This window comes from Sphaeramia orbicularis, chromosome 15 (genome assembly GCF_902148855.1).
Source record: "Sphaeramia orbicularis chromosome 15, fSphaOr1.1, whole genome shotgun sequence".
Lineage (NCBI taxonomy): Eukaryota > Metazoa > Chordata > Actinopteri > Kurtiformes > Apogonidae > Sphaeramia > Sphaeramia orbicularis.
This window is the reverse complement of record NC_043971.1, coordinates 41,275,047-41,376,689: the sequence shown is the minus strand read 5'-3', so window position 1 is coordinate 41,376,689 and position 101,643 is coordinate 41,275,047. Positions and strand designations below refer to the sequence as shown.

Sequence of the window (101,643 nt, the reverse complement as noted above, 5' to 3'; positions counted from 1 at the left end):
TTTTGACTGGTAGTGTATTATTATGGACGGAGGCAGAAAAGCCAGGTGTCGATTACTGCACAAAGTGAGCATTTTATTTTCCTTGGTCAGGATACGTACAGTCAGTCCAGCTTGGATTTACAAGGCTGACAATTAATACTGAACAAACAAGAACTCAAACTATGAATTATGAAAGAGCTGCAGCATCTGAAACCGACCACAATGAACATTTGAAAGATAAACGGTACCACAGTGCCTCAGTTTCAGCTTCACAGTTTGTCAGGTCTAGTATGGATTGGGATTGTCTCTCTCAATTCACCATATATTTTTTATTAGTAATATATATATATTTTTTAATCAATTACTAGAAATTTCAGGCGACCCCATTTGAATTCCAGGCGACCAAATGTGGGGTCCCAAACCCAAGGTTGAAAAACACTGTTAGTATAAAGCTATGAGGCCTTACACACACAGCCCAGTCAGACAGGTAATTTTTTTTCTTTTTTTTATAGATCATACATACTGTATGTCTTTCCCCACAGTGTTAATTATATAAGCCAATTAAACTTTTATAAAGGCTGAACATGAATCATTTGAGCAAGTGGTTTCAGATTGATGGGCTTCTACCTTGAGTGGGTTAAACAATAAGATAATTGGTGCACCCTCCCTCCAGCCCCCTTACCCCCCCCCCCCTTCCTCTCTACTCTCTTCCTCATTTAGATTTTCATCATTCATACTTGCTGGCACAGAGAGGAGCAGTATTATCAATCACAACAAACACACCACTGGATAGGAGGAAAATGGAGCGGCCACGGGTTGCAGAAGAGCCCTACTAGAATGCTACTGTTGTGCTTATTGGAGCATCGCATTAATCACAGCATCATAATGTGTCTTCACAAAGCTTTTAATAACCCCCAGAGCGTCTACTTTCACATGCTCAACATATTTAAGACACTCAAAGAATGAAAGTGAGCGTTTTCCCCCACTATTCCCATAAAGTCCCATTATTTTCCAAAGTTGTTTCTTCACTAAATGCGGCTCTTTTCTCCTAAACAGAGCCCCCTTTTTTCATTACTTGCATCTGTGTTTGCTGCTGCTCTCCGGCTGACCTGGAGAACACTGGGTCAGGCAATTATGAACTGAAATGCCATTTTGTTGTGGTGACTTTGCTGCCTGACAAAGATGGAGTGAAAACCAGTTGCTTTCTGGTGCTTTATTAATAGTGTTCATTGATGAAAAAGACCTGTGCCGCTGGGTAACATTATAGGCTTGGTGTTAAATTACATCCTGTTTAGAATAATTACATCACGATACACAACTGAAACAGCTGTGTGGAATTACAAAACTTGTCTTAAAAAAAGATTAAACCACTTTCTAACCTCTCGCATGGTATTTCTGGTGACATTTCAATTGCTTTCGAAATATGGAGAAAGTGCTGCATCATTATTGTTGTTTACTTATTTGCAGGAATTTCCTGGCACAATCTCTCAATGTTCAGTGCCCATATGAACCTTGTGAACAGTAGTATCCTAAGTATCAATGATCATGTCCAGGTGACCCAGGCTCGGGGCATCCATCAACAGTTAGGTCTGCCAAACTGGATTTATTTTGTACAGAGTCCACAGCTCATTTGGGCAATGCCAGCTCAGTGCAAAGAGCGGGAGAAGCAGATAATGTGTAATCCATTTAACCTAGCCAAGCCTACACACCATTTATGGAAGTCCACGTCATGAGGTTATTTAGGAACCTTAATTCATCTAATAAATCATGTTTGGAGACAGAATTGAATTTGTCTGAAAGCCCTAGGTACATGAGCCACTATCACAAAAAATCAATCACTTTTGAAATGATTAAATCATGTATGATTTCAGGAAATTAAATGACAAAAATATGGTGACGGTAACAAATAACATGAGGTATTTTTGTGTTAAACAGCTCGTAAACAGTGGTTTGTAGATAGTTTGACAGTGACTTGTGATTTATATGCACAAAGTACTTGGGTTTTCGTATCAAAAACAGATCCTTAAGAAACATAGCAGTCCTATTAAAAACTCCAGTCTATATGACTAATGAATATACCACACTAATTCCTCTTCACATGTTGCAGTGCATACCCTGATTAAAAATAGTTTTGGGCTCTCTTTGTCTTCTTCAAACTGCGCCTGGGAAACAATAACTTTTCAGTATTTGCAAGTATTAAAAAAAAAAAAAAAGTTAATCTTCTCTTTCATAAGGTTTAACAGTCCATGTGTTTCTTCTTCTGACCAGAAAGGAGCTGACAGCTAACAAGGACCTGTTAAATACCTGCAAATGAGATGCATATGAATGAGCTATATACATGTCCAAAGACTCTTCATAAAACTGGAATATTATCAGCATATCTGACATGTCTTAGATGGAAAATGTTCCATCCAGAAAAAGATAACCAAATGGAATATGCCATTTCCGTATCACCTGTAAAACCAGAGTATTGTTATGTTGGAATAACAGTGGAATGGTTAGTGTGCATATAAACATATACTATAAAGCACAATGTATAAACTTGGAGCAGTGAGATCCAATTTTAGCAGGATATATTTTAATTAAGAAATTATAATAAAAAGAGTACAACCTAAAAGTACAGTGCTATGCAATACATTTACAGTACAACCTTTAGTCTATATGAATCCATTAAATAGTGCCCAAACTGCCAATCAAACCATACAGTAAATAATAATAATAATACCACATCCCCAAAGCAAATGCTGAGTAAAAACGTTAACAAAAATAATATTTTACGTGCAATTCTCTCTAAATCTGCTCCCCAGTATTTTATGTACAACAGCATTACTGTGCTTAACACTGAAATGTTAACTTTAAGGAATTATTTGATGATGAGTACCTTGTCCAGACTGACCGTGTAAGATTAACTTGACCATAGATAGGTTTTTCTTTTTTAAATAGTTCTCAGACCAGTGACCATTTTATTGGTTTGACTGATAATAAAATAAGGAATAAAGATAATATGTGTATTTAAATGTAGACATCCCAGAGGATATAAAAGAGCAGCATATATCTGAAGAATATTTGAGAAATAAATGTTACCCATGCATAGACTACAGTATGGCATCTCATCTGTCTGCATTCAGGATCCTCATCAGTGCCTGGGTATGGTAAATAGAGACGACAACTCATCCAAAAAAGTAGCAAACACAATACATGACAGGATAACCCGCAAAGATCCACGTCCGAGTCCCGGAGCATCAATAGTGAAAGGAGCCCACAACCATGCATATGATGAATATTTGGCCATAACTGGATTTCATTAACCATTAGTATGTAAAAACTAATCTTCCACATCACATTTAGACTAAAGAAAAGCCTAACAGCAACCAGGATTTACTATTGCTATAAGTCTTTGAAATATTTCACCACTCTTGGTGGTTCACTACAAGGCTCCTACAGTATAACACCACCGGTGAGAAAGGCAAAATTGTGTTTTGGTAGTTTGTGTGTTCACAAACTTAAAGGGAGTGTGTGTGAGAGAAAAGAGCGATTGTAAGCACAACACTGAGTTTTTTTTCTGAACCTGGAGTCTCTTTTGCACAGAGACGGAAAGAGGAGGGGGGGGTTGAGGATGCAGCTTTCCCTGCATTAATGAGAGTCCGATGTAACGGGGGACATCCCAGAATCCTCGGTGGTGTCCAAGACATCAGCAGTCGCGTGGGAGGAGACCTTCTCGTAGATGAAACTGTAGAGACTGGTGTCAGGTCGAGTTGTGCGGCAGTTCTTACACACCAAACTGGAGTACTGGTTCAAAAGGTTGTACAGCCTCCCTAAGAGGGACAAATGGATGGCGGTGGAAAGAGAGGTAGAGACAAGGATAAAGACAGGATGAAAGATACAGGAGAACATTGTGTGGGGGTCAAGAGATGGAGGACATGTGGAAGGAGACAAAACAGGATTTAAGAGACAAAAGGACAAACGGGTTAAGAGTGAAAGGACAGGCAAGGCAGATCAAAAATCTACAGCTGAAAAAAGAAAAATGAAAGTGTTTTTGTGCTCATTTATAAATCAAACACACGCGCACATGAGTCGTGAGCTTCTTCTCTGTAGCTCCACTTTAGGAAATGGATGGCTGGAGGGGAATTTCTCTGAAAGGCTTCAATAAATGTCAGCGCAAGAAAAATGAAAAGAGGGGGAGGGAAGAGGCTGGGGTCAGCTCAGGCGGTAATCCACTCTACGGCTGAGGTTGAATGGATGGGATGAGGGATGAAGATGGCCCATAAAGTGGAATAACTTAACATTCAGATGGACTGTTCTGTTATTTATGTGGACTGTCGCTGTAATGACACCAATGAGGATGACCTGGATGTCCCCGCCCCTCCAAAGAATTACACTGGCTGAAGTCATCGCCATTCCGGTTTGCTATGTAATCCGCAATAAAACCTAACAGACACTGTGGAGGTGACTTTATTGTGATCCCTGCTGGTTTAAGTTTATGTCATGTGACAAAAAAGAAGTGCAAGTGGATTTCTTACCCACTGTGACCTGTCTTTCTGTGAGGAAACTGTGCATTTCGTGAACGTCCCTCATGAGCTGAGCGTCTCCGAATGTAAAGTATGCCACGTCTCTCCCCGCCTCGGCTGCAGCCATCAACTGAATAAGAGCTGAAAAAGAGACAAGACAGATAAAGGAATATGGAGGTTAAAATATGACCCTTAATATTGTAATCTGTCAAGTTTAGGGAAAAAAAAAAACATAAGCACATAATCGACGCCTGAAAATAAGCAGAGGAAACTGGTAATTGGTCAGTAACCCATATAAGGTGCGGCTTCTGGCAGAAAAGAACACAAGTGACAGCAGCAATTTGTATCAGAGGAGTAAATAATCCTCTACTGGTAGCATTGCCTCATCAACACCACTCCATCTTTTTAGCTGTTGCAAATTAGGTCTTAAGGTTTTTAAATATTTAACACAATGGATATTGACTCCAGATTAATGAACACACAAAACAAACCATCATTTGCAAAAGGCCCGTACTCTTTACTACGATGTAACAGCTTGGTCTTATGTAACTACAATGTCCCCAGTTAGCTCTGGGACTGTAATGTAAAATACAGTTATTGCTTTCTAAAAATACCTGCTATGCTAATATCAGGGCTAATGGGCGGGACCCCCGGAACCTAATGTTATCCTTGGGGATTTTGCCAAGTCCAGCGGATACATTCATTGAGCGGTGCAACAGAAAATTAATATGTTCAGTTTGCAATGAAACAGTACACAAAGACAGTGATTTGCCTTCACAATACAGGACTTAAAAGGGATTTGTGGATTTTAGTACAGCACAGGCTCCAGCTACACTGATTCAAAGGACAATTAAACCATTTTCATACATTTACTCAGCAGTGATTATTTTGGTTATTTTGGTTGCACGTTCATAGCATCATCCTCCATCCTTTTAACAGATATTACTTGAAGTTTCAAATTGTTGTATCTGGTATCATCTAAAGCAGGGTTTCTCAACCTTTTCTGAACCACTCCTCACTAACAGCATCATGAGCCTACAGGCACTCCCCCTATGCCTGGGGGGGTGCATAATTCTAACACGACTTACCTATATGAGGACATGGTGGGTTATATAGCGCTGTACATAAAACTGTGTGAAAGTCAAAGTGAGCTCCATTCACCTTATCATTGATTACCTGCTGCCTCGCGAAAACACATTTGCAACCACTGGGGGTACGATGTGCCAGACGATACCCTCCCCCCCTCAATTAAATTAATCTAAAAGTAACACAACAGACCTATATGATGAGGTAGACGATGTGCCGGACGATATGTAACCCTCCCGGCCCCCCACTCACGGACCTCAACTCATGAGCGGGGGTAGAGTGTGTGCCCAGTGATTTATAATGTTGTGATGTACAACAGTACACGCCCCCACCCCCACCGGGAGAGTGTCCGCGCCCCCAGGAACTTGTGTAGAGGAAGGAACTTGTGTAGAGGAAGAAAATGATTGGCAGCATGTAAAAAGTTGGGAACTAACAAATGGATGAAAAAGGAAGCCAGTAGTGTAAATTAAACCACTGGATCTGCTGAAAACCTTAATTTAGGAACACTTTCTGTAAACCTGATAATTTTTGTGTCTTGTCTTTCCTTCTTTTTGATTGAGACATCTTCATGTTCATGCTGTCTTCTGTGTAACTATGTGATGATTTGCTGCATTGCATATATTTGTGTGTATTTTTAGATTTGACAGAGATGATAAAACGGTTTAACAGGGTAAAAATTTACAACTGTCCTGAGTCCTTTCAACTGTATGAATTACAATGTGGCGTATTGAAAACAGAGTCCCCCGCCCATGCAGAGTAATGTTGCAGAAGCCCACAGTGATCTGCAGCTGCCAGGATTTATGGTGACTCTACCCTGTAATCAATCGCCCTATTAATGGAAAGCATAAACCTGTGTCAGATGATCAATAAAGAGGGGGACAGGTGAGTGACACTCTGGGAGGGCCACTAATTGACCAGAGAGGTCCAGAGGAGACCTGGGAGTTTACAGTACAGTAGATACAGCAGTGACGGTTGATATTCTAAGCCAGTTGATCCTGAATGAACGGCCGATACAACTTACCAACAACATGAGAACCTAAAGTTAAAATGTTGAAGCACAACCACTGTACCATTACACAGCATTATCCACCATTGTTGTACACACACAGTTGGATCTTTCCCTCTTTAAGAACGGCATAATTGATCCAGTGGTACCTTTGAGTCTGGTGTCTCCGCCGAAGGCTCCACAACCCCAGTTGCCTGTGGCTATGGCAGATAGGTGTCGGCTGTTGGCATTGTTTCGGTAGAATCCACAGTATGCCTAGAAAGAACGACAAACATACAGTAAATCAAAAATCAGATAATTCAACTCAGTTTTATTAATGAAAGCCCCTTAAGATGCATCATCTATTTTTCAAGGGGGTCCTATAACATAAAAAGGTACAATACAGAACACAATATAACACAAAATTACATAAAGTCACATGTACACTATGAGACACACACTTATGACAATTACATATCTTGCACAACCCTGCCCTCTCCCCCTGGTCATTCTCACATCACAATGCACTAAACAAGTAACATAATGCAGCATTTCATATTGAAATCCAATCCAGGGTAAAATTCTCTAAATAAAGTGAAAACAGCTAACATTATTGCACATATTTCTGTAGTTAACATAAAAACCTGTTTTTATGATAAATACTGTACTCCAAATTTAGGCCGTGACTGAAAGGTGACAGTACTACAACTAGGGATGTAATGATTACCGGTATAATGATAAACCGCTGTAAAATTCCCGGTAGTTAGTATTACCGTTTCAAATTCTGATTATCATTAAAACCGTGTTTAATTACCACACTCTGAAAAACTCACGGTGATACTGTTCATTTACTGGAGAGGCAGCAGCACTCCAGGTGCGCATGTGCAGTTTGCAATGTTTGGCCTCTGAAAACATAGCGGAAGGCACCCGCACGGACAGCACTCTGGAGACCCCCCCCACTAAAAGGACAAAGTTGGAAGCCCAAAAGATTTTGGATTTTTAAAGGATGCTGAGGGGACACTGATTGAAGATGGTCAACCTGTTTGCAGAAGATGCAGAAAAAAAGTCTCCGTGAAGGGGGGCAACACTTCCTTCCAGTCACTCCGTGACTACCACCAACAACTATATTAAATATTTTAATGTTTCTGCCAACAGAAAGTACATTGTGTTTATTATTTTATTTGTGTTTTTAAAAATAAAACTTGGTTAAATTATTTCAGTGGTTGCATAAGGACTTTTGGAACATTTTGAGCACACTTCAACAATACCGCAATAATAATGATAACTGATAATTTTGGTCTCAATAACCATGATATCAAATTTTCATATCGTTACATCTCTAACTACAACTATAAACAGATTCAGTATTGCAAATTTAAGATGAACTGTAAGAAGCCTTAAGCTAAATCCAATCATGTTACAGATCATTGAGTTTTTCATTTAAATCTCTGTAGGTGTGACGTGACAATAAGTCAGAGTTCACCACCATGGACTCGGAGATAACACCCTAACAACCTAATGTCAAGCAGTTTATTGTCTAATACATTCTGACAATTAACATCTTACTAAAGCTGTATTACACTGTATATTCTCCATTAGTTACTATGAGCAACTTCAATTACTGAATGACTTGAATTGGTAGATAATGAGTGACAACAGTAATACTAATAGCTGTGCAGTTGTGACAATCCTGTCAAATGCAACCGACCCCTAGTGTAATAGCTGTCCGATCTAATTAGCTTTAAATGTGACAACTCTCTTCATTAAAAATACCCTGGCCTTTTTTCTGACAGAGCTAAACTGGCACAGTTGGCCCCATTACACACCAGCTCTGTTTTCAGGTGGTGACAAAACCTCCCATTAGTGCCTCCTCAGTGGGTGTGGTGTTCTGCTGTGGATCTGAAAAGTGCTTTACTGACTGTGACGGCAACAACAAATATCTCCTGCTTTATATAGAAAACCAGTGGACAGTCAAATGACTAATCTGACAAAATAGGAAGGAAAGGAGGATATGCGAATATAAAACAATAAATTAATGATGTATCAATATCACATTAACTGGCCAACGGTGAATACCTACAATCCAACTGTTAAGTCAGACATCATGGTAAGGTAAAAGTCAATTCCATCCAGAGAGTTGACAGCAGTAGAACCTGTCTGGTTGTTTACTATGCCTTCTTCCTTTAGTGAGGTATTTGGGGCTAAATTAACTTATCTAACTCAAATACATTGATTAGTGCAATTATACATATTCACTGTGATACCTACAGTAGATCACAGTCCACAGGAACACATTCCAGAGACAGACGCAGCAGAATTACTACTAAAATTATGACATTAATCTTAATTTAAGGTACAGTTACACTGACAATGATGAGGTTTTTTTTTTTTTTTTTTTAGCTGATCCTTTTTCTGCATCCTACTGTTTCAGCTTCTGGTCTATTTACAGCAGTGCATCATGTCACATCGTGCTCAGCTGTGCGTTTTGGCATAAATTGCTATTTTATTTACCTTCCCCTGAACTGGACAGCACAGATAAAGGGCTGACAAATGAAACACAAGGTTTGAAGATGAAAAAAAACTCATAAAAGTCTTATTTTATGTTAGCGCCCAGGTCTGGCAGATGCGGTGGGAGCTAATGATAGTTAGCTAATGCCAAAACACTGGCTGATGCAAAACTTTGCCTGTTTTATTTTTCTTTTCTTCTAAATTCGTAACTTTGCTGTTTAACTTCAACCACTTCTCTGTCTTTTTTCTTCACATGTAAAGAGGTAGAATTACAGCTGGATGTGATTTATGGACTCAGGTGTGTAGTGCTGCAGCATTTTGAAAACAGAGTAATGAACAGATGCGGACCTTGACGGTAAGCATGCTGTTTTTAAGCAAATATGCATCATTATCTAAGACAATTCCAATTATTTATCATCAGCATATTCCTTACTTCTTGCATGCTAGCAGTTTAGGGTTAATTTTGAAAAGTAAATTGTGTTTTACGTTGTAAAAGCAGCTTGGTAATTATAGCTTTACTGTATCTTTGAGAATGGTAATTACAGAAAAGGTGGAAATGAAGAGTAAATGCCATTAAAATGGACAGCTCAGTGTTTATTATATGATGGCAGCTAGCAGTCACTCACTTTCATTCTGTGAATGAAAATGTGGTCTTGTTTAATGAAAGCATTATACTCTACAAAGAATATCCCTAACCCTAACTCTTAATATCCTTTAAATTGCTGCACACTAAGACATTTCCCTCTCACCTTGTTGAGTTCTCTGGTCATTTTCTCAGGAAAAAACTGCTCTAGGAAGTGCCTGTATTTAAGAGCATCAATGGCAACAATTTCTGTGCACCGTCTCTGCCACTCATCCCTGAAAAAGAAAGCAAAATGATGAGACAGGGCTGACACGCACTGTACTTCTTCCATCTTTTCTCCAGAATCCAGGTGTTATCTATGAATAAAGAGCCAATGCCAGAAAATTACCTGGGAGTTTCATCTTTGTAGCTCTCCTTCCACTTGTAACTCTCAGCATAACCACTATATTGACTATACTGCTCAGCACCTGCAGAACAACAAGACGGACAAAGCAATACACAAATTGTATTATTTGGTATTCAGCAGTCACAGCACATAGCCTTAATCTGGCTAATCGCTTTATTTCTTAAATCACATTTAGTGTATTCTGTAATCCCCGTGTGAGCACACAGTAGCTTGTATTGGATTGTCATAAATAAAAGCCTTTGATTGATTAAATAATTCGCTTAAGGGGGTTGAAATGAAAAGCCTTTGGGCATAATAAAAAAGAAATGGTTCAAACGGAAGCAGCTAACCTTAGCCACATTTGCGAATACTCATAAAATATGAAAAAGCTTTTCTGAAGTAAGCTCACTGTTGAACACATGAATTGACACCTTTGGCATTTTTATAACTCCTACTGGTATGCACTCCCAGTTTGAAGCTCACCTGATTTCATCATTCGTCACTATAAATACAGCTGTACTTAATTCTGAAAATGATGCCTATTAAATCCTCCATGCTGCATACATAATGCATTAGGCACGAGGTAGTTACACATCACTTCAATGAACAGCATGAGTTTAACATGATGTGATTAACATAGCCTTTGAGGTTCCATGCGCCATCGTATACCAGGAGTACAGTGTGATATCAGAGCACAGAATATTTAGGAGTAAAGTTCAAACAGTGAAAAAACCTCAAAGTGTTGTTTAACAAAAGGAGACTACCATTGCAAAGTCTAGTTTTTAAGTATACAGCAAAATAATGCAATAGTAAAACACTTCTTTGACTTCTTATAATGAAGTTAATTACAGTTTAAGCATCTACAATACTGGAGTTGCACAATATTCAGGCTAATGAGGATTTCTGAGTGCTTTTCTGTGCAAAAGAGCCAGAAAAAAAGCAACAACAAAGCTGCAGCTAGGCAAAAGGTAAATAAGCAAAGAAGAGCCTTCTAAACTGGACATCTAACCACTCAAATCAAGGACTTTCTAAAACACTAGCGACTCCTAACGTCAAAGAGCAGAATGCCCCTATCACTCTCTTAATCAGCAAAGCCGTCCCCTTCCTCCTTCACCTTCATCCTGTTTATCCCAGATCCTCCCCCCGACAGCATCCCGGTATACAGGTTTCCATCACTAGATTACACTATGGCCCTTCGGTTATAAAAAGCCTATTGATAGATACTGTGTGATGTACAAAATGTGCTACAAGACACCTTAAAATAGAAAGATATCTGATTTAAAAAATTACAGAGAACTATACTGAAAGTGATTCTAGAAACAGACATTTAAAATGAAATGGCAAATGCGTGCGAGGAATATTCCACTGGCTTTTAATGAATCCGTGGCGTAACTGGCCCATTCCATTAGTGGACCGACGACCTTAGTTGGGTTATAAATTCCTTTCTGTCCAAATGTAATAAAGTTAAGTGGAGAGGGGGAGGAGGGAAAGAAGGCGGGAGGCAGGGAGGGGACAGTGACTAACCACTGAAGGTGACTTGGAAGAGATGTGTGTTTCTAAGGAGACAACACGGCGCCATACAAATCAGACATGCAGCTTTGTGTAAAGGACAGGGCTTTGGATGAGCAAGATACTGAAAAAGACAATAACGGTTTCTTCTAGACTGAAGAGTATGTATGCATGTATAGAAGAGGAGTTCTCTGTACGCTATCAGTTTTTTTCAGATATGCTCTGTCAATACTTGTACATGGAGGACTCATCTCTTTTTCTGGGCTGGGTTCAAAGCAGACTTCAGCTGTAAACATCTATCGAGAGCAGTCATGTGGCAGTGCAATTTCTACTGGAGTTCCAGTATGACCACAAAGCTAAGTTATAATACACATTCGCATTTCAACAGGATGGATTTATCAAACCACATAATGGTGCCTCCAATGGCATCAAAATGGGCAGCTTGTTTTAAGCCTCAATAAAATACAACAACAAAACAGGAAGTACACTATTTGGCTTTTGAATGCTTTGTCATATCCATATTAATCAGATTTAGCCAGATTTAAGCATATAAATACAATAACATACTCACAATTATGTTCCCAATAATGCTGAATCACACGATTCATAAAGTTTTTTTTTTTTGCCTTAACTCAGTTCAGATTGAAAATTTGCATTAAGACAAAACTGTGTTAGTGCGCTGCAGGTAAAGGCTGCAGTTCTATGACCTGGCTCCGTCTCAGCGTGACTTGTGGTGGATGATGACATCACCTCAGTTTGTCAAATCTCCAGGTGCTGGTTTTAGAATGTAGCGTCATACAGTGTGTGTCTTTCTCAGTATTTATGGCTAGAGCTCACCTATTACCACCAAGTGCAGCATTATTATCAGCTGTTCCCCTGGTAAAATCCTGTCTGGATAGTTCATGTCTCTGCTCATTAGGGATGGTGCCAACTCTAAACAACACAACTGTTCTGGGAATAGGCAGAATTTCTCAAGTTGGTCAATCTTCATAAATACCAGAAATGCAGCTGTAGTAACAAACTCACTATCTCTATCCTCATCCATACTCTAAGATGCTACAAATTATATACAGCAATAAAAAAGTCAATCAGAGTCATTGCTAAGGCAATGACACATCATCTAGCCATGATAAGGTTCTCTGTGTAGAAGCATCACTGCTGACCCTGTGTTCATGATGACGCAATAGCGGATTCATCTACCGGCGCCAACCCCCCATTTGGAAATCTGCAGAAAAAAACTGCAGAGTTGGTCGGGATTTGAACCCCAGTGTTCCGCATGGTAGTCCAAGGTGCTACCTACTGAGCTATATACAAATATTGTTTCTAGTTGACCTATTTGCTACCTACTAATACCCCCACTGCATAACACTTTGCCCCTCCTACTCACTGATGCCCTGCCTAGTCAGGAATTAATATTGAATTTTAAATAAAACACATTTGCCAAACTAAACTGAACCAAATTCCTGTCCCTTTTCGGTAGTTCAATCAAACCAAACAAGAAGTCTTAACTTTCAATCTGATTGCACTTTGGCCGCAAATTACATGAACAGTCTTCAAGAAACAGGTGGGACAAATTTTCTACGTTCAAACATTAAAAAATGTGTAAAACAAAACCCAAAAAATTTAAATTCAGCCATTAAAGTTGGCAATACATCTCTCCTAGTGAAGAAAATGTGTGTCAAATTTGAAAAGAATCGGATGAACAGTCTTCGTGAAATTGGTTGAACAAAAATCTCAGGTGGGTGGAATTCGAGGCATATCTATATAATAAAAAAGGCTGCCTCTGGACAGGCCCTATATGAATATTTTTTATATATATATATATATATATATATATATATATATATATATATATATATATATATTTTTTTTTTTTTTTTTAAACTTGTCCAATTATTCAATTCTCATAGTTAGCCAGTCTAGTAAAGGAACCAGACAGCGAAAACCTTCCATTCTGTACAATAACACAAAAACCCACAGGTATAACATGAAGATAAATTTGGATCAATCTGCACTGAATGAGACTGAATTAAATGATACAACTTTTACATACCATCTCCAATTTATGCCCTGTAATTTCACAAATCTTAGGAGTAATGTCAGACAGGATGCAAGTAATTAGTGCATAAGATCCATATTCTTAGTCTGTGCTTTACCCCAAACTCTGACCAGTGGTGGTCAAAGGTACAGGAGGCAGGAGGAACACACAAACGAAGTGGATGGAGCAGAGTAACTTAAGACCTAAGGAGGTTGACTGAAGCAGGGTTGGATGTTGAAAAATAGAGCAATTCTGCAGGAGTGAAATGAGGGATAACTGGGCAGTCCTGAGTGAATCAATGCAATAGATTTACCTTCACACCAGATGGAAAGACAGGAGAAAAAAAATGAACAGATCCCAATAAACACATGGGGTTCAGTGAAGGACAAAAAATAACTCAAGAGATGAAAACAACACTAGGTTAAGGCCAGACCACAATTACAGCTTGTGGGAAACTAATTCGTAGATCTTCATGAACAGGTTACAAAAAGTGTACCGTAATTTCCGGACTATAAGCCGCTACTTTTTTCACACGCTTTGAACCCTGCAGTTTAAACAATGATGTGGCTAATTCATGGTTTAAGGGCTAACGAGCGTCATGTCGCCGATACATTTTAGGCTCGTCACAACAGACCAATGAAATGACTGAACAGGTTACAGTGGACCAATGAAACCGTTTAAATCACTATAAATCAAACGCACTCACACTAAATTCTTCACATCAGTCATTTTGCGTGTCATGCACACACCCTCATCATGGAAAACACGAAGAAATGCATATGAGGCAGCTTTCAAGTTAAAGGCGATCGATCTCGCTGTCGAAGAAGGACATAGAGCTGCTGCACATAAGGTTGGCATCAATGAATCAACGGTGAGACGTTGGAGACGGCAGTGTGCGGCTTATATTCAGGTATGCTCAATAGTCCGGAAATTACGGTAATAACATAAGATACTAAGAAGCCCGGTGTAATACAGTACATTTCACCTTCAGTCCAGCAGTAGTAGTTGAATGACAACCCATAAATAGCACAACCCTAATTTCTAGTTTCATAGAAAATACCAAAATATATATCAGGTATCATTATTTGGTACAAAAACACCAGTATATGATTTTTGGTCTGTATTGTCCATTAATAAAATCATTCACTATCATTATGCCAACTTCTGTTAATCACATGTAAAGACTAAATTAGATGGTTGGATAATCTAATAGCAGCTTAAATGTCCAGTAAATTCTTAAACGCTTCCAGAGCTAAGCATGTTGGCATGACGTCCCACCTGTAATGATGAGGCACTCATTGTGCTCCAAAGCTTCCGTGAAGAGGCGAGAGACGATGAGCTCGGGGTTAATGAGGAACCTGATCTCCTCCTGAACCAGACCATGTCCTGTTACGCCTCCACCAACGAACCTGTTTGCAAAGTCAACCTATCAGAGAAAAAAAAAATCAGTCAGTTCTACATATTTTACTTTTGCTTCTACTTCTTCGTGTCACCTGGTAACACTTTAGGTCAGAAATGTTAACACAATATTAACCCTGTTTCACCCCATGTTGTCTGTTCAGTGCAGAGAACTGTGAGGATTGGCCACTGTAACAAACATTATTTGAATAAATGACTGTACTGGACTCTCCTTATTATGTGTCACCCACTCCGGCCACTTAACACAGATAAATGCGTAAGCTTCACAGCACTGCTTCCTGCTTGGATATAATCAAATTAGGAATCTTAACAAAATAACACACATGAAATCTATGAGCTCTACAGAGACACAGACAAATTAGAGGTAAAACTTGGTGGGAGTGGTCTCTTCCAGAACAACAATGTAATAACCATAACTTAAATAATAATGAACAAGGTTAAAACTCCCAGAGAACTCCCCAGAACTCCCAAAAAGACTTTCAAGTATTTAAAAAAAAAAAAAGAGTTTATATCATAAAATTATATGTTTATCAATGCATAGTCTGCTAGAAAGATATTGTGCATGTCCACAGTAGAAAACCACACTTGTTTTGGTTATTTTTGGTAGTATGTTTAACTACATGAAATATTTTGATGCGATTTTGGAAGTGCCATGCAGCGTGAGCTCACTTCTTGTTTTTGTGGCATGAATAAGAGGACAGCCCACTCGATCGACATGCTGCTATTTAAACAGGCTGTCAGGGATGAGGGTTCTGCTTACTGGCCCACAGCCGCGTCAATCTGTGTGACAGCGAGCGTGTTTGTATGTGCACGTGTGTATATTTTCGCAACAATCGCTCAAATCCTCGCCCCATTCACGGGTTCACCCCTAACCTCACCCCTTACCATTCAGTCTCACCTCCTGACAGAATGACAGGCCGCTCCGCCCTATCAAAACTCAAACCCCAGTACCAGCGCCCCAGCCTGCTGAGGTAGCCATCAATCCGCCTGTAGGACTTCTGGCCCTGTGGGTCGCCCCCGAGTGAGATGGCTCACCCTTGTCTTCTCTCTCTCCTTCTCCCTCATCCCCCCTCCACCCTGGGGCCCTCTCCTCCACCCTTGCCTCTCTGAGCTACTCATGTGTATACATCAGCTGTCAACCAGAGTAAAAAAAAAATGCACCAGCCAAAGTGAAACACTGACGAGTAAGGTGATGGGGTGAGTCAATGCAGCCACGTGAAGCCATACACAGATATACAAAAAATATATACTTGATTTTGAGAAGTACATCGTGGACTCAAACCAGCAGCAGTCTTGTTAAAGTCCAAGTCTGCTGAAGTCTGTGATCTCCTTTTTATGAATGCTTCTGAAAATATTTTTAAAAAGCTGGACACTGTCTACCACTGTGCCATATGTTTTATGACTGGCTGTGGAAATCACATTCACCATTGTACTTTGTATGCTACGGCTGGATTTCCTTCCCTGTATGTCCACAGGTGGTTTCATCAGTTGATTCTCATTTACAAATGTATTCTCGGGCTCCTCCCATCTTACCTCTGTACTTATATGCAGAAAAACAAAAGTATGCGCTGTGTTCGCAGAAAAACATACCGGTGGTGGTTCCTACAGCCAGAACAGAGTTGGGTAAGACTACCTTTCAGTATGCTACCCCCTCTGCATGGAATGCCCTACAAAACACCCTAAATTGATCTGAACTTGTTACTATAGGTCAGGAGTGTCAAACTCATTTCAGTTCAGGGGCCACATTCAGCTTAATTTGATCTGCAGTTGGCTCAACCAGTAAAATAATAACATAATAATATATAATGTCAACTCCAAACTTTTCTCTATATTTTACAGTGAAAAAAGTCAAATTAAACAATGAAAATATTCACATCTACAAACTGTCCTTTCAAACAATGTGAATAACTTGTACAAACTGAAAGAATAAGTGTAATTTTAACAATATTCTTCCTCAGTTTATCATTTACACATGTACATTATAACTTACAGATCACAAATACACAAAACATTTAGTATCAGGCAGAATATTGTTAAAATTGCACTTATTTTCTTAAGACATTTCAGGTTGTTCATATTTGTTCAGATTATTCACATTTTTTGTGAAATTATACATTGTTTTACTGCAAATACATGAAAATATTTGCATTTACAAAGAGAAAAATGTGGAGTTGTGAGTATTTATAGATTATTATGATCATATTTTACTGGTCTGACCCACTGGAGATTGAATTGGTCTGCATGTGGAACCTGAACTAAAAGGATTGTTCCTTTCTTAATATCTAGTTTTGCATTTCACAAATTCATCCCAAGGGCCAGACTGGACCCTTTGGCGGGCCAGATTTGGCACCCAGGCAGCATGTTTGACACCTGTGCTATAGGTGAATTTAAAGCTATTTTAAAGGAGCGTGAAATCAATGAGCTCAGTCAGTGTAACTGTTTTTAAACTTGCACAAATGATTGTTTTGTCACTATCGATTGTAAGTTTTTTATTATGTGTTGATCATGTCTTGTCTTGTCAGAAACTGTGTGTTATGCTGCCTTTCTTGGCCAGGCCACTCTTAAAAAAAGAGATCTGCAATCTCAATGAGGCTTTTTCACCTGGTTAAATAAAGGATAAATATGTATATATGTATGTCTGTGTGTGTGTGTGTGTGTGTATATATATATATATATATATATATATATATATATATATATATATATATATATATGTCAGTTTTGACCAATCCAAAGCCTTCACTGCCTTTTTTAGGATGGTCTGAATGTCCACTTATCCAAACTGGCATTATTTCTAATAAAAAAGGTCACACCTGTAGCATCCCATATCCATCATCTTCAATTGTCCCCTCACAAGTGATATGTAGACGTGTTAGCTGAGTCTGAGAACTAGAAAGCAAAAAGAAGGTAACACTTTTATTCACACTTTCACCAGAGACAAAACATAAAGGCATGGTTCATAAAATTGTGTATTCAGTGTAACATCTAAAATATGTGGCTTCATTCAAATTAAAAGGAATTAGTGAAAAGATGCATGACGTGTCTTTGTCACAGATACATCATTTTGTAAAAGTACATCATTTATGCTGCTAGGCGTCTCAATCAAAACAATAAAAAAGATGTAGTTTGATTTTGTTCATTTGAGTTGTTTTTAACCACCACCACTGATGAAAATCTATCTGACATGATTCAGACCAAAGTCATGATTACAGATGAGGCAGTGGATTAAACTTGTTTTAAGTTTACATTTAATGAATTATATTTATGTAATGTCATTTCAGTTTGATGAAATAGGTGCGAGCTAATGAGATAAATGCAAAGTTAACATTAGATGAGTCAAGGTAACTCATTTCACATTATGCTAAAGTATTAGCATAATGGTAACTTGTTTAAGGGTTTGATCAAGCAAAAGTGCACATCAACATGAAAAGGTAAATTTGCACACACCATTTATCAAGTGGGCTCATTTTTTAACTAAAGATCTTTATTTTATGGAACTGTTATCCTTTTTAAAATACCACTTGAAGAAAAAAAGTTACTATGGATTTTATCGATTGTACTTTTTTACACCATATTCATAGCTCGATTTTTGACACTAAAAATTATATCTACAAAATGTGACAATTTATTCAATCTGTTGATTATATAGATGATTAAGTTTCAAGTATTAGATTTTCATTATTTCATGAATATTACTGATATTTATGAGTTTGAACATTTGTGAGTTGCTTAAAAGGCCCTGTCCCCATGTTACTACAAAAATATCAATTTTTAATTTTCAAGTTACTTACAATTCAGATATTTGAGTGAAACTTTCAGAAAGTAATGATATTTTGATACATTTTGGTTGATGCATACAATAGTAAAGAGTTGTCCACTTGTTACTATGGCAGCCTGTCCACATGTTACCACATTCCCATGTCAATAAAACAGAGACTTTTCAATATGTTACTCCAAAATTTATTTTCAGCATAGCTGAACACAGTATCTAAAAGGTTTTGTCCTACCTGACATCAATTTCTGTCGAGAACGGCATGTTTTGAATGTCTGCGCAAAGCTTAAAAAAATGTATGTCCGTTTCAAGTCCACGTTACAGTAATTTGATATTTTTCATCTTAAAATTTTATCTCCCCAAACTTTGTTATACATAATGCTAAAGTGCTTATAAATACTTACTCAAATATGTATAACACATGCATATAAGTTACTCTTCTTATGTGACAGAGACCGTTGCCCATGAAAGGTGTCCACATGTTACCGCTTGATCAAACCCTTGAGTCATTATCACACAATGTAGAAAGCTAGACAACTGTTTATATATATTAGTAAACTGGCTCTCTATTCCATTACTGTGTGGAAAAAATGGTGTGAATATAGAAAACAATATGCGTTGTGGAACGACCACTGCCATATGACTATTATTAGTTAATACTGTATTACAGTGACTTTGACATTTATCCAGTGTTTACCATGTTTCCCAGTAAAAGGGATATGACACCACTGACAGGCAACCAAATGAAAAGGCTGTTACATGGAATAAAATTATTCATTGCTCTGAATACGAACATTCCTGGACACATTTTATATAATGGAGGTAAAGAAGTTACTAAAGCAACTAAAACAACACAGGCCAAGCCGTATGTGCAAATTTTAAGTGGTGAAATGTTATACATTATAGCTTTAAAACAGTACTATTGACACTACACAGTAGCAAATAAACTTTAATATTGCGCTGTTGAGCTGCTGTCTACGCATTTATACATGTTTAATTTTATTCCAATTTAAATCTTCCAACATATGAACATGTAAATAAAACAGATCTCCATACAGTGTGTAAATTATAGCATACATCCATTACATAAAGATATAATGTAGTAGAAAACAGTGGTTGTACCTTTCCCAGGCCGGAGGATTGCTCAGTGTTTGCCTCGTGAATGTAACGAGACCCTTCGGCCCTTCAAAATCAAAAATAAAATTAAAATTTAGTAGATGAGCAGAGAATAATAGCTGTAAATTCATATATGTTTTAAAGCTTACTTGTTTGTGTGACTCTCCTAAAGTAGCACAGTAGTGTTTTCAATTTCTCAATTTTTCTCGGTGAAGAACCTTCAAATAACCTGAAAAAGAAAGCAAATGAAAATTTATACCATGATGAATTATTAAAATAGTTTATTCAAAAGCAGATGCAAATGATATTTTCTAATTAAAAACTGAAATTCTAATACAAAAGTAAATGCTTTGTCACATTTATTCAGACGATGTTTTACTCATACAGTGATTATCTATAGCTCACTGCACAACCATGCAATGGCGTGTCATGAGGGAGGTCAAGCTTTCAGACTGGCATGATGTCCCTCTCATCTACCTCCATCCTTCATACAATGGCACTGCCCGAGGCTCTGATTCAGTTTTGCTTAACATAAAAACTGGAGGGTGGATGGCAGAGAGAGGAGGAGGGGAGAAGGATGCAGTGCTGGGTATGAAAGCTTAAACCACCCCATACAGGTCCTCTCCTTCCATTAAACACAACCTAAGCTGATGACTAATCACAGCGAACCATTTATCCCACCCTCCTACAGCTTTCTATCCCGAACAGGGGAAAACGAGAACAGAGGAGACAAATGAAATGAAAAACTTAATGTGCTAAAAGCCCCTTCAGTCAGACAAAAAAAAAAAAAAAATTAAGTCCATTATAGCAAACTCAAACATGCCAAGAAGTTAAAGGATGTGTATTTCCTCTAATTCCTTAGTCAGTGTCAGAGTTATTATGAAGAATCCATTAAAGTGTACCTGCACTGGTCATGATTACGACATAACATTATTGTGTATTACTTCTAAGCAAGAGAGATGCAAATTCAGTGTAAAAAAAAATGGTCATAAATGCACCACACTGAACCTTTTTATGACATTAATTACACGTGGGGGCAGAACCTATGGGGGACAGCCACTGCCAGCCGGAAGTAATGTACCATCGTTGATTCCAGGTGATCGAGTGTGAGTAAACAAGCAGCAGTCAGTGAGCGAGAGTGGAAAGCACAAGTTCAAGAAGCAAACTATGGTCAGCAATTTTACGGAATTGAGTGTAACTAGTTACTAATTTGATGTGATAATGTGTCATCTTAGGCTGGTGTCTGCTGCATAGGGTCAGTCACCAGTCCATCACAGCCCAGCTAATCGGACAAATCAACAACTCTGCGTCACTACCGGTGCTGGAACAGCCCATGAAGGAGGCAACATGTCGCTGACCATGACTGACTGACAGAGCAGTGACTTAGTACTTGCGCATACTTGACAACACTTACCTGAGAGGACTGCTAGTATTATGTGTGATTTTTTTAAATAGCTAGCAATGAAAATTTACTATAGGTACCCTTTAAAGAAATACAGCAATAACAATCAACTCATAAACTCAATTCATCTCTTAATAGTACACCCGTAAAAATGTTTCTGACAGTTTTACCAGTGTCACTCATTTTGTTTTCTAACAAATGAAGCAGGTTATTGGATGGTCTGGTCACTTAATAAAGCAAATAACAAACATAGGACTTCCGCTCAATAATCGACATTTTTCCCGATGTCATTTTCTTCTCAAACTGAGCAAAACACAAGCTAAAGAGTCTCTCCCTTCCTTCCTTCCTTCCTTCCTTCCTCCCCCTTGCATCTATCCATCACTTAACAGAGGACAAACCTTGACAGTTCTGCCAAAACAGCAATCAGCAGATTGCTTGCAGCACTGCTTGTCCAAGACAGACTGCTACTGTAGCTGATAAGCAACATGACACACACTCCCTCAATTACAGGGGAAAGGGAGGGCCAGTAACGATCTGAGGGCCCCTTTTTGACTGAGCTGGTTCTCCGGTCTCATCTTCGTTGATACACCAAGACATTTTTTTTTCTCTGGTGTTTTTCCTGCATTTGGCTGTGGGCAGAAATGCTGATAGTGAGGAGAACGCCAGCTACTCGTAACCAAGTGCTGGCATGGTCTGAAACAGCCAGTCCTGCTGCAACTGGAATCGATGCTTACATTATTACGTTGGCCTCTTCACTTAGGCTGCCCGAGCATCCGATGTGGAGGGAGATACCGAGCACTCATACAGATGACTGATTGTGAGAGTAGGATTAAGGCTCAGATAAAAATAAGGGAGATGGAGGGAAGAATGTAAACAAAGTCACAGATAATTGATAGGACCATCTCGGATCGTAAAATAATACTGCACACCCCACCCAGGATGAGCAGATGGCTAATTAGACCTTCATGAAAACAGTTAGGACCAATGCAGATTACAGGGAATATCAAAATTATTCTGTACAAAGCATCCCTCGACGTAATGATCATGACCAGAAATGGAAGATACTGACAAGAATGTCGTAATAAATTTCATTAATTAAGAATAAAGACTCTTTATTTTGTCAGTATATCTGCATTTAACCCATCACTACAACATGTAGGACCACACCACATACTGCAGACTAGGAGCAGTGGGTTTGCCAAAGCAGGTGCCCGTGGAGCAAATGGGAGGTTAAGTGCTTTGCTCAAGGGCACATCAGCCAACAACTCTCCACCAGTCCACCAGGCTCTCCAACCTTCTAGGCCATGGCTACCCGATTATCATGACACAGGAGGTACAATTCAATAAACTGTAATACAGAGTTTACTGTAACAAAGGAAAACTGTCATAAAATACTACTTTGTCTCAGTTTATGAGTGGAAGAATCATATGGATGAAGTTAGACTAACACTTTAATCTTATACAAAATAAACTATCTGCCGTGAATCTCTGCATGTGGACTATTAATTACAAATAGTTAAGGAATGCGTAGAGTATCCAGTTCTCCTCTTACTCGTGAGGAAAATTAATTTGAGCTAAAAAAAAAAAAAAAAAAAAAGATATATTTTCAATTAGACATCCTATACAAACTCAAACCTAAACATTACGACAGCTTCCAGAAGGCAGTTCAATAACTACGCCTTCAGGTTATATTACACCAGTATAGTGGAGTGAGTGTACAACAGCTGCTGTAGTGAAACAACTATTAATCACATACAGGCAACTATGAGCCTTTTCTTCAAAATAGTGACATCTTATCATTACAAGGGCTCAGAGACAGACAGCTGCACAGTGGATCACAACATTCATTTGTTTCAATTAACCAACCCACTTGGCCACGCGGCCTGTTAACCCTCGTCTTAACAGGCTGCTGGTTCCGTGTAGGTAGAAACAGACAACATCAATTTAGCACTCCTACACTAAAAGTCAGTCCCACATAAGGACACAGGGGCGACGAGGTGAAAGAGCCTCTCAGGTCACAATCCCGTCCCAAATGAAACTTTTGTCTTTTAATCTGTGCAAGCAACAAACCTTCAGAGAGGTGCTGGGATTACTTGCAATATATGCTGCTTCTCAGCAACTAAATGAGTGGAACATAAAGGCAAGAGTGTATTATTATTATTATTATTATTATTATTATTATTGTTATATTCATCTGTTTGGTGTTTCTCAAGGCAGTAGTGCCCCCTTATGGAAATGTCTTTACTTTCCCTTAAATGCTGGGAGCACTAAAACATAACTACTCATGCTTTTCATTGATGAGTACATGAATGTACTTTTTTTTAAAAATATAATTGCTTTTAGCATTAGAAGCAAAGAATGTCTCACAGTTGCTGCTAAAGAATGTGTGTCACTCTGTCAAAGAACAATGATTTTATTCTTGTAGCATATAAATAATACAGATGCAGATCCTCCTCTGATGTACTCACTCTCCCGCTTCAAACCAATGAGTTGCTAAGGCACAGGTGTCACACATGTGGCCCTTGGGCCAAAACCGGCCTGCCAAAGGGGCCAATCCAGCCCACTGGATTAATTTATGACATGCAAAAATTACACTGAAGATATTAACAATGAATGGTGTCAAAATCATTTTTGATCAGGTTCCACATACAGACCAATAACATAACGTGCTGCACACTAATACCCCTCAGCCAGAATGGACGGACAAATGGACAGACCTATAACAAAACGATTACAATACCCCTTTGGCCAGTCGGCCAAGGAATAATAAACTCAAGTGGGTCAGACCAGTAAAATACTATCATAATAACCTATAAATAATGACAAGCGCAAATTCTTCTCTCTGTTTTGGTGTAAAAAAGTAAAATAACATGAAAATGTTTACATTTACAAACTAGACTTTAACAAAACATGTTAATAACCTGAACAAATATGAACAACCTGAAATGTCTTAAAAGAAGTAAGTGTAATTTTACCAATATTCTGCCTGTTACTAAATGTTTTGTGTATTTGTAGATCCCCTGCGATCTGTTCTTTGTAATGCACATGTGTAAATGACAAACTGAGGCATAATATTGTTAAAATTGCCCTTATGTTTCTTAAGACATTTCAGGTTGTTCGACCTTGTTCATGTTATTCAGTTTTTTTACAGAAACTTTGTAGATGTAAACATTTTTATAATGCAATTTTACTTTTTTCACTATTATTATTTTACTGACCCAATTGAAATCATATTGGTCTATACTTGACCTGAACTAAAATGAGTCTGACACCCCTGTTCTAAAGGATTCAGTAAAAAGGGAAATCTCACTGTGTGTTTAAAATGCTGCTCACTGTTTTTGTCATTTGGGTGAAGTTTAAACAGACAAGTTGTGCACGTTTACCTGTAAAAGTTGATCTCAGGATAATTGCAGTACTCTGACTTCCGAGAGTTGCGTCGGGGGAATGTGCAGAAGAAGGCGTTGGCCACTAGACAGGCTATTTGCTCCTGAGACAGAGTCAGGGAATGGTTCATCCTTGACTTTAGTAAAGGAATGGGCTGGCAAAAGAAAAATAAAAGAAGGACTTTAAAAACACAAAGAACAGGACAATGATTTGGTATTGAAGCTGAAGAAAAAAATAACACACTGAGGGATAAGACATCAGACATTGAAATGAAGAGAAAGAGAAGAAATGCACAAGATTACACGAGTACAGTGCGGTGGGTCTGAGGGATAATGGGGGTAGATAATTAGTTTAGCAATCTAGCGGCAGAAGAGACAAGGAGGGTTCCATTAGGTAAATTGGTGGTAATAATCAAGGTCCTGGTTTTCTTGCCGTCCCGCAGCTTGCCTCAGTTAGACCCACAGGACCCATTTATCTTCACTGATTAGAGCTAAATAGGCTCCCAAGGCTGCCCAGTTAGCAGATCAATACCAGCGCTAATAACACACACACAGACATTAGCCTTGATACTTAATACAAAACAAAATGGGTGGGGGGGTGGGGGGCAGGTGAAAAAAGCTTCATTATACAACCCCCCCCCAAAAAAAAAAAAATCATGCCCATATGACGTAAGTTGTGTACCTAGGTATTCTTTTTGTTTGTTTTTATTGTTTGACTTTTCTTTTGCAGTGGCAAAACAAGGCAGTAATTAACTTTACACAATTAAATTAAGCATTCACAAATGAAATAAAAGAATGAAAAACAAAATAACCGAATTAGACAAATACCAATGTTGAAAATTTTCAGTCCTATAACAGACAACGGAATGAAAATGAAGACAAATGGAGTTGGCATTTAAAACATCTGGGGCATGGATCAGTTCCATTTGATGCGAACACTGCCAGACTTTTTAGGGTTTGATGGAAAGGAAATCAAACCCAGTTCTCTAATAAATATCCAGCTTGTTTTACTCTGCGACACCAGCAGAGAAGCCCACTGAGTGAATGCTGAAGCGAATACACTGAATTTTACATTTTTGTAAGTGAGTGACTTTCCTGAAGCATAACACATAAAATGAATGACAGGACATGAGACGGACCTCTGCTCTCTCAGAACCTCTTTTCTAATGAAGCAATTTGTTTTACAGACCAAAAAGGGGCATTCATTACCAACTGGTTTTGAGTCATGAGCTGATCTTGTAAAACATCCACCATTTAATCCTTTCCCTGTCCTTCTTGCTTGACCGCCGACACCTAAATTCTTCCTCCTCTTACCTTAAAAGTGCTGATCATACTTCTCTAACCATCTACCTCTTGTGTCTCTTTTGCACATAAATCAATTTGCTCCTTAGATGCAAATTACACTTACCATTGTGCAGAGGCGAGGAGCGCTGAGTGCCAGGTCAACCATGGCCGGCAGCACAACCTCAAACAGGTGTTGTACCTCACAATGCTCAAGACACTGAAAGAGGAACAACAGACAGAGGGGAGAGGTGGATATCAGAGCAAGTGTGGAAAAACAACAATTTGACTCAACAGTTACTACATCTCAGAATAAAAATACCAAAACACTAACTAAGCTAAGACTCTATGCACTTTTTTTTTTTTATAACATTTGATTTCAGTTGTCAAATTGTAAAACCAACCCCATAGTAAAGTGAATAAATACACAGAACAAATCATGATTTTTTTCCTTTTTAGGGATGTTTTCTTCTTCAGCTACACAGACATCATGATATGCCATAAACTGTCATGCAATAAATGCAATAAATTGTCTTGCAATTTATTGCAGAATCGCTAAATGGCAACAGAGACAACATATCAAGACAGTGTTGTAGACAGTGTTCATGAGTTACTTCGTGATTCCCCAACATCAAATAGTATTTCAAAATGAAACATCTCTGCTGAGTAAATATTGTAACATTGGATTTTGTCAATATTAGCCAACAGAAAAGGCAACATGGAATAGCAGTCTGTTGGATCATCTCCTTTGAAAAATGAAAAATCGAAGAAAATAAAATGAATGAGGTCACAACCGAGGAAAAGAAGCAAACAACCCCGGGTTTAGAAAACCACATCCTCTGAACATCATAGAGCAGTGGTTCCCAACCTTTTTTGGCTCGTGACCCCATTTTAACATCACAAATTTCTGGCGACCCCAGACAAAATTAAATTAATTTGTTTTAGATCATGTAATAGTTTGCTATACTATGTTGCAAATAAAGGCTAATTTTAGATGACATTTAGTCTATATAATGTATATTATCATGGACAGAGGCAGAAAAGCCAGGTGTAGATTACTGCACAAAGTGAGAATTTGATTTTCCTTGGTCAGGATATGTACAGTCAGTCCAGCTTGGATTTACAAGGCTGACAATTAATACTGAACAAACAAGAACTCAAACTATGAATTATGAAAGAGCTGCAGCATCTGAAACTGACCACAATTAACATTTGAAAGATAAACAGTACCACAGTTTCAGCTTCACTGTTTGTCATGTCTTTTATGTATTGTGATTGTCTCTCGATACTCACCATACATTTTTTATTAGTACTTTTTTTATTTTTACTTTTTTATCAATTACTAGAAATTCCTCATTTGAGCCACTGCTTGTTTTGTCTGTTCTGGGCTTTTTACATAAAAGAATAATAAGTAAATACTCCAGCACAGTAAACAGCTGTGCTTCTATAAATGTATTCAGTGCAGATTTTAAAATCTGTATTGGAAAAGATTTATGGGAGAATTAAAAAAAAAAAAATAATAATAATAATAATAATAATTTCCAAGTTTTTTGGCTAACTTGAGGTGGCTTTGCCATTTTTCACAAAACAGTATATGCACCAAGAAGAAACAGAAACCTTTTTTTTTTTTTATCAATTCTGACAGCGAATATTTACCTCATGCAACTGATCATCAGTATTAGCCATAATCTCATTGTCAGCTAGTGCAACAACATAATCATAAAATACCTACAATTTAAAGATCCAGTTTTAGAGGATTTAGGGTAATCTGACAGCAGAAATAGGAAAAAATAAAGTTAACCTCTGTTGTTTGGTGAGATTTGGTAACACATATACAAAGGTGAATGTAAAACATGCATGAATTAAAGCTGACTTACAGTTTCTAAATGAGCTTCCTGTATTTTTTCCATTGATAACCAAGCAAGTTGAGACTAATTAAATTCATGATTTGTAATTGTAATACTACCCACATTAATCATAATATGACTTCACCAAATTATTCCACCCCACTCAACAGATATGAATAACTCAATATATAGCAAAAAACAATTGCGACAACAGTTCTTTTCAGATGATTATAGATTAATAAACAAATAATTACGAATATTAGATCCAATTTCTGTAATGATTCATTTATTCATTTTCTGAATGGCTTAATCCTCAAGAGGGTTGTGAGGGTACTAGAGTCTATCCCAGTTAACACTGGGGGAAGGTGGGTGGACGTGTGGCCAGTTCATTACAGGGCAATATCTGTAATTAGATCATCCTAAATCTTACACATTGCAAAATATATTATGGCTGCTGATGCCTAAAGGAGAAAACTAAAAAATAAAATCAGCATTGGGTTTCTCTGCTACAGTATGTTTATCTAATGCCTAGCAAATCCAAAAAGACTAAACATTTTCACATCCTTTTCGTGTTTAATGAATACTAGAAGGCTTTAACTTTTGTTGGTTTGATTCTAGGATTTTAAAAGAAACTCTTAAAACATACAAGAAGTAACCTGCTTCTACTTCTGCAATGATTAAAATCATGGCTTGAGCTGTTGGGGTTACGGCCTTATATAGGTAACCAATATCAACAGAAAAAACACTCATATCCAAGGAAAGGACCCAGAACTTTATTGTTGTTATAAAGGTCAACTTCCACTCCCCAGATATTAAATAAATAACCCCAGCATTGTGCTACATTTCAGTCCCATATGAAAAAATTAAAAGAAAAACTGCAGAGTTGCTCACGGCACCAAATCTGGTTTAGAATAAACTACCATCAATCAGCAATGGGGTTCACCTCAGCTATAACACCAATACTTCAGCCTATAGCTTAGCTCAGCAACCATCTGCAATTCCCTTCAAAATAAACACACAGTTATTCCATCATAGACTCAGATTTACAACGCAATCACTTATGAGTGTATTGGCTTCGAATGTTGCCATCATCAATCACATGCCTTATTCTATCAAGGTAAACCAGAGGAAGCTCGGCCTGATTAAATGGACCTTCGAGGGCAAAAATGCAAATGGCCAATTGTGGGAAGAGAGGATGGGCGGCTTGATTTTAAACAGGAAGTCTTTGGTTGGTGATTTGTCCAGGGGGGCATTTATATGGTTGCAGAGCAGGTCTGACTAAAAGCTGTCAGAAGTAATGAGCTGGCAGACACCATAAAGTACTCCTAAGGGACTAATAGATGCTGGATGGTGCTGTGGCTGGTTGAGGGTAGAAAGATGATTCTGCAGACTTCCTTGAGCTAAAGCAGGCAGCACATAGGTCGGGCTCCACACACAAACGCATCTCACAGCAGAATACAGTTTAACAGGGTCAGATCGGATTTGCTGCTGCATACTAATGATCCATTATCCTGTGATCTCTCATACTGTCTGGTCTTCAGAGGAAATGTTCACTCCTAAGCTGCTGAACCTGCTGAAAGCATGCAAAAGATAGTGGAAAGTTGGAGCAAAATGTGCTTGTTTGTCTGGCTGCTAAATGGACATATACTCCAGTGAAGCAGCAGATGTACTTACTCTAGCGCTGGTTTTGTGCTCAGCTTTCAGACATTCATCAGAAAGTGACACAGTGACAGTTCCATTTGGCAGGGGAGACATACTAAGACAATTTATGGACAAGCCCTAATTTGGCAAACTCTTTTTTTCCCCCCTACAGCTATTACACATGGAACTAAGTGTCAATCACTGGCCCAGGGGGCAATGTACCTCTTGACAATTACCCCGGTGCTGCACAAATTTTTGCTCCAGATTTAATTAGGTGTTGTTGGCTGTGGAGTGCGGCAATTAGGATTTCAACTCGACTAAATAGCAACAGAACAGGGCAAAAACTTTGGTCAGAGAATACATCAAATCAAATTGGACCAGAATAAATTGAAGCCAGTTGTATTTAACTATTCATTATTTTGGTTGCCCCCCTTGAGGAACGCAAAGGTGTATGTGATTCGACACTATATTAGAAAATGTATAAAAGAAAGTTGAAAGCTCACTCTGGATTACAGTGCAGTCCATGTATGTAGTGTTAATTATTCATCTTTGAATGGTTTGAGTGATACCTTTATTTGTCTTTATCCACATCTATCGACATTAACTATTTCAACTCTGCACATATAGTAAACGTTTTGGTCAAAAATGCACAAGAATTATACACTTAGCACCATTAAAAATTCACGGGTCAGAATAATATGTATATTTGGAGATATATTAAATTAACTGGTTTGGGGTTACCTTTATATCAAAAGAGGGAAGCATTGGTCATTAGAGAATGAATTGTGGACAAATTGTGATCAACTTAACACGTTTATTCAGTGCGCTGAATACAGGTACTCTGATGACAATACCCTGCAGCCAGTGTGGCCGAGGGTAAAAATTATACAAATGTCGCAGTTTTCCGGCACACATCAGTGAGGGCAGGAACATTTACCCAGAAATGTAGTTCTTTTGTTTTCGGATTAAGAAGGACAGTACACACCTTGAACTACAACCCCCATGAAGCATTGCTCTAACAACTGACGAAAAGGACATGAGACGGAGACATGATACCAGCATAACTCCTTCGCACTTGTGCTAATGGATGCATATTTCTCTTCGCACAGTATGATTTTTAGTAGCAAACGCAACGGAAATTGTCACATTGTACAGCCTTGTGTCCTGAGGGATCCGATCACTCAGACGACTGATTGTACTGCAATGACAGCGCAGACAGTGAGCGACTTCACCACGGCTCAGACCTGCTCATAACATGCCAGTGGCATGTTCGCTCTGTTGTATCATGAGTCGTGGCATTTTGAGCTGGCAAAAACACTATGGTGTTTTCTTTGCTGCCTTTATATAGACTACTGACCACACCTTAAGTTACCAGTCAAGCGTGACTCTGTACAAGAGATTCGACTCAATGTCTGACATTAAGGGTTTAGTCCAAACGCTGACGTCGTGCATGTTGAGAATGAAAAAAATACAGCTGCTAACTGTGTTACGGATCTCGTGAGCAACATATGCAAAATAGGCACCTGAGCAAATCATTTTCTGGAAGGTACACCACATGTTTGGACAGTGTGTTTTTAATGGCGCTAAGTATATTTTAAAAAGGCATCTTCATAGGATAAAGTTCCTTTTTTATAACTACCCATATATGAGACTGGTACTATTTAAAGTGACTTTGCTCTTCTCTGGTTGTACTCTGCCCTCCCTTGTACAACGCCTCAGCAACAAAACATATAAAAAGGGAAAATACCATGCTCGGGGCAGTGAGTAAGTGGTCACTCAAGAGTTGCTGACGCAAAAGGGTACACTTTCAGGAAGGGTGACTTGGTTGCTGGCAGTACTTAGCATCTTTATAGATTTAAAGTGCTCCATTTAATTAAATTGGATTAAGCTATAAAAATGCCCAGACGGCTATTGATCTAGTGAGTGCTCTGCCTTACACTGAGAAATTATTTCAGGGAGGAGGGGGAAAAAAAAGACCATCTTGGGCAAGATCTGTATTTAGCTGTGTAATCAGTGATGGGAGCCGACACATAGTTGGTTCAGATCAGACTGGATCATGATAAGTATGAAATGCATTCGCTTCACTATAATAGTTCCATTAGAATAATTACGTTGTTCATTTTGGCTCTTGCTAAATCATTGAAACAGAAACAGCCTGAGAGAATCTTATAACACACCATACTCTTCAACTAAATGTAAATAACCCAATTAGGCTTATAGCTTCAATTGATTTGTTAATGACTATGTGGCAGTAATATAGTCAGAAAATGCAGTACTCCAAGAAAATGAGCTGCCATCAGACGGACAGCTACTGTAATGCCAGCAAGGTTTAGTAATGTTGATAGTGTTTAATCTGAAACTTTAAAACCATATGGTCGATGAGCATCACCCCACATAAGAAAACCTTCCTTTAACAACAGGTATGTAATTATTGTCCGTAACTGTCAAAAGATAAAGGGTAAGGAAAGAGGCAGAAAGAAAAGAAAAGCATTCCCCTGGTTCACCTGCAACAGCTGCTGCCACTACGCTCTGAGCCCATCTGTCCTAACTGTGTGATACACGTTTATTCCTGTGAGACTCACAGGTAGTGGGAGGGGAGGACGCACACCGATGAGTTTGCAGCCACACAGACAAGAGACAGCTCCCTTAACTGTAAAGACTCTAACTGGGTATCAGTCTAGAGAAACTTTAGACGTCTTAGGACATAATTAATGATGGTGAGGTTAGGCAACACTGTCAGTGTGTACAAGGAAAGGCTCCAACTGTCTGAACTGTTAATGCACTCAATGGGCTGTGTTTCTGTCACCAAGTGGTAAAATCTAAACCCTTTGAGATTTGCCACACAAAGAATTTCATTCAGCAAAGACAGTCTTCTACTTGATTAAATAACATCATAAAAAAGAAAAAAAGGCAATATTCTGTTTATCTTTAACAACAGCTGTGCCTTCTAACTGTTCCAATTGAAGTTTACACACAAAACTTTAATGGTGACTTTAGGGTAATTAATTAGGGATGCACCAAATGAGAAACTCTGAGTTTATATCAACTGATATTTAAAATAACAATTTCGCCGATAGCTGATGTCCAGTGTCGATACCAACATTATTTTATATTTGTTTATTTTATTTTTTTTGTTGTTCATATCCTTTTATTGTCTTTCAAAACCTATATGAATAAACAAAACTTCAATTGTGCAAATTTGTGAAAAACCTTAAATATACATTGTGCAAAATGGTAAAATGGAACCATATTTGCCGCCATCAATACTGATTATCAGCTCTGATTTATACCTGTGTATTTCTATTAATAATGGAGTTATAATGGATAATAATAATAATAATAATAATAATAATAATAATAATAATAATAATTATGAGTAAGAATGGATGAATGCACACCTTGAACAGTAGTTAGTTTTTTTTTAGCTTTAATTAGTAATTAACTTATTCTCTCATTATTTTGGGGATCAGTCAAATGCAGCTTACCTCTGTGCAAAGAAGGTTCAGGGCAGTGAAGTCCCATTTCTTTGCATGGGCTGTGTTGTATCTCAATATTGCATCCTAAAAAAATTAGGAGGTGTTAATTCATAGTGACATATTTACATACAAGACACCATATGATGGTCAATGCATAGGTTATTCAGTAAAATCATACTGGATCTACCAAGTAAGATATGGCTTTACAAGAAACTGTGCTGCAAACTCTGCCACCTTGTGGCTGTTTATGGAATTAGGTTTGAGGACCCACTGTGACAGTTCAATAGGATACAAGATACAGAAATGCACACATATCTAGAACTTGCTTTCACTTGTCTGCATTTAACAAACAAAATCTGAAAATCCAATCTTTTGCTTTCATTTTTAATCATCTATCAATAAGTTTGTAACCCCCCCCCCCAAAAAAAAAACAATGATTTTTAGAGATGGGTGTAAAAACTTGACACAAAAATAAGTGAGATTTTCCATATTAATCCATTTTAGTGTGAAGTGTTTCTGTGTGGATACATTCGTGCAGATCCAGGCCTGTCTGGTTCACTCACCCTCACATCCAGAGAACTTTTGAACCCTCCCTGCAAGGCAGTGTGGATCAGCTCCCACCGACTCTGGACTCCACCTCCATCCTTCATGACACAACAAACGAAACACTGACTGTACGCTGTTCCACGGGCAACACTAGCAGTCTACACAAAGATGTTTGCATCAAATGGCAATCTACCTCACTCCTCTAAAGCTACAGTAATATACCTCAGTCTCCATAGGAAACAGATTCTTCTCAGAGCAGGGCATCTTTACGGACACATCATCCCACATGTCCTTGAACTTGGAGGGGTATGGGACAGGAACCTCTCCCTCTTTGAGGAGATCTGTCTGTAGCAGGGAAACAAAACAGCACAGGGGATATCAATATGTCTTTACAGATTACTGGTGTTAGTAGAACATTAAGGATTAAATGACCTGTTTTCCCCATTACTGTTAATGATGTCTGAACAAAGGAGATTGTGTGATGACTGCATGCATTTAAAAAGTCAAAATAAGCTACGTTTTAAATGAATGATGCCTCATGTTGTGGCTACTGAGCAAAAATGTCTAAAGCTAAGTTTAAGAAAAAATATACTTTTAACAAGTGATTTGTTTGAAGTGCAACATTATTTACAAAGATATAGGAAATGCTTATTCTCCATGGCAGAGGGGCTGATGGGAGTACTAGCTCCACTGCTAGGCTGACAGCATTCCTGTGGGACTACTATGGCAGGACAACATCTGATGGGAGCTTTACTGACAAGAGACCCTAAGGGGATAGGTGGTGGATTCTGTTTCCCTTTTCCTCACTCCAAGTGTCAGCCACTTTACTTTAGATTCTGTAAACTAACTGACTTTTACTCATCTCCTTTATTCATTATGGAATTACAAATAGCCTTAAGACAAGACTCATCACACCTGCAGGTACTCTCTTTTTTCACTGCAACAGCCTTGACAGTGAGACATACAGAAAAAAAACAAAAAAAACAAGTGGTTATTGACTCACCCTTATTGTGACAGTGTGGTTAGGCACTGCCTTCAGGTGAGACAGAGGAGGAGCACATTGAGGCATTCTGTTAAGCTCATCTATGGGTGTTCCCATCCAACCTTTTTCCATATTATGCAATGCAAATGAGATACTAGACAGGACAAAAGCAGGATGAGTCAACAGTGCACTTCTATCTAAATTTGATTTACATAAGACCAACATAGCACCAAAAGTAGACTCATGTACCTTTCTAAAGTTGCACCTGCTTGGCTTCCAATTAAGACCTGACTTGCATCAGATGATCCACTGTACTCGGCTATTTCAGCATCCTCAGTTCCCACAGCAACCTGATGGACCCTGTCTTTGGCTAAGCTTCTACAGTCAGAGTCTCTGACAAACTGCTGTGATTCCATGACTTGAGCCTTTGCAAACCCAGAGTCGTCCGAAAAAGTGCCATCATCACAATCCCGGTCTGCAGGTTTGGAGAGGGTTTTGCAGACTGGGCTGTCAGGACTTAGCATCTCCACATCACTTGGTGTGTTTACGCCCTTTAAGGGGCTATTACTAAGACAGATGGTGAGTTTTGGATTTGGTGTTTGGGCAGCAACACAGGTTGTTTTCACAGGGTGGGGACCAGGTGAACTAGGCCTCTTTGATTTCTGCCCATTAGAACAATGTGTTTGAGTTACGTTACTTTTGCTGCAGGCAAGACTAGATTCATCCAACCTAGTTACAGACCCACAGTCCATGGAGTTCTGAGAGGCTACCTCATCTTGTGGATTGTCTGTTATCACACAGTCTTTTCTAGAGTTAGTTCCAGAGTCAAAGAATTCATCTTTTCTATCTGTAAAGTCTGATTTTGGACCATCATTCTGTACATCTGGCTTGTCGTCAGCAGTCACACTACAAAAAACAAACACATTGAGGAAATGTCTTATTAGCAGGCCAAACTCACATTTTATCATCTTTCAAAATAAGCAAAGCTTTATGAGCTTTGCTTTATGAACTTTTAAGTAAACATATTACTTACAATCATTGATGCAAACAAAAATTACACATCATCCAACATAACATTTGATCGCCTTACCTTTTCTGAGAATCCATCCCTTCATCCATCTTTGACAGGTCACAGAAGATGGATCAACAAAGGTTGCTGAAGAAATAGAAAAGTCCAAATGAAATGTTTATTATTAGCCCCATGCCTTAGATAAATCCATCCATTACCCCTACATAGCTCCATTGTTAATGTGATAATTTTTCCTCTGAAAGCGAAACTTAAGCTCTTTGTAGATTTTGGATCTAGTCTACTTTCTCAAATCTGAAGCTGTTTGTAGGGCTGCTGAATCGTAGCCAAAAGCTGTCAGTCCAAATGGTTTCAGGTTTCAGCTTAGCCTGACCCGTATCTGTTTGAGTGTCTAACAAGCTTTTGTACAAGTAAACAGAAGCCACAGCATCCCACTGAAATGCTTCTCCTAGAGATATGTTCACAAACAACGATATAATAAGCTAGCTAGCTTAATAATCGTTAATAAAAAATTACTTTGGGCATTGACGTCACGTTTTTGCCAACAAATAATTAGTCCAGTTATAGGTTATATGTTGGTTATTGTAATGGCTTAACGTCTGTATAGTACGTTGACTCTAAAAAGTGTAGCAGTACTGAAAATATAAGTAATTTAGAAGCTAGCATTGATTGTTGAATATAGACCCGTTAGCGCTTGTTCGCTAGCTCCGATGCTTTCAGAAAACGAAAATTAATCAGACCAAGCTAATAGCACTGCCCCTATTACAACGAACACGAAAGACACTTACAATCATGGCCCTCTTTGTGTAAAATCTCTGGGCGAATGGATTACATATTTATTTAATTTTATATACAACTATTTCTCCAAAGACCACACAACACAGCAAATGTAATCGTCTAGTTATTGGTATACTTTCATTTCGTTGTAGCCGCTGCACTTTGACGGCAGGAACAGCCGCGGCCAATCAGATCATTTTATTTAAGAAAGAAGGCGGGATTAGACCCTGGTGTCCTGGCAACAGTGTCGTAAAGGTGTTCGTTGTCGTGCTTCACTTAAAGAGACACATCTGTATTATGACGACAGTCTGGCATTACAAAGGGTTTTTACTGAAATACTAAGCACAAAAACTGGCCCTTGACATGCTTATTTTCAATTGGATATCCCAGCTCTAGCTGATCATGATGTAACAGAGAAAAAACTCCAAAGAAAAAAAAAAAATCTTAAATTTTTCATGTTTTTTTTCATGTTATAGTTTTCAATATTCTTTTTTTTTTTTTTTTTTGGTATTTTTTTTGTATTATGCCTTATAGACGCAACCTTAAAACACAAACACACACCATTTGTATGTAACAAGTTTATTATAATATGAAACTCTTGACATGAAAGATGTTTTTCTTTTTTATATTTTTTAATCTATACAAGACATATATAATACTGAGTGCAAACCAAGCAGACAGATGTGATTATGGGAAGAGACTATTACTCAGAAATATGACAAGTAGGAAAAGTTACTGCATTTTTTGGGAGTGGTGGGGTAATAACAGTGTCAAGGACTAGCAAACACAGCACTAGACAGGCAGCTTTGTTGCAGTACTCCTCAGGAGAAAGGCTTCACAATCTTCATTGAGATGTAATTCTGTGGAGACAAGAACACATTTCAGGCTTATTATTGAATTTTTTCAGTTAAAATCATGTGAGGCAATGAACACAAGATTTTAAGACAATTAACTTCTCATGAAGAGTTGGAGGGAATAGGGAATAATTTTTCATTGAGAAATGATCAGAAAAACTTTTAATTACGGGTAGAGAGTAGAAGAGGATCCCAAGGAACAGGATCACCAGCAGAAGAAGGATCCCAATGATAAAGATCCATTTGAATCGCCGCCACACAATGAACTTCATGGTCTTGCAAGGGTTTGTAAACCAGAAGAATGATGTGTCAGGACGGCTGGGAAGTAAAGGCAGACAATGATAGCATAATGTCAGTTCTTGGCTAACTTGGCATTTTATACTTACAAGTTCATATATGAATGCATTTACTTTCATTAACAAGTTCTTACTTGGGTGGCTCCAGTTTGGGATTCATGTTGGGTTCATCTCTGCCTTTCCCAGCAGGTCTCTCCTCCATTTCTTTCTCCTCCACTATTTCCAGTGTCATCTCTACTTTCCCCTATAAAAATGTAGAAACGCTGTTATGGGCAGAAACTAGATAACTAAGAAGTAAAACTAGGACTGTGCTGTGGACATGAATGTACCCCAAGCACATGTTTCCCATCCTGCTCGATGGCACATGGCCACCAGCCTCGTACAGACTTTTGGGAGAACAATGAGTTGGGTGGCGGATGTTTGGAGGGATATGAGGTTGACACTCCTGGAAGCATCTTCAGACTGCACTTTTCTGGAGTTTTAGCAGGAGGTATCAGATTAAGTAGATCCAGCTCAACTGAACCTATGCCAGAAAAGTGGAGGGAAGGTCAGTACCTGTATAGTGTATTAGGATGACCCTTAGATTAAATTAATTAAATTAATTCTGTTTTACCCAGATAGTCATCCAAGGAGAATTTGTCATTGTCCCATATCTGGATGATTAGCTTGGGTGGAATCCTGAATTCTGTTTTGTCCAGATTCCAAAAGTGTTCCTGTAACAAAGAAAAAAATAACATTCAGAGTATATCCTGACATTATATAATTAAGCACAAACTGATATTATACACGTCATTGTAGGCTCCAGCTTTAAAGTTTTACTCACTTTTCTCGAGACAACACAGAGTTGCTCTGCAGGCAAATAGTCAAACCCAAAGATGAACCTCCAGTTGAAATTTCCATCACCATCCAGGGACCTGTAGTGGACATCCGTCTTCTGCTTGTTTTCTTCCATGCCTGGCATCCATCTGCAAAACGTGATAATGTTACATTTCGATTAGGCATAGGAATATACTGTAAACTTTTTACATATTTAAGTAAAATTCAGTCTGTTGAGAGTGTTGAGATTGGCTGACTGGTTTCTAGAATGCAAGACAAAGGTGAGTGTAACAGGCAGGTTAAGTATTAACCCTTTAACATAGATGTCACTCATGTTCTCTCCTGTGATGCTTGTTTCATCCAGAGTAACATCTGTTGTGTTCCAAATGATGGCCCGCAGGAAGTACCTGTTAACAAATATACTGTTACATACAAATCTATCCTTTCATGAATAGGAGGTTAAAAGGAAATTTGTCATGTGTCTCTTACTTCTTGGCTTTGCGTGGCGTGACATCAAATGGATGCCCTGGCAAGCCAAGGCTTTTAGGGAATATGTCCACCCACATTTGAATTTTTCCCTATATTTGTGGGAAAAGAATGTTTCTTTCAAAGACAGCTTTCATACAGGGACATAAATGCATTTATTTCTCATAACATGTATTGTTTTAGTGTAGCTATTTTAACCTGGGAAAGGTTGGGTTGATGAGAGCTGCACAGAGTCCTGGTTTCCACATGCTCTGGTACTAAACCCTGGTTTCTGAGGACATGCAGGGCCAGCCTCTCTCTGGCTGGGCCCAGGTGTGGATGAATCACTGCATTTGTTTCTGTAAAAAACAAAGATGAGAGGATATGACATGTCAGAGAGAATGCTAGAATTAAAGACATTACAAGGTGGGGAAGCAAAATTTACAATATTTTGAGGCAGGGATTGAAAGACAGTGTATGACCAATTAGTTTATTGAAAGTCATGAGAATTTATTTGCCACAAGAAAATTTACAGAATAGGAAATGTTTTTATTCTATGTGTCCTCCTTCTTTCTCAATAACTGCCTTCACACGCTTCCTGAAACTTGCGCAAGTGTTCCTCAAATATTCAGGTGACAACTTCTCCAATTCTTCTTTAATAGTATCTTCCAGACTTTCTTGAAATAGTTTTGCTCATAGTCATTCTCTTCTTTACATTATAAACAGTCTTTATGGACACTCCAACTATTTTTGAAATCTCCTTTGGTGTGACGAGTGCATTCAGCAAATCACACACTCTTTGACGTTTGCTTTCCTGATTACTCATATGGGCAAAAGTTTCTGAAAAGGTATGGATAATAGTGTTAGGTATGATTATGACATCAATATATGTTTGGTTTCAAAACAATTGACGTAGTGCCTGCGGAGAAAAAACAACTAAATGTTCATTGTAAATTTTGCTTCCCCAACCTGTAACTGTGAACAAATCGCAAGAATACTATATTGATTAGAAATTAAAACATTGTACAAATACCATGTATTAATTAAAAACTCAATGACCTCGTTACAAATCATGAGAACCATATCTCCTTGATGATCTATGAATATGCAAACATTGTTCTTTTCAGAGGTAGACTCCTGAGTGCCACATGTTTCCTGTTCTCCTTAGGTCTGTTTTCAGAGTATGTGCACTGTTGGTTTCAGAATTCAGTGATGCACTTGTAAAAGTTGCAAAGTAGATCACAATTAGATCCAATTATTTGTTAATTCACAAATATTGATAGTAAATTCACATAGAGTTTACTGTACACAGATGTAATTCTATATACATTTACAATTCAGTTCAGTTCAGTTCTGTTTATTTTGAATATGCAACAGAACAAATAAAATAATCTTACTTTAGTCACTAGAAATAAAACAGATTACAAGAAAACATGAAAACTTATACAAATACATGAAAACAAAGGATGACTTCATTCGCATATTCTAAAAGGAGTGGGAGGGAGTGAAATTTATTTAATACCACCCCTTCTCCACACAACAATGAACATCTATAGTAAAACAAACAACCAAAAAAACTGCTAAGTTTTTGAGAGGAGGGGGACTTTCATGTTAAAGATTCTGTGAAGTAAACTAAAAGTGAGTGAAAGAAATAACCGTGGCACAAAAGAAACGGGACACTAGGCAGTTACATATAATGACTTTACCAAAATCTTGCAGGTTGTATTGTTTTCCAGAGAAGGACAGTGAGCTGCCGTCTCCCTCTATACGTGGAGGAGGGACACCTCTCACTTTGGCAAAATTCTGGAGGATCTGAGAAGGTTTCAGCTGGTCTCTCCACTGATTGATCCCTGTGCTGTAAGAAAAGGGCAAAACATGGAGATTTAAAATTTCATTCATCTTTAAAAGAGTGATATTTTGCTCTGTTTCAAAATGGAATTATGCATTTAAAACATTTCCCTGTAGTCTGCAGAACCTGTACATGTTATACTGAATTCTTTATTAATTGAACTCTACACGTCCATCTTCAGCCCTATTTTAGAGTAATGACACCAGAAAGGTCGTTTTGAGTGCTGGCCCTTTAAATGCAAATGAGCCACTTCAGGCCCCACCCCCTCGAGGTTGTTGAATGTGCTGCTCTGTCCCATTCAACTAACAACTGAACATTTTAGGTAATCGGGTCGAAGTTTGGACATATTTTCAGTATGGACTACAACCGCTGCTGCTGACAAACAATTATGGCGTACTCAGAGAAATGTTTGTCAAAAGTCTTGACCTTATATCTGCAAATTTTGTGACATAACTAGTTATAGACATAACAAATTAAGCAGGAATTGAAACGGGTTGTAGAAATCCACTTGATTCTTGCCAAAACGAATATAACGATAGCTTTGCAGCACCTGGAGGGTTCGAATTCAAACTTTATGAACTATTAGGGTCCACAAATAGACAAATAAATCTACCAAAGACTAATAAAAGTGGGTTTTGCAAAATATGACCCCTTTAATCTTAGCTATGAACCAGTACTGTTTTTTCTGTAAGAAGCTAACCCCCCCGATTACTAAAGATGTGTGATTTGCAGGTTATTTTATTTAAAAAAAAAAAAAAAAGACAAAAAAACTAAAATGAAAACAAAACTGAAAACAAAAACTAAAAACTACAATGAACAATGCAACTGACACAGCTAAAATGATTTCATCTTACTATTTCCAGTATTTATTAATGAAGTCTTTCCTCAAAATAAAACAAATAACAACAAACATGAACCAAACTAAAATAAAAAATAAAGCCATTTATGCACTTGTAAAAGTAACAAAAGTCAATCTGAACAAATTAAAAAAACTACTACTAAACTAATGAAAACATCAAAACTATTTACTCTCAGCATTTGCATGAAGTACACGATATATAAAAGTATGCATACTCACACGCAGTATGTCTGTGGGAGGCCACAGCAGGGCCTGAAATGGGACAGAAGTCTGTTTTCCAGATCAATGACCGTCTCACCCACTTTTTCATCTCTGCTCAGTAAGTCGTAGTCGTAAACAGCGATCTTCAGATCCTTGTCCTGAGGCAGGAAGCAGGACAGCTCAAACATCCTGGACAAAGACAGAAGACATCATACAGTATATTTGCTGCTCATCTTCTCCAATAAACTCAAAACAGGTCCTTATAATCAGCCTGTTTACATGTACACTAATACTCCAATCATTATCCAATTTCTGGAGTTGTCAGATTATTCAGGTGATCATGTAAACAGGATAATCTGATATGTTTCATCAGATAACAGCAGTAATCTGATTATGAGAAATCAGATTAACACACTTAGAGTTCTCCCCAATACCACAATGTCTTCCTGCATGTATACAGGTTAATCTGATTTATTTCGTTCTTTTACGTCTGCACATGTGTAAACACAATTAAAATCATAGAGAACGGAAGTGACGTAGTCAAACGTGAGCGGATGACAACAGGAAGTTTAAATTTATTGTCACTATGTACATATGTACTCTGAAAGAAATCTGATAATGGACTGGAGCGTCTAAACCAGGGTTTTTCAATTATCACATTTCTTAAGTGCATGTAAATGCGTTAGATCTGATTATTACAATTATTCAATTATCAGACTTTTATGGTCATGTAAACAGGCTCAGTGTGTACAGGTAAATAAAGTACTTCATCTCACCTCCCAAACTCTGGATTGAGTGTGTTGGGTTTGTAGTGATCCCTGTCGTCCACTGTTTTTCTGCCCAGAGTAATCTTAATGTATGGATCACACTGGAATATGAATGTGAAAAATATGACACAAAAAGGATTAATTATGAGTATGTAAAGTAAATATTAACTGTGCATGTCCTCATGTCTGAATAAGAACATACAGCTACTAAACCTGAGTAGGATATTTGTGCTATTGTAATTTAACACTCACCATGCCATTTGCATCCTTAGGCTGCAGATCAATACAGCGCACCACATAAATTCTGACAAGGCACTCCTGAGGTCCACTTTCAGGAAGCTCTCTGAACTGACGCGGTGGAGCTGCCACTCCTGGATCATCAGGAAGTGGATAAATCCTAAATGAGCCCTGGACAGCAAGAAACAAGACCATTAGTTAACGTTGACACCGCTTCTGCCTGAAAGCAGTCCTAAAAACCTAAAAATTAAATATGAGAGAAAACATGATATATGACTTTGTAGTGGTTTTCAGAAGTAATCACTGAGGAAGAAAGTCCCAAAATATACAACATGTAATCCCATTTGATTTGTGAAGTGAAGCTCCAGAATGATCTCATCTCCAGACTGTATATAGTTCAGTAGACAGACTGCATAAATAGAGCCTACTGTTTACTGCAGCATGTTAGCCATCAGTGTTTCAGTCAGTGGCATAAACACAGTAGCTCCAACTATGCTCAGTCAACTTACTTGAAGTTCTGAAAATACCCACCAGAGGGCAGACAAAGGCCATCAAACTTTACACTACAACAACAATCCAAGACAAATGGTTCAGGTGCAGTGCAATGCCTGTCATTCTCTAAAAATCTGCAGATTGTTCTTTACCTTGAACTCTCCCACCACTGAAGGATCATCCTCTTCATCCTCATTCTTTCCTCGCTGAAGTTTGAAAGTGCTGCAGAAATCGGTGAGGCCCTGAAACTGGTCAACTTCCTCTATTTCACAGTCGTACACCTGAAAAACCACATAATGCACTATCATAGAAGCAGAAAGTTCATATCGCACACTTCTGTTCCCTTTAATGTTGGTAATAATAACAGAAGCAGATTTAATCAATCAGCTAATGAGCATTATCTGCTAAAATAAAGAAAGGTGACATTTGGCTTTACAAAGGCAGTTTGGCAGGATTATGAATGTTTCACATGTCACACCGTTTTTCACGTTTTCACAAGTCCTATTTTTGTATTTTTCCTGTTTTGAGACTTGACTTTATTGTCTTCATACAATAAACTGCAATAATTACAAATCTTGAATATATAAAATTATAAAAATATTATAAAGAACAGAATAACTTAAAAGTCACAGTAATTTTTTTTTTATTTTATGTTTTAACCGAGTTACTTTTAAAACAGTGTTAGTCCTACATAAGGCTATGTTAGTTAGACTACCTAGTAATCTGCAAAAAATTATCAAAATGAGAGATGAAGGCTATAATCTAAGGGGAGAACATAACTTCATTTACCCAACGGCCCACACAACTCTGAACGGTATGTGCATTTCTGTATGTGGGATCAAGTTATGGAATAAACTTGATGATACTTTAAAGTCGTGTAAGAATACACTGCTATTTAAAAGACAACAGAAACAAATGTTAATTGGCTCATACAAATGCACTGAGTAATTAGACCACTTTCATATTTTGGCATGTGTAATGGGAGATATTGTTAATGGGTTTATATGTAGTGTGGGGCTTACATATTTTACCCTGTATAGTTTAGTCTCTATTTGTTTCTGTTTATTTCTGGCAGAATGGTTGTGCAACGGTGATAGAACCAATATAAAGGTGCTATGACTAGTTATTCCTTGTTCTCTAATTTAATGTGATAAATAGCCAATGAAGGAAATATATTTACCTTTGCCAAGGACAGCTGAGGTTATGTTTTCATTTGGGTTTGTTTGTCTGTCTGTTAGCAAGATAACTCAAAACGCTATGGATGGATTTTCAGGAAATTTTCAGGAAATGTTGATACTGGTACAAGGAACAACTGATTAAATTTTGGAGGTCTGTGCTCTCCGAGTGCTTTTCTAGTTGGTCATGATTCTCACACTGAAAGTAATCAAGGGTGCAGGACTAGATAAGCCCTTGCTTCTTTTTGCCCTTTCTCAAACTGTGTTTAATGTAATCATATGTACACTTATGTTAAACTTATTGTATTTCGTTACTTTTTCTGTGATTAATGACTGTTGATGGGTGCATATGTAATTGACTTCTTGATTTTATTGGGGTTTTTTTGTTGTTTTTTTCTTTTTTACTTCAAAGTTTGAGACAAAGAAAAAATAAATGAAAAACAATAGGAGGAATTTATAGTTTTCTGTTATTTTTACAGTTGTCATTGGCTAGGCAGCACATTATGAAAACCAACACAAACACTGGCACAGAGTGAATCAGAGGCTGTGTTTTGGAAACGTCTATAACATGTTCATACCTGCAAAGTGTTGTATCCTTTTTTGAGGTAAGGCCCACACTTCTCCTGTTGTCCAACAGAGGCGAAGAACTTACTCCACCAGTCTACTGCTTCGTCCTCCTGCACATTTGCAAGGTATAAGGCACTTTTTCTGTTTTTTTGCAAATAATATGTACTTATCTGTATGTGAAAAGAGAAACATCTCACCTTTTCTGCTTGACGCTACAAAGTAGGAAGCAAGTACAGTGAGTTTATCTCATATTTCCCATCTCATATTTATAAAATGAAGATACTTAACAAAATAAAATCATCTGATCATATATGTTCCTTTACCTCTGTGTTGACAATGGGTCTTTCTTCAATGTCTATGATAATGTCTCCCTGGGCAGCAGCTATCATCGCCACTGAAAAGGTAAGTGAAGGTTAGAGGAAATCCCTATTAAAGTAGCTGGATGTGTCTGAATGAAAAAAATGCAGGAGTACCTCTAGCAGACATTACTTGAGCGTTGACACGGTACGGATCACAGCGGAACTCCTCCAAGCAGTCAATGGTGCACTGACCTACCACAGGTTTCCTACCAAAGGGTCGATGGTCGATTACCTTCAGCACAATGGGAGGGGTGTACATCTCCTCTTTGGGCAGGAGCTACAACAACAGTATCCATTAAAAGATGACATGAAAGATATGGATGATGACTTAACCCTGTAAAGCCTGAACCATTAAATCATTGACAGAAAATTCCAGTTCCTTGAAACTGGAGCCTTGATTGGTCCTTCTGAACAACCCCTTTTTTTTTTTTTCAAACATCAATTTCCATGTATGAATTTAAATTTTGTATCATATTTGGTACATTGGGTCTCAGTGCTCAAATATTATTATTTTTGAACAAACAAAAGCATAATATAACACAAGTATATCTAACAAATTGGTAATTCCTTTTCAAAATTGGCAAAGTTCTGCCTCCTGATAATTTTGTAGTGTCACTGGAAACACCTCGTCAACGAATTCCTCCCCCTTGGTGGATTATTCATCTATTGCATGTATCTAATTGTATACATCAAGTTTTTCAAGAAAAAAAAATTAAGCTAATCATGTAGGGTTTCAAAACTCATGTATCAAATATGATATGTTTGGCATTATAGGGTTAAATATATGAATGTATCAGCAGGACCATTGTATGAACATGTTCTACAGAGTCAGTACCACTTTGAGCATCAGCACAGATCCAGGAAAGTTGGGGTTCTTTTTGAAGTTCTTGATGACAGCGGTCTGAACAACTTCACCACCACATTCCACAATCAAACTAGGAGAGGAAACTGTGGCCAGCTGGTAGGTCTTCATGTTCCGTAAACCCCAGGTCAAGACCTAGGATGATCCAAACACATAAACACATGTACAAAGCAAACCAGCCAGAGCAAACTGAGGAAGTAACAATGTTTTGGCAGGAGTTAATCAGTAAGTAAAAGGGAGAAATAGGTGAAAAAATGGAAACACAACAGAGATATCAGGGTTGGGCTGGTCTTGTCTGATCATGTATCAAGACAGTTTCACTATGTACCTCAATCGCAGTAAGCTGCACTACAGGCCTGATGCCCTGGGGAACCATGTAGAGCATCTCTCCTCGCCGTGATGGGAGTAGGGGCAGATCCTCGTCACCTACCTGAAAGGCAAAGCTCAGTGTGATCTCCTTAATAAACAGAGCGATAGGAAATATCAGATATAACTACTGACATGTAACAGTGTTGTGTATTTAAATGTCAAAATAAATGTAACATCTGTTACATTTAGTGAAAAAAATATGCGATTAAATCAAAAACTACCATTAACCAAAGTTGTGGATTGCAAAGACATTCATTCCCTGTAAAAGCTGTTGGAGTTTTATATTTTTTGATCATGCATGACTTTCTTTTTTTGGCCAATTTCCAAACAACAGCAGTCAGAGAAGTCAACAGGACAAATGTTAGTGCAATACAGAGTGTGGGATGGTTTACAAGGAGCTGTCTCTGTACTCCCTCTAGACAGACTCCATTGATTTTGGCTGGTTGTCTCTGCAGTTTCTGGGTCACACATGATGCCCTGGGCTCTCTGTTATTATTGGCCCAATGATTAGTGTTGATTCTCTGAAAATCTGACAAATCCCTATTGCACTGTAAATGAGTGGACAGTTTTATGACTCATCTCTGATGTATAGTAAAGAAGGTCTAGAAAACCTTCCTCTTACTTCAAATTGTTTTATCCAGACATGAGGTATACAGTGCGTTCCTTATCACCTGTACATTTGTCTTTGTTATTTTTGTTAGTGGATAGTGGATTTAATTTGATTCTGATTTGAATTGATAAAGCACTTTGTGACTCTGTCTGTGAAAAGTGCTCTATAAATAAAATTTACTTTACTTTACTTTACTTTAGTGTTTTTTTATATGTCAGTACAGATACAAATTACCAGTGATATGTGGTGTTGGGGTGGGGCGTTCTTCAGTTGATTGATGGCATTGCATAACGCAATTTTCATTCTATCTCACCACTCCCAGAAAGAGGCCTGAAGTAGACCACATTTGGACCATTCTTTGACTGCCATGAGGCCCAGAGGAACCCCACTAACTCACCCCCATGTATGTGTGTTATGTACATCAATGTATATCAATTGCACATAGTGTGTTTTGGGGAAGTGTAATGTTGGTTAATGTAATATGTGTTGTGTTGTCAGAACAAGGCATATGTAAAAGTCCAATAAAAACATCTAAAGATTAGCTGGTTTTCTTAATGTGGTGTCGTTGCCTTGGTGGAGCCATAAACTGGTCCACAATCACAACAAAAGAGGGTGGTCATGTTGTCAAACAGCAAACTCTGTTACTACAATAATATCAACAATGTTTTTCTTCACAACGTCAGTAATTAATGTTGAGAAGTGTTTATTCTGCCTCTTCACAATATGTTTTGTGGACTTCCAAGCTTAAAGATTAAATGAGTTTAAACCACCTGTTAGAAAAGTAATCAAATGTGCCAAGTTATATTGTCACAGGTTCACATCACAGGTTTTCCATGGACTAAATCTGAACCTGCTGCTGTGGTCCTGCCCCTCTCCTGCCTTCATTGTCATCACTCACTTATCCATATTGTTGTGATAGTGTTTATCATATAGTTCCATAGATGGTAGAGGTTTCTGTTATTTGTACTAATTGTTGTAGTAGCAGTATATCCACTGTTAACACTTGTTATGTAGCAGTAGTATTTACAGTTATGGACGTTTGCTCTGGTTTTTAGTAATTATATTAACACCAGCTGATCTACTTTTGACAGTTCTAGTTCAGTTATCTGTAATCAATTGCATCCATGTGTCTCCTCCTATGTCCCCCCCTTCTCTCCCAGTCGCTCTCTCTCACTATTTTTCTCCTCTTTTACCCTCTCTCTTTAACCCCAACTGGTCCTGTCAGACGTCCATCCTCCAGGAGTCAGGGTGTGCTCCAGGTTTATGCCTGTTAAAAGAAGGTTTTTCGTCGCCACCACAAGTCACAAGTGTTTGCTCCTGGAGGATTCTGTTGGGTTTCTGTAAATTGGCTTAGAGTCTGGTTTCGACTGACTCGATATGTAAAGTGTCATGAGATAACTTTTGTTATGATTTGGTGCCATATAAATAAAATTTGATTGATTAATTGATTGATATTGTTTTGATTATGTCATTCAGATAGTTATATTGCTTATTAACTTCAACGAGTAACCAGTAATCTGTAAACATTTCAAATGTAACCTGAAGTTATTTCTTTACCTTGTCCTTCAGCAGAAGTTCAGCAGCAGCCAGTATCTCCCCACTATTCCGTCCCTTTTTGGTTACTGGGAACCACAGCAGCTTGGGGCTGAGGGCTACACTGGGATTCAGTTTAACCACTGGAGGGCATGTGCAGCGACCCATGGGCTCATCTTTACCCTAGTGGGGATAAAGCACAGCAGCACTCAAAGACTTAGACTCATACACCCCAGTTGCACTTTTACAGATGTATTTGTTCTATGATCTTTTTTTTTTCCACAAATGTCTGAGTTTAAATATATTACTTACAACTTGATCACTGTCATACAGCTCCATCACCACATCAGGGGGGTTACGGGCAACGGTCTGGGGGTCTCCATAGATTTCAATGTTCTCAAAGATCAGAGTTTGATCCCATGTGGGGTTCAAAGTGGCTCTGATGACCTCCGTGGTCTTGCTCACATGTAGGAAGGACACATGTGCATAGGGATCTGAGGAGGAGAGAAGGATAGGGGAAGAAGTAATCAGGTAATTTATTAAGAAAAAATACTAATGCAACAGAGTGAAAATCTTCCAGTGCAAAAGTCAAAGTCATGCATTTAATACCAGAGTATTTATTTTGTGGATTTTCAACAACATGTAAAGTATATAAAGTCACAAAGCCATTGTGAAGTACATTGGCCTCTGTCAGTGTTTTACTCACATATATGATGTTTTTGGATCAATTTTACTGCTACTATTAATGTTTATCTTGCAAAGTTTAGAAAAAGAGGACTTTTCCCAGTTTTGTAACATTTTCCAGCTAATCTGAGATCATTTTTAAAGACCATATATAGCTTATGATACAGGAAATATTTCTCAAACCATGAAGAATCTTTCAGTTTACTACAAACACTCAAAACACATTTAGAGATTTTCACTGAGGTCTTAACTGGGGCAGTAGGGGCTGAAAATCTGGTAAAGCTGTCGGGAAAATGTAGTGGGAGTAAAATGCACAACATTTGCCTCAGAGTTGTTGTGGAGTGTAAGTTCAAAGGAGCATAAAAAGCATAAAAACCTGAAATTTGTAATTAAGTGCATTACTTGAATAAAACCATATTCCACAACTGTAGGGTTAAGTTTACTTTGTACCTGAAAAGCTGTCTTTGTCCATGGCACAGAGATTCCTTGCTTGATAAACGTACACTCTCAGCTGGTAAAGGTGCGACCCTAAAGGCAGAGACATTTTATCAACATTTTGCATCAGCATTAAAAACACATCACAGTCTCACAGAACAATGCAGGGTACAAGGCTGATTAGGCATATCCTCACATTCATCTGGTATTTGACTGATGTTTTGACTAAATGTTATCTTCTACTGGTTCTGGTCAGGATGCGCGCTTATTGCTTTTAATCAGCAATAGGAATGTGCTTTATCTGGCCCAATAACTTACGAGTGAAGTGGCAGGAAACAGTGGGTGTGTTGGCACCGAATAATTTGGCTGAATCGGTTTTACTGGCTTTCTCATCCACATCAACCCCCTGTTAACAAGAAAGAACAAAGAGCCAAGTGCAAGATAATTTGATAAAAAAAAAAAAAAAAAAGTAGATGTAAAGTACAGAACTAAAAATAAAACTTCCTCACATATTTTCCATCATCTGATAGGATCTAACACATGTAGGAAAATAATCACAGGATATGACTCAGATGGAATAATGACATTTTGCCATGACTGCGGTGTCAGTAACTACTCAGCTGATTTAACTAAGTGGGACTCACTAATGCCCCCTCTAGTCTGAAGATGGCAGAGGCGCCAATGCAGTCTGAAGGGACCATTTTTCTTCTCCAGCGGCGACGACGGAATGTATCAGAGGAGCGTTCCTTCCTGTGAAACTTCCAGCCAATCAGCGAAGAGTATTCCCATCCCTCTCCTGGGTCTTTTCTCTGTAGAAGACATACAAAAAAAAAAAAAAAAGAATTACAAATTATACTTCTGATATGTTCTTTGTCTAAAATTAAACCTCTCCTTCTTACCTCAAGAGTGGCCACTTTATCAGATATCTTCCTTCTCGGTCTTATGAGTCTCTTCCGCCGATGGACATGGTACATTTTTTCTGCTGCGACCCAAGATTTGGGTTTATCGTCAGGAGGAATAGTTAGTCCATATTCCCAACCTGATAACAAGTCACACAGATATGGACACAAAATGAGTCTGACACGTTATGTTTCCAAATGTTACAAAAACTGACTGTGATTATATATATATATTTTTTCATCTGACAAGTTGGTTACCTTTCTCATCTACTGCCCTGTTGCTGTCAAAGCTCCACTCGTCTTCCCATTTCCATCCAGAGGGACATTCAAACTCTCCAGGACTCAGAGCTTTTTCTCCATTCTACAAAAATTAACTCATTGTTATTTTTGCATGACATTTAAAAGGTAATGCCAGGATTTCAAGTTTTCATATTTTAAAGAGGTTTGCAGTTCAATCAAATCTGCCTCATTGTTTAAGAACTGCATTACCCAGATAATATAAAGGACAGCAGTGGCTCAATTGGTAGGGACTTCAAGCCAGTGCAATTGGACCAGGTGCCAGTTCACTGTTAGGGCACTGCTGATGTGCCCTTAAGCAAGAAACTGAACCCTAAACTGCATAAAATGCATGTATATCAGTCCTGTTTGTGCATGCGTGTGTATTTGGGTCTGTGTACTTACAAAATAACAACAGAGTGAAGAAAGGGAATTGGCCCAATAATTGACAAATCAAGGCCTTTATTTTTTTATATTTAGGATTAGAAAATGTCTTAATGAAATACTGGCCATGAGAATTAGTAGAAGTCATAACATAACGATAAAAGGTTGATCTGAATTATTGTGATCTAATTTTATATCATCTCAAAATGTTATTTTATATCCATCCATTATCGTGATAATTTTTACTGATTTCATCGATTTTTCATAGCTATGGTGTTTGTACAAGAAGCTAAAATGATAAATAATCATCTAGTATCTTCAGTTTTCACTCATGCTGAAAAATCAGCTTTTAAACTAGAAATAATGATTTGTCATTTATTATGATAACAATCAACATCAACTGGTATGAAAATTCTTATCACAGTAACACGTTAGGTTACATCACCCTGACCTACAGTAAAATGACATATATTCAAATTGAGTAATGCCATAGATTTTTTGAATATATTGTTCTTGTCGCTGATGGTACTGAAACAAAAACAAATAATTTTATTTCATTTTATGAACTGAATATAGCATATATTGAGAGAATTATAAAACGATAACTTTATTTTTTAAGTAAACTAAAAAGGCAGTTGTGATAAGTAATTAGCCGTAGTCCTGAGTTAGACAATATATCACAGTAGACATGGTTTGGTTTGCTATCTGTATTAAAATATTCCAAATAGTGTCCCAATAGGTCAGTGTTTATCTGTGCATGAGTGTATTAGCATTTCATACCACGTCCGTGTAGGGCTCTGCAGCAAGTTTCCACTCCCCACCAGGAAAACGTGTTTCATTCTGAAAAACTTCATCTGTGAACTCTGTGTGGCCTGCATCAGCCTCCGTCAGCAGGCTGCAAGAAAACAGCATAGCACACAGGAGAAAGGGGGAAACACTGTGACTCAGACAGGAGCGATGTAGGACCATGATAAACACAGCATTTGGATCAGGAAGACAGGCTTCTGAGAGCTAAAATTATTTCCTCAGTAGGAGAATGTACGCACTTCACATTTCAGAGGCACTAAAAGGGGGATGGAGGACCTCCTTTAAGCAAACACTGGCAAACACTGACATTCCTTTAGGTTTACTCCAACTGAAATATTTTTTGAAAGGGTTTCTCTCCCTAAGTATTACAAACTAGGGTCCATATTTTTTTTACACCATTGTATGTACACGATTTGTATCGTATAAGTACTGTTTGTCCTGTATTTTGAATTGTACAGGTTATTGAAACCTGCTTAGATTAACAGGATGTGTGTACTTGAACCTGCACAAGCCATTTGTCACGTAGGACTGGGTGAGTGGGTTTACACTAGTACTGGGAGGGCTTTTTTTACACTACAAAAACACTTCTAGTATGAGAGTCAGAGTCAGATGAATCTACTAACCTTGCATCATTACACTGTAAACTATAATATCATTTCTTGCAACTTTTTCAGCATCTAAAAAAACTGTCCTTATATAAGATAATACTTTTGATGAAGAAAGTAAAATATTGCAGTGTCCAGTATTCCCATTTTAAACATGACATAATACATAGTAGATACCAAACTGGAAGAAAAATCCGAGGCACTCTCTTTAAACATTAAAATGCCTTTATTAAGATGGCATGGTGCACCTCGAACAAACTCTTTTTTGGTCCGAGAAGCATTCCTTGCCATGAATTTTTGAACTTATGACATAACATATGACCACCTGCTGTGAACATGTCAAACTTGTTGTTTCCTTCACTGTCTACAAATTGATGAGTCAAGAGACATACTGTCTACCCTCTCTTTAAGGAAACACTACTGACTTCACTGACCAAGTGTATATAGGTGGAGTAACTAATCAATTCGTAGTTAAGCTAACATGGGAAAAGACTAAACTTATATAAGCTTATCAGACAGCAGGGACCAAGGCTTTGGACAATTGCGGTTTGTTGTCTCAATATTCTTACATGTAACAATATATTTGTTTTAACCCCAATTCAGTGAGTTTTTGTGTTCTTGCTTCAAAATGGTGTGCAGAGCGCTAGAAACTTCCATCACACTTTCTTAAACAGAAGAATGGTGACTGTGAGGCCATTCCTGGTGTGTTACATTGATGAAAAAGAACCAACAACCTTTTTTAGCCACTAAAATCTAATCAATTAATCCTCGAGTTTACATGAACATTAGAAAAAATATTCACAAGTGTGAATCTGATCTTTCCTTTATCATCATTTTATCCTGTTACACATTTGCTGAAAAGTTCTTCACAATTTGCATATTCAGTCTTATTATTTTTTTGTGGTTACAGGGACCTTAACCTCTGACCACCAAAATGTGGACTTTCTCATGCTTGAATCCAAGTGAACATTTTTGTCAAATTTGGCATAACTTCCTGAAGATGTTTCGTAAGAATGGATAGACATGAGGTCACAGCAATCTTGACATTTAACTTTTGGCCACCAAAATCTTTTTGGGTCGTCCTTGATTTCACAAGAACATTTATGCAAATTTTGAAGAAACTGTATTATGCAGTTTCTGAGATAGTACATTTTCAACAGGGACAGATGGGCAAAGCTTACAGAGACATGAAGACGCATCTAAAGAATCTATAACTGGGGTGAGAAAATTATGCTTGGTTAGTTTTGTTAAAATTACAATACTTAAACAATAAAAGATAACAAAAAAGCAAAAAAAAAAGACTGGTGTGCTTGTTACAAAAAGCAAAAATAAGCAAATAATCTTGTTCTCTGCTAGAATATAACACAGACAGTTGTTGTAGCTCATTACTGCTTGATACAGATCAACACTAGCCAAAATAATATAAGTTACCAATATTTTCTTAAAGGGAGATTACTACTAACAACAATTTTTTATTTTCTTGGAATGTCTTTTTTTTGCAGTGTAAACCTACCATCGCTCAGGATCAACAAACCAGTCTTCGTCCCACTCCCAGCCTCGTGGTGGCAGGAACCGCTCTTGTTTGAGTTTCACCTTCCCAGTCACGTCTGAGAATTTATGACGGCCGACCAACCCAGTGGTCCCCCACTTCCCAAACACTTGAGCTTGGTTTTCATACTGAGAAGAGTAGATAAGATTTTTTTTTAATTTACCACAGAGCAGTGAATTCCCAGAAGCCTTGAATATGTCCTGTTAAAAAACTGTTTTTTGTGTAGCTACTGTACCATTTCAGCATAAACGCTGAAGTTTCCCTCTGAGAAGCTGTTGAACTTCTTCTCATGGGTCGATAGGCCGAGCCACATGTTGACCCTCAGCTGAACAGGGATCTTCAAACCTTTGTTTTTGTCCATGGGATACTGACCAAAGTAACATTTATGTAAGAATTTTAAGTCAACAAATATGGAAGCACATTTCCATCACTGTGACAAAAAAATATCATGTAAATCATTGTGTTAGTTTATTGAAATAATGACTTGGAATCTCAAAATAAAAACATTTCATTATTTTAAGATATAGAGTCTTTTTCATTTCAGCATTGGAAAATGGCTTCTGTTAAAACAGTTTAACAAAAATAAAAAAAATAAATAAATAAAAATAACAGATTGGAAAATGTCTGCTGCACAAAATGTCTAAATGATTAAAATAAGTTGGAGGAAAAGCAGGGTAATCACACATATGTACATTTTACAAAAGCAATGACTAAAACAATAACCAAAAATAGTTTCTGATTAATTTTCAGCTACGATACATTAAGGTTCAGTTTTTGTTATTTTTTGGTTGCATTGGGTGTCATAAATAAATGAATGAATGGTTGTCAGACTTAGCCATTAGTCACCCTCTGCTATTCCCACTCAGTGATGTCCATCATTTAAACACACCTTTCATCCTATTGTGATTGGTGACGTACCTGCATGAAGACGGTCTGTGTCCTCCCACAGTGTTTGCCACAGGCCTGTTCGCTGAAGTTGGAGTACAGGATCTGATTGGCTGGGATCCGGGCAAAGGCCACACGCTTCTCTCCTCTTAACATCCATATGATGACATCTGGCATGCTGTTCTGAGGCTGGTGGAAACACGAAACATTCATGTTGTAGAACTAAGATGTGTATATGTGTATATATGTTACTGTGATGAACACATTCTATTTTTGCAAAAATAAACAGCTTTGTAGCACAACAATGTGGTGTTGTAGTACTTGAGATTGGTCTTGATCTTGTCTCGGTCTCGGGTGCATTTTTACTTAGTCTTGTCTTGGTCTCGGACATTGTTTGGACTCAGGATTTTAAGACAAGACCGGTCAAGACCACCGCTGTTATGTTATTTGCTCATGCCACTGATTAGAGTGAGAAGGAATCTATTTCAAAGCAACCAGTTACTGGTTGCTTGATTTGTTTCCTACGGTTCCCCCACAATAGCTGCATACAGATACACCGCACGAGTGACAACACCCCCCCTCACCCTCTCCCTCACCCATATGGTGAGAGTGAAGGAAGACCAGGAGACAGTGTCAGCAGTGATGTTTGCTAACTCCTTAGTAATAAAGTTTGGTTTCCAAAACCACAAAGAATATATCTGTAAAACAACATGCAAAAAAATAATTCAAATATATTCATGGGTTCGTTTTGAATGGTGAAGACATTTAAGTGTTCTGTCATTGCATTTTAGTCAGGCTTAGTATGTTACCATCCTTTTAATGCTATAATTCTGTGAATGAAACCACTGCTGTTTGGTTGATGGATGCTGGATTTTTGATATAGAAAAATAAACTAAGAATTGAGATTTCCTGCATTGTGGTTGCTTTGAAAAAAGTGCAGAGACTGTTTGTCACTGATACTGTCTCTGTAAATCAATTTTAAAATCGAGAATTCTTACTTTGTTTACTCTTTTAATAATTTTTCATTGTATGTACAGTCTTGGTCTTGTCTCAGTCTCGACCTGCCTTGGTCTTGGTCTCGACCCTTAAAAGTCTTGGTTTTGTCTTGGTCTCGAAACCCTCTGGTCTTGGAAATGTCTTGGTCTCAGATGATGTGGTCTTAACTACAACACTACAACAATGAATGGAACCAGTGACTGCTTTTCCCCCTGACCTCCTCTGCCAGCTGTTTGATTCTGTCCAACCAGTCTTCAATGTCCCCGACAGTAGCCTTAATATCTGTGGCCTCTTCTCTCATGTGAATGGCCATCTGCTTGATATTCTCCAGTGCAGCATCACGTAGTGTTTTCATCTGCAGATCCAGTGCGGTCACATTGGGCTGTCCCTCCATCACTGGGAGCTGGAAACTATAAAAACACTTTTTTAGTTTAATGGATGGCAGTCCGTCAAAGGAATACCATAAATCCACCCATACAGACACCTGTAAACATATTTGAGCTGCAAATGATAACTGCAGTCTAGTTTTCTAATAGCATGTTTCAGTTTGCTGTTGCATCATACAACTTGTAGATAAATTGTAGGTTGTGTCTTGGCTTACCAAAGATCGTCAATCACGTGGTTGATGAGTTTCAGCCAAATCTCAGCCAAGCGTGTCTCAGATACTTTAGCTAATATGGCAGTTTTTAAAGATGTGAGGTGAGACTCCTTAAAATGATAAAAGCAGATAAGATTAGTGAGCACTGTAGTACTGCTTACATAGACATCCGTATTAAAAGCCTCTTCTCACCAGTCTGTCAGCGATGCAGAGCAGAACGTTCACTGAGTGTAGACGGTGGCTGATGTCTTCCCAGTATGATGTAAGGATCACTACAGGCTTTGTGTCAGCCCATGGCAGGTAATAGTAGTGATTACCTGTGGGATCCAACGTAAATAACAATAATGATCATTTTAAACACTAGTCATGAAATGGGCCACATACTGAAATCTGCTGCATGTGTATCTTAGCTAAGTGAAAGTTTATCTAAGTAGAAATGAAAAAAAAAAAGAACAATTGTCGAAACACACTGTACTAATCCCTTCAACACTAACTAAAACAAAATTAAAAAGGAGTTTTTCTTTTTTTTTTTTACACACATTTTTTATGTATGCTAATTACTGAGCTCTACTGTCTATTGAGTAAAGGAGATTTGTGATGTACCAATCTAAAGGCGGATTACAAAGTAGGAGATTTATAAGAATAAATAAATATATAATTTGAATTTGAGATCACCATATATTTTTCAGGTTTATGAAAAAAAGGCTTTCCTCATAAATACATGAAAAAATAAAACAAACACTACAGTCATGATTAAAAGCTGAACTAAGTAATTTCTCTGGAATTAAAATTATTTATTTCTGCACTTCTAAAACTAAAATGAATCAAAAAAAAAAAAAAAAAAAGAATAAAATTTAAAACTATAATATTACTGCTTGAAATACAAGAAAACCATCCATTATAATGTCTTTTTGCACTCTGTAAGTCATAATGACACCCTATCTGAAAACAGAACCACATGTTTGCATTGTTGTAGACTTAATCTTTGTTAATTTCATACCATCAAACACAGCAAAGCTGTATTGTGTGGTGGATGCCAGGGGTTTGCAGGTGGAGTCCAGCTTGTTTCCATAGTTGCCGACGCTAACCTCAAACTGGATTGGCTCACCAGGCTCTTGTAGCATGCATGCACTGTGGAACACCGCGCATAGAGAGAACTTCCTCCTCCGCTGGTATTTCTGCAAACGGTTAAGCGATACTTTAGAACCAGCCGTCTTTTTGGCTTCCGTCATTTTCACCACATGTAAGATAATATTTGTATGATAATTTTGCCCTTTGAACAATCAGCAAAACCAAAAATCCTAGAATGTACCATAATGGGATCATTTTATGCTCTGCGTATTAGTAATTAGAATCAGGCATCTCATTTTGATTCATTTCCAGAAACAGTTGGTATAGTAACATATCAGTCCTGACTCTGAATTTGCTTATGTCTTCTCATGAGATGTCTTTGTAGTTATAACTGTTGTACATAATTGAGATAGACTATTGGAAGACTGGAACTTGATCTGATAAGGTAATCATGTTATTTATTTAATGTCTGTGTAGACATTGAATATGAAGTAAAACTGGTGTTTCACTTCACTATCAGAGCTTCTAGATTATTGAACTGAATGTGTTGGTGTCTTTATATTTAAAATGTGATATTTCAGGATGGTGTGATAAATTTGACACAAACATTCAATAGGACTCAAGGATGAACTGAAAAGATTTTGGAGGCCAGAGGTCAAAGTTGAAAGATCAAAGGTCATTTTAATCTAACAAAATAGGTTTTTGGCTATAACTACTGTAATTCAAGTGAATTTGCATGAACAGATTATGATGGTAGGATAAGTGGATACATCTACAATGCAACTTATGGTTCATGTGTGGCACAATCGCTTTAAGGCTGGTTCACTATTATTTCCCATCCAGCAGTAAATTAATTGGTGTTATCCAGGCTTCAGTATGAGTTCAAACATTAAGAACAGTTTAAATAACTCGTGTTCTAGTGCCGTGTACAACCTGTGCCACCAGGATGTCATCACTAGAGATGTCGTCCACATTCTTCTCAACCTTTCCATCCAGTTGAGTGGACAGTTCAACCAGGACTCTCCCTCTGTAAGCAACCCCTTTACCCTGCCACAGATTGATATGCATCAGTCAACATCACCTACACTAGAGGGGTCAAACACGTGCCCCACAGGTCAAAACTGTCCCACCAAGGGTTCCAATCTCGCCCCCAGGATGAATTTGCAAAGTGCAAAAATTACACTGTAGACATTAAAGCAGCATATGACGTTCGTCACCAATTTTTCATCAAATCTGTAGAACTCGAGTAATAGACTAAGTGTCACGAATCCACTAGTTTTTCCATGATTACACACCTGAATCACTTCCCTCACGGTGAACAACTCAAAAGTGTCCTACATCACAAGCAGTCCGTTTGTTTACATACCAAACTGAAACCGAAACCATATATATATATATATATATATATATATATATATATATATATATATATATATAAATATAATTATGCCGATAAATAATGACAGCTCAGTTTTTTTTTCTTGTTTTAGTGCGAAAAAATAACATCAGTTTATGAAAATATTTACACTTGCAAACTATCCTTTAACAATAAAATGTGAATAACCTGAACAAATATGAACAACCTGAAATGTTTAAAGAAAATTAAGTGCAGTTTTAACAATATTCTGCCTGTTACTAAATGTTTTGTGTAATGCACACGCATAAATGATAAGTTGAGGCAAAATAATGTTAAAATTGCACTTATTTTTCTGAAGAAATTTCAACTTTTTCAGCTAGTTCACATCTTTTTTTGTTTGGATAGTTTGTAAATGTAAATAGTTTTAAAATTTAATGTTACTTTTTTGCAATGAAACAAAGAGCAACATTCATAGTTATTTACATTATTACTATATATATGTGTGTGTGTGTGTATATATATATATATATATATATATATATATATATATATATATATATATATATACATACATATATACAGTGTATATATACATATAAAAAACATTATTTACAAGTTATTATGCTATAATTTTACCAGTCCAGCCCACTGGCGATCCAGCTGGGCTGAATGTGGCCCCTTACTTAAATGAGTTTGACACCCTTGACCTACACTGTCAAATAAAAGATAAAATATCACAGAAAAACGACTAATGACTCCACTGCAAGAGGGTGCCATATGTTTTACCTTGCCAAGGTTGAGTTCTTCATATGGGTCAGGTAGACCAGTGAATTCTCTGGGGCTGCCATACAGGTTCACATAGCAAGGCCCAAAAGCTGGGAGGAAACCAGTCTCAGAGGCTGCGACACACAAACAAACAAGATGTTGTGAGTTCGTACACAAACAGAAGTAGACGTCCATCAGATAGTAATTCTTAACAGTAGCTTAATCAAGGGCACTGACAGGGGAATCAACCATACATGCTTTCGGATATGCAAAAGAAACTAAAGGAAACATGCAAACTCCACACAAAAAGGTCCTGGCACAACCAGAATGTTCTTGAATGGAGGCAAAAGTGTCAACCACCACAGTCTTTAAAAGTTTAGCCTTTACATCTAAGTGCAATGCAGCGGCGATTATATGAAGATGACTCTATCATACGTACTTTCAGACACCGTGTTGCAATTTACGTCTGTAAAAAATCAAAAGAAAGGACAATTATTACCACTTGTATTTAATAGTCTAACACAAAACACACATTAACAAACACTCATTGTAAAATTAAACACAAAATCCTTACCCTCTATCGCCCCCCCGGAGGAGGACATTTTGTTCAGGTTCAGAAATGCTGTTCCGATGGCATCATCTCTGGTTAAACGGTCCCTGTCAAAAAGAGTAAAACAGTCATCAAATACTTCATTAACAAATGAGCAGGTGTCATCTGTCTTCTGTGTGAATTTAAGCTCTTACCAGTCATACATGGTGAGCTTGATTCGGTCACACATGGAGGGAAACTACAGAGGCACATACAGGCTTTTGTTATTTTACCATCTGTTTGCAGTCAGTGTGTATATGACATTTGAATCCTATAAATGCACAACCTCTGTACCTTGACTTGAAGGTGGAGGAGTTGATTCCACTCTGGATTTGCGTTTTTCTCAATAGTTTTGGTGCAAAGCTATAGAAAAATGCCACTGGAAATTAATACACTTTACATAATAAAAAAAAAAAAAATAATGATAATGATGAACTTTGTCTCAAACATAAGTAGCAATAAAGTATAAAGGTGAACAAAGGGCAAAAAGAATATACAAATTCAAACAGAACACTCCAGAATATTGATGGCAGGAAGTTAACCAAAAAAAGAAAAAAAGTCATACATTGTACAACTATGGTGGCTCTTTAACATTTTATGTCCAAAGTGGAGTTGTAAGAAGTTATGCTTATATAGTCCTACCCCAGTTTCATATGACTAAAGTATACAGTCCATACAAAAATAGGTCAGTTAGGAAACTGCTGAAAAAGAAAACAAATTATAACATAACGTCAATAACTACTGCTGTTGTACTCCTGTTCATTGGTACTAAAACAACCTTGTATATTTTTCATTCATTTAACTTACCTTTTTTCCAGCAAAGCTCACTTCCAAATATGGGTCCACCAGGTTTTTTCTGTCTCCTTCTCCTCCGAAAACTTGTTTCACTGTCTGAATAAAGGCATCATCCACTGCAACATAAAGGACGTAAAGGTTTCTAAATGGAACCTGATCAGACTGCAGGTGGTGTGTGAACATGCCAGTTTCTTACTCTGTGGCATATCCTCAGCGCGGTAGACTTTGATGCTCAGAGTGGCCCATCGCATGGTGACACCAGTCGGCACTAGGAGGTTACTCTCTATGTCATCCTGATCCTGGTTTATCTCTCTCTTCTCAGTCTGGATGGAGAGAAGGAAGGTTTGGAGTTGCATTCACTTTATGTCTACACTATGGTGTTCAATACACATAGATCCTTTATTTGTCCAGGTGAAATCCACATTTAGGCTAAAAATGTGTTTCCCAAGAAAGTCGTGACCATGAGAGCAACATAGGCATCACAACATTTAAGAAAGAATAAACCAATTACTTTTATACATGACAAATAAGCATAGTATTTAGTCTTGTACAATAAAAAAATTCAAGTCCGACATCAATTTCATTGCAAATTTAGAAACAATCCTACTGTTTTAGCCATCCTTTACAATAAACACAAATTCCCCAAAAGTAACAAGTTCTGAAAGTTTTGTCATTCTGTAAATTATTCCATGAGGAAGGGGCAGCGTAGCAAAAAAGCCTTTCTACCTCGCTCTACTCTGAAAACGGAGATTTGCAAATAAATGTAGACCAATGTCAGAGACTATGGACGTACAAAGAAGGAGATTTAGCAACAGCATACACTGGTCAACATAATTAAGTAATAAAATAGGATAAAGTGTATCCATCGTCTTTAGGTGTTGTTCAGGTGCATTAATAAAGCCTGGTTTAATGGTGTTACATACCGGTGGTTCATCCCCAGTGGTCATAACCATCAGAGTAACTTTCAGGTAACCTCTGGACCCTGAATTGGAGTCATCAGGATCACTTAGGAGGAGCCATTTCCTCATTAAAGCATGACCTAAGAGGACATGTTGGACTTTTTAAAATATGTCTTTTTCACTACACATACATATATAGAGTGGAGGGGGGTACACAGGGTAAGCATTTTTCATGGAAAGACTGACCAGGTTCATCGTAGATGTAGCCAACATCCAACTGAGAAGAAAAAGAAACATAAAAATATTGCTCCATTATTTAAAATCAGTCATCCTACCATGTAACACAACATATCTGTTATAGAAATGACACATAAATTTGACTGTTTCTATTAAAATAGTAAAATAACTCAAGTGCACTGAAATGGACATACCTTGAATTCTCCCATTAGACTGTCTGATCTAAGAGAGTAGGAGTCATAAACCTGTCAAGAAAAAGTCAGACTTACAGCGTCTGCAGATAAAGAAATCTCTGGAACTAAAGCCTGTAATGGACTGTCTTTGTACTGTACTTTGTAAAAAATACAGTATAGATTTGTACGTACCCGGAGACTAATGCTCTCATCAAACAGCTCTGATGGGAGCATGTTAACATTGTAGAAAAACATCTGAAGAACAGAAAAGTATTATTAAAGCGTGCACTCTGCTGTTAGTATGAAAATCAGACATCTTTATAATAGACACACAAGGGTGGTGACTATAAAGTGTCAAAAAAGAATATAAAGTAGCCTGTAAGTTATATTTGATATGCTTTTTTTTCAACCTTGAGTAGTGATGAACTCTTTACCTCATCAAAAAATGGGTTATTTCCTCTTCTAATTCGAGTCCTGTGGGTTTGCCCACACACATTCACCTTAACCACCGGCTTGATGTTGTTGCCAGGCAACTGTCGAGCCTCGATAACTCGAACACGAATCTGGACATTACACAAATCAGCTGAACAAACAGTATGCGGACCATGGATGAAAAGGCAGCAGTGTTCATTATACTTAAACAATACAGTTCAAACCCTCTTAAAACATGTAATCTCCTTTCATATGTGTGAAATAGCACACATGCACCTGAAACCACATACTGGTAATACACAGTGGTTCTCAAATTTGTTACACCACATAGTGCCCCAGAACAGATTAGGCTCCAAATATCCCACATATGACTGGGGTTGTGCAGGTTTACACACTCAGTTTAACTTTGTAAATCTATGAAGATGTAGCTAACAGTACTTTCTGTTTCACACCTTTTGTTGGTAGTGCATGTTGTGGGGATATTACTGTCTTCACCATTCACTTTGTTTTTTTCAATATTGCTCAAAGGATTGTTTTCTGGTTCACTCCTAATGTATCCCACTTGGAGACACAGTTACAGAGTTTTGACTACTTCTCATATTAGCTACCTCTGACCTTAGTACTTACTGTCTGGTCATTACAATTTAGCTTTAGTATCTGGCATTAAGAGGATACTAGTTAGTTCAGTTGCTTATCTAGTAGCCTCACTCACAACAAAAGTAATACTAATAAGGTCAAGTTTATTTTACATTTAATTTCAATTTCTTTCATACTATTATATTGACAGTGTTTTTAGTCATTTAATTACAAAAACATATTCCAAGCTCAATTCCATGTACCACTGGAGAAATTAACTTGAAATATGTGAAAAAGGTGGCTCTAGCATTGAAGGATTCGTTTCAAAAAGTTAAATGTCCATTATCTGAACCGGTATTAAATGCGTTTTTTCTTTTTTTTTTCTTTTTTTTGTGTTTGTTTTTTTTTTCCTGTGAAGGTAACTTTCTACATGATGAACAACAAAACATCCTCATTTATCGGACATGTATTATTTTCCAGGAATGCAGTACTCCAAATATAAACAATACCTGGAAGTCCTGGGGCTTATTGGCCAACGCTCTGTGTCTCTTGCGGCTGACACGAACCGACTTGTGGCTGGGTTTCCCAGGCTGGTGTGGCATGGTGGCAGCTCCTGGACTTCCACCCTGGCCTCCCTCCTCCACATCTGTCTCCCTTTCTTCATCCTCTTCCATGTTATCTGGTAAAACCACAATGATAAAAAATGATATTCAGTGTTTTTATTGCTCTTCTTAAAGTTGCATTTCAGGGTTACTTAATTATTTACATGTCAAATTATTTAATTACTGTACAGCATCTTAAAATCAGCATGGCAAAATGTATGCAACTGGAAAAGAATAAATTGTGATTAATTATTAAAAATCAACACAAAGGGCTTTGAGATAACAGTGGACTCTGTCTCTTACCTCCATCCACGTGGGACGTGTCTGTATCAGGTTGATCATTTAGATTTGGAGTACTGCTGGCAGGAGGCTCATACCCAATAACCAAATTAATGGTTGCCTATAAATAATTAATGGTTTTATATTTGTTAGAATTATCACATTGTACAGTATACGTCCAGTAAGTGTAATACAATTGAATGCATCGATGGATTGAACAGACTGTGGAAGTGGAGAGTAGAGATCCCAGCACTTCTGATACAATATTGTATTGTTAGTCTTTTTAATAGTGATAGATATTTACCCCACAAGTCTGTTGCTTCTCATTGATCAAGGGGACGTTCCTGGATGGAAGAGACTTCACTTGACCACTGGCCAAGTCTCTCAGTAAGATTTTTGCTGAACCGATCCGCCTGAAAAACAGTCAGACAACCATTTCTCTGGTGAAAATCACTTTAGACTGCATTTAGTTAAACAGGTTTGTTTGAAGGGATTATTATTATCATATAATAGCATCATCTTTATATATAAGATGAATGTTTAAGTGAATTATATTTTATAAATGGAAAACTATTACATGCACATACATTACACTGGCATATGGGATATAGGTGGTGAAAAATAATTGCCAATTTTGAAAAAAGCAGTAAGGAAAGAAGGTCAGATCAAGTTGGTTTACACAATGATTAATGAAGTGAGAAAGGCTAAAAATTGCTGCAGGCTCATGAACAATTAGTTGACACAAAAAGAAAAGGGTTCTGGGTCCACTATTCTACTATATGAAATAATCATATAATCTTTGCTATCATTATTTTGGTTTATAGTGGACTGATCCCACTTCCCAGTTTCACTTCTGCACATAAACCTAGCAACAACCACTCGACAGTTGCTTTGTCCATCAAACAGAACTGGTGTGATTCATACGTGTTACTCATTCATATCCAACTGAAGCAATTAACAGAGTTAGCGTATTGACTTTGTTATATATGAAGCAAATGTAGCTGTTGTGTGTAGCACGTGATGAAGAGTTTAATTATCATTATCCTCACCTCCATGAGCAAATACACTTCTTAATTTTATATCTTCACATTCTATGACAAACAATGTTGGGGAGACTTAAACTACATGTAGTTGAACTTTGTAGTTAAACTACATTTTGCTGTAACTTGTTGGTAGTTAAAAAACATTCATATTTTGTGCCACGTCAAGTAGTTCAAGTACTTTTTGGGTAATTTTTTTGTCCTTTAACTATTCGATTTGCAAACTACAATTTTGGGCAACAACATTAGATCAAGGGTTTTTTTTTACATTTATTTTTTATAATTTAACTTGTATTTCACCACTGAATGCGAGACAGTTCCTATTTCTTTCATCCTGAATTGCTTTGAAGGCATGATCATGTCATGACATGACAGCCAGCACTGCCTCTGATTGGTTTGCCCTGGCACCACTCAAATGCTTCACAAATGTACGATCATTATTAATGTCATGTGGTCATCACCACCATGGACAACCTTCCTGCCAGCTCCACCCCTGATAGCGACATGCCGCCCCAACCATGGCTGTATTTTGTTCCATATACACCACATGTACATTCTCAATTTAACGCTGAAAATAAAAAGTAGTTGCTAAAAATACTTCTTCTAGCCATAGTTTTACAAACTACATTTCTCCAGGGGTAGACAGGGGTGTAGTTTGTTTGAACAACTGCCTTCCTCAACACTGATGACAAACCTAGCAACAACCCCTACACAGACCACTGAACAGAACTGGTGTGGCAACAGTGAATAATAAAAAGAACCAGTTTCAAAACACACCCTGGAAGTAATGTGTACAGTTCCGTAGCAACTAACAGATAGGGAAAGCCTTCTTCTGTAAGTGGAAGACTTTATTGAACTTTATTAGTTGTAACCCACAGAAGTCCACTTATCAGCTAAAATTTCCTTAGAGGTCTTATTTATGTCTTTGTGCATAAGAAATCAATATAAGTGAATCCCCAAAGGAACTTTGTTTTGGTAAATGCAAGTTATGTACATTTACAGGATTTCAATTCCGTTGCAACATGTTGATGGTCATATGAACTATGTTTTCAGGTCAAAAATGTCCAATTTCATCACAATTACTGCTATATTTTCATGTCACAAATGGCCAAGTTATATTTTAACTGAATTTACCTGAAAAAAAATATTCTATTCTTTTTCTATTTTTACAGGTTGCAATATGGAGTATGGTGCTGATCCATCCTGCTTATGTTACACCAATACATACATTAAGAATGTCACATGTCACTTTTTAAATCAACAGTTTTCTAATAATAAGCATTTCTATAAAGAAATAACAATTCTATATTGTTATTTACTCTTTAGTATGATGATTAACTATACAATAAATAATTATGATCCTTGTTTTTGCACAGGGATCATTTGTGGAAACGGTGACATGGCTGCCGAGCATCAGTATGATGGAATCTGTAACAACCATGTCACATCCGTCCGCTGCCACATTTTGTGTTTTTGTGTCAGCTGTTATTGTTTTACATCCACAATACTAACATTTATGAATAAGAGGAGAATTAGCAATAGCAAGTATATAAGTTTATTACTAATAAAGTACTGGTACTGACCAGATCATCATGGGTAATGTCACATCCGTCCACCAGCAAAAGTTTTCACATACACGTGCTATTCAAAATCCATTATTTCTGAAAATATAGCTTCCACTGTCAAATAATATCAGTAGTCTGTGCACAAATGTGTTAGCATTATTTCAACACACTATGCATTTCTTACAACTTTTTTTTTTTACAAAAACGGCCACTCATTTGACCCCCTAAGTAAATTTTAGCCGTTATGTATATCATGATGCACAAATATTTCACTCCTACAAATGTGTTCTTTGATTTTGATCCTCAAAAATACAGTGTTCTGGAAATGCGTAAAGCTTTTTCTCAACACATGAACATATTTTAACACATTAAAAGTCTACTTAGTTTGTTGGCCCTGTGACATAAACTGTGCACGTTGGCAAATCAGTCTCTATTTTTGTGGCTATGACTTCAAGCAAGTCCAAATAAGCAGGGGCTCGCCAGTGGATAGTGAAATATTTGTGAATCATTACGTTCTTCTGTGGGTTACAACTAATAAAGTATAATAGAATCTTCCACTGCATTAACAGAGGAGTTTGTGGTGTTGCAGTAGAGGGTTTGGTGTTAGATTTAAGACAGGAGAAGATGATTCACTCAAATGACTTCATAGTCAGACATATTTTCTTTACAGGCATTATGACTGAGTCAAAAAGGCTAGAGGCAAAGAGGTGAATATCTGAAATATCTGCTGATGTTGCCATGGAACAAACAGCTTTCACTCCTTATCAATGTAAATTATTTGACAGGAGCAAAGATGAAACCATGGTGATTCCCTCTCGCAGCTGCTCTCAGTCCAAAATAACAGAGAAATAGCTCTGAAGCCATGCGGCAACGTTGTGATTGAACAGTCAATTAGGTTTCGGATCACGCCAATATTATGTCTTTGGGTGAGATCTTGAAACACTTTGGAAGTATAAATGTTACTTCAGTAGACGTCACCTGGAGTGATCCTGTCCAGACCTGCTGCTTTTCTCTTGTTTATTTTACCGAATGTCACCCTCACTGCCTGAGTGAAGAACAGAGGTGAAAGAAGCTGCATACGGGTGAATGAAGGTGAGACTGAAGACCATGCCAACCTTCCATAGACCTGCTGGTGTCAGGTGTTGGGGAGATTTTTCATTGTCTTTAGTTTTTCCTGATTTTTCTTGTCATCAGATGCATTGTTCTAGTTCTATGGAGCAGTTTGACTTGACTTTCCTGATTGCAGCTCTTAGGTCATATTTGGTAGAAGTGTGTAGTTCTTTGTTTCCACTGATAAAACTACAGTTCTCTCATAAAACTTGGTGTATTATTGCTGTAGGGTTTCACTGTTTGAGTAGGCAACGACATACTGTATTTATGCAAAAAAAAGAAAACACTACAAGTGTCCAAATCACAAAGCTGAATCATTTTCTCAGTATAAGTCAAATAAAACATCCAACTGCAATATGAAAGCGTTTATATCATGATGCATCAAAGCTATGACTAAAAATCATGGCACAAGAAATGTTGTCATGTGGGTTCTTAAATAAAAACATATTCAAACACAAAATGTACCTATAAATAGTAAAGTCAGCTGTGTCTTAATTTTTCCAGTGTTATATGACGTCGCAGCATCAGTGTGTCAGAGGTGATATTTCCTAATTAGTGCATTTGAAGCAGCTTCACACAGATTCAACTGCCTCAGTATGGACCATGAACCCTAATGTCCTCAGTTGAACCCAGCTGAATCAACCGCCCAAAGAACGGACACCATTAGAGGACAACCACACCGTAACCCCTGGGACCTTAAAAGCATTAATATCTGATGCTGTCCCTTCCACTCTGCCAAAACTAATACAGCAAAAGAGGCATTTTTAAGAGGACAAATATCATTCTTCTGTGATGAAACCCAGGTTTTTACACAGCCACGTTCATGCACCAAATTCAACAGATGGAAACAATCTCTGAGTAATTATCTCGTGCCACAGGCATGTGTTGCATTTTCTGTGCCCACTTTACTTATGGACAAATGAAGAGAGAGGGAGGTGACTGAAAAAAAAGGCTGTTTTAAGTAACTTGAAAGCAGTCAGGATTCTATTCATGATTCTTTCTCACTCTCTTTGTCCCTTGCTCACAATCTAAAAGCCTTGGATTCTCTGTAGTCACAGAGCCAGCTGAGGAAAAAAAAAGTATTGTGAGAAAACTGCGTATGACTTTATGACACTACTGCACATGCAAGGATCCCTTTAAAAATGACAAGAAGGCATCAGCATTTAAAGCTGTGTAATGGAAACCAACACTGAAAAATGCAAACTGCTTTATAATTAATGGACCAAACACCTTTTCAGCCAGTTTGATATCATATTCAAAATTTGTTTTAAAAAGGGTTATCCAAACAAACCAAGCAGTCCACATCACAAGTTGATATAATATCTTGATGTTACCACAGATAAGCTGCTCAAAGAGCCAGTCCTTGAGCTTACAGTACATTTACAGAGTTTTTATATTGTAAAATTCAGGCAGAGCTGATGATAGAGCTGCCACGTGCTGTAAATCAAATATATTTTCCCACCATAATCACCTTAAAAGGATTAGAAGGCAGATTTTCACAAGCTTTCAAGCTGAGGTACTACCAGTCGCCTGACAAGCCTGCACAAGCTTTTTGGCTCTCAACTCCCTCATGCAGGCAGTGACAAGGGAGGAAAATCAGTGTGTACATGGCTGAGGCACACAGCCCCCCCGCCTCCCACCTCCCTCCTATCACCACCATCACCACCACCAAACCCGCCCTTGTGCCTTCCCTAAAATAATTTCAACTAAACACAATCAGTCACTGGAGTGACTCAGAGGAAATGTTATTCTTACAGTTGACCTTCTTACTCCCTCTTCATCTGCAAAGTAGAATGACTATGGTCCACTACAAAGCTGCAAGAACTAATTTAGAGGAATAAATCTTTTCTAGTGGTGCATGTCTGCCTCAGACAAACCAAAAAAAGAACAGGCATTCTTCTCTTTTGAAGTCAACAGTCATGAAGTGCTTTTGCGAAGGAAATAAAGCTCCTTCTTACAGTCACATAACTGCAGGTCTAAATATGAGGAACAGCAACAGTCAGATTTTGTGCAGGAATGATTGCCTGGTCAACTCAAAATCATGCACATGGATAACGCAAAATACTGTTTGATGGTTACTTTAACCCTTTCATGCATGAAATATGAGAACCTTAGTCAATATTTTTTTCCTGAGTGATTTTTTTTCCTCTTTAGGCATGAAAAAAACTATGCAATCGGAATTTTTTTATGACCCTGTTTTTATGGAGTTACAAAAATGTCCACTCAGCTGGACACCATGCATTTAATTTTTGAAGCAAACATGTATTTAAAACCCATCATCAGAAAGTGATATACTGTGTGAAAACTATGAAATAAAAACATTTTTAATGCCGCTAATGCCATTTTCTCATATTTTAACATACTCTAATACTAATTGTTACTCAATTCCTGGAGATAATATGCAAAAAAGCACCTTTTTGTTCAAGAAAACTGTTAATTACGGTCTAATAGCCTAATAATTAGCAATTGATTTACACTCAAACATGTTACTGCAGATTAGATTTATCTAAAACAACAAAGTTACAGTAATGGTATGAATTGCAATGTTTGGGATGATGCATGAGTGTCCACTGTGTTGGCTGATATGGAACTAAAACAACAAAACCCATGAATATACAAGAGAACAGCTGGAGAATAGCTGTCCACTCTAGTGATCAGTATGCATGAAAGGGTTAACACTCACTGGCATGGCACACGTTCCCATTACGCATTATGTATACTATTGTGATGTACCAGAGGTGCTTTTGCCTCTCTGTAATCTACACTCACCTGAAAGCTGTCTTCACTCAGACACCCTCCTCCACAACAGTTAAACTGTATTTTAGTCAGTAACTTCACAAATTTGACTACAGTCCACCACAAACAAGACAAGTAAAGTATGAAATGTATAAATTGACAAATTTTTCCTTTTCAAAGTGTGAAAAGACATACTTGTCTTTGCCGATTGTTTCAAAATCTTTCACAACCACATTGATGAAGGAGGATGCGTCCAAGGGCGTGCCTTTCAGATCGAATTCAAGCACCTGCAGTCAAAAGGGAAACCATATTCACAATGACAGCATAGCCATGGTTTTACTATAAGCTTTGAGATGACTTATTGTTTCCCAAGGTACCAACCCACAACAAGTCCCCCTACAGTTGGCTATAATTCCCCCTTACCTCATTCCAAACAGGATTTAACTCATTGTCAATTGCTTTGGTTTTCTTCTTTTCACCTGCATGCACAAAAACAGAAAATACAAATTAATCCTTTCATGCATCATGGTCACTACAGTGGACAGCTGTTCTCTTGCATATTCATGGGTTTTGTTGTTTTAGTTCCATATCAGCCAATATAGTGGACGCTTATGCATCATCCCAAATACTGCAATTCATACCATTACACTAGCATTGCTGTTCTACATAAACCTGATCTGCACGAACATGGTTTAGTGTAAATCAATTGCTGATTGTTAATTAGACTGTAATTAACAGTTTTCTTATCCAAAAAGGTTTTTTTTTTTTTCATATTATCTCCATGAAGTGAGTAACAGCTAGTATTAGAGTATGCTAAAAATATGAGAAATGGCATTAAAAATGTGTTTATTTCATAGTTTTCATGCAGAATATCAATTTTTAACATTGGGCTATAAATAAATGTTTCTTTGCTTCAAAAATTAACCTTCCTCTTGTGCTAGCTTATTGTTACCATCTCTTATGTTAACGGGTCAGTTTTGACCCATGTCTTAAATCAGCTGTAAAATACACTAAAAACAATTATCTATCATCCAATTTGTTTCCCATCTCTTGGTTACTTTGTTAGGCTTCCTTATTCATGAAAATATTGGTTTTAATATTTTTGGTGGGAGCCTCTGGACCTTTTTTTGTCATTATACCCCTCCATGTGGACTCTGCAAGTCACCAATTGTATACTGGACATCTTCTTTGCTTGTTTTGTTTTTGTGCAGGTATACTGGATAACAAGGCAAAATGAGATTTCCCAAAAGCTCACATGATTGGGAGAGGAGCTGGCTGTCAGTGTGTTGGCTGACAGTGCACTTATGATTTCAGTTTTGGCTCTAATTATTGCTTTAAAATCTTGTTTTTATAACTGGGTCGAAACTGACCCTAACAACACAAAGGTCATAATTTTAACCACAGCATTTCATAATTTAGTGGAAAAAAACGTTTTGTATTATTGTTGTTGAAATAGAGGTTCCTGACAAAGTCAAAAAGCCTTGATGCAATAAATACATTTTATGTGTTTCATTTACGCATTTAAAACCTAAAAAGTGTCGGTGCTGACCCTAACACAAGAGGAAGGTTAAACACATGGTGTCCAGCTGAGTGGACATTTTTATAACTCCATGAAAAATAGGTTCATAAAAAAATTCAATTGCATAGTTTTTTTTTTAATGCCTAAAGTGGAATAAAATTACTCAAGAAAAAAATATTGACTAAGGTTCTCATAATTTATGCCTGAAAGGGTTAAAGAAGATTCACACATTTGAATTAAAATCTAAGTGTTATTATGCACTCTGTAAAGGTAGAAACACATATTAAAAGCAACTAGCTTCCAGATGCAAAGGTTTATAAGAGAATCTATTGTTTCCACTGTGTTAAAACCAGATGCAGTCTCTTCAGATTGCTGTAAGGACAGTGGACAATTCCTGACCTTATATGGATGTGTTCTTAGTTTATGCATATGAATCACTGTCCAAATATTCACATTTAGCTTCTAGATCAGTTGCATTTCTTTCAAGTTGAATATGCAATGGTAAAACTTTTCAGACATTATAGGAAAGACTGATAGAGATGGAAAAAAGTAATAAAAAGTCACAAATAATTGTTAATTCTCACCCCTGAACACAACCCCAACTATAGGATCAGGGTTTCCAAGTTTCTTTTTGGGGATCCCACTTGCGGATTCAACGATGACCCGCAGCATTTTGACCAAAAAAGTCCGAATTTATTAAGAGAGACGAACCATATTCCGCTGAGAGGGGCTGCCACAGGGAACTGAAAGGCACAGATGTGAGACCAAAAAAAAAAAAAAAAAAAAAAATAGAAAGAGCGGATACAGGAGGTAGAGCTGCATTTATGACTCACAGTATAAAACACACCCAGGAGAGGTGCCGTAATCAGCGGAAAACAGACTCATGTAAACTCTGTCTGATACACTACTGTGCTGAATATACTATCAAAACACTTCAGAGTAGGACTTCATACCATTAACATAGTTTTACTCGTCTGCATCATTCATCACCATTCAACGCAGTTAGTTCAACCTCAAACTCTTTAACGGCAGCGCTTCCCAGTGGTGGAGATGTATACTTGGTTACTTCAAACATGTCGGAAAGTACAATTAAAATAAAGTTTTACCTGGTAGAGTGAGGTAAGAGCGATAAATCTAAGTTTGAATCACTTTGCATAAGATACCAGAAATAGCATTTATTAATATATTTAATTATTTTATTTATTTATTTATTTATTTATTATTATTTTATTAATATATTTAATTCAAAACGTACCACGACTGAAGGCCTTTGTCTTTTCCACTGAGGTTCATGAAGGCACCACATTTCCTACGCTAATCCCTGACAGGTAGTTAACTGTATGTCAAATTTCATCACTTGGCTTTAATTTAGAGGTGATTGTAAGTATATGGTGAAGTATATAGTGTTAAGACCTGGTAATAAAAATGATTATAGAATTTATGAAGACATTATAAAGCTAGAGTTCCGATTACAGACTTTAGTAACTCTTCAAGGTGTAAGTTAGCATTAGCAGGTACTGATGCGGCTAGCCTAGCTAGTTCCTTTTTTCCATGTAAAATAAGAAGCTACCTAACAAAAAAAATGAAACAACGTTCGGGTTATTTTCCACTGTGAAGAATATGGTAATTATGTGAGGATAGTTAATTAAGCAACTTTAATTAGTTAGCTAGCTGTCTTCAGTTCCGAAGGCATTAGCAATGTGTTTTAGCCTTGTTTAAATATACTTTATGGTGATTGTGTTTTATGTTTATGAGTAATATGACATTCTCATTACATAAAAGCCAAAGTTTTGTTTGCTATTTATTATTATTATTATTATTATTATTTTTTTTTTTTTTTTTTTTTTTTTTTTTTTTAAGTTGTGTCTGTTGCTTTAAAACTAGCTAATGCTATGTCCTGTCTGTAAATTGTATTATACTGTGTAGAGTTGCAAAGAAATCGATCAATCTGGGAGTACAGCTCTAATTATACTAAATTATATAGAACATTGATTGATTTGAGATTATTTTATACTGTTCTAATGTTTGCCTTGGACATAAAGATATAAATGTGTATGTAATATTTTTGTGGAGTTGAACTTTACCTATCAAAATCCAAAGGAAATCCATTCATTATGTTTATTGGTGAGTTTTAGTGGTCAGACCTACATTTACATGTTTTGTTTGTTTTGTATTTTTGACATTTTACGTGTGTATTTCTAACCAGGTAAAGCAAAGATGCCTAAGTACAAACATTTCTACAAGAATAAGCAAACTTCATTGTCCATAATCAATCTGAAGAAGCAGAATGCCTATCTGGAGAAGACACTGAATGAACTGTCACATCACCATTCTGAACTTTTTAAATTAGTAGAGGTAAACTCAGCTATGCTAATACATCAAACAATGTACACTGTCCTCTGGTATTCATCTGACATTTGTAGTCTAGTCAAGACCGTAGGCTAAATCTGATGTCACAAAGGGGGATGCTATGTAGGTGTGTTTTTATCTTTATGTCTGCTTGCAGAGATTGCTCTCTCTTGAAGCAGTAAGGTTGGAGAGCTCTCAGCAACTGAAGGACAAAAACACTACCATGGCTTTATTGTCAGACCAGCTAAGTAACAAAAGAAGGAAACTGGCAGATGTTCTGACAAAAGAGAGACTATCAAGTTTCTTCAGAGAGGTTGAAGAAATGAAGGACAAGCTTGTGTGCATCTCATCTAGGTGTCAGCAGCTTACCAACAAAGTTGAAGAGGCAAAGGTATTGCAGGTTTTAAAATTGGTTTTGATCTGTAAATCAACAATTTTCAGATTTTTGAGTATAAATAGGAATCAGTTATTTCAGGCCTTTCAGGAATTTAAAAGTTGTTTGTGTAAACTGTGATGAAGTTGCAGATCAGCTTTTCTGTTTTGTTTTTTTTTTACTTAAGGAAATATTAACTCTGGGGAACACTCAGACAGATGAGAATAATATGCCTTAACACGTGATGCTATCTTGATGCTACCTGTTATGAAATGTAGAAAGAAGATGGGCAAGTTTAGAGCAATATGGTTGACTCTGGAATTGATATATTATCTCCATGGATATGAATAGTTCATTCTAAAGAAACCAAAGCACAGCAATTCTAGGATGTGAGTTATTATACACTAATGGAAGCATAATTATCAGTATTATATTCCTTTCTGTATTTAGATCCCCTTAAATCCCCATAAATGTTGGAATTTGCATTACTTTTTCAATGTGATATGAAATCATGTTAGTTTAAACATTAAGACCACTGCCCTAACAAAATTGTCTCTTCACTCATGAGTTAACCTTTTAAATTATCATTCCTCTGCCCGTGACTGTTTCACCAGATTTTTGCCAGTAGATGGCAGCAATTATTTGTAATGGCAGGCCTCTTTTACTACCCACTTGAACCCCACAGAGAAACCAAGAGATGAAATAGCATTCTTTCTAATGCTGAGCATGTCAAAGATATCTTAGTAAATACATAAATTAACAAAATCCTATTGATGCTGTGTCAGTATCAGAGTTCAATGAAATAAGTCTTCAAATGAATTCATCGATGCATTTAATGTATGCTATGTAAACCTATCATCCAATAGGAATCCAATGCTGATGTACAGGGCTCTGAAACCAATATAATAGAGCTCCAAAAGAAGCTTGATGATGTAAGCATTCTGATACAATTTTTTTCTACTTTTCCTACTTCTGCCTTGTGTGTGCAATTGTTTTTACGTATTTTCTGTGGGTCCATACAAAGTCTAAAATCCATTTGAATTTTAGGTCCTAAAATGTCTAAATATCATTCCATACATCAATTGACTCGATTTAGTGCCTGGTTGAAAGTTGTGTAAAATACCAAAGTTGATACCTACATGTGCAAGTGCAACAAAATGCTCAAATTGCAAATTCTTGGTGTAAAGGTATTAGAGGGGAGGTCAGAAAAAAACAATGTTGCCATAGAAAGCACCCACTAAAATCCACATGACATGCAGTGGGGTATGAAATAGGTTTTTAACTGCATTTGTAGTGGTCTTGTGGTACATTCATCTTGAAACCTACAGAAACCCTGTTTCTAAGTGAGCACATCGGTCTGTGTACAGTATACATGTCTTGCTGATTGTTTGTGCTTTGGAGCCATCCCCCTGGCACTGGCGTCTTTTTCTGTTATGTGCTTCTCATTCTTTTGTTCAATTGCCCTGAGGCCTTGGAGAAGAACAAGCAGTGGCTGGATTATGACCAGCAGAGAGAGGCCTATGTGAGGGCGATTCTGGCCAGAATGTTGTGGCTGGAGAAGCAGCTGAAGGAAGCCAACTGGGCCTGCTCACAGCAGCACAATGCCAACCATTCAGATGGTGAGCTGCAAGGACAGTGGGCAGTGGGCAAAGACTACTGGGGCACCAAGGGGCAACAGACTGTCACAACCTAATATACAGATCACACTGAAGTAGCCTGCACTGAAAGGCTGTTGTGTTACTGCAGGTTAATGTGTTAAACGGTATTTAAAGGAGGTGTACATGTAACGCTGTAATATCAAATTAAGTTTGTCTTTTCTAACATGTTTTTGTTACAGATTTGAGTACCATTACCATTTGTTGCCATTTTCATTTTGGATTGGCCCTCCATAGCTGGATTTGTAGATATGTGTATGTAGACACTTTAGTGTTTTAACCTCATGGCACTTTGAAATCGCAAAAAGTACATTCATATCTAATATCTGTTTTCACCAATTTTATACGTTTTTTTGTGGTAGAAACCTATTTAATACTAGTAATATTAAAGTAGTAGTACTAAAATTACTACTTCATGGTTTGGCATTTGACATTGTCACATTGGTGTATGGTTTAATACAGACATGATTAAAAAAAAAAAAACTAACCTAAGCGCTTTTACATTTTATAAAAAAAACAAAAAAAAAAACATATACAACAGTCAGGATGTCTGTTATAATGTTTCTATCCTTTTTTGGAGAACGGCTGATAAGACTTTTTTTAATCACAAACATAGAGTTTATTCATGTCCTCAATTTGCAGAAACTTAAAATGTCAACATTTTTTCAACTTAAACTAAAAACTTGATTGATTTCAGTTACATTTCTTGATTTTGTTTTTACAGAAAAGAGGAAAATAAAACAGGTGACGGAGTACTTTGAAGGACTTCTACAGAGAGCCAACGATGAACTGGACCTGATGAAAGAGCAAGTCAGCGTGACCCAACAAGCCCTGACTGAAGCCCAAAAAGAGTAAATCTGTTGCTTACATTTAATTGTTACAATACTGTTCAGAATATGACATGATTAGGTGGGTGACAAATAAGTTGGTGTGTAGGTGTAAGGAAAAGCAGAACAAGGTGGAGGAGGTTGAGCAGCAGCTGCAGATTGAGTTGAACAGCAGAAAGCCGGATCAATTCTCAGACAATGAAGAACAATGGCTGAAAGGTGAGGCTAAAGATCTCCAGGGCAGACTGAACAAGGAGAAGCGCAGATCAGCTGCACTGGAGCTGCAGGTGTGTACAGTACACCACAACAGAAGGTTTGTGGATGTCATGCCAATGGGAAGTCATGAAATTAAAAGTAATTCACCATCTCAGACTAGTCTTCTCCAGAGGTTTATGGTAAATCATCACGAGAAGACCCAGGAGAATATTGGAGTTTTGGAGCGCACGGTATGAGAATCTCACACTCCCAGTCCTCTCTGTCTCCTTCCTTCACCCTCTGCACCAAACATAGTTGAATTAAACCTTAGAATTAATTAGAAATTGGCCAGATGACCCAGAACTCATTCATTCATTACAGATTAAGAACACTAGAATGAGAATAGGTCTGTCTATATTTTGTGTCTCTCAGTCTACACGAACATGTTTTCATTTCATTGTGAAGATCTTAAAAAAAACAAAAAAAATTATTGTGAACTAACACGATAAAATCATTCTTAGTGGTTCCATAAAATAAAGTTATGTTCTGGTAACATAATAAAAATCATTTGCATATTGAATGATCTGCATTTTGCTCATATGATTATTTTTTACCCTTCAGCCGAGGGGTATAATCATTTTGTCGTCTGTCTGACCATTCAACAATGTAATTGCATTCTCTGAAGAATGCATTGAGATATCTGCACCAAATTTATACTGTGGCTGCATCTTGGCATGGACCAGAGGCATATTGAAAATGGGTGACCTTGACCTACTTTTTCAAGGTCAAATGGCCTTGTGTCTTGTGCAGTTATATCTGAGTACTTTCAAATATAAATTTGTATGTAATAAGTTTTCCACAAAGACAGTTGAATCTAAATTATAGGGCAGTAACTTTCCACAGTCTTACACTATATTTGGCCGAGGGGTATTAAAAGTGCGTAGCACGTTTTGTTTTTTTCATGATGTTCTTTTTACATACTACATTTTTGTTCAATATTCTTACTTTCCTTATATGATCTCAGTAGAGATCTTTCATGTTATACAAGAAAAATCCAGTAGTTTTAACTGAGATTAAACGTCTACATGATTAACTAAAATGGAACTGAACCTAAGACTTTCTCACTGTGATGTGACAGCATTATCACTGCACCACCATGTCACCCTCAGTCATTTTATGTTCCTTTAAAAGTTTACTATTTTTACTACTACTAATTTCTGCTTTTGCAAGTCAACGACTGCAGCTGTACCCACATCTATTTTGTGCCACCAACAAAACACTGTACATCTTTCAGAGAATAAAGTGAAGAAAACCAAATATCTCAAACCACTTTTAATCCAAGGATGGATTACAAAATTCAAAACACTCAAAAATGCTTTGGTGCAAAACTCCAAAGGATTACAAACACACTGCTGTGAACAACATTCTAGAAGTCTATGTAAGTACCCAAAATTTAACTTCGAAATATCCAACACGTTGCAAACACAGGTGTTTAAGTACCCTAACAATAAAATTATGCATCGAAATTATGCAGCACCTTGTAAACAAGTCATAATACATGACATGAAATTTTTGACATACTGAGGAAAACCACATTTTCTGTGTAAACCTTGATAGATAAAACACTCATTCATAGTCTGTTGTTGAACACTTGAGCTTTCCTGGAAAGAGTGATGCCCTCCAGCCCCATGACAAATTTTTTTTGAAGCACTTACAGGTATATTTGAGGTCACAAGGGTAGTTGAGGTTCAGTGTGTGAATCAAACCAAACAACACGTAGGTGCGGATAGGGATGTAACCTTTCCTTATTTTAGTCAAGTTGCATTTACACATAAAGTTTTGGTTTAGTCGGTGATTATTCTGCTTATGAACATCATCCAGTCTGAACCTGGATCTCATGAGTCCGAAAACAGCAAACACACCAGAACTCATTTGAGCTTCATCAAACCAGTTCCCACTCACCTGCAGGAACAGACTTGTCACAGTGTCTTAATTTCCTCCTTTTCCCTTTTAATAAAGAAAAAAAACTCTCCTTTAGTAAATGATCATTGATATTGGAGCATATTGTGGAAAAAAAAGCTAATAAAATATCATCTCTTCTAATGGTGACTTTTTGAATTTTAGATTGAGATTTCTTCACAAGATCTTCAAGATGAGAAGCAGAATAGTTCATATTTGAAGAAGCAGTTGTTCAGAGCTCTGAAGAAGCTGCAATATAAAGGGAAGTATAGAACAACCAGATCCAGTGACCAGGTTAGTAATTAGCATACCCAAGTTCTTTACAATTAGTGGAAGTACTTTAAAAGTGTATTTAGTCTGATGGGTTCGTTTTTTTTTTTTTTCTATTTTAGGTAGATCATCAGGATCACAGTTCATGTGTGGCTGCACTTGCACCCACCCAGCCCTGGAGAAACATCCTGCCTCCCTCCCCTCATAGCAACCTGCTGGACGACAGTGTCCTGGAGTGTCCTGGTTGCAGATCCGTGTATCCTGCAAGTCAGTACAAGGATCTGCTGGACCACATAGACTGGTGTCTTGACTGAGCCCAGTGTGGAGATTCTTCCACTTTCAGCCTTTTGTTTTGTACTTTGTTTGGAGCCACACTGTGTGACCAGAGGTAAAAGGTGCCAGAATAAACTAGCATGTGAAGTTGCTGAAACTGCTTTGTGGGTGCATTAAATGATATATACATAAGTAATTAGTGTGAGACAAGACTTCCCCCAGGTCTCGGTGTACAAACCACACAAATAGATCAAAACAGCTTGTGTAGGTAATCCTTTTCCTGTGCTATTTAAGGACACGGATTAGTATTGAACCACCAACAGTGTGATATGTAACACGGGCTGCAGGCTTTTAAAGGGGACACAGTGGGTTAAACTAGACTTAGAGCTTAGCTAAGAGATGTTAATATGGTTTAGACACTCCTTATGTTGCTGTGTCTTTCAGGAACTTTTCATAAAAGGTCTACAGAGAAAGTTATAATATGAGCTTATCCTGTCTGAGAAGTGGAGTCCAAGGAAAGGAGGGGGGGTCTTTTGAAGAATCAACACCTGACATGACAAAAATGCTGTCTGAGGGTTGAACTTGTGTCAGATGGCTGATGTTATGTCTGAGACCCAGGTTTCACTGGCCTTTTTTTTTTTTTCCTGTGGACCCACTTTTTAATAATAACAGTCAGTGTTTGATAAACCTTAGTTCATAAATCCGGTTTGTGCATGAATTAACACTCATGTACATGTTTACTGCCATTTTCACATCAACATAGTATCTTGGTTATCTAACCAGCCATTTAGTGAAGGTGTAATGTAACTCACTGAAGCATGTTAATGAAACATTTTAACCCATAAAGACCCAGTGCTAATTTTGTGGCAGTTTCTAAAGGAATTTTTCTCTATTTCTTCCTTTCTTAACTGATTTATCACCTATTTTTAAAAATAATATTAATAAACTATATTCATTTATAATATTTTTGGTGTAAACCACATATTTTCCTATATTTAATTCACATATCATGTAGATGTTCATGAAAACTCAGAGTAAATTCCTAGTTAATTATATCAAATCAGAAAAAAATGAAGAAAAAGTTACATTTTCAGCAAAGTCATTGCTAACAGAATGTAAAAACAAGTGTGTCCATCCACTGTCATTGATCCAACTCCATGGGTTTTACTGGTGAATCAATGTTGGAGAAGATGATGGTGTTTCCACGTTCACTATGGCACCTCTGAATGTCCAAATGGGTCATATCTGATGACCGTGAAAAGATGACAACCTATATTTTACACCAATTATTTACATGGATCGATAGGATTAACAGATATTAAATAGTTTTTATCTATAGATGGTTTGTGTCACCAGTGGATGTTTGGGTTTTTATGGGTTAAATGAAACCAAATTAATGCATTTTGGCCAAGGTAACATCATCAGTGAAACAAAGTTCGATTCCTTTTAAATGAGACAAAATAACTGGATTTAATCTGTCGTTAGTAAAACAGAATGTGCGATAGACTTTCAGTACCAGATCCATTATGTATCAAATTATCAACACATGCTGGCAAAAACATGGTTGTTGAAAGTTTGGAATGCAAATATATTTATCCACCCAAAAAAAATCTCCGTCAGCGTGGAACTGATACAGGCAAGTATACGGTAAAACCAACCAAATGAGGAGGGAAAATTTAGGATAAACTAATCTTTGAGGATGTAAATAGTAAGGTAGTGAACCCGGTAATCTGATTCACTACACAAATAAAAGGGTGTCTATCTAATTAGATAACAAGGGATAACTTGTGATTTACACAGCATTACTGTTAATTGCCTGTTGTGATCGAGGATTAGGACCTGGATTAACTCAGATTGTTGGTCGTGTGTGTGCTGTTCTACAACACAGTGTAACAGCCTTCAATTAAACGTAGAGTTAAGCCCATAGAACCTGCTGTGGATTACAATTATACAATTGTGGTTTGTCACATTTTAACCTTTTCACATCCCCCTGGACACCAGTGAATTTATGCTAAGGGTCGGTGTTACGTTAAGGCTACATTTAAGACATATTTAACTGATACAGTCTAAGATTTGTTAGCACAGATACCAGAAGTAGTCCCCTTCCAAATGAAGTCTAATACTTGCATGCTGGCTTTACTCTTTCTCAGTTATTGCGTGTTTTGGGGTAGGGATGACACAGCACATTCACTTACCGCAACATAGAATAAATAGAATAAAATCACAAAGAAAACAGATTGTAATGTTTGACTTCCCCCCAGGGAGCAGCTGGAGCAAACAGCATTAGAATGGTCATCTACCATCCCTCCCTCTTCCTCCTCCCCCCTCTTTAATAGCCCTTTAGGCCTTATCAGCCTCTTCATCCCATTCATTTTCTCCCCAGGATTCAAGTTGCATCCAGGAGAAAACTCTGTTTGCTTGTAGGATCTAAACACAGTCTGTATGGATATTGACCCTCACATTCATTTACTTCCCCTCAGAAACTTTACTTATTTTTCTTTTTTCTCTGAGATGTACCACACACATCGAGTTGTTGCCACTGCTATCGAGACCTTGGTTATCACCTCTGTGTTTCTAGTCTCTGTGATAGCAAATACAGGAGCCGCGGCCCTGGTAACCTGGGAACGCAGGCTCCTGGCGAATAAGACCATCCTGACCCTCAACTTGTTTGTGGCTGACCTGCTGTTTGTCAGTATGATCCCTCTGATCGTGGCTGTGCGCTGGACTGTCTCCTGGACTCTGGGGTACAGTGCCTGCCACACTGTGCTGTATGTGATGTGTGTGAGTGGCTGTGTCACCATCGTCACTCTGGCATCCATCAGCGTGGAGAGGCTCCAGGCCATCCTCCGGCTGCAGACCATACCTGCTCTAAACCCCAGGATGGTGACCACCACGCTGGCTTTTATCTGGGCCTTTTCTGCACTCACCGCCATACCTCTGAGTCTGTTCTTCACTGTGATGGAAGTGGATTTCCCTGAGGAGGTACTGGTGGATATATAAATTAGTGTCTTTATTGTTTATTGGTTTAGTTGACTGTTTAACTCCACAATTATACTATATTATATTATTATATATTTTGATAATATATTGTCTAATACATATTGTACAAATTGCTGTTCTAATTTTGTGTCCTAATAGAGTGTTTTTATATGTATATTTGGTATATATATATACATTCAGAGCAATATATATGTTTGTATATTTAGAGCTTTATATATGTATATTTGTATTTTTTTTTTTCTGTTTCTGTTGTATTAATAATTTTTTCTTGCTACTTTTTATTATATTTGAATGGAGCGACTAACACCCAATGATTTCCCCCTGATATTAATAAAGTATTCTAATTCTGATTTATTGTTGGACTACTTTACTGTGTTTCGTCTGACTCCACAGGATCGTGTACACATCTGTACTCTCAAGTGGCCTGACTCGACAGCAGAAATTGCGTGGAACGTTGCCTTTACTGCCCTGTGCTTCCTCCTGCCAGGAATCATCATCATGTGCAGTTACAGCAAAATTTTACAGGTAGGTCTCTGGGATATTTTTGGAAAGTGGTGACATCAAATGTATTTTTTTATTTATTTATTTATTCTGATCTAAATGACTGGAAAGGAGCAGGATGAAGAAAACGTAGAATACCTGCCCCTTTCTTGAAACATCTGCTTACATCAGATAGGTTGCCGTTACAGCCATTACAGTAAACAGTTTACATGATAGTCAATGAAAATTTAAAAAAAAAAATCCAAAATGGTACAATTATTTCATTATAAAGCTTCTGTATTCTTTACTTATATAACCTCTTAAACTGAAAAATATTGGTACAGCTCTTCTCTTCCATTGCCAAACAATTCCACATTCTGACACCCACAACAGAAATACACATTTGCTTCACATTAGTCCGAACCCTTTGCTGTTTAAAATTAAACCTCCTTCTATGTTTTTCATCCTGTGATACTAAAACAATCTGTGCAAATTTGCAGGCAAAAATCCGTTTCTCACTCTAAACACAATCAACAATGTCCTTAATTCAGCTAACTCTCTAAACTTAAACAATCCTGATTTAATAAACAACTCATTTGAATGTTCCCTGAAATTAACATTGTGCGTGATTCTTACTGTTCTTTTCTGTAATAAAAACAATAGCTTTGTGTTACTCATATATGTGTGACCCCATACTTCAATACAATAACTCAAATATGGCAGAGTAAGTGAACAAAATAAAATTCTCATTGCTTTATAATCCAACATATATTTTGCTTTACTCAATACAGAAATATTTTTAGACACCTTTTACATACCAAATACATGTTATCACAATGAATAGTTGGAATTAGTCCTTTTTCTGTTTTACAACAATCTGAGTTTGTGACTTTTTCTGCTCATCTGAAGTAATAATTCGAGGAATGCTTCTTGTATTTCACACATAAATGCATTTCAGTGTAGTGTTGCAGATATCATGACCAAAATGCATTGAGATATTGAGTCTGAGGCAAGACCACTTTATATTTAATTGGTTCATCGAGGTCATTTATTAACTGCCAATGCTTGCTGATGCCATTTTCTTCATTTTTTAGACACCAACATTTCTCTTTGTCCTCTTTATGGCAATTGGTCAATTTTCTATCATTGTGGGAATACACAGGAGTGTGCTGTATTAATTCCCAGTGGTGGAAATGGTGTGTGTGCTCAGGGCTTTGCACTATCAAATGTCAATATTGCATTGTGCTGCCTGGGCTTCCTGTAATGTCCTTAAATATACTTACAGTCAAAAGTCTTTTCATATTTATATTTGTACTTTTATCCCCTATTTTTGGGGGATCCTCACACAAAAATTTATGTTTTTCAGTAATAAGCTTCAAATGCTGTGAGACATGATATTCTCCATATTAATTAATTAGGTAGTTAGTGCCTAAAATGGGTGCTTCCCCTAAGGCTTATAATAGCACCCTGCATAGATTTTTGTAGATGCATAACACTGTTTATCTGTTTTTCAGTCCTGTTACATTATATCTAAAAATGTCTTAACAGAAAATTCAGTTTTACTCAACAAAAAAACTGAAAATATATTTAGTAGCTAAAGGTCAAATTCATTGAAAGCTCATTTCGATCCATTCCATTGTTATATATGTCAGGAACACCTTGGTGGAATTTTTTCCAAATTTGACAAACACTTACTTGAACTCAAAAATGAATCAAAATATCAAATGTCAACAATACATTCAGGGATGAACTAATTAGATTTAGCTCAAATTTACCAACTAAAGATCACTATAGTAAAAAGTATTATATTAGAATGGAGACAGTGGACACATCTGATTAATGGTTCTTTATTACTGTTCAACGCACTAATGACAAAATATTCTGATTACCAACTCTCTTGCTCGCTCTCTCTTCTCTCTTTATATATGTACATATATATATATATATATATATATATATATATATATATATATAAAATGAATTGAGAATATGACCCACTGGACCTTTAATTTACAGGCTTTTGTCATTATATAATTGTCCAGGCTGACATTGTGTTTGTGGTTTGATTAATCATGCACCTCTACTTCATAATATCAATATCGATTTCAGTCCACCATCGGCCAGGTTCTATTTGTCATACTGAGGACAAACATTATGGAGTTCATGCTTCATTTGTTGATCATCCCACCTCATTTGTGTGGATTGTGCAATTTCAGAAAGTATAGATTTTGATTAAATAATATAATATTGAAGGTTTCTCCTCTTCTTTTCGTCAGATTGCTAAGCGTACTCGGCGGAGGCTCCAGTCCAGAGGCAGTCAGCCCACAGTCATAGACTCTCCAGAATACCAGATCTCCCGCCAAGACATCAAGCTCTTCCGGACTCTGCTGGTCCTGGTGCTCTCCTTCTTGGTCATGTGGAGCCCCATTTTCATCCTCACCTTTTTGATCTTGGCTAGGAACTTCTCTGGTCATCTTTACGTCACTTCTACCATGTTCTTCTGGGTGGTGACATTCACAATGGCCAACTCAGCCCTGAACCCCATCCTCTACTCAGTCTTCCAGTTTAAACACGACTGGAGGAAGTTGTGTTGTGGTTCTGTAGTTGTGCCACTGAGGAAACGAGCTGGAGCTCAGTCCCAGAGAGTGCAAACATAGTATCAGCAGATGACAGTGGAAACAGTCAGTTATCAATAGCTTTAGTAAAGCTTTCTTATTGTCACAGTCAGTAAGTAGGTGTACTGATCTCAATGGCAATGATTTAAGGTTATTTAGATGAATGTAGTATTTATGAAATCTGACATAATGATCACTGCAAAGATATTATATTTAAGTATGTCAGTAACAGAAATATTAAACAGATTTGTTTCTGACATTCAGTTTGACACACATTTCACATTTTAAATACATTTCAATTCATAAAATGTCTTTCGACTATTCGTAACCTGACAATAAATTAGTTCAGCAAGTTACCATATTCTGCTTTTGTGAAAAAAATTCCAACATTTAATTCAACATAAACATGCATATGTAGGTTTACTACTATTATGTTTGCTGCTGTAAATCACCTCTTTCTTGTCTGAATAATTAAACTTAAAGCAGTAGTTGCCAGTCATATTAATCAGTTTAATGAGTTAAATGAGCCTTACACCCAAAAGAAGTGACACTGGACAAAGAGGTTTTATCATGACAACAATTATTCAAAGGTTTTTATTGTCAATTCACTACATGCACAGGACATAATAGAGAATTGAGATACTGTTTCTCTCTCACCTTGTTAAATACCCTGCATTTTAAATAAGAGGTAAAGATAGAATAAGAATACGTAAGTGGTATAAAGAATGAACTATAGCAGAATGTAAACTTTTACATGTCAATCTATTTATAATAGCAGAAGAAATGCAATATGATAATGGTTATGAGGTGAGGGGGAGCCTAATGGAACCAAACAGCAGCAGATTTGTCAACAGCAATATTTACAGTAAAACTTGTAATGAAAAAAAATTATTCACTGAAATAACTGAAACAGTTTTTACAAAAACTGATCTTGATCTACAATGGACAATGCAACACAAAACAGAAATGAAACAGAACAGGAAAAAAAAGTTTCTGCCCTTACAATATGGTTGAAATATAACTTTATATAAAATGTGCTTTTTAAGTCTAGAAATGTTACATACAATATGGGCCATTAATTACCAGTTGTTTTTCTAAATCATGAGTATAAAATAATTGTCATTGGACCTCCCTCAGCCTCTGTAAATCAATGCTTTTACATCAGCTGAAAATTTAGACTAAAATTGAATTGAAGCAAAACTAATCAGGTGCTCAAAATAAACAAATCTAGATGACTTACGCACTTAAAAAATTAACTGAAATCAAAAACTGAAGGCTAAATAAAAATAAAACACATTTTATTTTTAAACTGTAATAACTGCTCATAAAGAATCAATGATGTTCAAGTCCTTTTGAGTAAAGTGTGTATTTATATCAGGTCAGCCATGATCACTATCCAGGTTTTCCCACTGTAGTCATGCAGCCACAAATAACAGAAGGTAAATGTGTCTTACTTTAAATCTGCTTTCCTCGTCTATGTGGACTCATAGTTGCCCTGCATCTGAACCTTGTTGCATTGTTGTCCTCAAGTTCTTTACCGTCATGCAAAGCTTCTCAGTCTTCATAAGACACCTACAGGTTTTATCATGTTAGCGACCCTCGTCTGACCTTCTTTACTGATCTTATTGTTATGGTATAATCCTTTCCCTCCATAATCATACAGCGAATCCACTGGCTGGTGTGTTTTCTGCTTTTCACACTGCATAAATCAACTCTGTGATGTAGATTTAACTTTTCCAGAGCAGATAATGTTCCATAATTGTCCAAGATGTGCAGTAGTTGTGTAAATATGTTTTCAATGTTATTCATGGACTTAACTCAGTCTTGGATTTTCAACCCTGCTCTCCTCTGCTGACAGAGTCATAGGTGCCATTACTCAGTTATCATTCCCTCTGACAGGATTTACCACAGTAAAATGACAAGTGGATGGATTTACATGTTAAGAAAGAGGCTTTATGACTTGTGCGTCACAGTCATTAGTGCCCTCTGGGATCCCCTTACCTAGTAAGCCACTCACTGCCTTCTGTTATTGGGAGAAAGTTGGAGCTTGTGCAGCTTTGGTCCCGTGAACATACAGGAGGTTGTGCAATGACCCAGTAGGAATTTCATCTTCTGGAGACCATCTTTACCACTTCCTCCACCCTGCTGTACCTTCTGAGAGGACTCTTTTTTTTTTGGTTTTGTTTTGTTTTGCAGCTAAGTTCATCCAATCTTGGACAAAATGGGAGACAAAGACACTGTAGAGAAGTTTCTGGACAACAACCCCCAGTTTGCTAAGGAGTATTATGAAAAGAAAGTCAAGGCAGATGTGATCACTGCTGCCTTTAACAACCAGATTCAAGTCAAAGACCCAAGTTCTTACAAGGATGTCACAACCATCCAGGAGGCTGAGTTCATATTTGAGCTCGTGAAAGAGATGCAGGGCAGCAACCCCATGGAAAAAGCCCTGCATAAAGTTCTCCAGAGGATCGCTCTACTCATCCAGGCTGATCGATGCAGCTACTTTGCATACCGGAGTCGTAACGGCACACCTGAGCTGAACACTCTCTTGTTCGATGTGACGCATAATTCTTCATTCGAGAAAAATCTAGTGAACCCCAATGTAGAGATTGTTTTTCCCACCGACATGGGAATCGTTGGCTGGACGGCACACTCCAAGAAGCCTCAGAATATTCCTGATGTGAAGAAGGTGAGCCTGTGGCAATGCAGTAACTGAATCCTTTAATTAGTAAACAGTGAAAATAGTACACATAAGAATGCATGTTTTGTAAAAGAGCTGTTTATCAGGCAGGAATATAGGAAAGCAAAAGAAACTGGGGTACATGTCTGAAAAACAAAATATGTTTCTTTTAATTTTGTTTTACTCAAACTCAGATAGTACTGAACTATGTGAAGAAATATGGCCAAAGTCACATAAAATTAATAGAAAATACAGAAAATAATAGCTGCTTGTTAAAAAAAAAGACAAAATAATAGGAAAGGCAACTGATGTAGAACTAATCTCATAATTCTGCAGGCTACATACATTATGTCCTCATGTTACCACTATAACAGCTGTAACCCAGAGTCAAGTAACTAATGCAACTGCTCTTTAAAGTGTGACGCAATATTTATTTTTTTTTTACAATGAATGTCCTTTGTAGTGGTCAGCGGTTTTGTTTTGTTTTTGTTTTTCTTAAACTGTGAAACTCTTGTTCACTAACATGAACAAAAAATGCTTAGCTTGGTCTTAAAAGGTTAATGTCTCATTTATTTTTACATTAAACGGTCATAGAGCTCTAATGTATGCATAAGCACACATGTAATGACCTTCTCTTCTCTTGTGTTTTTCAGGACTCTCATTTTAGTGATTTTGTGGATAAACAGACCAAATACACCACCAAATGCATGATTTCTGCTCCCATTATGAGTGGAAAGGAGCCCATTGGCGTTGTCATGGCACTCAACAAACAAGGTGCAAACGAGTTCTCAAAGGCCGACATGGAGGTGAGTGGACGTGATGCCATCGCCTGTTTGAGGATTCAAAAGTTAGGCAGGTTTACACCATCATAGAGATCCCATACTTCCTGTTTCTGACCTGCATATTTAGAAGCTTGACTTTGCAATTTAGGTCAGTGTTTTGACAGCTCAACTCATAATCCAGTTATGGAAGCTCAGACATTTTTCCTGCCATGGTCATTGACCTGTTATTGACACTGACCCTAGAGGTCACCCACCAGAGAAATCATGCAGAGGGAGACCCTGTGAGTAATACTCAGCGTATTTCTTTGCTTTCTTTGATTGCAGCTCTTCACTAAATACGTGAATTTTGCCAGTGTGATCGTTCTTCAAGCTCACACTTCTTACATGTGGGATGTAGAGTCCAGGAGAAGCCAAGTAAGAAAAAACAAACACCTGAAAACCATCATAAAAAACTGTTTTGACAATCACTACAAAGTAATAACATGCCTTGGTAGAAGAGTCAGTCCTTTTGCTTTTCCTCTGTAGGTTTTGCTGTGGTCGGCCAGCAAAGTATTTGAAGAGTTGACAGATATTGAGAGGCAGTTTCACAAAGCCTTGTACACTGTGAGGACTTACATCAAGTGTGAGAGATACTCTGTGGGCCTGTTGGACATGACCAAAGACAAGGTGCACCAAGACACTCATTTGCTGATTAAAATGAAATTAAAATACATATATGGCTGCATCAAAATGTTTTGAACAGTGTTTGATGGAAACATATTTCTTGTGTCACCAGGAGTTCTTTGACGAGTGGCAGATCAAACTAGGAGAACAGGAGCCATACAAGGGCCCCAAAACACCTGACGGCAGAGTAAGTCCAGTTCACAGGGTCAGAATCTCACATTACTTTTGTTCATGTCACTAAAGTGTTTTCTTTTATCGCCAATGCTTGTTCAGGAAATCATTTTCTACAAGATTATCGATTACCTGCTGGAAAGCAAAGAAGAGATTAAAGTTATTCCGTAAGTTTAATCAAGTTTTCTAATGTCCATTTGTACAGCTTTATTTACATAAAGTTAAAGGTGTCTAATACTTACAGTTTCCTCTCTTGTCTTCATTCAGAGGTCCTCCTGCAGATCACTGGGCTCTGGTCAGCGGACTCCCTACTTACGTGGCCGAAAATGGATTTGTAAGTTCAGCTCTTGCATTATTTTGTGAATACCTGCTGGTAAAAAAAAACAAAAAAAGGTAGCAATGCAATTTATAAAGGCTTGTAATCATATTGTGCTTTTTACAGATTTGTAACATGATGAATGCTGCAGGAGATGAGTACTTTTCATTTCAGGTGAGATACAGTTTGGTGTTAAATTGAACTTACGGCATATAAGACTTTATGTATAGAGTCTGTATCAGTGTTTGTTTGTTTGTTTGTTTGTTTGTTTGTGTATAACTCCTGTTCTCCCATCAGGTAATATCCGGACAGTAATAAAATAATTAAATCCATCCAATAGGAGGAATTGATCTAAGGTTCAAAACCCTTTTAGATCAAACCTGTCAAGCAACTCATGGCACCATCAGAGGCTAAATTGTTGAACATGACAGGGTAAAAAAAAAACAAATAAGACTTTATTAACAGTGTGTAATGTGTGATGTTTGACAGAAAGAAGCAGTGGATGAGACTGGATGGAGGATCAAGAATGTCCTCTCCCTGCCTATTGTCAACAAAAAGGAAGAAATTGTTGGTGTTGCCACTTTCTACAACAGACATGACGGAAAACCATTTGACGAGAACGATGAGCAAATTACAGAAGTATGAAAAAATAAGTCAAACCCTGATTTTAAGGAATAGAACTAGTGAATTTTATCTATCATGATTATTGTACGGTGTCTTATTTCCACAATCGGAACTGAACCTGACAAGATCATTGATATACGGTGTACAATGTTTGTTTTGACTTGTTTGTGTCTCGGTTGTCTCCAGGCTCTGACTCAGTTCCTTGGTTGGTCCACACTGAACAGTGACACATATGACAAACTGAACAGGACAGAATGGAGGAAAGATGTTGCCCAGGAGATGCTCATGTACCAGACGAGGGCCACACTGGATGACGTCCAGACCATTCTGGTAACCTGAACGTGTTAACTCTTTGAATTTTTTTCTTCCTTCCTGAAAAGAAACCAGTAGATCAGTTTGTTTAAAAATGTCTTATGTTTACAGAATACTCAAGAGAAGCTCGGCTCTGCACCAGAAGACTGTGACCAGAAGGAAATGTACAAACTATTGGTAAAGGCTGCAGCTTTTTACACGACAGCTTCATCTGTTCTGCAGGCTGGCACTTCTAACTAGGAGATGATTCGATAAGTTCTCACTGTTTATTTGGACTTGTGTTCCCCAATGCACAGAGAGCCAACATCCCTGAAGCCAAGAACGTGGAGCTGCATGAGTTCCGTTTCAGTGACTTCCCCCTGTCAGAGTTTGAGCTCATCAAGTGCGGTATCCGCTGCTTCTTTGAGCTGGGGGTGGTAGAGAAGTTCAAAGTCCCACCTGAGGTAAAGTCAGTGTGTAGAGCAGTGTTTTTCAACCTTGGGGTCGGGACCCCACATGGGGTCACCTGGAATTCAAATGGGGTCGCCTGAAATTTCTAGTAATTGATAAAAAATAATAATAATAAAAAAAAAACTTACTAATAAAATATATGTTGATTTGACAGAGACAATCACAATACATAAAAGACACGACAAACTCTGAAGCTGAAACTGAAGCACTGTGGTACTGTTTATATTTCAAATGTCCATTGTGGTCAGTATGTATTTATTGATTCAAAATTTCTGGATTGTTCAGTAATTCATTGCAGCCTTGTAAGTCCAAGCTGGACTGACTGTACATATCCTGACCAAGGAAAGTAAAATTCTCACTTTGTGCAATAATCTACAACTGGCTTTTCTGCCTCCATCCAAAATAATATGCATTATATAGACTAAATGTCATCTAAAATTAACGTTTATTTGTAACATAGTACAGGAAACTATTACATGATCAAAAACAAATTAATTTTAGCAAAAAAAAAGTCTCTGTTTTGAATGTCTGGGGTCGCCAGAAATTTGTGATGTTAAAATGGGGTCATGATCCAAAAAAGACTGGGAACCACTGGTGTAGAGAGACCTGCAACATGACTGTATTATCCATATCCTAAAATCCAATCCAACTTTATTTGTAAAGCACTTTAAAACAACCACAGTGGACCAAAGAGCTGTGCAGAAAAATAAATAATAACCAAAATAACAGAGTAAAATACAAGAATAGATTAAAAATAAATAAATTAATAAAAATACAGAAGAATAGATAAAACCTGAATAAAAGAATAAAACACAAGAATAGATTAAAAACATAAAAAGCTTTACAATTTAAAAACAACAAATAAAAACAATAAACCAATACCAAATAAAACAACTGAATTAAAAAAAATACATTCAAATGTCTCACATGGTTTCAAAGGCCAAGGAGAAAAGATGGGTTTTAAGAAGGGATTTGAAAACAGACAGAGAGGAGGCCTGTCTGATATGGAGAGGTAGATTGTTCCAAAGTTCAGGGGCTGCTGCAGCAAAGGCACGGTTACCCCTCTGAACTTATGCTGAGTTACTGGTACACACAGGACACTACAAACCCATTGTAGTCATCATATGTGTCATACCTGTGGATAGGTTTAGGTCTTGGGTTGTCCCCTTTCTATTGTTCAGCTCAACCAGCTGACAGGCCATGAGCTGTTGTGAAGGCGCTGCATCACCTTCATTGCTGTCTTCATTAGCAATTTCTTCAAACATCTTTTCTGACAAAACTACTGGTCAGATTACTTTCCAATTTTTTATGTAGCTTCCTTGGGACAATGTGAATAAAGTTTGTTCACAGGTTTGAGATATTTTGATTTTTTAATTTTTGACAGTTTTTTTAAATATAAAAAAAGTGCCTTTACTTATAATGGGCCATATTTTGATGGCTTATAACACGAAAATGGTTAGAGATATCAATATAGTTAGTACTGAGCACTGATAGAAAGTCATACATGGACTTTCATTTAATAAATCAAATTATCCCCTAGTGAAAGTACCACCCACTTCTGTTGGGAGATTGATCTTCTGCATTAAGACCACAGTACTCTAGCATAGAACAGAACCTGACAACCTCACACATTCAAGTTGTTATTGTTTCTTGATAGAACATGCCGATGAGATACAAGGATATTGATCTTATTTTTAGATAATTTTATGTACAGATGATCATCTTAGCTGCACTTCAAACCACATATAAGCTCTTCCCCTGAACTATTGTACCCATGTGTTCTATTTGTGAGCGTGAACACTGCTGCTCCCACAGGCTCTGCTCTTGTAATCAGCAGCTCCGTTTCATCTTCTTGCAGATCCTCACAAGGTGGATGTACACGGTTCGTAGAGGTTACCGTGACATCACCTACCACAACTGGAGGCACGGCTTCAACGTCGGCCAGACTATGTTCACTCTGCTGCTCGTGAGTCCAAAGCATCTGTTTCTGACATTTCTGTTTTGTCGATTATTGGCTCTGTTCTTTTTTTTTTTTTTTTGTAACACTGTTTGTTTCTTTTATTATTTTTCCTCAACAGACCGGTAAGCTCAAGAAGTACTACTCAGATCTCGAAGCCTTTGCCATGGTTGCTGCAGGTTTCTGCCATGACATTGACCATAGAGGAACGAACAATCTCTACCAGACAAAGTAAGATTCACCAGAAAACATTAGTGACGCATTTGTAGTAGTAAATTGTGACCTGGTAAAACTACATTCGTTGATGAAATAAAAGTACATTTGAGGTTTTTTTCTGGCGGCCTCTTGCAGGAGCGCATCCCCACTGGCCAAACTCCACAGCACCTCAGTCATGGAACGGCACCATCTTGAGTACAGCAAGACACTGATGGAGGACGAGGTGAGTCCTAACATGTCCACATCTGTTTTATTCTGTTTTAGTCTGGAACACACGACATATTCTTGCAGATGTTGTTTTTTCCTGGAATGACGAATGACCTGTAAACCTCTTCTACCGTCAGAACCTGAACATCTTCCAAAACCTTCAGAAGCGTCAGTTTGAGACAGTGCAGCATCTGTTTGAAGTCTGCATTATTGCCACAGATCTGGCTCTTTATTTCAAGTAAGGAACACTAGGATTTGTGACTTATGTGAATGTGTATTTACAATGTTTTATGACTCTGAAAAAGGCTGACATTTTGATTTTATGCTGTCTTGTTCCTTTCTTTGTCTGTTCTTTTCCTGTTGTTTACCTTTTTTTCTTCTTTTCTTTTTTTTTCCTTTTCTTTTATCTGCACTTTTAGGAAGAGAACAATGTTCCAGAAAATTGTGGAAAATGTGGAGGGAATTCCTGACGAGAAAGAGAAAATCAACTTCATCTCCAACAACCCAACCAGGAAGGAAATCATCATGTAAATGTTTAGACTCTTTTTGCAGACTTTTGGCATTAATCTGTGGGATTCAAACAGTCACAGGATGTTTTTTTTTTAACATTTTCTGCAGGGCAATGATGATGACAGCTTGTGATCTGTCAGCCATTACTAAGCCATGGGAGATCCAAAGCAAGGTGAGTTTATGTGTTTCTACACTGTTCCAGCTGCTTTCTGTTACTAGAACCATTTTTTTTTTCATTGTCCTTGTGGTTGTTTCAGGTGGCGCTGATGGTGGCAGCTGAATTCTGGGAGCAGGGAGATCTTGAACGAACAGTCCTGGAACAGCAGCCTATTGTAAGTGTTTGTTTTTTTTTTTCCTATGATGATTTGATATTTCTGTGATATTTTTTTTGTGCTACATGATTAAAAAAGTCATAAAAATATTCTGCATCTTCTTTAGCCAATGATGGACAGAAACCACGCTGATGAGCTTCCCAAGATGCAGTGCGGCTTCATCGATTTCGTCTGCTCCTTTGTGTACAAGGTAATTAAAGAAGCATTATGCACCGTTTACTAACATAGTATGTCAGCATATATTAATACAGTTTTTATTGAAATTCCTCACACGTTCTCTTCTCTCTTCTTGTCTTGTCGTTTGCTTCTTGGTACGTTGTGTGTCGCAGGAGTTTGCTCGCTTCCACACTGAGATCAGCCCCATGTTCGAGGGTTTGAACAAAAACAGGGGAGAGTGGAAAGCTCTCGCGGACGTCCACGCGGCCAAAATGCAGGCCATCGAAGACGAGAAGAAAAGACTGGAGGGCGGCGGCCAAGGTAACTACCGCTTTGTTTTTCCTGAGCGTAGAGTCAGCTTGTGCATACTGTCCCCCTTACTGAATTTTGTCTTTGGTGGTTTTCTTCTCTTAACAGAAGAAGGCGGGAAGTCGAAGACGTGTGTGATCTGCTAGACCACCAGGATGAATGAGTGGATGTGGATGTGTACAGATGCGTGCATGTGGATGAAAAAGGGATTTGCAGGGAGTATGTTCTCTTAGTAGCACTTTACATTACAGCTCAGTGGGGTCATAAAGAGGTTTTTTTTGTAAATTCCCTTTAACCCTCCGGTATCCGGGTGCCCCTTTTAGGCACACTTTGCACTTCGTTTTAAAAAACTTCATTTTATTTAACACAATTTAAATAAGGTTAGAATTCAAAAGTTGTTCATTTTGCATGATCTTTTAAATTCTGGCCACCAACTAAATCTGCACACTGTAAAGAAAAGAAAATTATAAGACTAGCATCTGTCTCCCAAGTGTGCCTAAAACGCACCATTTCTTCCATCTGATATGTATGATTAGAGCTGACCTTGATTTACAAAAATAAAATCAAATTAGAGCAGAAAAATAAATCAATATATGATATTTAATAGTTTGATTTATAGGTGTGCATTTTACGCACACTTGGTGACAGATGCTAGTATTTTTGAACATTTGACCTAGCGCCAAAAATAATAATGCAAATTAACCAATGTTGGAGTTAATCTTTGACATATGCCAGGATGAAAAAATAAAATAATTTGTAATCCACTTTTTATGTCGTATATTGAAAAAAAAATTTCTTGTGTGTTTTTTGCATCCAAAAAAATGTTTTGTTTACATTACAAACACGGCATTTGAAGGGTTAAAAAATGTGACAATTATTGAGTATTTGGTATTTTTATGTACGGCTGAAGTTGATGAAATAGAAAAAAAGTGTAAAAGAATTAAAAACAAACAGTATAAAAAAATTTTTGACATTATTCCACAAGTGAGCAAAAAAGGTACACTTGGTGCTTAGTAAGAGCCTTGCTGGATGGGATACCAGAGGGTTAATTACCATAGTAAAATTGATAAGTACCATATAACAAGTACTGAAATGCATCCACCTCTATGTTTCCAAACTTTGATTCATGGTTAAACTTTACAAATATTCTTTTTAAGGCTGCTACTTGTTACTGTTCATGGCAGGTTCTGTGTAATATGTGAATTTAGTTTCTTATATGATGGTTTGTTGCTGTCATTTTGAAAAGGATCAGTAGGCACAAAATGTAAAACTACCTAAACTAAACCAAACACGTGTGTGTATTTAGAACACAACAAAGGGACCAGGTTGTCTGCCCTGTCCTGAGTCATGGTTCTTATTTGACTCTATATATAATAAGTGGACAGAACAACCCTGATCTCTCCCATTGGTTTCTGAACAGCTGTTTTGATGCCGGTAGTTGGTTTGGTTGTTGGCTATTTGGAGCCAAAACTGACCATATATGGATAAAAGGGGTGGGGCTTTGAGAGGGGTCACAGGTGAGGTGTTGCTAAGCGCTAATATAATGACATTAAAATGGTCATATATTGCAAAACTGTCATTTTACAGTCTGGTTAGTGGAACATTTTAACAGCAACTTCAACAGAGCTGTCAGGGAAAAAAAATATTTTATTAAACCTAAACAAAAGTCTGACTGCAGGCAAGAGAGCTGTCAATCAACACCTAACACAGCAGACCATAGCTTCTGTCGGACCTGAGAACTGACTACCACAAGAATAATTTAAAGATAGACTAGAACACTTATTACTGGTTCCAAGTGAAACGGATGCAACCAGAAAGACTCCTGGAAAAATATATTGACTTTGTATTTTTCAAGAGAAGTTCGTTATAAATCGATGGGAGTCAGGGTTTTTGGAGGGAACTGAAACCAGTCCTAATGGTCATCAGTGGTATTACAACTTAAACATACTTATTAGCTTCATTTTGGAGCTGAGATCCTTGCCTTTTGGTTTATACACAGGAACTACGTGTATCCAGCATTAAAGATATTTGTTCTTTATCACCATGAAACAAAAGGGAGGATCATTTAATATAAAACTCAGTTTGTCTTTCGACATCTCCAGTTACCTCTTCATTGCCCCACTGTTGCCATGTTGTTACTGTAATGTAAAGTGCCTCCATTTTCTTAAGAGCAGAAGGACCTCTTATGTGCAAAATCATTATTTTTATATGTAGCTTTTGTAGTTGGATTATATGTAACTTTCTATCCACTGATACAGAGAGTAGTATTAATGGGCACCAACTTTATTTTGTTGTAATACGCACTATGACAACAGTAATTTAGCTCTAATCCTGTATATAATAGATCTGCATTATTTATATATTTATATATATATATATACATATATATATATATATATATATATATATATATATATATATATATATATATACATATATACATATATAAGAGCCCATTTATTTTCAATCAGATGTCATTTAAAGCCATGTAGCTCTCATAGACTGGATTTTACATGACCAAAACATTTTCAAGTATTTCATGCTATAAATGTAACAAATTGTACCAAAATAAGGTTGCTTTTTGCAGCTTTACTTTTATGCCAACCTAATGTAACCACAAATGAAAATTAGTTTTTGGTTTTCTTTTTTTTTTTTTTACATAGTGGGTTCCAATTTTCCAGCATATGTCAGTGTCATGGGTGAGAGATGTAAGAAGATTTGACTATATTGGATTTGCTTATAAGCCAGCTGGAGCTGCGGGGGCTTTCCATTTTAAGTCCTCTGCTTACATAAAGTAAAAATACTGTCCTGCTCATATGCAGAGAGGCCAGCAGGTCCAGACCACATGGGTTCAGAACAGGAGGAAGATGGTCTGTGTAGGACAGAGACGTTGTGGTGTGAAAAGCTGTTGAGTTAATGTAACTGATGCTTGTTTTTGGTCTGTTTTTAACTATCAGCTGATAATTAATGATGCATTTGTGATTCTATGGTGCAGGCATAGTTTTAAAAATACAATTATTTGTGCAATAGCATCATGTACCGTATAAACCAATAAAAATGTGAATAAACGTTATTTTGAAATCATTCAATTCAAGCCTGTTTTTGCATTTAAAGTGTGTTTTCCTGAACTGAGTTACATAAAAATAACAATTAGGACATTTACATAACCAGGGCTGTACAATGTATAACAATTTTAAGTATATTTGTAGTGTAGCAGGACTGCCAGACAGCTTTGGAAATAATTATATGATTATTTCAGTCTGAGGGAATTTCATAATCTGTTTTCTTAATATACATTCTTTGTAGCTTATTTTTCAGCATCAGATGTTCTCAGTGTGTATGTTTGAGAAAATGTGTCTTTAGTCAGATGTTTGCTCCACTTGTACATAAAGGAAAACCTTAAACCTTCAACATTTTTATCCAAAGCTGCAGTAAAAGTAAAGAAAGTTCATGTAAGTGGCTTCATGTTCCTCTCATTAACGCTGGTATAAACCACAACTGTGCTCATGTACACCACCGTTCTACAGCTAAGAGGGTTTAACAGAGCATAGCTGAACCATACATCACCTGTTAATCAACGGCTAATGAGATTACAAGAGACACTGCTGTTTGTTGTCCAACTGTTAACCTGATGTATTCATTCATGTCACATCACAAATTACTGATACTTGTTGTGAAAGTGTGACTATAAATCCCACCTTCTGGATGAATCTTGTGCAAATGTGCATTTTACCACTAAAACATTTTAAAATGTGCACACTTTAAGATTTTTATGCACTTTTTTTTTACTCATTGTCATAGAAAGACAATGTAAAACATACCGTGAAATGGGAAAAGATGCTCAGCTAGTTCTGTTTCTGTGCATGAACCATACTAGGATAAAGACAAAAGACCAGTTAACCCTCTCATACATACTGGTCACTACTGTGGACATGTATTCTACAGCTGTTCTCTTGTATATTCATGGCTTTGGTTGTTTTAGTTGCATATCAGCCAACACATTAGACGTTAATGCAACCATCTCATACTCTGTAATTCATACCATTACTGTAACTTTGCTGTTCTTGATGAACCTGATCTGCACTAACATGTTTGAGTGTAAATCAACTGCTTGTTGTTTTTAGACTGTAATTAACAGTTTTCTTAATCAAAATAGGTTTCTTTTTGCATATTATCTCCATGAAGTGAGTTATAACTAGTATTAGAGTATGATAAAATGTGAGAAAACATCAGATTAACTGCATTAAAAATGTTTTCATTTCCAATCCAATCCAACTTTATTTATAAAAGCAAATTAAAACAACCACAGTGGACCAAAGTGCTGTACAGAAGAATAAAAGCACATTAAAAATGTATAAAAGCATCAAAAAACATTAAAATCAAATAAAAATAACTACAACTATATTTCATAGTTTTCACACAGTATATCACTTTCTGATGATGGGTTTTGAATAAATGCTTGTTTTCTTCTTAAATTAAACGCACGGTGTCCAGCTGAGTGGACATTTTTGTAACTCCATGAAAAATTGGTTCATAAAAAAATTTCAATCACATTGTTGTTTTCATGTTGAAAGAGAATTTTTTTTGTTTTTCTGTCTTGTTTTGTTTTGCTTTGGTTATTGGGAGTCTGTTGTTTGTTTCCTGTATTGAAAAAAACATTGTCTTCAATTGAACAAATATTATACATTTTCCTTCACACCAGAAAAATCTATAAATATATTCGATTTAAAAAGAGGAATTAAAAACACTCAGAACAAAAATCTCAACTAAGGTTCTCATAATTCATGCATGAAAGGGTTAAAATAAGAAAATGGCATTGTAAATGGAGCAGGTAATTAATTTGTGGGGTAAAAGAAACATTTACAGTGTAGTATAATACGTATGAGCCATAGGTTTAGAGTGAATTTTGTACCTGATGATAAAAACTGTTCTTCAGTCTGTCCACATGGACTGCAGATCATCAGTGAGTCATCTGTCTTTAATGACTGTCCAGACAAAACACCAATACTAAAGAAAATAAACACTGCGGACACATTACAGCGTACGTCAGTAGCTGTCTTCTTGCACTAAGTTGTTTCTGGCACCTGAGTGATTATCCCTTTAATATGATTGGCTCAGGCTGACAGGTGGCGTGCCAACTTCATAGTTTCATATAGAAACCTGGGGGTATCTCAGTTACAAAAGCCCCACGGTCGCGTCACTGGAGCTAAGCCAGATTTGTGGACTGATGGGAAACCTTAAGTCCACGTGCAGGGGTCAGAGGTCAGCTCTAATGTGTTATGGTTTCCACTGGATACTCTCACATGTGGAAACGGAGAAATAACAGCGACCACTTTTAATTAGTGCAGGGAAGGACATTTAAAACCCTTAGTTTGACTCAAAGAAGCATTTAGTTTTCTTAGTTTATGTTTATGTTTATATTTATATTTATGTTTATGTTATGGTCTCAGACTTTTATTAACCTTAGTTTTATTCAAAGAAGCATTTAGTTTTCTTAGTTTATGTTTATGTTTATATTTATGTTTATGTTATGGTCTC

At 37.3% G+C, this 101,643-nt stretch overlaps 5 protein-coding genes across 6 annotated transcripts; 3 read left to right on the top strand and 2 right to left on the bottom strand.

Moving 5' to 3' along the window:
• Positions 1 to 1,177: 1,177 nt before the first annotated feature.
• On the bottom strand, positions 1,178 to 36,414 carry parga (poly (ADP-ribose) glycohydrolase a). Its single transcript, XM_030156225.1, has 18 exons — positions 36,262 to 36,414; positions 35,537 to 35,602; positions 34,696 to 35,352; positions 34,468 to 34,600; positions 33,687 to 33,809; positions 33,482 to 33,562; positions 32,928 to 33,002; positions 26,082 to 26,174; positions 24,674 to 24,828; positions 20,038 to 20,117; positions 19,895 to 19,955; positions 17,814 to 17,889; positions 14,860 to 15,007; positions 10,038 to 10,116; positions 9,816 to 9,924; positions 6,729 to 6,834; positions 4,500 to 4,628; positions 1,178 to 3,794 (listed from the first exon to the last, which is right to left on the bottom strand). Exons 2-18 carry the CDS (start codon positions 35,563 to 35,565, stop codon positions 3,613 to 3,615), a joined length of 2,316 nt encoding a protein of 771 aa, XP_030012085.1. The 5' UTR covers positions 35,566 to 35,602; positions 36,262 to 36,414; the 3' UTR covers positions 1,178 to 3,612.
• Positions 36,415 to 36,813: 399 nt separating this feature from the next.
• On the bottom strand, positions 36,814 to 73,162 carry myofl (myoferlin like). Of its 2 annotated transcripts, XM_030156220.1 has the most exons (54): positions 73,009 to 73,162; positions 71,329 to 71,384; positions 71,101 to 71,192; positions 64,759 to 64,867; positions 64,479 to 64,575; positions 64,083 to 64,252; positions 63,000 to 63,128; positions 62,758 to 62,820; positions 62,587 to 62,637; positions 62,402 to 62,432; positions 62,180 to 62,295; positions 61,453 to 61,579; positions 61,269 to 61,372; positions 60,756 to 60,824; positions 60,617 to 60,660; positions 60,447 to 60,529; positions 60,312 to 60,338; positions 59,894 to 60,006; positions 58,684 to 58,797; positions 57,680 to 57,857; positions 56,872 to 56,996; positions 56,683 to 56,789; positions 56,299 to 56,491; positions 55,119 to 55,274; positions 54,436 to 54,567; positions 54,165 to 54,328; positions 52,020 to 52,134; positions 50,838 to 50,940; positions 50,580 to 50,719; positions 50,325 to 50,489; positions 49,999 to 50,086; positions 49,696 to 49,773; positions 48,874 to 49,055; positions 48,586 to 48,744; positions 46,378 to 46,479; positions 46,023 to 46,184; positions 45,302 to 45,464; positions 45,152 to 45,222; positions 45,026 to 45,040; positions 44,840 to 44,938; positions 43,239 to 43,367; positions 42,610 to 42,765; positions 42,367 to 42,458; positions 41,609 to 41,779; positions 40,388 to 40,536; positions 38,901 to 39,040; positions 38,706 to 38,794; positions 38,528 to 38,623; positions 38,224 to 38,365; positions 38,014 to 38,113; positions 37,730 to 37,923; positions 37,535 to 37,644; positions 37,275 to 37,422; positions 36,814 to 37,110 (listed from the first exon to the last, which is right to left on the bottom strand). In XM_030156220.1, the coding sequence occupies exons 1-54, from the start codon at positions 73,094 to 73,096 to the stop codon at positions 37,072 to 37,074; spliced, it is 6,135 nt and encodes a 2,044-aa protein (XP_030012080.1). In that variant the 5' UTR covers positions 73,097 to 73,162; the 3' UTR covers positions 36,814 to 37,071. The 2 variants fall into 2 exon arrangements, with proteins under 2 accessions (XP_030012080.1, XP_030012081.1); XM_030156221.1 differs by lacking the exon at positions 60,312 to 60,338.
• A 335-nt stretch (positions 73,163 to 73,497) lies between these two features.
• LOC115433892 (centrosomal protein of 55 kDa-like) lies at positions 73,498 to 82,932 on the top strand. The gene is made up of 11 exons (XM_030155449.1): positions 73,498 to 73,507; positions 74,631 to 74,779; positions 74,931 to 75,164; positions 76,013 to 76,078; positions 76,615 to 76,765; positions 77,526 to 77,652; positions 77,738 to 77,915; positions 78,000 to 78,074; positions 79,948 to 80,076; positions 80,175 to 80,440; positions 82,904 to 82,932. Exons 1-10 carry the CDS (start codon positions 73,498 to 73,500, stop codon positions 80,364 to 80,366), a joined length of 1,311 nt encoding a protein of 436 aa, XP_030011309.1. The 3' UTR covers positions 80,367 to 80,440; positions 82,904 to 82,932.
• LOC115434376 (free fatty acid receptor 4-like) lies at positions 82,768 to 86,527 on the top strand. The gene is made up of 3 exons (XM_030156296.1): positions 82,768 to 83,307; positions 83,719 to 83,850; positions 86,082 to 86,527. Exons 1-3 carry the CDS (start codon positions 82,768 to 82,770, stop codon positions 86,460 to 86,462), a joined length of 1,053 nt encoding a protein of 350 aa, XP_030012156.1. The 3' UTR covers positions 86,463 to 86,527.
• Positions 86,528 to 88,344: 1,817 nt separating this feature from the next.
• On the top strand, positions 88,345 to 96,395 carry LOC115434261 (cone cGMP-specific 3',5'-cyclic phosphodiesterase subunit alpha'-like). The gene is made up of 22 exons (XM_030156107.1): positions 88,345 to 89,109; positions 89,754 to 89,906; positions 90,207 to 90,296; positions 90,408 to 90,548; positions 90,658 to 90,732; positions 90,819 to 90,883; positions 90,984 to 91,050; positions 91,159 to 91,206; positions 91,522 to 91,671; positions 91,843 to 91,986; positions 92,080 to 92,145; positions 92,265 to 92,411; positions 94,277 to 94,384; positions 94,497 to 94,606; positions 94,727 to 94,814; positions 94,936 to 95,036; positions 95,218 to 95,325; positions 95,417 to 95,480; positions 95,566 to 95,640; positions 95,747 to 95,830; positions 95,970 to 96,117; positions 96,214 to 96,395. The coding sequence occupies exons 1-22, from the start codon at positions 88,642 to 88,644 to the stop codon at positions 96,249 to 96,251; spliced, it is 2,538 nt and encodes an 845-aa protein (XP_030011967.1). The 5' UTR covers positions 88,345 to 88,641; the 3' UTR covers positions 96,252 to 96,395.
• Positions 96,396 to 101,643: the final 5,248 nt, after the last annotated feature.

Coding starts and splice junctions, on each gene's coding strand:
- parga (XM_030156225.1), bottom strand. CDS start 35,565: ATGGATGAAGGGATGGATTCTCAGAAAAG. Junction 35,353..35,536: donor GGGATGGATTCTCAGAAAAG/GTAAGGCGATCA, acceptor TGTTTTTTGTAG/TGTGACTGCTGACGACAAGC. Junction 20,118..24,673: donor CCTGAGATCAACTTTTACAG/GTAAACGTGCAC, acceptor TTTCTTTTTCAG/GTTATTTGAAGGTTCTTCAC.
- myofl (XM_030156220.1), bottom strand. CDS start 73,096: ATGCTGCGGGTCATCGTTGAATCCGCAAGTGGGATCCCCAAAAAGAAA. Junction 48,745..48,873: donor TGTATGACAGTGATCAAGTT/GTAAGTAATATA, acceptor TATCCCCACTAG/GGTAAAGATGAGCCCATGGG. Junction 38,366..38,527: donor AGTGACATCTATGTTAAAGG/GTTAATACTTAA, acceptor CACGTTTTGCAG/ATGGATGCCAGGCATGGAAG.
- LOC115433892 (XM_030155449.1), top strand. Junction 77,916..77,999: donor CAGCTGCACTGGAGCTGCAG/GTGTGTACAGTA, acceptor TCACCATCTCAG/ACTAGTCTTCTCCAGAGGTT. Junction 78,075..79,947: donor TTGGAGTTTTGGAGCGCACG/GTATGAGAATCT, acceptor TTTGAATTTTAG/ATTGAGATTTCTTCACAAGA.
- LOC115434376 (XM_030156296.1), top strand. CDS start 82,768: ATGGATATTGACCCTCACATTCATTTACTTCCCCTCAGAAACTTTACT. Junction 83,308..83,718: donor AAGTGGATTTCCCTGAGGAG/GTACTGGTGGAT, acceptor CTGACTCCACAG/GATCGTGTACACATCTGTAC. Junction 83,851..86,081: donor GTTACAGCAAAATTTTACAG/GTAGGTCTCTGG, acceptor TCTTTTCGTCAG/ATTGCTAAGCGTACTCGGCG.
- LOC115434261 (XM_030156107.1), top strand. CDS start 88,642: ATGGGAGACAAAGACACTGTAGAGAAGTTTCTGGACAACAACCCCCAG. Junction 90,884..90,983: donor GAAGAGATTAAAGTTATTCC/GTAAGTTTAATC, acceptor GTCTTCATTCAG/AGGTCCTCCTGCAGATCACT. Junction 91,987..92,079: donor ATGACGTCCAGACCATTCTG/GTAACCTGAACG, acceptor TTATGTTTACAG/AATACTCAAGAGAAGCTCGG.